General features: G+C 39.4%; 2 protein-coding genes across 2 annotated transcripts; one reads left to right on the top strand and one right to left on the bottom strand.

The window, feature by feature from the left end:
• The first annotated feature begins 15,911 nt into the window (after positions 1-15,911).
• Positions 15,912-43,298, top strand: ap1s3a (adaptor related protein complex 1 subunit sigma 3a). Its single transcript, XM_052017974.1, has 5 exons — positions 15,912-16,072; positions 30,471-30,649; positions 33,917-34,025; positions 38,868-39,005; positions 41,404-43,298. Exons 1-5 carry the CDS (start codon positions 16,070-16,072, stop codon positions 41,437-41,439), a joined length of 465 nt encoding a protein of 154 aa, XP_051873934.1. The 5' UTR covers positions 15,912-16,069; the 3' UTR covers positions 41,440-43,298.
• A 4,869-nt stretch (positions 43,299-48,167) lies between these two features.
• On the bottom strand, positions 48,168-89,116 carry scg2a (secretogranin II a). The gene is made up of 3 exons (XM_052018364.1): positions 89,022-89,116; positions 51,148-51,217; positions 48,168-50,530 (listed from the first exon to the last, which is right to left on the bottom strand). Exon 3 carries the CDS (start codon positions 50,500-50,502, stop codon positions 48,547-48,549), a length of 1,956 nt encoding a protein of 651 aa, XP_051874324.1. The 5' UTR covers positions 50,503-50,530; positions 51,148-51,217; positions 89,022-89,116; the 3' UTR covers positions 48,168-48,546.
• Positions 89,117-122,917: the final 33,801 nt, after the last annotated feature.

Below are 122,917 nucleotides of genomic sequence, written 5' to 3'. Positions count from 1 at the left end.
TGATGACCAGAGGCTTGGTTGAAAAGGGATTTTAAGGTATATTTTAGGGGAAGAAAGAGGTGAAAATATTTCTGATTAAAACCTGGGGATTACCTTTATTTGATTAGTTCAGAGCTATTCTGAAAGCCATCAAGCAAAAACTGGAGGTGATGGATTTTTTTTGTGGTGCAACTAAATGTGACAATGAATAGCTAATCCAATTATGTGCCAAAGCTGCAACACTTTGTCCCTGGGACCTATGTTAGCAGAGATAAGGATATTACTTGAAAGAGCAACCAGTGTAAAAGAGTAATAGTTTTGAGGATGACTAGGATGGGTGGTTGAGCAGGTCACTGGAAAATGAAGGGCCAAAGACCAGACCATTAGATTTATACTTCTAAAAATCCCAAATGAATGAGGTTTATTATCACTGATATGTATTGTGAAATTTGTTGTTTTGTGGCAGCAGTACAGTGCAAGACAAAGACATAAAAATTACTAAGTTACAAACATAAATAAACAGTGCAAAAGAGGAATAACGAAGTAGTGTTCATGGACTGAGTGTGGGTCTTCAGGCTCCTGTACCTCCTCCCCAATGGTAGTAATGTGAAGAGGGCAATCAACAATCAATCGACAGCAGCTTTGAGGTGCAGACAGGAGCAGAGATGGGGATGGAGGAAAAATATACTCACACTGCACAGCACAGAAACCATGTCCATGCTGATTATTGTACTTAGCTATACCAATCTCATTTACCTGCATTTGGTCCATTGCTCTCTATGCCTTAACAATTCAAGTACTTGTCTAGATACTTAAATGCTGTAAGAGTTGCTGCCTCCACCACCACCTCTCATCAGAGAGTGCATTCCAGGTTTCAACCACTGTGGGAAAATAAATTCCCTTCTAATTCCCTATAAACCAATTCCATCTCACCTGACACTTATGCCCCTTTTTTCCCAGACACCCACCAAGGGAAAAAGATTCTTACTATCTACTCTAGCTATCTCATAATTTTGGATACTGCCTTCTGGTCACCCCTCAGCTTCCTCCATTACAAGGAAAACAAGCCCAGCCTATCCAATCCCTCCTTGTAACTAAAATGTTCCAATCGAGGCAACATCCTGGTGAGTCTCCAGCACAATCCCATCCTTCCCCAAGTGGGGCGACCAGAACTGCACACACTAGGTGTGGACTAGTCAATGTTTTATAAATTTGCTACATGACATTCCTGCACATGTAACTATGCCACAACTAAGGCAGGCAAGCATACCGCATACCACCTTCATCATCCTATCTACCTGTGCTGTAACTTTCAGAGAACTGTGGACTTGTAGCCCAAAGTCCCTCTGTTCATCAATAGTCCCCAAGGCCCTTCCCTTTACTGTGGTTATAAAAAAAAAAGGGAATGTGGTCTGACAGCAATATTAGAAAGTTGCCCTTTCTGGGATTGGGACAAGTAGCAGCTGGCCAATGAGATGGGAGTTTATTCTGAGAAGGCAATGAACTGAGTGTGGTGAATTGAGGTGGAGATCAAAATCATGGAGGATGAGAAGTCATTCAGAGTGGAGGTTGAGGGAAGCAGTGAAATACTTGTGCTGTTAGGTGGGCAATGAAGAATGAGACTTTAAGATGAGATTTAAATGACATTGAATAAGTTAAACTCACAAGAGGAAGTGGCTGGGGTGCAAGACAGTTTGAGATATGCTTTGGAGAAAAGAATTATAGCAGCTGTGTGGCATAGACAAGGGCCTCAGTAGGGGAATATATCATCACCCCTCAGCCAAATTTCTGCTGTGGCTGTGCAATTGTGTCATTAGCTCACAGATGGCAAATGTCCTCCTCACAAGTGAATGGATGTTCTGGAGAGAGAGGAAGACAAGAAAGATACACACTCCACTGTGTCACGGCAGGGCAGGTTGGGAAGATGATGGGCAGTAATCCAAAAAGGTGAACTTTAGTGGGCAATACAACAAGGATTCTCAACAGCAAGAACACATATTTATGAAACAAAAACAAGCAGGAATCTTTCATGTAGTTAATATAACCTGGTCCCTGGACCATGAAGTGATCAATTTTTGCTGCCTACATTGCCTCCCTGTAATGGACCAGACCACCTTGAGAATTTTCTAATTTACAGAGGCAACAGGTCTATCTTTCTACCAGCTGGCTACTTGGGCTACTAGTACACAATTGTCTTCCAGTCTCTTAAATCATTAATCCCATTCTGCTGCAGACTTTGTGCTAATTGATTTCACAGGAGCCGCATACAATGGCTATTTCATCCTCTTATCTGCTGTACGTTACAGCATGTTCACCTCAGGAATGTGCCTACAATGATTTTATGATCCTCCTATCTTACAAGTGAATGCTGTTTCCACATTAGGTATGCAGGTTTCCAAGCAACCAGTTTTCTGGATCATCTCTTGACCTGAGAATAACAGACAAAGAACTTCAGTATTACAATTCTCAGATTCTTTTGCTTGCAAGAAAAATGCTCTACCTCACTTCACTCATATTGCTTTCTTTGTAAAACAATTAACTGCAAGTCTTACTGGGCTACTTGACTACTCTACAATGTTCTAACATAGCACTCACCCATTGTGTATATATTGGTGCATGCACAAAGGAAGGATCCAGAGAAACAACACTAATTGAGTGGGGACACATGGGACCAACTGAGTGGGATTTGCATTACCAGGCAGATGATTCCAAGAGATAGAAATCAATTGGGGATAATTCAAAAAATAAAACAAGGTACTTTGATAAAATTAACTCCATTGACAAAAGAAACTGCTGGCAGGTTAAATATGCCCATTTTGGAAGGCAACCTACCTTAGGTTGTTTGAGGATCATATTATGGACTTTCAAGATTTTCAAGCTAACTCTAAACATGGTTCTGTTATCTCTGTGGGTTTGAAAATGAAAATGGAGAGTAACTTTTCAATATGGGTCTGTTTTGTTGCTAATGAAAAGATGATTGTTACTGACATTATTGCAAGGCCAGCACATGATTCATAAATATGATCCTAAAACTTCTTCATCCAAAGACTAGAAATATTCCCTATATCAATTCTAAACATGCATAGGAAAAGAGAGGGGATGGAACCCCACCACCCCCAAATTAAGGGTAGGGGTATGCACATATAAATTGTCTGTTTGTTGTGCACCTCCAGAAAAAAATGGGCAAGTTCCTTCATATACACTCTTGGTTCTCAATCTTCCTTTTGTCAGTAAACAAAAACTCTACCCCATGTTATATTTTTGATATTTAAAATAACTTCCTGGATTTAGTTTCTTTAGAGAAGCACAGGGACTAAAGACAAAGAAAGGGATATTGGACTACTAACATGATCAAAATTAAGGCAAGATGTGGGGCATCATAAAGTGCCATTTCTCGGTCTTCAGGATTTTTTCCTCAGTGACCATGCACACTACCTCCAATCCAAAAGATAAAGGAAATTGTAGCTGCAGAAGCAAACAATGAGACGAGGGAAAGTTATTGAAACACACAGGACACAGATTGCTGAACAAAACAAAAAGAGATGTTGATGATTTCTGGATTTTTTGTTAAGTCTTTTGAAAAAGTCTCATATATTGTGTAACACATATAGAAAATTACTTCTGAAAACATTTCCCTTCCAAAAACTTATCTCAAGACATTAATCATAAATATGATTTTCAGATGGCATAACATTTCAAAATGCAACAGATTACAAACAAATTACTGTTTTGTATTTTTCAGGATATCTCAGGAGTTGGTTAAATCTACACTAAGCTCCACAGTACAAAATGTAGAATAGTCTCTCTTGAAGCAAGATCAACAATTGGCAAGGCCAACTTAGATGGTATTAGACAGGAACTTTCAGAAGTTGATTGGGGAAGGCTATTTGCAGATAAAGGGATGTCTGGCAAGTGGGAGACTTTTAAAAGTGAGAGAGCAAGAGTTCAGGGACAGCATATTCCAGTGGTTTTCAACCTTTTTCATGCTGCGGCCCCCCAGAACATGTCCTTGTTAGATGGCGGACCCCCAAAGCCTACAAAATCAAACAATCGATAATTCATGCATACAACGCTTACAGTACTGCACATAGGCCCTATTGAAATAGTGACTATTTCAATCACCGATAATTACCAGCGGTGTCTTTCAGTGTTCAGTTCAATGTGAAGGTTGTGCCTGTTTTGCACTGCAGAGTTTGTCCAAACGTGATGGTATGTGCGACAAACATACGCGTATGTCATCCTCAATATTCAGTCTTGATCTGTATTTGGTTTTCATGGCAGTGACTGCAGAAAATGCTATTTCACACAAGTAGGTGGTTGCAAATGGTAACAGAACATTGACGGCTTTGCCGGACAGCAGTGGATACTCCTGGGAACATACTATCCAGAACGACAACAGTGACATTCAGTTGAACTGCAAGCACAAAGTCCTGTCAGATGACAGTTCAGCCAATTCTTCTTGTTCATGTCCAGTTAAATCAGTAAGCATGCACTCAAATGGATTTCGAATCCAATCAAACATGTTTGTGTCATCGTTGCCAAAATATTCATGGAAATAATGTGACAGCTGTTGAATATGGTTCAAAACAGTGCTTGCAATGGCCTCTGTCTTAGTCTCGTTCACTGTCAGAAAGTCAGCCAGCAACGGAAACATATCATAGACGCCTTGCTTGCATCTTCCCTTCCAGATACGGAGTTTTTTCTGGAAGGCATTGATTTTGTCATGCGTTTTCAGAACATTTGAGCCAGGTCCTTGCAATGATAGATTTAAACTGTTCAAAATGTTGAAAATATCTGCAAGATAAGCTAATCTGGCAACCCACGTCTCATCTGTCAAGAACTGTGCCAATGATCCGTTATGCTCATTTAGAAAAATGAGCAGTTCATCTCGCAATTCATATACACGCTGCACAACGCAGCCTCGTGACAGCCATCTGACTTATGTAGCAACAAATGCTTATGCTCGGCTTCCATTTCATGGCATATGTTTCAAACGAACGATGATTGAGCGGCCTGGCTTTGATAAAGTTAACGATTTTAACGCACGTGGAAAACATATCCGCAAGATTTTCATCCATATCCTTTGCAGCCAAAGCCTCACGGTGAATCATACAGTGGGTTGCTGCTACGTGTGGAGCTACTTCTTTCACTCGTGCGACTAGACCCGACTTCTGTTCCGTCATTGCGGCAGCACCATCTGTGCATACTCCGATACACTGTGTCCACACCAATGCCGATTGTACAAAAGAAGTGTCAAGCACACTGAAAAGTTCTTCACCGGTTGTACACCCTGGGAGCGCCTTGCAAAACAGTCTTCCAAAGCCTCTCCTTCCCAGCAATATCGAACATAAACCAACAACTGCGCAGCACTGGCAACATCAGTACTTTGATCGAGCTGCATCGCAAATCTGACTTGCTGAAGACGTGCCATCAGCTGGCTCTGTATATCTTCCGCCATATCGCCAATTCTTCTGCTTACTGTGTTATCAGACAGTGGAATGGCTTTTTTGACTGCATTCTTTTCCCAGTACAACTTCGCACATATCTACTGCTGCAGGCAGTATAAGCTCTTCACCAATTGTGTGAGGCTTTCTGGAAAGTGCTATTCGTAATGCTACCAAATATGATGTGCGAAGAGCCTTCTCATTCACAGTGGGGCAGGCTGTCATTTTGCCTTTCTGCTTGAGGTACAGCTCCTTTTGCCGCTCAAAATAGTCCTTCGGCTTACTGGCAATATCTAGATGCACTGTTGTTAAATGGCGCTTCAGTTTGCATCATTGGACAGTGTTTGCAAACACACAACACAGAGGGGTTGGTCCGCATTTGTCCCCACTGCGATGAAGCCATATGAAATGTATTCTGGATCGTACTTGCCTTGTTTTCTCTTTCGGTCATCAGAATCTTCCGGTTTCTGGTCAGCTTTTTTCTTCAGAAATTTCTCCATACTCAGCAATACACACTGGACAGTTTAATTACTATTACTGATAAACAAAATTATCAAAACTAATCTAAAATTTACACGCTTGCCCGCTTTTAGTTTAACTGTGGTGTAAATGCACAGTAAGCAAACAATATTATTAAGGCACACCAACAACATCACTCAGTCTTGCTAACACTACAGTGCACAACAGAATAGTAGTGAGTACTGAACACCACTGACTACTCTGACTACACAAATCGAATATTAAGTGGCAGTTTACCAGAGGGGAACACCATCTAAGTCTCTAAGATTGTCACCTATAACAGATAGAATAGATATGGCTGATTTTCTGAATAGTGGAAAACTGGAGCAAGCAAGTAAGCTACATCTTTGTAACAAGTCGCTTTTCCATTTTTTTCTTGGCTTGCTTGCGGACCCCCTGGCAACCCGCCACAGACCCCCAGGGGTCTGCGGACCACAGGTTGAAAACCTCTGGTATATTCTACTGGAGTGAAGGGCAAGGCTGGCAGGAGTAGGGAACCCTGGATGACGAGAAATCGAGGCCCTGGTGAAGAAAAAGGAGGCATATGTCAGGTATAGGCCAATGGGATCAAGTGAATCCCTTGAGGAGTACAAGGGATTTAGGAGTACACTAGAAGGAAATTAGGAGGGCAAAAAGGGGACATGAGATAGCTTTGGCAAATAAGGTAAAGGAGAATCCAAAGAGATTCTACAAGTAGATTAAGGGCAAAAGAGTAACAAGGGAGAGAATATCACCCCTTAAAGATCAATAAGGTCACCTACATGTGGAGCCACAGGAGATAGGCAAGGTCCTTAATGAATATTTCTCGTGTGTATTTACAATGGAGAAAAACATGGATGCTAGGGAACTCAGGGAAGTTAATAGAGCTGCCTTGAAGAGAGTCCACATTACAGAAGAGGTGGTGCTGGACGTCTTAAAATGCATAAAGGTAGATGAATCCCCAGGGCATGATCAAGTGCATCCTAGGACATTGTGGGAAGCTAAGGAAGAAATTGCAGAACCTCTTGCAAAGATATTTGTATCATTAATAGCCACAGGTGAAGTGGAGGGTGGTTAATGTTGTCCCTTTATTTAAGAAAGGCTATAAGGTAAAGCTTGGGAACTACAGACTGGTGAGCCCAACACTGGTGGTGGGGAAGTTGTTGCAGGGAGATTCTGAGAGACTGGATCTACATGCATTTGGAAAGGCAAGGACTGATTAGGATAATCAGCATGGCTTTGTGTGTGGGAAATCATGCCTCACAAATTTGGTCAAGTTTCTTTTGAAGAGATGACCAAAAAGATAGATGAGGAAAGTGCAGTAGATGTTGTCTACATGGACTTTAGAAAGGCCTTTGACAAAATACCACGAAGTAGGCTGGTCCAGAAAGTTGGATCTCATGGGATCCAGGGTGAGCAAGCCAATTGGAAACAAAATTGGCTTGACGGTAGGAGACAGAGGGTTGTGGTAGAGGGTTGTTTTTCAGACTGGAGGCCAAAGACCAGTGGTGTGCTGCAGGGATTGGTGCTGGGTCCACTATTCATCATTTATATAAATGATTTGGATAAGAATATAGGTGGCATGGTTAGTAAGTTTGTAAATGACATTAAAATTGGTGGTACAGTGGACAGCGAAGGTTATCTAAGCTTACAATGGGATCCTGATCAACTGGGCCAGTGGGCTGAGGAATGGCAGATAAATGCAAGGTGTTGCATTTTGATAAGACAAACCAGGGCAGGACTTACTCAGTAAATGGCAAGGCCCTGGGGAATTTGTAGAACATAGACCTACAGGTGCAGGTACATGAAAGTTCCTTGAAAGCAGCGTCACAGGTAGATTGGTGAAGAATGAGTTTGGTATGCTTGCCTTCATCTTTCAGAATATTCAGTACAGGCGTTGAGATGTCATGTTACAGCTGTACAAGATGCTGCTAAGGCCACATTTGGAGTACTGTCTTTAGTGTGGTTGACCTACTGTAGGAAGGATGTCACTAAACTGGAGAGGGTGCAAAAAAGATTTATGAGGATGTTAGTGGGGCTGAAGGGTTTGGATTATAAGGAGAGGATGGATAGGCTAGGACTTTTTTCCCTGGAGGCTGAGGGCTGACCTTATAGAGGTTTATAAAATCAGGAGGGGCATAGATAAGATGAAGAGCCAAAGTCATTTTCATATGGTAGGGAGGTCTAAAACTAGAGGGCATAGGTTTAAAGTGAGAGGGGAAAGATTTAAAAGGGACCTGAGGGGCAACTTTTTAAAAACACAGAGGGTAGGGTAGTGAGTATAGGGAATGAGCTGCCTATTGAGGAAGTGGTAGAGGCAGGTAAAATTACGATGTTTAAAAGGCATTCAGACAGTTATATAGATAGGAAAGGTTTAGAGGGTTATGGGCCAAACACAGGCAAATGGGACTAGCTCAGTTAGGCAACATGGTCGGCGTGAACAAGTTGGGCAGAAGGGCCTGTTTCTGTTTTGTATAGTTCTATGAATCTATAAAACTCAAACTAGTTTGTTATTTTACTTGCAAATTAATGGGATGCTCTGCCAGCATCAGGAAACCCAACTGGGCACTTCAGAACTAACTGCAGACTACTCTGACACTTTCCAAAGTAGTAGAATGTGCTTAAACTCACAGAGGGTGTTTTCTCCAACATTTTGTTGCTGAGGTATGCAGACAAAAGAGCCTTCAGATGTTGGAACCTGAAACAAAAAAAAACAGAACGTTGAAAGAACTCAGCAGGTCAAACAGCATCTGTGGAGGCAAAAGGTGCAAGTTGACATTTTGGGTAGAGACCATACATCAGGATGGAGAGGGAGGAGGATAGATTGCCTGTATCTAGTAGTACAGGAGTGGGGTTGGGGGGGGGGGGGGGGTGGTGGAAGCAGGAAAAGTGGGAGGTGGTATGGGATAGCCGCCCCATCTGGTTCTGCAGCTGAAGGATGTGTGACACCTGTCCCTTCACCTCCTCCCTCACCACCATCCAGAATCAGAATCAGACTTATCATCTTATGACGTGAAATTTGTTGTTTTGTGGCAGCAGTACGGTGCAAAGGCATAAAATTACCATAAATTACAAAATAAATAGTGGAAAAAAAATAAAGAGGTAGTGTTCATGGACCATTCAGAAATCTGATGGCAGAGGGGAAGAAGCTGTTTCTGAATCATTGAGTGTGGGTCTTCAGGCTCCTGTACCTCCTCCCCAATGGTAGCAACCCAAAGAGCCCTTCCAGGGCCGAGGTTCACCTGCACCTCTTCCAACCTAGTCTACTGCATTTGGTGCTCACGCTTGCCTCCTCTGCATTGGTGAAACCAGGCACAGACTACTTTGCCGAGCAATGTGCGCTCTGTGTCTGCAAACGGCCATCTTGAGCTTCTGGTTACGTCATCTTAACTCTACTTCCTACTCCGACACTGACCCGTCTGTCTTTGGCCTTCTTCATGCTATGGAGAGGCCCAACATGAATTGGAAGAACATCTTTTATTCCGCTTAGGTAGCTTACAACCCAATGGTAAGAACAGTGAATTTCCCAGTTTCAGGTAACCCACACCCCCTGCTCCCGGTGTTCTCTTACCCTCTCCATGTGCTTCCAGCTATCACTTACCAACGCTCTCTGCCCCCCTCCTTCTACTATACTGACTATACTTCCTCTCAGTCCCGATGCATGGTCTCGACTGGAAACCTCAATTTACACCATTTGCTTCCACAGATGCTGCTTGGCCATGCTGAGTTCTTCCAGCATTTTTGTTTTGCTGCTGAAGGATCTTGAATGTGTGCCTCCATAGTGACATTGCTAGCAGCACTCTGTTACAGGAGATATTGTTGAAGACATGATCAGTCACTCAAGACAAGTCAGAAACCCGAGTGCAGGAGGCAACATGCCTGTCTATTGAAGACACTGCTTCCACAGTCTTCAGAGACACAACATCCTACCTGGATCTCTCTGATGAAAAATTAATTTGCAGCCTCAGATTTTGCAAAGCTGTCATCACCGGGACACATGACATTTTGCGAGAAGACCCTTGGCCACACTCTCTTGCCTGGACTGCTCTCTCCATGAAGGATAACTTCCTTGCCAAAGGGTCGTTTGGTCACTCAGGCACTGCATTCACGAAAAAATAATTTTATCTTTTGATTTCAGTGAGGACATGGTGGTATCTTGGGCAGTGGGGTTTCCCAGCATTGATGGTTTCGCATGACTGCAGGCAGCTATGGACCACAGAGTCTCCTCTTGTTAACTTGGAATGAACACATGGCTCCCACATTCTGTGGGAGTCTGCACTGCCAGACATTTTCAGCAATTGGCATTGCACAGAGGGGTGTTTTCTGGGGGACAAGAACTACTCTTTACTTCCTTGGGTTAATGCACCACGTGTGCTCCTCAACTACAGCCGCTAGATGCAGACACACCAGGAATCTTCACAATACTAGGACTGTGATGGAAAATACCATTCAACTTCTGAAGATGAGATTCTGTTGCCTGCATCAGTCTACAGACACCTTGCTGTACGTGCCAAGCAGAAGTGTAGATGTCATCATTGTCATAGAGTTAAGCGAACACAGTGTGCTGTGCTGTACTGCAAAACCTTGTCAATTGAAGGAGGCAGCCAGAGGAAGAGGAACAAGGACCCCTCATCCCCACCCTCTGAGTCTGGTGCCCATGAGATGGAGCCTGGGGACTACCAGGAGCAGGTGAAACTCAAGGAAGAAGGCGGCCACTAGGAAGATGTCCCTACTCAGCATTCACCAACTTCATCTCCCAGAGTGGAACAGGAAGGCAATGGCTGCATGGGACATAGCAACTTTCTAAAAGAGAGATGCTTTTTGTACAGACCCTGCAAAAATCACAGTGCCCTGTCCAAACCAAGAGACCTTTTCCATATGGCAGTCATTACTAACAAAGCACAAGAAGAATCAGGCAAGGAACCTCAGATGCAGTGACATCCTACTTTACAAGCCCACCTGCACTGACAACAACACATGAATGAATTGCTGATCCATTCACTGAAATGACTTCCATCCCTCTGCAGTAGTTTTACTATCTGACAAAGTCTAGTGGGCAGGGGAGGGATGGAATCTCGGAGAAAATAAGGAGTAAGGTCAGTGTGGAGGTGGTGCTGTTTGACTCTCATGACGCGATACCTGTGTCCATGGAGTATAGACAGTGCCAGGTTGTCAAGAGAATAGTCTTTACAGATTATGTTAAAATATACTTAATGTGATATATTAGGAAAATGAAAGACAATATTCTATAGTACTCACTAATGTGTTGGCAATTGGCAATGCTAGCCTGTAATCAGCCTGCGTACTCCCATAACACTGTTCAAATGTCAGTTCAGGTGCTTTCCCAATGTTGCACAGGCTTTGGCGTTATCCCAATTTTAGTCCAGGTGCTCCTTTAGTAAAAGTTCGGTTATCCAGCACTTCACTATGTTTCATGTAGAGTGGTACCTTGCTTAAAGAAATCTGATCTTCATGCAAAGAATACTTTCCTCTACGCAGCTCCACTCTGCAGGTCCAGTCCTCGGTCAAGACCTTGAATCCTTTGGGATGTGACTCAACATTGATGGCAGCTGGTCAGCACTGTGGCCACAGCAACTGAGACTAATGAACAGAACAACATCAATGGGCTGGATCACACGTAACTTGGCTTGTGCCTTGCCCTCCACACCATTGCTATGGTTGCTCTAACTTATTGCTGCTCTGAATTTACAAGGGCATTCAAATCATTGCTGCTGCAGCCCTCCTGCAGAGGAGCAGTACATGTGGTGAATGGGCCTCAGAAAGATTCCAGAGCCCCACCCCCAGAAAACCCTGATGGCCTTTTGACAACTCATGCTGTTAAAATCATTTATAACTATTTCTCAATGTCTATAAGCAGAAATATTTAAAACCAGTGGAAATTGATTAAAAAAATTGAATCAATTAAAAATATTAATAGTTATTAAAATAAAGGAAAATAGACAAACCATCTACCTTTTCCTTTCAGCTTCTCAATCCGAGTCAAATGACTGAAGCCAGGCTTCATTTGCCAACCATGATATGGAATGTATCCAACTACTCAGATCAGGACAATCTGAAACCACTCTGGACTCAGCAGTGTCTCAGTCTGAGAGCGAGAGAGATCAGATGCACCATTATCTAAGTCCCAGCATATTCCTGATTCTGAATTGCAGGAACACACTGAACTGTGCTCTGCAGCTTCCTGGCAGTTCTCCATGGAATCACCTGTTAACCAACAGCAGGAACCAGTCTGTTGATCAGAATGGTCTTCAGTGGTGAGGAAGGTACGTTGAGAGGCTCAAACCAAGAAAGTCCAGTCAGTCAGGTGTGAGAAATCCCTCATGACTCTCATTGTTGAGGTTCATTGTCAATCATTGCTTTAATTAACCAATGCAAGGTATCCATTGAGGCACAACCAATGAAGTATCAATGGTAGAAGAACTATATTTCACACTGCCCAGAACAATTGGATCTGATCATTGTATTGCAATACTTTCCTGCACAAGCCATCATTTTTCACTGACATTCTCTCAAATATTCCAATTGTTTTCAGTTCCCAACATAACAGGGTATCCGGGAGAATGGATAAGACAGAACAGATATTTCAACTCACCATGTGACCTCCCTCATCTCTCTCTGCTTCTCATTGGATCCCTCCCTCAGAAGTGACCATGAAGAGCCTTATAAGAGCAGAATCTGAAGATCGGAGTAACATTGAAGGTCATATGCAATGAATGCCAGAATAAAATGGAAGGGTGGGGAGGTGGGGGCATCTATGTTCACACTTGGAATCTCTCTGCTAATGCAGGAACGTATTCTGTTGACGCTTTCTGCTCTGAATGAACACAGAGGTGCAATCCAGGACAACTTCCTGTTGCTCCTGGATTGCACCTCTGTGTTCATTCAGAGCAGAAATCTACTTACAAGTGAGATATTTTTTCTTGATAAGATCAAGCTGCTGCATAATGGTGTGTCACTGTTCCTTTAGCATCTCAAGGAGCAGATGGATGTTGCATGCAAGGAGCTAGCTGAGCCCTAGCTGGATCAGGGTGAAAAGGCCTTTGTCTGTGCCTCCACAGCAGCCTACACCTGCACATGGATACACAGTGTGATGAGTGTGTCACCAAGCCCTTGGAAAGAAGTGTGCATGACATCTAAAGTGAAGGTCACGTTTCTTCACTCCACGCAATCTCCAGTGAGAGCGTAGAAATGATCCATTGTGGTGCCAGTCTATAAGACAATCCTGTGGCATATCAGGTCCACAATGTGGTCAGCTTCAACCCCCTCTTCCTCCTCTCCCTGTAGTCTTCCCTCTTGCTCCTCATGGTTCTGGGGAAGCAGGTAATGGGAGGCCACTCTTGGTGCCCTGCAAAGGCATAACAGAAGAAAGATGCACTTACAAACCATGCCCAAACACCTTTATAATAATGCAGCATTAATAATGAGGGTGTCTGCTGTTGATCAAATCAAAGGGAACATAGTGATCACAATAAAACTTTATACCTGGTAGATTAGAGAGTCTGTGCTTTTGTGGTTACTCTGCCCACAGATGGAAGATGGTCTCTTCAGGTCTGGAGGGCTCTGCACTCACGAGGGCCCCTGGCTGTGCAAGGGCTTCCTCCCAGGGTTAGCGTAAACCAAGCTGGTGAGGAAATTGAGTTATCCTTTCATTATTCTACTTTTGGAGGCTTAATCTCCATCTGGGGTTGAAAGTGGTGATTGATGTAGGAAAGGGTGGCACAAGAGAAGATACATAAGTACAGCAGTGTTTTTAGTGGTCAGCATCTCACCTCGACATTGAGAAGTCACTAAATCTCTCTGTTCCATGGTCCTGGGATTCTCAGTCCTGCAGGAGACAGCTCTAACTCCCACCTTCTAATGGTGGCCTTGGCAGGCCTCCTGCCCACCTCCTTCCTCCCCTCACCACTCTCTCCTAATGCACAGCACCTCCCTTCTGGCAGTTATCTCCTTGACCAGTAAATCTACTTCCCTCTCAGTACTTCTGGGATCTCTTTCTCTCTCCTGCAGCCTCTCTCCTCCATGGCAGCTATACTGTGCATTGCTGATGTGTCAGGGAATATGCCTCAAAGGGTTAATTTTCTCCTCTGGATTGCTGCAGTGAGATGTCAACAGCATCTCACGAATTGATGTGATCTTGTGGGGAAATGCACAGGTCCCATTTTACTGTAGGATTCTGTGTGCAAGTCAGCCTGGACACTTTTGTTGAAATCAATTACATGACTTTATTTTGGCGGAGGTAACCAATCTGGTGCCAGCACTGAATGAATCAATACCAAAAACAGGTGAAATCCAGTTTCAAGGCAAAAATGATTTAGTAAACCCTGTCCTCAGAATGATCTCTGGAAAAATGGTCTCTTAATCAAAGAGTTAGTCAAAGTTACTTTAGATGAAGAGCTGCATGCTGCAAATCTCCAGAACAACCATAAACAAAACAAAAATGTGGATACCTGGAATAAAACCAGAAAGTGCTAGAAATACTCAGCAAATCAGGCAGATAATTAGAGAGTGCTACTGTAGTGCTCAGACAGTAACATTCAGCTGCTTAATCCACAAAAGTTGGTGAACCTCTCAGTTTTTGAACGAGGTTGACTCTAGCCAAGCTTCTTCCCCCACCCCCCACCACTCCCCAGTGTTCTGGAGGTGTCATTTATAGGACAATGTCTGTGTGATCCCCAGGTAGTTTGGTGTATTGGGTAAGGGACATCCAGAGAATTCAGCATTTTTTTTTGTTTTATTCACACTGTAGCACTGTTTAATTGAAACATTGGACTTGACAGCTTTTGGCCATAACTCCACCTCTGGAAATAGCAGATCTTTGGCGCCAGTGTGATAAAATAGGTTTTTAATCTGGGTTACTAAAATTAGGCATTAAGAGTTGTGTAAAGAGATGCAACTTCTTGTGTGGGAGGCTAGATGCATACTTTCCTCATAGGAGACCATGAGAATAATTTCAGGAAAATCATCTGTATGGCGTCATCACACCAAACCATCTTGTGCCTGTCATGATCCAATCTTACACAGAGAGTACAATCAGTTAGCAGTAAATGAGATATTCCCAATTATGGAGCACTGTAAATATTCTTCAACAGTGTAGCTTAAATCTTGTCAAATTTATTGGAGCATAGCCAATACTCCTCATATTCCCATTGATGGTGAAACACTTGGTTAATTGTCAATACCACAAAGTGCACTCTAGTACAGATATGTTTGATAATTAAATTAGAAGCTGTATTCCAAAATAATTTTTGAAGGTGTGGTTCTCTTATGTTGCTACTGGGGTTTAAAATCCTGAAGCAGTATGCAACTTCCTTGTCCTTCCAGTCAGAAGAGACACTATTGCCAAGAGAATAGCTTCTGCTTTAACATTAAGCTGACCACCTGAATCCCATTTTGCTTGGACATTTGTCTTGGTGAAGAATCCTGTCCTGAGAATTCACAGTTCATGGCAACATGTTAAGTCTTAAAAAAACAGTCAATATTTTTTTAATTTTCTTCAGAGACAAGTTAACCTGAACAAAACCTAACAGACTCTGTCACCACATTCAGAGTAGGCATTCAACACATATTATTGAGTTTTAGCAGTTTAGCTGTGATAAAATTCCAACACTATATGAAAAAAATAACTATCAACAGAAATTGAGATAGAGAAACTAAAACAGATTTACAAAAACATTATTCAACAGCCAATAATTTATGATTAATACTCTCACTAATGATGAACTGTGAAATAATTTACTCTTCGGTTACCTAGCCTCAAGTCAACAAAAACTATTTATTCAACAAAAGTTCGCCATTCCCACAACCATAGAAATAGAGTTGGATCAACTCTTTGCATGTACTTCAACTTACTCATGAACATTTTTCATTCTTACCGGTAAAACACATAAACTGCAAAGGACCAAGATTAATAACATCCAGACAGTAAGCAAATGAAGCAAAACAAAACAACGGAGGAAGGGATTCCCCACCCTGCTGGCTAATAGGTAAACCACAGACTGGGAGGAGCTGTAAACTCAAAGAACTCTGGGATAACTACCATGGGTTCCTGAATAGCAGCTTCACAGGAAATGTTTTGTAATTAGATTTTGACAGAGGTTAACAACCTGCATCTTTCACTCTAAGACAGAATGGTAAGTTTTAAGTTCGTTTGTGTATTTTTGTTTTGCTTAGGAATCCCTCAAAGATATAATAGAAAGTTACAACATTTTGAGTTTCTTAGTTGCTTTACCTGCTCGTACAGGTGGTAAAAAAAAGTTCACACCCAGTTTACGGTTGGAGGGGAGTTCAGTATTAACATCGTTAAGGCACTATTTCTGTATCAGTGGTTAAAATATTGTAATAAAATAAGTTAGGAATAATATTAGTGACTCCCAGGTAAATATATTAAAATCAATTGGACAGGCAATACTCCAGTATCCTCCACCTGATTACTAACTAATCAGGTTTGGTGACATTGTTACGATTAAAGGAGCGTGCATCCCTGATTTTATTCGAACAGATATCATTACTTCCTCAAAATGAGAGTGCATATAGGCTCTACGATATGTGCTAACTTCTTCAAAAGTAATATTGGAGAAAATAGTTCAAAGCTGAGTTTGTATTTTGTATTTATTGCAGATAACCCATGACTCAGCTGTTTTTGTCTTTAAATACCGAGCACTACCAATGCTGGAAATCTGAAACAAAAACAAAAATATGCAGCCGGTCCACTAGCAGCTGGAACTACATTCTTTTATTTGTAAACTAGATTTAAAAATTGAAAAAAAAATCCTGAAACAATGAAACCAACAGCGAGTTTAAGACTTAATTCTGCATGTTATAGAATACTTAAGATTGTCATCAATTTCAAAATGAGCTAACATCAGTTAAAGTTGCTAAGCCTTTGAGCACTGAACATCCATATAATTTGAGTTAGTTGTTGTACAGTTGTGCTGCTAACTAGACATCCATAGATATTGCATTGATGTATCAGGCTCAAAACTTAGGCAGATTTTAGGTTCAAACATCTAGAGAATGAAGACTGAAATCTAAGTTGATTCTCCAGTGCAGTACCAAAGGCACAATGCCATTGTCAGAGCAGCTGTCTTTCAGCTGAGATATCAGCCTGGATTTTGCTAAGTGTGTCCCATCACCTGTCCTTAACATGTTTTTGTCTGGAAGGGTAATCTTGTTGTGACTTCTCCACGAATAGCAGCAACTCTGCCAATGAATCTCCTCTGGAAAAAAATGATGGTGGCAAAGCCAGCTTGGTTGTCTGCTAAGGTTTCATTGTTCTTTAATGTCTTTGCCAGAAATATTTAACAACTATTAAAATTAAAACTATTAAATTTTAAACAATAGATAAAATCATAAAAATACACTGAAAACTTTACAGTAAACATGTAACGTCTTATTTTTACCTTTCTATCTTGGCCACAAAAATCTCCATCCAAGTAAGTGGGCTTCTGCTAGTCTCACCTGCTGCAGAGTATGAGAGCAGATTCTGCATATGGAGTCGAAAGATTCAGTGCAGTCAGGATTTCAATGGTGGAGCTTGGCCAGTAAGCTCAGACCCTCCATTAACAAATGAATCCCGAACTTGCAGGCAAAAATGAGAGTAAATGTCGGCAAAAATGAGAGTAAATGTCAGCAAAACTGTCAGCTAGATCCAGCCCACTTTCTCATGTGGAAGTAAAAGAATGTGGCAAATATTGTTCCCTCAACTAAAATCATTTACACAATTTATATCACATTAATGTTTGTGGAAATGAGCCATGTGCAAATGCCCACCTGACAGTACTGAATACACTTCATTTTTGGGATCCTGACATTATAAATAAAATTAGAAAATGCTGTAATACTCAGCATCTGTGGGGAGAGCAACAGAGTTAATGCTGTCTCACCACCAACTATGTCAGGTCATTCAGTCTTTCTTGCTGTCTACCAATTACAGTCACCAGGCATACGGAATTCTGGCCTTCATTAACTGGGGCATAGATCAAAAGAGTATGGAGGTTATAGTACAACTTTATAAAACTCTGTTTGAGCTACGGATGGAGTTTTGTGTGTGCTACTGGTCAGTGCCCAATAAGAAGGACATAATTGCTTAACTGGAGAGGCTGCAGAGGAGATTTATCAGGATGTTGCCTGGTTGGAATGTTTCAGTAATGAAGAGAGACTGAATAGGCCGAATTTGATTTCCTTGAAGTGGAGGGACCAGACAGTGCTGTGCAAAATTATGACATAGATGGGGTGGATAGTGAGAAACCTTTCTCCATAACAGAGATATCTAAAATCAGAGGGCATACATTTAAGGAAAGGAGTTAAAAGAGGTCTGAGGAAAATTATTTTCATTCACCAAAGATTTTTGATGCAAGTGAAGGTATTAGAGGCAGGCATTCTTTCAACATTTAGAAAGTATCCAGATAAACACTTGAATCACCAAGGCTCAGTAGGCTATAGACTAAGAGTGGTTAAAGGGAATAACATAAATGGGTACTGATGATCAGCATGGACATTGTGGGCTGAAGGGCCTGTTTCTGTGTTGTACGACTCTGACTCCAGGATATTTCCTTGGTTTTCTTCTCCCCATCTTCCCACCTCCACTCCTACCCCTTTCTGCAACTTAAAACACATTTGATTTCCAATTTTTCCCAGTTCCTTTGAAAAGTCATCAACCTGAAATGTCCACACTGTATTCCTCTCCAGAGATAATGCCGGGCCTGCTGAGTAACTCTGGCATTTTCAGTTTTTATTTCAGATGTCCAGCATCTGCAGTTCTCTTTTTTTCTGCCTTCTTAATCCTGAACTTGTTAAAGATGCCTATAAATAGAGGTCTTTTAAATATGAGTAGTTAGTCATCCTTTTCCATATCACAGCGAAATATGGTCAGGTTTGTAAAACAGAAAATTGTGTCTGTGCATTGTACAACCCAACATTGTAAAAAGTATGTTTAGTTAATCGAACCAAGCTGCTCACCAATATATTAGAATTGCCCTATTTATATACACAAATTAAGCCCTTTGATCTTTAACGTTCTCCAAAAAACTAATCTGACTTTTTTTTTATTTTAATCTGGTTAGCAGTCTCAAAGTATCAAGCCAGATGGGCCAGAAAGGGTTAAAGAAATGTGAGCCAAAGCACTGGCCTAAAATTAATTTATTATTTTGATAGCACAGTTGGGTTGGAACAACAGTGATTTATTTCCCTATCATGCAGTTAATATGCTTCGATGTTAGGTGTATTATTGTTTAAATGTTCAATTTCTACAATAGTCCTGTCTGTTTCATTTGTCTCAGTTTGGGGGGTGGGGGGGAGAATTTTAAAATGGAAATGAGTCTTAAAATACAAGCTAATTCTGAATATCCCATGACATGAAGTCATTCATGGAAATGACACCAGAAACTGAAACATCTAATTAAACCATGAACTTTATGTAATTGGTGCAAACATCTCTGAAGATCACAAGTAATGTAACCTTTGCAAATGTGCATGGAGTCATTGGAAAGGATCTTTTCCTGTTTTGTACAAAGCTAAAACCTGTTTCTTCCCATCTCTAATTCAAGGGGTTAAGAGTATGATTTGTATTTTGGGTATCTTTTGCATACGCAGGAAGATCTAATGTGAACTTTAATCCTGAAATACTGTATATTTCTGGAATACCAATAAAGGGTTTCTATTCAAGTAAGACCACCATTCTGTTGCACTACTTGTATGTTACAGACCACATTTGAGCAGCAGGACTGCTTATGAATGTTTGCAAGTTACATTTTTTTTTATTTTTGGTTCATTTAAGATTTTTGGTTGTTATTAGCTTGACAGAATTATGCATTTTTAGTTTATATGAAACAAGAAGTTTAGGAAATACTTCAGATTTTAGATTCTTTAATAAATGGTAGCCAGGGTTGTAATGATAATATCTGCACATTTGCATCTACTGCCATCCACATTTTTACTATTTCAAGGTTTTTGCTGAGTTACCCACTGAATAACAATTTGTGATTAGTCAGTAGTTTGTGTGCAATTTTTAAGGATACATTCTAAGTGCCAATCATGCAATTTACTTTATAAAATACAGCAAACATTTTTAATGGTATAAAAATAATTAATATATTTCTAAGCAGGTCTTTGGTGTTTTCCCACTGTTTAAAAGCAAAAAGATCAAACCTTATGAATGTTTCATCTGTGAAGTCTAACGTGATCTTCACTCTCGTGAATGGTCTGAATGCCTTGCATTTTAAAGTATGTTGTTTAATTGTAAAGTAATGTGGTCTGGGAACCCCTTTGATCTCTATTGGATAGCCTGCATTTGAACATGCTCTTGCATCCAATTGTCCTATCTATTCCAAAGAAAAGCTTAAAACACATGGTTAAATGAGATCAAAGATAAACTTACATTCCAAGCAAATTCTATATACTACATTACTACAATAATAATGTTCTTGTTTCAAGGTGTTTTATAGCCAATCAAAGATCTTTAAAAGACCATATAAAAAAAATCTAATTCGTCTTGTGTTTTGTCTTGGTTCACTTTTGCTCCTCTCCTTGAAAAGATGGGTGAGAGAGGTAGTAAATATTAAATTGTCTCTTATATAGCCAGCCCTTTCAGAGACCTTTTTAAAAGACTACTTTTTTAAAAAAAAACTAATATACTGAACTTTTGGCTTGCAGGTTTTGGCAAAGCCCTGTTGCCTTACAGACATTTGCTCAAAATGACATTGCCCTGTGTTCTCTGTTATATGTATGTTAATTCTGTCTTGTGGAGGCAGACAGCTGATGTGCCAGGCACTTTCCCAGATAGTGAATCATTGACTGGCCTGTCGACTACATACCCCTCCTCCTGTAAACGCCATCATACAGAGTATGTGTAAAAAAATTATCCTCAAATCTATTGTTTAATCTCCCTGAACAGTCTGGCTTTTATAAATTCACAACTTTTTAAAAACTATTTTGTATATTGACTTTGTTTTAGTTAACAACCTTTCAAACATAATCGCAAAATTCTTTCAGTGGAGAAAAACCTGAAATGTAACAATAAACAAAGTGGTGTTAGACAAACTGTATTTTATTACATCTGGTGCACTGTCAACTGTAAATACTGTACAGTCACTGAATTGCAGAGGTGTCTAACAGCAACCAATATTCTGTCTAATTCTCTACTCTGTCTACAGGTTTATTCCAAGACCTTAAACTTGGTGCTTAGTGTTTAATTATCATGCAGTAAACTGCAAGTCCGACAGATATTCATGAAATTATCTGCAGGCTATTGCAATATGTGCTTGCACAACTTTTATCCTGGATGAAAAATAATGCAGTAAGAACTTGTGTGTGGTTGTTCAGGATCAGAATTTGAAAGCAATTAATCTGAGTCTGGGCAAGGTCATGTGAGAGCTGTTGAACAGAAGAGTTTTGCACCATCTAGTGAACTAGGTGGTGAAAACATCCTTCATAAAGTTGGCAGTGGTTTAGAAGAATTTTGGTTCTTTTCCTTATTTTTATTGATCTATGAGATTCAATTGGACGGACTCTGAAATTGGGCATAGTTATAGCAGGGCAGCATGGCACAGTTAGTAGACCTGCTGCCTCACAACACCAGAAACTTGGATTCAATCCTGACTTCGGATGCTGTCTGTGTGGAGTTTGCATGTTCTGCCTTTGACTGTGCGGGTTTCCCTTGGGTGCTCCAGTTTCCTCCACGTGCCAAAGATGAGTGGGTTGGTAGGTTAATTGGCCACTGTAAATTGCCCTTAGCATGCAGCGGAGTAGTAGAATCTGGGAGGAGTTGATGAGAATGTGGAGAGAATTTAAAAAAATGGGATTAATATAAGATTGGTGTAAACTGACGGCTGATGTTTGGTGCAAACTCTGGATTGAATCACAGGTTTTCATGCGGTATCCCTCTGATAATCTATGACTATCCCAGGCCCATTGCTTTTATTGCACTGTTTTCCACAATTTGGTGGAGATGTTGTTCTTTTTTCTTAGATAAGATATCCTTATTAGTCACATGTACATCGAAACACACAGTGAAATGCATCTTTTGCGTAGAGTGTCCTGGGGGCAGACCACAAGTGTCGCCACGTTTCCGACGCCAACATAGCATGCCCACAACTTCCTAATTCATACGTCTTTGGAATGTGGGAGGAAACCAGAGCACCTGGAGGAAACCCATGCAGACACGGGGAAGACGTACAAACTCCTTACAGACAGCGTCCGAAATTGAACCCGGGTCGCTGGCGCTGTAATAGCGTTACGCTAACCGCTACAGTGCCATGCCTGCTCTTTTCAAAGAGGCTTTTGGGATGTCCTACAGTTGTTTCCTCTGTTGACTTGGTAATTTCCTGCCATGACGGAACTTGAAGTAGGGCCTGGTTTCAGGAGTCTTGTGTCGGGTTAAGTGAACCAACATCTGCATCCTCTCCTTGGCCAAAATCTCTGGCAGTGAAGTTCTGGTTTCTCCTCAGGTGCTCATGCCCTTCAAATATAACCGCTGGTGCCACTTGTGCTACAAATGTGCACATGCATTGGATGTCATGTTGGAACAGAATCTGCAACCATAGCTCCCAAAAAGGATGCATTACAGAAGCAAACTTTGTGGCATATATATTCTGCATAGGAGAAGCATTTTTATAAATAGTAAATTAATGATATTTCCCATAGCATGAAATGAAGATGCATTGCATCAGTTCTATTCTATTAACTTGAATTCAAAGATGGTGTGTGTGTGTGTGTGTGTGTGTGTGTGTGTGTGTGTGTGTGTGTGTGTGTGTGTGTGTGTGTGTGTTTTAAATTGCTCCAGTACACCCCTAACCTCGCCTCTCCTGCCGTTGAGTCTCTTCATTTCAGATGAAAGGATGAGCTGCTGATAACCTTGTGTCATTTGCTGTCTGGTTGCTGTCATATACCCCCTGGAAAATAAAATCTAACTGTTCTTTCACTACAAGCATTGAGGTGTTTGCCAAGCCTAAATCATCCTTAAATGTATCATGGATTTGTCACAATGATACTTCTCCTTGCTGACTCCTTTCTCAATTTGCACCAGCAATGCTGGAGCATACAGTAAGTCATATTAATGAGAACTATGAAGCTCAAGTCTAATCAAATTTTTCTATCGGAAGGCATGTTTTCCTTTGCAGTGTGTCATGATATGCTGACTGCCAGAAAATTCCAACCCAACAGATGTTCAACAACATCCTTACAAATATATTAATGCAGGATTATGAAAATGTTATTACAGATGGATACTGAGCTTATGTTGTTTCTGACATTTATTTTAGATTTCAATGCTTTCAAACATTCTTAATACAAAATAATTGTACTTATGTCTACAAACACTAGTTGAAACAACCTATTTCCATGTCAAACCAATGTAAAGTTCACAGTGAAAATTATTACAAATAATTTTACTATGAATCATAAACAAAACACTGATTCTTTCCTTTTGAAAGGCAAAAATTGCAAGATGTGGTTCACACATCTTGATTTATCTGGTCCAGTAAACTTGATAATCCCTTAATGATTACAAAAGAAAAGCTACAGAATTTTCATAATGCTATATTTACCATATGGGAATATGTAATAGACCAGCTTCCTTCTTTTAGTAACATATTTGTGATATGTTCAAAATTAATCAAAAGGTTAAAAAACTGCACTAGTGGAGATCTGAAATTAAAATAAAAAATGCTGGAAATGCTCAGCAGGTCAGGCAGCATCCATAGAGAGATAAACAGAGATGATGCTTCTCGATGACTTTTCATCGGAATGGTTGAACTATTGCAAAGTCATCGACCTGAAACATGAGAAATCTCTCATGGACCCCTCAGCACCCCTCAACAGATGCTGCCTGATCTGCTGAGTATTTTCAGAAATTGAGTAAAGGTCCACATTGCAAGATTTTTTTATTTAAAACTTGATTTTACAGAGTTTAGTTCATAAATTATGATCTAATCTTCTCAGTTGCTAGTTCGTTTTGTGAGAATCATTAAACTCTGCTTCGTTTGCCAAAATCTTCCTAAACTATAAATTAGCAGCTCTACGGTATATGAATTAATTAACTGATCACAGAATCAAACTGACAGAAATCTGCATTTCACCTCAGTAGATGCCAATAAGGAATCAGGCAGAGATGGAACAGTCCTTTGCTGGTAACTGGACCTTTAACAGCAGAATGCAATGCTCAGCTCCAGACAACCACAATGGCTTTTTGACAGCCTGTGCTCTCGTGTCTTTTTAACTGTCTTAAAATATGTTTTAGCTGAGACAGTTTGAAAGCAGATGAAATAGATATAAATAATTTAAGAATAGATTTAAATGTAAGTTAACTAAATGCATCAATATATATTAAAATAAAAATTACCAATTTTCTCATTCGATGATGCTGCCCCATTCAAATGAATAGGGTCTCTCTACATGCACCAACATAAAGCTGAGGAGCCAGATATTAAGTGTATCTGGCACTTCTGCTCAGTGTGATCAAAGTCCATCTCTGACTATGGTGTTAAGTCTAACAGTGTTGGCTTCTGATCTTCACAAGTCGGGAATGGAAATAGGAGTAGACCAGGAAAATGGAGCTGAGGTGGAAGATCAGCCATGGTCTTGATGAATGTCAGAGTGGACTCAAAGAACCATATGGTCTGCTTCTCTTAATTCTCATTCTTATGTTGAGGCTAAGAAATGTGAACAGGTTTACATGGTGAAAAGAGACAACTGTTCCGGAACCCCTTTCTGTGCAGGACTGAAAGTAACAGGAACTGACGTGAAGACATTTGTCGAAAGTGTTTGCTTGTGTAGGGAAGTTTGCCACCAGATTAATCGCATCTAATTTTGGTGAGTCGGTGAAACAAATTGCTTCTGCTACTAACACTTCATCAGTTGTGTAGCTTGAAATGATCAATTGATACAGCGACTTAAAATGAAGCTCACTTGAGGTCCATGAGAGATTTCTCATCATTGAAGCAGTGTGAATTTCATTGATTTGAAATTTTAGCTCTTCAGTGCATTCCCTATCCGCCGCATGCCAAACTGACCAAAAATATTGCAATGCGTATCACTCTCAACTGGGCCGCAATGATTACTAGCCATCAGCGATGTTGATAGCAGGTCATGTACTCAACCTCAGAAGAAAGTGCATTTTGTACTGAGATCTGATATCTTTTGTGAGGTGCTACTCATTAGGAGATGTGTATATGTTGAAGCAGGGCATTTAAGTGGCTGGAGGAGGGATTCATTCACAGATGTGTTAGAATTACTGTTGAGGGAGACATCTACAAAGCAAATGTGAAGGAATGTTATGTGTGTTTTTTTTACTCTTCTAGCTGATCATCATGTCAGAATCAGAATTAGATTTATTATCACTGATGTGACATGAAATTTGTTGTGTTGCAGCAGTAGTACAGTGCAAAGACAAAAATCTATAAATCACTAAAATAAATGGTGCAAAAAAAGGGAATAGTGAGGTAGTGTTTATGGATCATTCAGAAATCTGATGGCGTTGTACCATGTTTATGGTAGTAATAGGAGTGTGTAAAGTGTCACTTAGTTTGCAAAGGGGCTGATGAATTTGCAGACTGTTTAGAAGTGTTCCTGAGGAGTGTCAGTCCCTCCCTCTGATCAGCTGTGAGCTGGGGCTGGTGATGTTGGGCAGGGATATCAACCTCCTGCTCCTCTTGTTTCTGCTGGCCTTTAGAGTCTGGCCTCCTGGTCCCTTGGGCCCCAAATCTCTCTGTAACTCCTCGAGAATGGGCTGTTGTCTTTGCTTTGCAAGGTATGCAGTTCACATCAATGAAAGCCCTGCATCTTGAGTGATGTGGTTGATTAATCTGTACACAGAAGTAGAGAGTACCCCTTATCCCCCAGATCGATCCATCCATCAGAGCAGTGCTGACCGCTGAAAATGTCCCGCAACGTGGACTCTCTCAGCCTGAAGTATTCGTGGGAGCTGCCAGAAAACATGGAAAGGAAGTCTTTTGGATTTGCATTATCCAAGGGAGTTGTTATGGGTACAAGTGCAGTCAATACCTTCCTGCAGTCTTGGGAAACCAGGAACACTGGCAAATCCCAATGTCTGATATGCCACTTTCTCATTACTGAAATTGAAAATGTTCTCCCTTCTTGAGTCAAGAGCCTCAGTTGACCTCTCAGACGTGGGACAGATATACTGAGGCCAACTGGAATGATCCAGAGACTAACCTCACAGGAAGCAGTCCAGGCTGAAAGTCGTTCTGCAAAATTTCACATCTTTTTCTGATTACAGACTTTGAAAACACAAACCAGTGAGTACAATACTCCTCAGATGGGTCCAGGTCCAACACAGCGCTTCAGAAGTCTCTAGGAATAGGCTCTTTGCAGATCATATTTGCTCCTGCCACAAGGCCCCTAACCCTTTCTGAGTGGCCAGCCTTGCCTATCCCTTAGCTTCCAGTAGTGGAGTGTTGCTGGTGGGATCAGCACATATGAAAGAGATCAGCAGTTAAATGCTGAATAGATGTGTTAGATTTAGGAAACGTGCCTCACAATCAGTTCCAAAGCTGTCCATTCAGGTCTCTTGCATCAGCAGAACTTGCCTTTTAAATCTCCCATAAAGCAAGAACATAGCCTGCAGTGTTCCTAGTTCTACTGAAACTGTTGCACACTGGTCATTATCTGGAATTTTGACCATCAGATAATGTCAGAACAGGCTAAAATGTGTGTTGCATGATTGATGTTATGAAGTGCATGCCTGATGCTGGAGAAATGTTAAATGTGTTAACATGGATTGTGCAATTAGCATGATTTCACCCAGAAATGATTGGTAACCTGTTTTACTCTGTGTAAACTCTATTTTGATTCATGTAATCCAATTTCTGAGCAAGTGTTCATTCTGGACTTTTCTGCAGCCTTTGGCACAGTTGACCACGTCATCTTCTCCCAAAGCGCCACTGCCGTTATCCAGCTGTGTGGGGTTTGCCTGACTCTGTGCTACCACTTGTTCCTCTCCATCCATCATCAGTCTCCTTATACCCCACCATCTCTGGCCATATTCTTGATCCCCTAGTCACTGACTCTTATCACCTTCCCCAGCATCTGTTTGAAACTGAACTTGTAATCTTGGCTTGCTGTTTAATACCCAGTTAAATTTCTGATCCTGAATGCATGCCACTGCTGATTCTGCACATCTGCATCTCCATCTCATAACTCCATTCTTCCCCTGTCTTAGCTTAATTACTGCTGAAACTTTTAACCATGCCTTTGTCACCTGTACATTTGACTTTTCCCTGGCTGCCTTCTTCATTCAATCTTCCACAAATTTAAGGTCATCCAAATACACTATGCTTGTCCTAACTCACATCAAATCCCATTCACCAGTGTTTTCTGACCTACGTGGGTTCTTGGTTAGCAATATCTATTTACTATGCTCGCCCTACTTTTCAAATTCCTCCATGGGCTTTCCTCTGGTTCTGTAATCTCATCTGTCTCTCTTTCTCTCCAATTATATTTGTGCTGCAAATGTAATTGGAGAGAACTTAACTGTCCCCCAATGCAATTGCTCCACCATTGACAGTTGTTCTTTCAGCTGCCAATGTCCTAAACTTAAGAATTTCTAAATGCCTTTCCTGCTATTTTCTTCTTAAAATGTATGGTGATGGCAAGACTTGGACAATTTGAACCTTTCAAGCAAAACAAAGTGAAGGATGTACTTTCAATGAGGGTATGCAGCAATGTTTCACCTGATTAATCACTGGGATGGCAGGTTTGTCACGTGGAGAGAAATTAAGCCAACTGGCCTAATTGAATGAAAGCTGGCAGAAATAGAGTTGAGGTTTCCCTGACTGATGTGTCTAGAACCAGGGGTCACCGTCTCAAAATACACAAATGAGAATAAATTTCTTCACCCAAAAGGTAGTGAATCTTTGGAAATCATTGTCTAAGAGCACCGCAGAGGCTTAGTCATTGAGAACATGGAACACACTATAAAATCAATAGATTTTTAGATATTAAGGGAATTGGGAGATCTATTGTTACCAGAAGGATGGTCATCTTTTGGTTAGAGCTCTAGTCACTGCAGTATTGGGTACTGGATTATACCAATATACCATTTTATATATAAAATTCTTATCTTCAACAGATGGATAAAAGAAGAACTTGTACCATTGGCAACCTTGGGATAACTCAAGGAAGTTGTTCTGAAGTGTACATACTGTTCTAATTTAGAAACATTAAAAAGATGGGGACAAAATGAAAATTGCTTAATTATAATAAAATAATTGAAATTGTTGGTCATGGAATTAATGCAAAATATTGTGGCATAAAAGAGCTTGCAATTTATTCTCCTTGGGCTTTGGTATCCTGATGGGTTTGCCGGTAAATTGAGTTGAAGGGACTGTAAAATTTAGTTATTTTGCTTTTAAGAAGCTGTTGGGTAATGAGAAGGAATTCCTGAAAAACATTTCTAATTCTACCATAACGATAACCTTTTTCCATCTGCGCAATCCCTGCATTGTTATTGTGTGAACTGTAATCAGTGATTATTCTCAATGGAGTTAATTATTACACTTCAGCCTGTGAAATCGTCATCAACACTTGCAAAATAAATTGCACTGCATGAAGAAAGCAAGGAAAAAAAGATGAAAGGAATGCAAATAAGAGAAAAGTGAATATGAAAGTAAATAGTACCAGAAATCAAAAATAGATTCTGAGGATTTCAAGGACATAATTTGTGCTCAGGTGTTGTTGCCAAATAGGGAGGGGCTTTTACCTTGAAGATTTATAGGAAAGCAGTGACAGTTTCCTGAAATGTAAAGCCGTGAAGTCATCTCTAACCTACAGTAAGAATGGTGGGTATGCTGCAATTTCATGTTGGTTGTAGAGATAGCTCAATAAATAAAAAGTAGTTCAGTCTGAACACATTTACCACACCTGGAGTGGTGACTTCAGATATACTTTGATTAGAACTCTCTCCAGCCTTCTCTCTTCTCCCTCCCTCCCCCACCCACCCTTCTTTCTGGTTCTTTTCTTTCTCCTCTTCTGCGTCTGAGGTACAGCTGTGTGTATTTCCAAATCCTTGGGAAGTAATTTTTATAATCCCATATTGCGTAACTTTCTAAAACAATTAATGCAGGGCAGGGCAGCACCTGGAAAGAGACTGAACATTTTAGCGATATGGAGTAAAATGCTTCAATGTTTGTGAACATAATAAATATGTGCATTCACTTCATTTGCAGGACTAAATTGCTAGAAAGTAATAAAAATCCAATTTGGTATAGAATTAGTGCAAAATCCTACCTTGAGTAAATAATTTCTGTAGCCTGAACTGATTTTCTGTCCTTCAGATGATCTTTGGTATGTAGCAGTGTTTAGCATATCCAGAAACTAGTATACACTATAATCATAAAAAAATTACACCATGAGTGGTGTTCATTCAGGCCATCTTATCTGTGCTGGCCCAAAGAAGAATTATCCAGCCTAATCTTGCTTTCTAGATCTTGATGCAGAGCCTAGTGGCAAAAAGCATTTCAAATGCATATCCAAGTCATTTCTGAACGTGCAGAGTATTTCTGCTCACGATAGGGTTTTAGGCAGAGAGTTCCAGACCTTCACAATGCTCCAGTGATAAACAAATTGCCTCGTCTCCCCTCCGATCTTCCCACCAATTATCTCCTTTGGTTATTACCCTCTGTGTAAGGGAGTTGTTCCTTCCAGCTATTATTTCAGGGCTCCTCATATTGTTTAAGAATGAATTTATTTTTGAAAATGTGATAGCAGTGTTTTGTGGTACTTGTTCTATTAAACCATATCAGTTGTTATCATTAGAGGAGTGTTGCTAATTTTTTCCAAGGTAAGTTACCAACCTAGGACTCTTGACTTCTAATTTGAATAGATTTAGATTCTCATTCATTAAAGGTCAATATACACTTAAGCCCATAATCTTCACCATTACCCCTGAATCAAAAGCTGTCTTGATGTCAGCCTGTTGATTCTTCCCCAGTTCTTCATCAAATTAGCCGGGGGATCTTTTGCCACACCTGAGAAAGCAGCCAGGAACTCAGTTTAGCATTTCTTCTAAAGGACTGCACCTTAAGTAGCATGGACTGGCATTCTACGTCATTGTTCAGATCTCCAAAGTGAGAGTTGAACTAATAAATTTCTAATTCCGAGATGAGTGCTACACCAAGCCATGACTAACTCCAAATTTAAGCAAAGTAGGTTTCAGTGACTTCATTACAAGCTTGCTGCCTGCAGATTCCAGTACAGATTTTATCTAAACATCCAGATTTCATTCTTCAATCTTTCGAGGGTTGTGACCTGATGTGTTAATTTATCAGTTTTAATTCCAATTGTTTGGTGTGTGTGTCTATTTCCTGCTTTTGTTTTCCAATATTTGCAAGGTATTGTTTTTGCTTATTTATTTTCTGTATCTAATGATTTTTTTTGTCACACTGGGCTTCTTTGCATGGCATTTTCTACCCTATTAATCTCCAGGTGATCCTCCACTACCACCATTAGTAAGAATGGGTAGAGGAACATACATAGAAGCTGTGCTGAATTCTTAAAGATAACTATTTGTTTTCACAGATGCGTTTTATGCTGCTTTTTAGCCGTCAAGGCAAATTGAGGCTCCAGAAATGGTACACTGTAATGGTTGATAAGGAGAAGAAAAAGATTACCAGGGAACTTGTTCAGATTGTGTTGAGTCGACAAGCCAAAACGTGTAGTTTTGTGGAATGGCGGGATCTCAAAATTATTTATAAAAGGTATGAATTATCTTCTTTATTAATTCAGATTTTTCTTGCAACATTTTCACTCCTTGATGGCACTTAGCCTATTTATTGAACTTTATTACAGCTTTAGCTTCTGGAGTATTATAGTCAGCAACAGCCTGACACTTCAAAGGCAGGTGCTTATTCAGTAGCTGACACCAGCTGTCTCAGTCACCTCCAACCTACAGTTGTTGATTCTTTAAAGTTCAAGAAGGAAACTTGCACTTTAATTTTTACTAGTGGTCATGTTTAGTTTAGAATCTCAATTCCATATCAGTTTACAGTTTCACTATTCCCTTCAATAATTTTCATGCAATGTATTAAACTCTTATTCTGTATCATTCTTTCTAGTGCTTTGTGTTGCCAGGATTTCTGGTTTGGTTTCACTCTATTTCATCTACTCTCATTCAGTGAATCCAGAAAAGAATCAGTTGAACCATAGCCTACTCCAATTGCCTGTCACTTTAGTTCCTCATCCCATTTCCCATCTGACCCCTTGTGGCCACTTAACTATTTCAACAAAGTCCCACGTTAAGCTTGAAGAATAGCATCTCATTTTCTGTCTAGCCGCATTACAGCCCCTAGTATTCTATCAGAATTCTAGTTCCATTTAATTTGGGTTTCCAGTCTCCACACATGCTGCCTGACCTGCTGAAATGTTCCAGGAAATTTTGTTTTCGAAAAATCTCGTTAGAAGAATCTGCCCCATCTTCCACAAATGTTATGTTACACAGAATATAAAAACAGGCTCTTCAGCTCATTAGGCTGTATTAGCACCACAGGTCTATATGGCTAGAATTCTTTTGTGCCCCTCTTGTAATTTTTCAGTATAATTCTCATTAGGGGTGACAGGAAGTGATTTGGTTGAGCTTTGTAATACTCTCTCCTACTTTAGCATCATTTCCATTACTCCATTGGAACTAGATTTGGACACAGCTGGTGTCTACTTGCTTTCTGCCATTTAAAAAGTTTAATTAGTTTTGTTAGAGTTATGTGAGTTGTACCCTTTCTGACATTAGGTGTCAAATGCCACCTGACATTTATAGATTCAAAGGAAATAAGAATTGGGAAAGGTGGAAAATGGCCTGTTGATTTGCGCAAAGTCTTATTGCCATGTTCAAAAGTTGCCTTTTTGCTGTGTTCCACTTGTCTGTGATGGCTCTCAATACTTGAATTACCAAAAGAGCGTAGCACTAATTTTTTGCCATGTAATATCTGAGAATCTTGTCTGTTGATACCCATTTTGTTAGAAAAATCCATCTCTTCTGCAAATGCTGTATTGCACAGAATATACACACTATTTTGCTATGTCTCTGGTTATTTAACAATGGATTCAAAATTTATTATTGGAAATGAAGTCCCAGCATTATAGAAAGATCTAGTAAACTTTTTTCATTTCTGCACTGCTGTATCTTTTGTTCATTACTTATGTTTCAGTATGTATATGTTTAATCAATTTTGCAAATGTCATTAAACTTCCTAAATGTTTGGGCAATATTTTCCATTCACTTTTATTTTTGTGTACTGTTTCCATTCAGTATATAGTTTGTTAAATGCTTCAACCATAAAATTTAAGGACATGGTGGCAGAAGTAGGTTTTAATGGTTTGATTTAAAATATAATGAGCTGAGACTTGAGTCTGATGGAACATTGTCAGACATCACCAGAGAATACCATAATCCAAAGGGAAGGTTTTATTCCCATACAAGAAGCACTTGAAGAATATTTGAAGAATAAGACTTCTGTCCTTAGTGGGGGTGGAAATACGGAAAAGCCTCTTGTTGATGAATTCCTGACAAAGACCTTTCTCATAACAAAGACATCTGATACAAAACCAGGTTACAGACTCGCTGGACTGCATTTGAGGCCTTTTTCTCAATGAGAAGAATGGTTATTCCTCAAGAAAATATAGTGCTGACTTCCTGCTAGGTTGTTTGTTTGCTGAAGGCCCACAAAGGAAAGCCGATTTATAACATGGAGAGTGGAGCCTGTTGCTAGTCAGGATGTAACACAGGTTACCTTTGCTACAGGATCCCAATACAGTACTGAGGTGGGGCATGCACTGCAAATGTACCTACCCTCTGAGTGATCAAATCTATGCTCATAAAGACACTGCGGCAGGTTTCTCATAAAACAATGCCAGAAATATAGTGATTGCACTTTATCTGAGAACAGAAGTACTGCTGGTAGCTCTCATTGCTAGTATGTCCACCCCTATTATCCCTCTTGAATATTCCTTATTGCTCTATTCCCCACTCATTCCAAAACTTCACTAGTTGGGTGTTTGTGATGATTTATTATCTTTGCTCTGATTCTAGACTCCTCACGGCGTCCAGTGGTCAACTGCTTCCTGCACTCCAGCAGTTAACTTTAGGAATTTGCCTACTGAACCTGTGCAAGTCAGACCTGATGCAGGTTTAACCACTCCATTAGTTTCCTGGAGAGAAATGGCAAAGAGACATAGGGTTAAGTTTCAACTAATTTGTATTTTAATTGAAGTAGCATAAATATATTTAGTTGTTTCTAGTGTTAAGTGTTTTAATTATTTTTAAAAACATTTTAATTTTGAAAATGGAATTGTGATCAATTTTTAAGTTGTTGAATATCTTAAGACATTCACAGTCAAATTGCTTGACAACTTGATAGCCAGTTCAGCCTGGAACCATGACTTGCCGTTGTCAAACAATTTCTTTGGGCAGGATTTCTCTGACTCCACCACATGATGCTGTTTATGATCAAAAGGAATATTCTGAACAATCCCTCAATGACTACCTTTTGTGAGCAAGTGGCTCTGCCCTGACAGGAGATGCCTGGGCATTTTGGCATATGTCGAACTCTAATCATAGCCTCTTTGGTTCTTTAAACCTGTAGCTATCCAATGTTTAATATCTTTTAAAATAATGTTTAAATGACTTCCTGTTGTTTCACAGGTATTATTTTTGTAGGTACCAAATTTTGTTGCTCAGCTAAATAAAATTGTGCTTGATGGATTTTTCTTATTTGTTGTAGGATATTTCAGAGGACTATTCTGAATTGTGGGATAATCCTGTTATTTTCCTTTATGAATGAAAGGACTCCAATTCACCGATCATTAATAATGTTCATGAGTAGGAAAATAAACCACTCATTCTAGGATCTCTTAAATGATGTGACTTGCAAAAATGAACACTGCAAAAAATGAACATTTCGAAACTAGTGTGACTACACTGACTATAACCTGGATGCTGAATACAGATTTGTATTTTTTTTTCTGTCCCTTAGGTTTGCTAGTTTATATTTTTGTTGTGCAATAGAGGAACAAGATAATGAACTCCTGGCTCTGGAAATCATCCATCGTTATGTGGAATTGCTGGATAAGTATTTTGGCAATGTATGCTTTCTGTGGTAAATTTAGGTTTGCAGTAATTGAGTACTTCCAGCATTCTCTTTTATTTCAAATTTCCAACAACTGCTCTGTGCTCTATCTGACAGTTCTAGCATTTTTTCCCTCTCTCCTGTCCTGAATTATTTCCCTCTATTTGCAATTCCACTAGACACCATCAACTGCAATTAACACAACTTCAGCACTCTCTCTCAGCTGGCACCAACACCATCTATGTCATTCATTCTCACTGGTTTCCACACTATCACAGAGGACATTTCCTTTGCCCTCTCCATCCCTCCTCCTCCTCCCCATCTCTAGATATGTTCATTTCCCTAACTGTCCCTACTTCTGATGAAAGATCATTGACCTGAAACGTTCACTCTACACAGATGCAGACTGAGCTGCTGAGTACTTTCAGCATTTTCTGTTTTTAATTTAAATTTTTAGTAAGAAGTTCTTTGTTTAATGTACCACTTCTTGATCCCTTAGTGTTTATTGAGTTTTTTTTCCTCTCTGTTTTAAATGAGACTTCTGTTTAAGCTGTAGGACGTTCATGCTGTGGAGTAGAACAGAAAAAACTTGGTCACTTTTAGCACAATAAAGCTCATTTTGTTCTCTTGCAGTAATTATTTTAGCCTGAACTTTAAAGGTTACACTGCCTGAACCAATGTGATATTTTCACAGTGACTAGGAAAAGCTGTATAAAACCAAAATAAAACTACAGGTGTTGGAAATTGAAATAAAAATGCTGGAGGCACTCAGCAGGTCAGGGAGCATCTGTGGAGAAAGAAATAGAGCTGATAATTTGGGTCAATGGTCATTCCTCAGAACTGGAAAAATGAAAAGATGTCCATCTTATAAATTGCAGAGAAGAAGGAGGGAGGGTGGAGAGAACAAAAGGGATCTCTGTGATAAAGAGAATCCAGATGATCCTGTTGGTACTCTCTAAGAAGGGGTAGTGAATGGCTGTTAGTGATAGCTGAAATGTATGGAGAAGTTTCAACTTCAGGGACTGGAATGAGGAGAGTTGAGGTTAAAAATCAATCAAGCAGTGCTGGAACTGCTGAGACGCAGAACACAGCAGCTGCTGTAAATCTGAAATAGGAGAGAATGCTGGAAATACTCAGCAAGTTAGGTAGCATCTATGGAGAGAGAAAAACCTGAATTATTGTTGCAGGTTGATGACCTTGGATCAGAATTGGCCATTTCTGACACAGACAGGAATAGTTGGTTATCTGAAATTGTTGAATTTAACATCAAGTCCTAAAGACTGTCTAGACTGAAGATAAGACACTGTTTCTAGAGATATGTTGCAGAACACTTCTGTTTTGCCTGCAAGCGTGACTCTGAGCTTCCAATTGGCTGTCACTTTAATTGTCCAACACACTCCCACTCTGACCTTTGTCTTTGACCATAAGATACAGAGCAGAATTGGGCCATTCGGTCATGGCTGACTCATTTTTCCCTCTCAATTCCATTCTCCTGCCTTCTCCCCGTAACCTTTGACACCCTTACTAATCAAGAATCTATTAACCTCCACTTTAAATATATCCAATGACTTGGCCTTCACAGCCGCCTGTGGCAATGAATTCCATGGATTCACCACCCTTGGGCTAAAGAAATTCTTCCTCATTTCTGTTCTAGATGGACCTCCTGTTATTCTGAGGTTGTGCCCTCTGGTCCTAGACTCTCCCACTACTGGAAACATCCTCTTCACATCCACTCTATCCAGGCCTTTCAATATTTGGTAGGTTTCAATGAGATCCCCCATTATCCTTCTTAACTCCAGTGAGTACAGGCCCAGAGCCATCAAATGCTCTTCATGTGTTAATCCAGTAATCACCGGGATCATTCTTGTAAACCTCCTCTGGACCCTCTCCAACGCCAGGACATCCTTCCTTAGATGTGGGGCCTAAAACTGCTCACAATACTTCAAATGTGGTCTGACCAACACCTCATAAAGCCTCAGCATTACATCCTTGCTTTTATATTCTAGTCCTCTCAAAATGAATGCTAACATTGCATTTGCCTTCCTTACTACTGACTCAACCTGCAAGTTAACCTTTAGGGAAGCCTGCACCAGGACACCCAAGTCCCTTTGCACCTCTGATTTCTGAATTCTCTTCCCTTTTAGAAAATAGTCTACGCCTTTATTCCTTCTACCAAAGTGCATGACTATACACTTCCCTACACTGTATTCCATCTGCCACTTTGCTCATTCTCCCAACCTGTCCAAGTCCTTCTGCAGATTCCCTGCTTCCTCAACACTACCTGCCCCTCCACTTATCTTTGTATCATCCACAAACTTCGCCACAAAGCCATCAATTCCATCATCCAGATCATTAATGTATAATATGAAAAGTAGTGGACCCAACACTGACCCCTGCGGAACACCACAAGTCACTGGCAGCCAACCAGAAAAGATCCCCTTTATCCCCACTCTTTGCCTCCTGCCAGTCAGCCAATCTTCTATCCATGCTAGTACCTTTCCTGTAATACCATGTGTCCTATCTTGTTTAGCAGCCTCATGTGCAGCACCTTGTCAAAGGCCTTCTGAAAATCCAAGTAAACAACATCCACTGACTCTCCTTTGTCTATCCTGCCTGTTACTTCCTCAGCAGATTTGTCAGGCAAGATCTCCCCTTGAGGAAAGGGATCTGTTGACCTCCTACACTGTTCCAACAAAACCCAACAAAAACTCAAGAAGCAACATTCTGACTTCCAAATGGGGTTGCAATGTGCCTGGTTATATAACCCTTGATGTTGAATTCCAGGTAACCAACATTCCTCTGTGTCAAAGCTAGCCAGTTGTGAAGTAAGGTTGCCATAGATTGAAAAGCCAAGTGCAGGTAGATGGTTTGGGTTATTTTTCTTCACCTAATGCTTTCAAATTAAACTTTCTAAAATCTATTTCACTTGTTTTTTTTTTAGTGAATCTGAATATCAGAGACATTTATAAGCAGTTCAGAAATCCCTTTGACAGCAATGAATTGTCAGGTGGCCAAGTGGGCAGTCTAGGAGTAGGACCACCTGGCACCCAACCGTCACTCTTGCACTGGTCGGCCACACAGCATCATGGCCTGGAGGATATTTGGACCTATGGGGGCACAAGGCTGGCTGTGGGAATAGCATAAGGTTAGAATACAAGGAATGGGCAGGATGGAGCATGATCCAGGCCAGTGTTCATAATATGCTAGCTATGTCTATTGGTGGCATTCTCACCCAAGTTCAAATGGGGAAGCAACAGGTGCTTTAACTGAACATTTGTGATAGGAAAACAATGGAAGCTACTATTAAAGACAGAAAAATTCAAGGTAATCGGGCAAAGTCAATGTGGTTTTGTGAGAAGGAAATGGGGCATTGGTGAGCCCACATCTGGATTACTATGTATGGTGCTGGTATCCATATTTAAGAGTTATTAATATTTTGGAAGCAATTTGGAAGGTTATTAGACTAATACTTGGAATAAGTGGGTTGTCTTGAAGAAATATTGGACAGGCTTAGGCTGGCATCTATTAGAGACACAAGAGACTGCAGATGCTGGAACCTGGAGCAACAAACAATCTACTGGAATAAATCAGTGGTCAAGCAGCATCCGGAGGGGTGGGGGTGGGGGGAGGAGGAATTGTCGAAGTTTTGGATCAAAACCCTACATCAGGAGAGAGAACTTGATTGAAACATAAGATCCGGAGGTGCCTAGGCAAGGGCAATGTGAAGAGGCTGTTTCCTCTTGTGGGAGAATCTAGAACAAAGGTTGCCCATTTAAGCTAGAGGTGAAGCAAAATTCCTTCTGAGGGTTGTGGGTCTTTGGAACTCTCTTCCTCAAAGGACAGTGGAAGCAGTCTTTGAGTGTTTTTAAGGCAGAGGAAGACATTTGATAAGCAAGTGGGTGAAAAGTTACCGTAGGTAGATGGGAATGAAGAATTGAGATTACAGTCAGATCAGCTATGATCTTAATGAATGGCAGAGCAGGCTTGAGAGGCCAGGAAGCTTATTCCATACTGCCAATTGTACATCAGTTAGGCATGTTCAAGTCAGAAGCTTTAGGGTTCTACTCCCCCTCCAGAGTATTGAGCACAAAAATTTGGCCTAAACTTCAATGCAGCTCTGAATCTGTGCGGAAGAATCTGTAATCAACAGATGAGATTATAAACAAAGGTCTTGTCTGCCTTTCCAAGTGGGCATAAAAATCCATTTTTGAATATTTGGAAGAAGAGCAAAGGAGATGTCCCCAGTGTCTAGGCCAATATTTATCCCTCAATCACAACATTTCTAAAGCAGATTATGTAGACAATGTCACATTGACCTTTGTCAGATTGTGACTTTTTGTGTATATTGGATATTGTGTTTCCTATATTTAAACAAAAGAGGCCACACATCAATAAGTACTTCATTGGCTAAAAAGGTGGTTTGGGGTGTTTCAAAAGGCATTGAATACAATTCTTTCAATTAAAAATAAACTTAAACAAGATAAATGTTGGATTTATTCTGATCATTCAAAGATCTGAGGGTGTGCTGCTAAAGAAAAATCACAGCATTTAACACTAATTCCAAAGTACTATAGCAACTAGAAAATTTCATGCTTAAATACATAATTCATAATTAAAATAAAGGATGCTTGTAATACTCAGCAGGTCAGGCATTATCTGAATTTATGTTGAACATGTTTCACAGTAATGAGTATTTTCAAGGTTCTCTGTTTTTATTTTAAATTTCCAGTATCTGCACTTTTTTGCTTTTCAATATAATTAGAATAATTTTATGGATCATATGTCAATATAATTATTTCTGTATAACTGATTTTAAAAATTCCTTGTGAATTTGGAAAAGAGTGCTTGGATTTTTCAGGTTTGTGAACTAGACATCATCTTTAATTTTGAGAAGGCCTACTTCATACTGGATGAATTTCTAATTGGAGGAGAGTTGCAGGACACCTCAAAACACAGTATACCCAAAGCAGTGGAGGAGGCAGATATGTTACAAGAGGTAAGGCAAAGAAAAACTGAATATTTGCTTGTCATAAAGGCAATAGTTAATGAGCCATAAGGACTGGACTTAGAGGTTTGATTTCTGAATCTTTGCAGTAAAGGTGCCAGGAAAGCTGTTTCATCATTAGAATGTTCATGAAATGGGTATTTGTGCTGTTTCATATTCTAATGAATTCAAATTTGTGGTTGGGTGCACCTTCTGTAAACTCCATAGGAAACTGTGTCTCAAGTTAGAGTCGTGGTCAGTTGTGCTGTCACTCTGTGGCTAATTCATCTGACAATGGTGACTGTTAGGCTCACACATTGAAGGACTGAGTTGAGGTTACATGTGGTGGCTGATGCTGTAAGGCTGTACCTTAGCTAAGTATTAGTGGTTTCAGAAGCAGCAACTCAGCTGGAAACAGGCATGGGGGATGTGGAAGTATGGGGGGAGAAAAAAGAAAATAGGTCCTCATTTATTTCAGCACAGAATCACTGGAAATAAATTTAGGATGAAGTGAAACATGATGATAACCATTTCCAGATTATAGAACACAGAACACTACAGCACAATACAGGCCCTTTGGCCCACAATGTTGTGCTGACATTTTATCCTGCTCTGAGAAATATCTAACCCTTCCCTCCCACATAGCCTCCCATTTCTCTATCATTCATGTGTCTAAGAGTCTCTTAAATGTCCATAATGCATCTGCCCCCACAACCTCTGCAGGCAGTGCATTCCACGTACCCACCACTCTGCGTAAAACAAAAAACTTACCCCTGATGTCCCCCTTATCCCTTCCTCCAATCACCTTAAAATTATGTCCCCTCATATTAGCCATATTGTCTTGCAGCACTTCAAAAATTCAACCAGATACTTGTTGGTGAGAGTCTGACATAATTTCTGCATCAGTCACATATTAAATGACAGCACAATTCCCTGTGCAACCTTCCTTTCGATTTCATAGAACCTCATTCATGTCAGTCCCTCAGCTATCTTCTATCCTCAGAAATTTAATCACTCCTGGGACGCGATTCTCTGACTCTGCTGAACCTATAGTCCATCAATCCCAACTTGCCAACCCTGAAACCCTTAGATGACCATCCAGAACACCTGATCACTGACCTGACCCATCCTCAACCCTGAGCTGGATCATCAACCATCCTACCTCAGGTTGTATGCAATTCTGACTTTCTCATCCCCAAGTAGAGAACAGGGATTTAACATGATTATATGACTGATCTAACCATTGGATAAAGTTGGTCACCCATTGATATTTATTCTATAAAGGATGGCAGTGGGTTAATATAAAGGTAAACAATTTAATTGATCTTTAACTTAATCAATTCAGCTTATATTTAATCAAATGTAGACACATAAATGTTAATTAAAAGCTCAGGAGCAAGAGCATTACAAAGAGGGTTACAAAATAAAATGACTGAAGTGACATTGGTGCAAACTGAATAACTGGTGAGTACCTATATTTTTTAAAATGCAGATCAGGAACAAGAAGAGTTTATTTCTGATGAGTGTAGGTAGCAGCGCAAGTAAACTAAGGCATGGCTGGACACTTCAGTCCCAATTATCCGCAGCCTATGTCATGATTCCCGTCACGTGGGTATCTACATTTGCAAGAATTCCATTAGCCAGAGGAGCTCACACTCTGGCTTTTCAATCTTGAACAGCAACTGGTTACACAACAGGGCATCCCAGAAGCTGGCAGCTACATAGGGAGCACTCGGTGATGTTGGCACCTTAAATGGCAGGTTTGATGGACCTCTGGGCAGCGTGGACACCATGGGCAACTCAACGGTACAGTGATAAAGGAGAAATGCAATGAAGATAGGGGATTAAATAATTAGTGGTTAGGCAGATATTTCTGCCGCCATGGACTTGGTGTCGGGTGCTACGTTACTTTCCTGGTGCCAGGGTCAAGGATGTCACTGAGCATCCATACAACTTTTGTGTGGGGTAGAGACAGCTGTCAGGACCCATATTAGTACCTATGATTATAAGTAAAAAAGGGTGACAGACGATCAAAATAAGTAGGGTTTCTAGACACCAAAGATGCTGGGGAGTCTAAGTCTATGTTCCTAACAATCCTAATCAACAGTAGAAAAGTCATTATTTTCATTTAAATATTGAGAGTATGTAATTGTGAAACATTGTTATTGAGCTTTGCTCCTTTGCTTAGTCAAATCTACTGATTTAAATTATACACTTTGCTGTGGAATCACTTGATTTGATAATGGATCAAATTCCAGACTTTAGCTTTTAAGTCTTAATGTATCATTCTCAGATGAATAAAACAAGGTCTTGGGGTTGGGGGTGTTACACATGAGTTTATGAGTACAATTTTCATGAAAACCATCAGCGTTAAGTTGGGTTAACTAATTCTGTTGTATGTTTGTTACAGACTATGGAAGAATATTTGGCCAAGCCAACATTTTAACTTGGACTTTAGAAGGCCTGAAAGATGGATCTAATTTATAAAATGTATACATGGATTTATTGTGTATTTACAGTGGTTTAACATTTAGAAGGATATATTTTGCTACTGCTTCACATTATGGAAAAACGTACAATGTCAACTAAAATGCAGTTAGCAAGTTAGCACTATGCAATGTTCAGGCATAATATTTATAATGGTTTTTGTATTCATAGCTCCTGATGTACTTTTTGTTTCAAGTTTTCCATTGCTAATAAGCAGGAGATATGCTCCTTCACTGCATTTTTTTTCAAAATTATATACATTCCTACAAATCTCCAACCAGCATAGACAGATGCTGTTCTGTAATTCAAAAAATTAAACCTACCAAATTACTTTTAATTATAATTAAAAATCATCAACCCTGGATTTTACCAAATTTGGGTGTAGAACGGAAATTATAAATTAATCTAATGGTATGTTGAAAATTATCACCTCCAAATCAGATTTTATCTTGTGAGATTATCCTGCAAACTGACAGATCTGTTGCTTTAATATGTTATGGGTTGTCTGAAGGTCTTAAGAATTCTAAGCCAACTAATTGTACCAGAAAATATCTGATTTTTAAAAGATGCTTTTTATTTGAGCTGCTGAAACAAAAATATCTGAATCTGAGTGAAACACATCCATATTTAGTAGTGATCTACTGCAGATTACAAATTTTAGATCACATATGGGGATGGTTTCAATGTAGCACAATGTAGAAATCTTCTGTTCAAACCCCACTCCAGCATTAAACACAAAATGATACCTCCATACAACACAGGTAAAGAACTGCCCAAGTCAGAGGTGGCCCCTTCAAACCAGGGATCCATCTACTGTAAACCAAAACAAAAATCATAACACTATTGAAAGAAGAGCGATTTTACTTCCACCTACACCAACAATATGAAAATTTTTGATTGCTACTTTTATTACTTATATTTACTTTTATTAATTTTATTACTTTTATTAATATTTTACCACAAGCAACTATAATGGTTCTTTCCTTGCCTATGTAATTTGAATATGAAGCTGATGTTCACCGATACCTATTGGAAATACAAAATACAGTTATCATTTTCCATACAAACCTGTATAAACTCAGTACATGTGATAAGTTTCACTGTCTTATTTATTGTTAATTGATTATTTTGTAATCTGTAAGATTGTCATGTGCTTATTTGTGCCCTATGGTTTTACAGCAAGATTGGATTTCTTACAGACTATTTTATTGTGCTGTAGTGCAGCTCCAGATTAATTATTGATTTATTTAATGTTAAAGTATTTTTTACATTTTGAAGATTAACCCAACAAACACCAAAATCTCCATTTATAAAGTTTCCATTTCAGCAAATTATAATTTCAAGAAGCAAACAATTAAGTGTACCCCTCAACAAATTTCACAGGTTGTTTAATCTAATTTTTCAAGTGTTCTTTGTTGGGAAAGCTTGAGTACTTCAATCATGAACCAGAAAATGTATTTTAGGCCAAATTATAACATTTGAAGAATTTAGCAAATCTGTTGCAAAAAAACAGAGTTGCAGCTGAAAGCTTAAATACAGAAATGGAAATAAAATTGTAATTAAACTTGCTGAATAGTATGCTGTCAATCATTTTTCTGACCTAGGTTCTGCAAATACTAATGTTTATTATTGCTAATGTGTACTTATTCATGAGACGTATAGAGCTTGTGTACTGTGCTGTTTGTGTATATATAATGCATCTGTAGTGATTCTTTTCTATATCAACTTGAAATATAAACCATCACAGTGCTCTCACCCAGTAACTTTGTACTTTTTCCACTTTTTTTTAATAAAAATGCAATTGTCTTTGTTCTCTCCATTTCCTATGACCAAGCATTGTTTCCACTGCCAAGAGAAATTTCTCTTAATCATGTTCCACACTTGCAACAATTTTAAATTGATGATCACTGTGCCAACCACAGAATTTTTAATTGGAGAGCCTTTCCCTGTTTGTCAATTTAAATTTTTCTACTTTTTAGGATCTCTGTTGTAACGAACCAGCAACAAAAGAAACACACTGGGTCATGATTCATTGTTAAAAACTATTCATAACTATTTGTGATAATAAGAAAAATAAAAGTAAAAATGTTAGAATGTTATAAGTAAAAATGTTAAACCTTGAACATTAACCCCAAAAACTAAACTTGTTGTGTGTGTGTGGCAAATTCCCAAACTCCAAGTCCAGGAATAGTTTTCAAAGTTCAGTTCAAGCCATAAGGTGAAACACGAGCAAAAGCTTCTTCAACAACCACCATTGTCTGAAGATAAAACGTAGATGTAGAGAACATAGAGAGAGTAATTACGAAATCCAAACATTCCACGATGGAACCCAATCGACACCTCAGTGTTTACTCGGTAGTGACTTCCTCACCCCGAAAAGCATCCAAATCGTGGCCGTCCACACAAATACCTGTTTCCCTCTACAGGTCAGCAACAAAGTGAACTCCACTGGATTACCCCCAATTTCCATACATGGAATGTAGTAACAGACACAGTTATTGTTTCTCATCCATCGATAGATAAACTAGCAGGCTGGTGTCTCTCTCTCTTTTCTCTCTCCTCTCTGACTGACTTCGACTGACTTCTTCAACGTCATTATGTCCTTTATCTTCTGTTGACGTAAGCATGCCACACACACACACACACACACACACACAACTAACTCTATCTTAAAGGGACATTCACCGAGTCTGTAACACTGTTCAATTTCCTTTCTCTGCCTTCTCTTTTCCAATGTAGATAAACCTAGAATCCTTTATGCCTATAGTTTCTCATCTCTGGCATACTTTGGTGAATTAATGCTGTAATTTAGATCACAAAGTAGAGTAAGTAACTGAAGGGGGAACAATTGGTAAAGTGAGAACTATACAACAGAGTTTGACATATGAATAACACAGGGATATAAAATGTCAGATGCTTAATTGCAGAAGGACAGGATAGGGTATGGTGAAAGGAGAATGCACCCAAATTAATAGATCAAAATCCAAACAACATTTGCTTTGGCAAATAACAGAATAATGAGAAATCTTCAAGTATGGAAAGCATAAGAGTAAAAAACATTTGTATTCGTAGTCATACAGCATAGAAACAGACTTTTCCACCCACTGAGTCATGTTTGCCATCAACCACCCATTTACACTAATCCAATGTTAATACCATTTTTTTCCCACTCCTCCCCACATTCCCATCGGCTCCCCCTAGATTCTACCACTCATCTGCACAGGGTAATTTACAGTAGCCAATTAACCTACCAGCCTACACGGTTTTGGGATATGGGAGGAAACTGGAGTAGCCAGTGGAAACCCATGTGGTTACAAGGAGAGTGGGTAAGCTCCACATAAATGGCACCAGAGGTCATGTTTGAACCTGGGTTGCTGAAGCTGTGAGGCAGCAGTGCTACTAGCTGAGCCACTGTGCTGCCCTCAGGGACAAAAATTACTGATTGGGTGGAAAGCACACTATATTCATACACTTCTACAGATGCCATCACACTGAAATGCACAACTGTTAATAACTCTCAGCTGCTGAAGCATGAAACCAATTCAAATAAACATTACACCTTCTGGTCCAAAGTTACCATTTCTCCATGTTGTCAATAATGATTTGTCTGTCAGCAATGGGTTTTCAGTAATCCAGACCTGACTTGGATTTCTCATGTGTATTAATGAACTAGTACTGCTGTGCTAACAATGCCAATGCAACAATATTGCCTGTAAGGTCTGTTGAGACACTACCCAATGGGAAGTAGCAGTGGTTTAGTGCAGCGTTTCAGGATGACAGCATTCATGTTCTTGACACTGCACTAATACCATTGCTGAAGCCAGCCAGCCAGCCAGCCCAGATTGCTGCCACTCATATCGGGCCATCATTCCTCATGGCTTGGCCACGTATCCCCAGAGCTGCCTGATGCTGCCTTGCAAGCCTTTCACTGGCCATCCAATGAAGGAGAATGAAAACAGGCACAATAATGCACCAAGGAAAATGTAAACAGGTAATTATTTCATATTTTTATAGCAGTTGACATAGTTTATTGTAGGAAGTTATCTTGGGTTTGGGATGCTTATTTCATGGTTTTGTTTTTGCTGTGTGGTCAGACATATTATATCATCAATTGAGGGAATGTAATATGAGAGCTTTTTGTTCATGTAGGCTGCTGTATATTGTTTTCATTGGTAGCATGAACATATTAGTTAATCATGAAAGTATGACGTTAATCCATCAGCTATATGAATGAACTACTCAGCTTGGTCAAGATTGGAGTCCTCATTATAGTGAGGTTGTGTGGCATACACAGGCCATGACAAAGCCTCATATGGCAAGTTTTATAGAGCTCAGCCAGCTTGGTCTAAGCAGCAGAACCATTGTTTGAAAGTGTCTTCATGATATTTTGTGTGGCAACATTTTTATTATAGGCATCCTGCCCACATGAAAGTACTATACTGAGGAGTGAAACAATTTGTGCTATAAACATGTTGGAACCCAGAACACCCGAGGAAGGGTTCCATACAACCAACTTTTGCACTGTATATTTGATGAATGTAGCTTTGTTTTTAACAACTAAGTTGTTCTAGCTTAAGGTGAAGGTAGATTGAATTAAATGTTTATCTGTAACTTGCCTCTTCTCTACCTCTTTGCTTCCAGCTTCCAGCTTCACCTTCTCTGGTTCTGCTTTCCACTTAAAATGTTTCAATCACTCTACTCTCGACGTCGCAGTCCTCCAGGTTCCACTCTTGATTCACTCTCGCCTACTGCTGCAATCGCTTCTTAGTTTCACTCTGCGTCCCATCATTTCCTCCCGTTCCACTTTTGGCCTCGACACACTCCTTTACATAGTTCTCGACCTGGCTCTCAACGGTGAGCTATCTTAACATTTGAGGATGTGAGGGCAAATAAAGGAGCAAAGAATGTAACTATTGCTGAGTCCCAGAGCCGATTTCCTTTGTAGCGATCAGGGCTGTCTCCGGAAGTCTCCACACAGTTGGCTCCACTTCTATATTCATGGAATTCACCACCTTCAACAAAATGGTGGTCTGTGCAAAGCCCCCAACACCATTCAGAACTAAATTCCTTCTTGCAGTCAGTCATTATGTCCGGCATCGTTGGCGAGCAGTCTAAAGAATCTGGCACATCCTGACGCCAGTCGTCGTCAAAAGCAAATTTGGTATCTGTATCTGGTGCAGCACGCTTAGTTTGTTCGCTGCATTCCTCCCACCCCACGGAGTTGATACTTATGCATTTCTCCCCTACCTAAGCACCTGCAAAACTGTACCCAATGACTCACCAAGAGAGATGGGTCTTCTACCTTATACTCTGCTGTACATATAATGTCAACTTCTGAGTCGGTGTAGTGATAGGGAAAAGACAAATCAACTGATTGTATCTTCGGGGTATGGCATTTCTGCACCTGAAATGAGAGGAACAAGTGTTAGTTTTCAGTGTCGAGGATAAGTGGAGACGAGAGTGCTGAAAATGTGTGGAGAGATGTAATTAAGAAGGGCCAATGCAGAAACGCTTCAGCATCTTCACTGGTCGCAACCATGACGGTCAGAGGACGAGTTCTGAAAGGTGCAGATTGTCTTTGTATGTTTGCTCCATGACCCTTAGATTTTAGGGGGTAAAATCAATGTATGCGGGGTGCAAGTGGCGAGGCTCTAAAGAGCTGGCAGTTCACAATCTCAAATATGTCCAAAGTGCCGTGTCTTTTGTTGAGAAATAGTACTGTTCCTCCAATCTGCTTGGTTTCTTGCGGAATTGCGCGATCCCTGTCGCCGTTCTGTTGATTTAGGAATTCGTGAGGTGAGAGCAGATTAACTGAGTTTATCCTCGAGGATCATTCTCCTCCTTGATGCTCCCCTCTGCCGGTTTATTTTCCCTTCTGTTGGCTGCACGCTTCCCGTGGATGATGTGTCACCATTTTGTTTTCTGTCTCATTTCGTTTTACTTTCCATATCCCTGCTTGTCGTTCTATTGTTTGAAATGGGTTTTGGAAGTTGAATGGATATTGGAGAAAGGAATAGAACATTTAGCCCCTGAAGTCTGTTCCACCAATTAATGAAATCCTGGCTCATCTGTGACCTAGCGCCATTACCTTTGCCCCATATCGCATGATGCCTTTGAATAATCTATCACTCTGAGCTTTAAACTCAATGCCCTTTGCCATAAACTTCATGTGTGTAAAGCAAACTGTGTGTTTAAAAATGGTTCGTTCATCAGAAGTTGCTTTAAACGCTGATCTATGTGTGCATTTGAAAGTAATTAATATGTTGTATTTCTAATTGATTTGTTGTGTTTCTTGATTTTACAACATAAAATGTCATGCCCATGAGGAAAACAAGTCTCAGTTGTGCTTGAAGAAAAATACGATGATGCTGGAGGAACTCGGCAGGCCAGGCAGCATCCGCGGAGAAAAGGTGAAGGACTGAAGAAGGTTCCTGACCCGAAACATTGACTGCCTACTTTTCTCCACGGATGCTGCCTGGCCTGCTGAGTTCCTCCAGCATCATCGTGTTTTTCATCTAGATTCCGGCGTCTGCAGTCCTTTATTTTTCTCAGTTGTGCTTGTTGGCAACTAAGAGGAGAAGGTCAGTGTCAGGCTTGGTAATTTAAGTTACACAGCAATACAATGCAGTACGTGCAAAATTTACAAGAATTACTGCTGCTTTATTTTCTTAATGCCACTTTATTTTCTTCTCAGCTTTTCACAGAAGTCATAGACAATAACGAGTTCATTTTGGTTAATTGGAAATAAAATACTTTTATTAAATAAAAGCAACCACGGACGTGTTTCTACCGACGTTTAACCATGCATGATGGGGATAGTTTCAGCCAAGAACAAGTACGTCAACATGACTACTAAAACTGCCTCATCATGAAAAGTAAGAAATAATCTTAACAACTAAAGAATTACCGCGAAGCCCGTGACAACGACGTATTCTCCACGAGAGGTTGTGTTATTCATGTCATCGTCCATGGATCTTTACGATAGAAATCTTAACTCAGTATGTTTTTAATCTTATCACCAGTTGACAATCTGCCATTCTTTTCTGTTCACCGACCGTTTTCTTCATTAATACTGTTCACTACCCAGGATTTCTCTGTTTGATTCCTTCACGGCGCGATCCCTGTCGCCGTTCTGTTGATTTAGGAATTCCTTTAACTTGAGCATCATGATCGCAAAATCTTCCCCTTTCTGTTGCGTTCGAGGGGCGTGGTAACCATTCCCTGCAAAACTCGAAAGGCTGTTTATGATTGACATAACCTCCGCAGCTTCCCGAGGGCTGATACCGCGCAGTAACTCCTTGACGGGGTCTTGATAGGTGTCTGCCTCCACTTGCTCGTCAGCCGATGAATCCATTCTAGCCCGCGGGATGGCAGCTGCATTCAGCAGATCGGGATTCTTGACCAGCAGCCTCTCCAGATACCTGGCGAGTTCGTCGTCGTCGATGCTGATGGCTCGGTCGTCCGTTCCTTGGTCCATGCCTTCGCCGTTCCGCAACGAATCGTGGTTGCGATGCCCTTGGAAACTCTGGAATGGGGCATAGAGTGCAGGCGGACGGTTTTTCGACTGATCTGCTTTACGGAAATACTCTGGCTTCTCATACATCCTGTCCGTTCCCAGGATGTTTAGGATGTCCTCCGTGGTGAGATCTTCATCTGCGTTGTTCGGAGCGAAGAGGTCTCTATTGTAACCATCTCGGAGTCTTTTGCTTTCTCGACGTGTGTCCATTTCCGAGCTCTCCTGAAGGCTGTCCGGGAAGTCAGCGTCTATCTCCGCCGGGGAGGGTCCGGGCGCTTGTTTCTTCTGCTCCGCGTCCTTTAGCATTTTGAGAATGTCATCCGGCGGTATTTGAAGTCTGCCGGACAGTTCAACCAACTGGTTCAGGAGCCCTGGCTCAATTTCATCTTCCGACCCCCTGGCCACCTTCTCACTTTCTACATTACTGTCTTCGCCTGCATTTCCAGCGCCCCTTTCAGGCTGCCGTTCGTACATTCTGTCTTGCAGGCGTTTATAATACTGTAGCATCAAGTCCATCGCGGCGTCTGCCATCTCACCCCCACTGTCTTTCTCCCTCGCCGCTTTCTCTCGGGAGTCCAGATGCTCCAAGTCGGCCTCATCCACACCAGCCAAAGCCTTCTTTATGCTGTATCCTGCTCCCTCGCGTTCTCTGTCGGTGTTTGTTTCCTCATCCTGAAATTGTATCTCCTTATGGCGATGCCTGTTCTTCATTTCTATTGAGTTCCAGTCTTCTCCGTCCGCCACGTCCTCATAAGCAAAATCGTTGGCCCGGGAGATGTCATCCTCCTCGTCCTTGCGAAAATGCTCTTCCTCTAATCTTCCCTGCTCCTTGCGCGGGGCCGTGTATTTTCCTAGTTCGCGGAAGGCAGACTCCAGGGTTGCAAGGCTTTGTGGGGTGTACTGCTCTTCTATAATTTCATTGGTGCGTTTATAGGGATTGACATCGTAGCCGCCCTCCGGAGGAAAGGCAACATGGTGTTTCCTTGACAGTCTGTCATTTTTATCATGTGCTAGTAATTCACCATCGTCATAGACTTGTTCGTTACCTCCATCCTCCATTGCGTCCTCCTGCTGGTTATAATACCGAGCTCCTGACCTGTAAGGTTTGCCATTCGCCCTGCTCTCGCTTTCCGCTTGCATCAAAGCTTGCAGTAAAAGTTTGGCCCATTCAGCCCTGCCCTCGTCTGAAGATTCCCTGATGTTTTCCAGCTGCTGGTTCTCTCGATCATTTCCCTCCAACTTTTTAAAGAGGGGTTCTTGAAATGGACGGAATGCTCCCCTCGCTTCATAGTTTGGCATCGATTCGTCTTCGTTATTTTGTCGCAAATTTTCAATGAACTCCAGGGCTTTAATCATATTGGGATCAGGATAGCCGTATGCGCTTTCTTTAAAAGCGCTCGGATCATATCTGTATGGCCCCAACGAAGCCGCGTGGAGAGTGTCGGAGTAAAACAGGATGGTGAGGGTTAGCATGGTGCCGCTTGTAAAGGTCTTTATCATCGCCATCTTTATCGTTGTTCACAGCTGGAAAAAACTAAACAAAACAAAAACAATTACAACTAAATTATACATTTTAATTTGGAAAATCAAGCATTAATATGTTTAGAGAATGCAGCGCAACTAACTCTCCGCCACTCTTGATCTTTCTCATATCATTCATTAAGTATTCCAGACACTTGTGATGTACCAGTGCATTATCCGCTCCTTTTCATTTGTAAATGGTTTTATATAGAGAAGAAACGACCGAATCCCAATTGGATTTATTTTTTATTATGTGAGTTCTTTCTCGGCTTGCTCAGATTTCCGTTAATCGCGCTGTCCTGAACGCATTTGAGAAAATGGATATTTCCTATTAGAGCTTTTTTTTAAACACAGCATCTGGCGTCTGCTTTGTGCTAATTCTATTTATGTAAACGCCAAATCCATCCAGTGCATTTGGGTTCGCCTGGTCTGGAAATGCTGCAGTATGTGTTGCCACGGTAACATGCAATTTATTTATTTGACATCACTGAAAACCAGAGAGGCTTTTTTTTTATGGAGAACAATCATAACATGTGAAAAGAAATTACTGAAATCAGATTATTATGTTAACGCATATCAATTCTAATCTAGTTTTCCATGCACTTCACTCGGCTCACTGTAAAACCTTACTTAACCAACTTCGATTCAGAGGTGTCGGCCTCCGTCGTCTGCCAGTTATCTGAAGCTCACCAGGAAAATGCTTTAAAAAAACACAACAAAAAAAATCAAAATTAGTTCAGTTTAGTTTGTGAATATAGAAACGTTACAAATTTTACCCGTGAATCGAGGATCCAATCAAATTTCAGGAGCGCAACAGGTTGTTATTAACGACCCAAGCGTTTAAAAAGGATCAGTAGGCTGTAAACAGATTATATATCATTCTTCAGTACATTTGATTCCTGAAGTACAATGCAAAACTTGCCTGCGATTTAATATGAAGCCGGTTCGAACGAGAACATCTATCCCTGTTCGTCAGTGTCTGGAGCAAGTTGGGTTGAAATTTCCAGCACCAGGACAGCTCCCTATTTATAAAGCAGCTCCGCAACAAGCCACAACCACCTGACCCTGCGTCACCCAACTCTGACGCCAGTGAAGTCTTATCACGGAATGCAATCAGGAATAATGAGAATACACTGCAGCCGTCCGCTTGTGGCGATCACGGTGAGGAGGGAGAACGGCGACTATGTTCTGTCCGCAACATGTACCCAAAAAACAAATAACCACCGGGAGCAGGAAAAAAAGGACAGATTTATTTAAAACTTAACTTGTTTTGCACAAAGCTGAACAGATCTATTCGCGGCTTCCTGCGCGTACAATTACCAGAAAGTTAGTGTGTTTATTATGTAATTGCAAAAACAAAACATTAGGTTGATGAAATTTCAATTTATTTACATGGTCCACAATTATGTTTATTTTTACAATCGATTGCTTTTCGTTTTCCGAGTCTCATTCTCCCACTGGGTGTACGGCATGATGCGCCTTCTTACCCGGAGCTGTGAGAAATTCACGTCGGAGGCACTGAAATTATGCCACAAACCGAATCAACATCGAGCAGTGACCAACACAAAGAGAATGGCGCTGGAGTGGGTTGCTGGCGGAATGGTTGGGCGCTTCAACAGTTTTAGTCCAGAAATATTTCCAGCCATCTCCACGCCTCAGCTCCACCGCTGGCGAATATGGTGTTTGGTCGATTCTGGAGTAGGAACCAGAACACAGGCAAGACAAGATTATGGAGTGCAGGTTAATAAATGCTGCCCTTAATTTAGTGGCGCTCCGCTGGCTCGGGCATCATCTTCCCTACCTACCGGAGGAGCAAGCCCGTGGCTACAGAAAGAGGTATGAGTTGAGGTTGCTATAGACAGGGCTAGGAGAAGTATCGCTCCCCACATCTAAAGCCAGTGCAACAAGTGAACTCATTACACGAGGAAAAGTGAATACACGGTGGAACCTACCTCCTTCTATGTGTATTACCCCCAATTTGACGTCTTACGCTTCTTCCATTGCACCATTCCTTAAACCAGCTAAACGTATATATACGCACATCCTTTCTAACTATGCATTTCTCATAAATCCACCTGTCCAACCATTAACACCACTGAATCTTGTCTTTTTGAAATATTGCATAGTGGCTACATGGTCCCCTTAAACGAGTGATCTCCACCCATCAGTTCAACATTTCCTTTTACTCTCACTCAAAAGCTTCTCTTATAGAAGAAAGTAGACAGAAGATAAGGTGACAGAGTGGGTAATTTACTGGACATAATGTAGAGACTGGGACTAGTGATAGAACATAGAACATTACAACACAGTACAGGCCCTTGGGCCCACAATGTTGTGCCAACATTTTATCCTGCTCTAAGATATATCTAACCCTTCCCTCCCACACAGCACCCCCATTTCTCTATCATTCATGTGTCTATCTTAGAGTCTCTTAGATGTCCCTAATGTATCTGCCCCCACAACCTTTGCCAGCAGTGCGTTGCACGCACCCACCACTCTCTGTGTAAAAAACTTACCCCTGACATCCCCCTTATATCTTCCTCCAATCACCTTAAAATTATGTCCCCTCGTGTTAGCCATTGTCACCCTGGGAAAAAGTCTCTGACTGTTCACTCAATCTATGCTTCTTATCATCTTGTACACCTCTATCAAGTCACCTCTCATCCTCCTTCTCTCCAAAGAGTAAAGCCCTAGCTCACTCAAACTATCCTCTTAAGACATGCTCTCCAATCCAGGCAGCATCCTGGTAAATCTCCTCTGCACCCTCTCTAAAGCTTCCACATCCTTCCTATAATGAGGCGACCAGATGCACTGACATGGGTTTGAACCCCACCATGGCAAATGGAGACTTTGCAGTCAAGTAAATTGATATATCTGGAGTGAAAGCTGGTGTCAGTAATGGTGACAGTGAAACTAGTGGATTGTTATAAATAAAATATTTTGTTGACCAAATTGGAAATCTCCCATCCTGACAGAATTTGGGTGATGTGAGAATCTAGACCCACCAATGTGTTTGACTTTGGCCATTTAGAAGAACAGTTATTCTTTGAAATGGCCAATCAATGGGCAGTGAAACACAATGAATGAATAACCACACCAGGCAAAAAAAAGGTTACTAAAGTGGCCTTCCACAGACCAGGTTTGTAGGAGCAAGAAGAGGTAACAGGAGTGATTCCTGGTGAGGAGACCAAATCAGCAAATTCTAGCATTGTCAGTGCGCCAGGTAAGAGAGCTAGAGAGAAAGACAAAGATATGTAGTTGCATAGGATATGTATATGGTTGGTTTACAAATTCTTGGACCATTACATTTCTAATGGGCCATATTAAAATAGTTGGTTTGCTGGTGATTACATGGAAAGCCATGAGCTAGCTGCAGCACATTATTGACAACGTCTGGACTCTGGCAGCTGAGAATTGGAGCAGGAAAGGTTGAAACTCATTGAGGGTCAGATGCAGGTGGATCTAACTCTTGCTCTGCTCCTGGACTATTCTGTAATGTTCTGGGCTGAGGATACTCTTCATATCTGACCCCCCAGCTTTACTCTGGCCATTGTTGGCACATCTAGTGTAACCCCATTCATTTATAGGGGATTGTTGGTTTTCACTAAAACATTAAGTGAAGGAAATTAGCTTTATTTTTATTTTGCTAAAGTTAATATGGCCTTCGAACTAATTTGTACGTATATCTTAAATGTGTTTAAGTAAGTGTATTTATTTTATTAATTATATTTTTCAAAATATTTATATGCATTTTCTATTGTTTCTAGATATCTCTGATGATCAGGAGCATTTAGAAACAGCAGAAAAGGCTTTTTGACAGTGTGAGCTATCAGTAGGTTATCACGGCAGTTACTGTATGTCCACACTACTGAGGCCTTAGTTATACTGAGTTGACTATGTAGGGCAGGCCACATCATTCACATGCCTGACACCAGACCGCGGAAACAGTCACTCTATTCCAAGCTCTCTCATGGGAAGAGATTACCAGGTGAACAGTGAAAAAATATTTAAGGATGTGCTCAAAGCCTCCTTGAAGAAATGCAACATCCCACTGATTCCTGGGAATCTTTGGCCCATGACTGCTCTAAGTGGGGAAGGAGCATTCAGAGTGGTATTGCAACCTCAAATCCATGCATGGTGAAAACACTGATGCTCAGCATAAATGGCAGGAAGAGTGCACCACCTCACAAACTACCCACCCATCAGCCACCAGATGGCCCAACTATGTCAGAGTCTGCAGTTTTACATTGGCTGTGTTCACAATCTCAGAACCCCCACAAAGTTACAGTGGAACTAAATCATTCTTCACTCCAGAGGACTGCCTAAGATTCTCTGAAGATCAGGAATGTCTGTGGAAAGGGCCTCTGTTTCTGTCACCTGCCACTCATGGTCTGCACTGCTCCATCCAAGGGCAACAGCAGCAACATCAGGAGGAGCCATGCAGACACAGAAAGCAAGTGTGACCAAAAGTCTGTGGTGGGGCTGGGCCCACCAAGGTTTGACCTAATATCCTATTTCACATAAATATTATTTGCTTCTGCTGTTTTCTGGTTTTGGGCAACCTTGGATCTATTAAGTCATTTGCACACATTTCCAGCATGCCAGTGGGTTGCTGCATAATGACTTTGACAGCCAGTGATAAATTCTGGCCACCAGGCCCAACTCGTAGCAATAATTAAACTGATACCAGGAGTGGGTCAGTTGAGAAAAGTGAAACATAAAATCCACAGGGTGCATGTGAAGAAGATGCTTCCTCTAATGGGAGAATACAAGGGGTTACTGTTTAAAATAAAGAGTCGCCCATTTAAGAAAGAGGTGAGACAAAATATTGTCTTTCAGAGGATCATGAATCATTGAAACTCTCTTCCTCAATGGATGGTGGAAGCAGAGTCTGTGAATACTTTTAAGACAAAGGTAGATAGATTTTTGATAAAGAGATGAAAGGATACTGTGAGTAGGAAGGAAAGTGGAGTCAATTAGATCAACCAGGAATTCATTGAATGGCAATGTGGTTTCAAGGGGCTGAGTAGTTCCTTCCTGTTCCTAATTTGTATGTGCATATTCAACCTTAAAGAATTGACAAATCCTTTGGAGCAAGACTAATGTATTGGAAAAATGACTTAGTGTAGTGAATACATAATATATACTATTGTCAGAACAGTGCACCTTCAAGAAGTTCTGAAAGCACCCCTGATAACTATGCAGCAACAGGCCCAGTTTCTAGTTTTCAGTGACATATGGATGAAATTGTGCCAATGGTGCAACATGTTTGGAAATTTCAGAGCCTGATGTTCAACAAATGCCTATAGTCAGTGTTGCATCATGTGTCACCACAAGCCTGCATAATGAATCCTGAGTCACACTATAAAGTGGAAACACCTGTGCAGTCAATTCAAGTTGTACCAATCATCCTGCAATATAAATTCAGTGGTTTTGGTAATGCAGCTGGTCTGGAATATGAGATTCTCCAATATTAATGCGAGCCTTTGTGCCCATATATGTTATATCATAATTATGTCATCATTCAAACTTATTCTATGGCCTTGATATTAACCTTAATTAAGTTGATATTTCACAATGTAATGGAGGGATCTAAGATAATAATGTAATATGGTTTCAGTCCTGTAGCTTATGAAGTTGAATTCAGAATATTCGTTGGGGAAATTATTAGATGGTCAAATCGGGGAAACGGTGAATTTCCCCTGTTATAAGTAACAAAATTGTAAGTTGTCATGACCTATAATCTTGTTACATATAACAAGGGAATTCGCCATTTTCCCAATCCATCTAATAATTGCTAAATTATTCTCAATTATGATTTTTCATCAATAGCAAATAGAATGCTTTTTTGGGATGAAATCATAATTGCTTCAAGTAATGATTCCTATCAACGAAATCCTAACTGGTTGTTAACGTATTGGATTGAATGTAGAATATTCTCCACCAAACTAGAAGTTATTAAGGTTTTCTAACCAAGTTTAATACCTTCTGCTGGAAGTAACGTTGACATTTGTTGTAGATATTTACCTGTCTTGTCTACCAGGCAAACAAAGAAATAAATCTTCTGCATGTTTACCTTCATTTGTATCCTAGCAATGCTATACACAAAGGATGTGCCTCTGGTATTTATCATCACTATGGATTTTTGGAGAGGGGCTAGTTTCAATTTTATGAGGTAGAGTGATTAACTCTTGATCAAAACTGGCATGTGTGAAACCAGCCACTACAACACTGTTTATTATCTGTTCCTGGCCAACTATAAGGCCATTTACGTTTTGGCAAGACACTTTGAAAAAAATCATGAATCCCCATCTGAGGCAGGAAGCAGGCAAAATTGAAGTGTAATAATCAGTGTGTAGTTCAGAGTTACAAATGTCACAAACCAGCAACAAAAGAAACACACTGAGTCATGATTCAGTGTTAAAAACTATTTTATTAATCACTACTCATGATAATAAGAAAAATAAAAGTAAAAATGTTAGTATGTTAGAAGTAAAAATGTTAAACCTTGAACATTAACCCCAAAACTAAACTCCTTGTGTGTGTGTGTGTGGCAAAGTCCCAAACTCCAAGTCCAGGAATGGTTCTTAAAGTTCAGTTCGGCAAGCCATAAGGTGAAACATGAGCAAAGGCTTCTTCAACAAGCACCGTTGTCTGAAGGTAAAACGTAGATGTAGAGAGAACATAGAGAGAGTAATTACAAAATCCAAATGTTCCATGATGGAACCAAAACAACAAAAACCCAAAAAACAAACAAACAAAAAACAAAAAGCAAACAACAAAAAACAAGTGTTTACTCGGTAGTGACTTCCTCACCCCGAAAAGCATCCGAATCGTGGCCTTCCACACAAATACCTGTTTCCCTCTACAGGTCAGCAACAAAGTGAACTCCACCAGATTACTTCCAATTTCCATACGTGGATTGCAGGGACAGATACAGTTATCATTTCTCATCCATTGATATGAGAAACTAGCAGGCTGGTGTCTCTCTCCCTTTTCTCTCTCTCTCTTCTCTCTGACTGACTTCGACTGACCTCTTCAACAATGTCATTATGTCCTTTATCTTTGGTTGACGTAAGCATGCCACACACACACAACTAACTCTATCTTAAAGGGACATTCACCAAGTCCATAACACCTCCCACCTAAAAAGAAATTTTTTTCAAGAAAAAAAATTTAACCGCGCATACAGTTAGTAATGTTAATAATTATCATTCTACACAATTACAGAGTATCACATTAGTAAAGATACATGTTTCCCATTTAACATTGAGAAAGACAATCAGCGATCACGTTATCTTTGCCTTTAATGTGAGTTATCATGAGATCAAACTCTTGCAAAATTAAACTCCAGTTTAACAGCCTTCTGTTCTTGTTTTTGACCCGGCTCAGAAACACCTATGGGTTATGAACTGTATACACAGTCAATGGTTTCTGAGCAGTGCAAACATATACACTGAAATGTTGCAAGGCTATAACAAGCGACAGTAATTCTTTCTCTATGGTGGAATAATTCTTTTGATGCTCATTAAATTTCTTTGAAAAGTAAGTTACAGGATGGTCAATATCATCAAGGTCACCCATCTGCAACAACACAGCTCCTGCAGCTTCGTCACTGGCATCTACCGCTAATGAAAATGGCTTTTCAACGTCAGGTGATTTGAGCACAGGATAGTAGCATAAAATGGCTTTCAGCTTCTCAAATGCTTCTTGACAAGGATCTGTCCAAACAAACTTTACTCCCTTCTTCAGAAGATTAGTTAGGGGAAGAGCAACATCAGCAAAACTTTTACAAAATTTTCGATAATATCCAACCATTCCCAAAAACCTTCTAACAGTCCTCATACCCGTAGGAACAGGGAACTCAGATATTGCTTGAAATTTTGCCTGAACAGGAGCCAACTTGCCTTGACCTACAATTTAACCAAGATACGTCACAGTGGCATGGCCAAATTCACTTTCAGCCAAGTTAACTGTAAGGTTAACTTCAGAAAGTCTTTCAAACAACCTTTCTAACGCAGAGATGTGATCCTCCCATGTATCATTCCCTGTCACTAATTTGTCAATATAGGCATCTGTATGTTTTAACCTATTAATCACTGAATTAATCATTCTTTGAAATGTTGCCAGAGTATTTTTCATTCCAAATGGCAAAACATTATATTCATACAATCCAGAAGGGGTTACAAAGGCAGAAATCTCCCTTCCTCTATCTGTTAATGGAACACACCAGTACCCTTTTAATAGGTCAATCTTTGTAAGAAATTTAGCCTTTCCCACTCTGTCTATGCAATCATCCACCCTAGGAATAGGGTAAGCATCTGACTTCATTACAGCATTCACTTTCCTGTAATCTGTGTAAAATCGAACAGTTCCATCAGGTTTAGGCACAATAACACAGGGTGAACTCCAGTTTGAAGTAGAATGTCTAATAATATCATTTTCTAACATATATTCAATCTCCTGGTCAACAAGTTTACTTTTTTCCACATTCATTTGATATGGGTGTTGTTTGATTGGTTTTGCATCCCCAACATCAACATCATGAGTAAGTATTGACATTCTGTTTGGAACATCTGGGAACAGATTTTTAAATTGTAAAATTAATTCTCTCATCTGTTGTTTTAGCGAAACTTGTAAATGGTCCAACTTCGTTTCAAGGTTCTCCGGGATATTTTGGTTTTTTAGTTTCGATGGAACAATATTTGGTCTAAATTGGCCTTCCTCATTATCAACATCAGGCATTCTAGAAACAACCTTCATATCATCCACCATGGCCACAACTGAATCTCTCTCACAATAAGGCTTCAGCATGTTTACATGACAGAGCTGTGTTTTCTTGCGTCTATCTGGTGTTTTGGTTATATATGTCAAATCAGTTACTCGGGATTCAGTAACATATGGTCCAGAAAAATGAGATTGTAATGGATTGTTTTGGCTAGGGAAAAATACTAACACCTTTTGTCCCACTGCAAATGTCCTAGGCCGAGCACGTCTGTCAAAAATGTTCTCATTCTTATCTGGCTGGTTTTCAAATTCTCTCTCACCAGCTGGCAGACTCCCTCCAACCGAGTTTTAAATTTTTGGACATGGTCCAGCAGACTCAAATGCACTTCCTCTAACCCATTGTTCTCTTAACAATTCTAAAGGTCCTCTCACCCGATGTCCAAATACAAGCTCAAACGCACTAAATCCTAATGACTCCTGTATTGATTCTCTAATGGCAAACAAAAGTAAATGAACACCCTCGTCCCAATCCCTTGTGTTTTCAAAGCAATAAGTCTTCAGCATATTTTTGAGAGTAGAATGAAATCTCTCCAGAGCTCCCTGAGATTCTGGGTGGTATGCAGATGATACAATCTGCTTTGCCCCCAGCTCATAGACTAGTTGTTGAAATAAGTTAGACATAAAATTACTGCCTTGATCAGATTGGATTTCTTTTGGCAAACCAACCAAAGTAAAAAATTTTAAAAGAGCTTTTGACATAGTCTTGGCCTTAATATTTCTAAGGGGTATTGCCTCTGGAAATCTAAAAGTTGCACACATGATGGTTAACAAATACTGATTTCCAGCCTCAGACTTTGGCAATAGACCAACACAGTCCACAGTCACCTTCGAAAAGGGTTCACCAAAAGCAGGAATTGGCTTCAACTGAGCCACAGGGGGTTTTTGATTTGGTTTACTTACCATCTGACATGTGTGACAAGTTCGACAAAACATCACCACATCCTTTCTCAAATCAGGCCAATAGCATTGTTTCAAGATCTTCCTTACAGTTTTATTCACACCAAAATGACCACCCAAAGGCATACTATGGGCCAGGTTTAAAATCTCATTACTATAAACTTTTGGAACCACAACCTGATGAATAACTTCCCATTCCTTATTAACAGGGACATGAGGAGATCTCCATTTCCTCATTAACACTCTATTTTTGACATAATATCCAATTGGCACTTTTTCGATCTCATCACATGAGAGTGCTTTTTCTCTCAATTCTGTAAGCTCAGGGTCCTTTGTCTGTTCCACCATAAATTCTTTCCTCAACAAAGACAAATCTTTAAATTCAGGCTCACTACAAGGATTTTGATCCTCCAGTAAAGACAGAAAAGTCTCAGACAAGGCATCATAATTTTCTTCCTGTTTAGGGCTGTCACAGAGAACCACATCAGGCTGCACAGGACTGTCGGTCTTCGCTAATTCTTTAGCTCTAGCTCGAGTCACCACACAGGATGGGTAAACATCTGGATCATTCTCAGACTCGTCAACCCTTGGTTTGGTTGTTAACCGTACCACAGGGACATATTCTCCATCCGCAAGGTCATTCCCCAATAACAAAGAAACTCCTTCCACTGGTAAACTAGGTCGTATCCCTATCTCGACAGGTCCTTCTACGAACTTTGACTTTAAAATCGCCTTGTGCAAAGGACAGATGTGGTGTCACCTGTAACACCTCACACTAGATTTACCTCACCAGTGTCAGTTTCTTCACCAAAATTTAAAACACTGTCCAGCAAGAGAGATTGGCAAGCCCCAGTATCTCTAAGGATTTTCACTGGCACCTGGGGTGACCCATCATTCAGTGAAACAAAACCCTCTGATACATAAGAATAGAATTCCTTTCTCACCTCCTCCAACTTTTCAGCTTTCACCTTTGGCAAGGACTGATCTTTAACAACATCTCCTAAACCTTTTTGATTTTTAATTACCTGAAAACAAGCATTGGACACGGCTTCCTTCCTTTTCTTCAAAAGGGCACAATTAGCTATTACAAGGCCAGGTTTCTTACAGTAATAACAAGTACGCTCAACAGGTTTCTCCAGCACTGGCTTCTTTTCATCCTTCCCGTTTTGATTACCTCCCAATTTAATCTCCAGTTTACCTGGATTGTCCTTATAACTCTTTTGAAAGGTTTTAGGTGGTCCCCATTTGGATTTATGGGTTAAAACATAATCATCTGCCAACCTAGCAGTTTCCTGTAAAGTTTCCACCTCCTTTTCATTTAAGTATGTTGTTATTTCAGTTGGGACACATCTTTCAAAGTCTTCCACTAACATCAATTCTGTCAATTTATCATAATCCCCAACTACATTTTTAGCCATGCACCATCGTTTAAAACATATTCTCTTTCCACTGGCAAATTCCATGTAGGTCTGATTTGCAGATTTCTTCTAGTCTCTAAATTTTTGTCTATAAGCTTCAGGTACTAATTCATAGGCTTTCAACACAGCTTGTTTTACCTTTGTATAATCAGCTGCATCCTCAACAGACAAAGCAGAATAAGCTTTTTGAGCTTTACCTTTAATTACACTCTGTAACATAAGAGCCCATCCTTCCTTTGGCCAGTTTGAACTCTCAGCAACCTTTTCAAAATGTTGGAAATACCGATCAACCTGATCTTCCTCAAAAGGAGGGACGAATTGAACCTCCCTACTTGCTAAAAAGCCATCATCAGAATCAGAACTCTTTCATTTCATTTCTAACTCCATCCTTTTTTGTTCCAACTCCATCTTCTTCAATTCCATCTGGGCCTTCCTTTCCTCTGCCTCAAACTTCAACTGAGTTAGTTCCTATTCAGTGTCTAACTCTAGTTTCCTTCGTTCGGCCTCTAGTTTCTTTTGTCCCAACTCGAACTTCATTCACGTTTGTTCTAACTCCATCTTTGCTATCTGCACCTGGCTATCAGGAATCTCTGACTCACTCCCAGGAAACTGTTCTAACTCTTCCTCCTCCAAATCCTCCAACTCCACTGGTTGAGAAGTCACATCAGAAATCATTGGTTTAATCTCAGGAAACTCGACTACCTCACTCACCTCAAACACTTCCTTCTCCAAATAATAGTCAACTATCATTCTATGAATGACTGCTTTTTTCATAGACCGCTTTACTGCTTTAAGGTTTAGCCTTGTAGCAATTTTTACCAAGTCATCCTTTTTCCAACTCCAAAAATGCCTCAATATCCATTGCTACTGGTTTCCACACACACAAGCCAATTAAAAGGAATTTATCAGACCTACCACAATCAGTTGTCCACTAAGACCCCAATTTGTTCAACCTTAGACCTCCCTCGTCAATCTTTGGAATGGATCCCAGACGAACCCCCAATTTTGTCATGAACCAGCAACAAAAGAAACACACTGAGTCATGATTCAGTGTTAAAAACTATTTTATTAATCACTGCTTATGATACTGAGAAAAATAAAAATAAAAATGTTAGTATGTTAGAAGTAAAAATGTTAAACCTTGAACATTAACCCCAAAACTAAACTCTTCGTGTGTGTGTGTGCGTGCGTGCGTGTGTGCGTGCGTGCGTGTGTGTGCGTGTGTGGCAAAGTCCCAAACTCCAAGTCCAGGAATTGTTCTTAAAGTTCAGTTCAGTAAGCCATAAGGTGAAACATGAGCAAAGGCTTCTTCAACAACCACCGTTGTCTGAAGGTAAAACGTAGATGTAGAGAGAACATAGAGAGAGTAATTACAAAATCCAAATGTTCCACGATGGAACCCAAACAACAGCTCAGTGTTTACTCGGTAGTGACTTCCTCACCCCGAAAAGGATCCGAATCGTGGCCGTCCACACAAATACCTTTTTCCCTCTACAGGTCAGCAACAAAGTGAACTCCACTGGATTACTTCCAATTTCCATACGTGGATTGCAGGGACAGACACAGTTATCATTTCTCATCCATTGATATGAGAAACTAGCAGGCTGGTGTCTCTCTCCCTTTTCTCTCTCTCTCTTCTCTCTGACTGACTTCGACTGACCTCTTCAACAATGTCATTACGTCCTTTATCTTTGGTTGACGTAAGCACGCCACAAACACACACACACACACACACACACACACACACACACACACTCTCTACTAACTCTATCTTAAAGGGACATTCACTGAGTCTGTAACACAAATAAGCAGCAGGTTGAAATCCCCCTTAAGATGGCAGAGTGAGACCACAAGAAATTTGCCTTCCTTATACTGTATACATATAGAAGTAATTTAATTTGTACTTTAAGATTACCAGATGAATTAGCCAGAACATTTTTAAACAAAATTAACAAATACATGCTTTGGCATTACAATTACATTGACAGTTTCTGATAATAGGAAGTGGACTGGGGTAACCTATGCATTATCTTGAAAATGGTATTATAGCTCGAGTGTGAAGTCAGAGTCCTACATTGAAATGCGTTAAAACTAAGCAGTTTGCTAACTTAAAGAGAGTTCTCACAAGAGTTTCACACAGGTTGCAGTACGCTAGAGTTCAATATGGCTGGAGCCCTTGTGGATGGCCTAAGCACATTTAAAGCCTTGAATGAAATGTTTTTAACTTAACTTAAGCTCCTGGCATAACAAGTTTATTCTCAGAGTTCTGCAAAGATGCCAAAGAATATGGTCAGATGACCACTGTCACTGTAGCTTGGTGCCAGTTAGACTTTGCATTATTGGTCACTGTGCATTGAAACTAGTAGATATCACAATCAGTAGAATTACTCCATTATTGTACTTTATGTCCATAATCAACTCGACATACACAGTTTGCGCAGATTCTGATGAAAGGTCACCAACCTGGAATATGAACTCTGTTTCTCCATCCATAGATGCTGTTTATCCCACTGAACATTTACTAGCATTTTTATTTTCTTGTTTCATAAGCTTGGATTTTTACAAATAATGGCAGAATGAATGGTTTGGGAATAAGAACTGGCACTGGTCATAAAAAAGAATAATATTAAGTCAGAATTTGTTGAGCAGCCACATATATTGTAGGTTTAGTGCATTTAATGTCTCAAAAGAGTTACACGAAGTCCTGAAAACATCTACATACTTGGAATGTAAGTGCAGTATTCTGTAGCCACTGGGAAACAAAAGCATGCACATACTTCTGAAAAACAGTCTTAACAATATATGTGGTTTTGCGACGTTGCTGAGCCTGGGAGCCTGGGGAACACTGATGGGAGCTGATCCATGTGCATAGTGCTGGGGATGATTCACTCCCTCACACTTCCTGTTTGTAGCAGCTTACAGAGCGAACAGACCTGTCTCTTAAAGTCCCTTTTGTCATCAGGATGACGTTGAAAAACAGGCAGTACCCTGGCGGAAAGCTCAGAAATGGAAGGTTACATGGAGATCACAAAATATGTAAACATGTCTCAATTAAAAATATTGCTGAAAGTCTGAAAACATTCTGGCCTACAAAAAATACATGCATAACACTATAACAATTGGGTTACGTCCTAAGTAAAAGACGATTTTGCTGCAGATCAGTCTGATGTTAAAACATAATGTGTCACAAGGTTGATAGCTATAGGTATAAAAGCAGCAGCAGATAAACTAGAGTTATTGGTCCAGAACAAATAAGAAGGAAAGAATATAAGGGTAGTAATAGCACATTATTTTTGACATATTCCTTAGCTATCCTTTCATTTTTTTAATATCTCTCACTGATATGAGGAATATGGATTAAATGTCAAAATAAAAGAAATATATAATGGTTACCAAAAGAGAAAATACTCCAAAGTCCTAGCACCCTCTCATTATCTGTAAAAAGAAAAAGCAAGTCAATGTTTTGGGTAGAAAGTTTCAAAATAGATGAAACCAAGTTTCTTCCCAGCACTGATGAAAAGAGGAGGGAGACAATGGGCAAAAGGTAGCGGTTAATTATACCACCCTATGGAAGAAAGAACTACAAGGAACAATTGTTTCCTTCTGAAAATTTCAAGATCCTTCCTCTTGAAGGTATTACAGATAAACATAATTTAAAAGGGAAGAGAACATGGGAAAAGAAGGGAAATGAAAGTGCACAGGAAATTAAATTAGAGCTTGAGCAGTAAACAAAAAATGGTTGAACTGCATAATGATTGGCAGGAGATAAAAGGAAGCATAACAAAATAAATCAAAGAAATAGAAACTATGGAAAATCAGGTGAAATTTAGGGGTGGAAGTGGAGGTATGAAAAGAGACAACAAATGATGCTAGCTGTTTAGTCGTAGGGTTAAGGTTTGGTAAAAAATTTAATCAGAGAGTTCCTTAAATGAGGTATAGTAGATTCCTTCAGCTGAGGGCAACTCTCTTTGTGATCAGTGATGGAGCCGAGAGAACAGAATATGACAAGTTCAGAGGAAGTTTGATTAAAGTGAGTGAGAGATCTGGTGTAGCATAAGAGAAACGAGCAAGAGAAGCAGGAATAGCCCAATCAGCCCCTCAACTTTGCTCCACCATTCATTTAGATCATAGCTGATCCAGTCTTAGCCTGAACACCTCTTTCCTGTTCCCTCCTCATATCCCTTGACTCCCTTGTAATTCAATTGTTTGTCAGTCTCCACCTTGAATATATTCAATGATTCCCCCTCCATAGTTCTCTGAGGTGGAGAATTCCAAACAATCTCAACCTTCTGAGAGAGAAATTCCTTCTCATCTCTGACATTGTTGACCCTTACTTTGGTCAACTACTTAGGTTGGGTAAATAACCACACAAATCTTAATTAATTGAAAGCTCATGCTTTATGGTATCAACACAAATATCCATTGGTCAACTAATTTAGGTTCCTGAATGCATTTGTTCTTCCTGTACCAGCGCTCACCCAGACCATCGCTTCAACATATAACAATGAAATAGGAGATCTCCTGTTGACTAAACGATAGATCCTTCTGCTCCTTCCCCCTGGCCTGGGCATCTTCCTTGTGAAAGTTAGTCTCTGGAGTTCTCACTCACTACACCCAGAATCCTTCATTATTATTCTCTTTTCTTAGCAATTCTGTTCCATTATACTTTGATTCCATTGGTTTTGGCTTATCTGGCTAGCCTGCGTCAACTTTTCATTAGCTCTGGCCCAAGGCTACAAGTAGCATTACCTCATTGCTCTTCTCCCAAATAAGGATATGCCTCTGATATTATTCCCTTGCTTTTCCCTGAATCAAGCCATGTCAAATCAGTTACAGCCAGTTAAAGTCAGACACTGGGGTCAGGTTTCTTTATTTCAGAGACACAGACTGTTCTTCTGCATTGATCCTTCTACCTTAACAAAGAACCTCCCACAAATAACTTCTTATTTGTAATGATCTCTGATTTAGCAATTATCAGTAGGGGTCTCATTATGTCCACTTTTGATTACTTTAATCCAGCAAGAACTAGTTCAGAAAACAGTTCACAAGATGGTGATTGCAAGAACAGAAAAAATAGTGACCTCCATTTCTTCCACCACGTGGCAACAACTAAGACATTTGCTTTGTCTACTTCCACTGTCCTTGACTCATTCCAGTTAGATTTTTAATTCCTTCATGACCAACAATGTAAATGGATGACTCCTTATTCTGAAACTATGTCCTCCAGTTTAGATACCCTCACAAAAGGAAATATCCTTTCAGCATCCACTTTGTCAATCCCCTCAGGATCTTTAATGTTGCAATGGATCACCTCTCATTGCTCTAAAGTCCAGAGAGCTGAATTTGCTCAATCTTTGTTCTTACCTTTTCATCTCAGAATCAATCTAGTGAATCTTCTCTGCATTGCTTCCATTGCATGTACATGGTTCCTGGGTGGCACAATGGTGCAGCAGTTACCGCTGTGGCCACACAATTTCAGTGACTTGAGTTTGATGCTGACCTAGAGTGCTGTCTGTGCATAGATTGCACATTCTCCTGTGCTTGCATGGGTTTCCTTCAGTTGCTGTGGTTTCCTACCATATTCCAAAGACTTATAGGTTGGTAAGTTAATTGGCCACTGTAAATTACCTCTAATGTAGATGGGCGGCAAGAGAGGTATGTAAAAGAGAGTAGGTTCCAGGAAAATAAGGGGGGAATGGAACTGAAGGGAAGGCATAGGTTTTATGGGCCAAAAGGCCTCCTTCTATATAGCAATAAAGACCAATGTTCCATCAGCATTTCTAAATACTTGCTGTACCTGTAACTTTGTACTGGGACTCCCAGATTCCTTTGCACTGCAACAATTTGTAGTCCTGTTCCATTTAATTAATAGTTTGGTTTTTCAATCCATGGTAGATAACCTTGTTTCCCCACATCACGTTCCATTTGCAACTTCCTGCCCACTCAATTAACCAGGCTCATTCTATCCTCCTCACAACTTGCTAATTCACTTTTCTTTCTACCATCAACAGATGTGGCCACAGTACACTCAGTTCCTTTGTCAATGACATTAATGTGGATTGTAAATAATTGAAGTACCAGCACTGATTTCTGTTGCATCCAACTGGTTACGGGCTCCTATCCAATCCAAAATCCCTGACTGAGGTATCAGTTCAACCCCAGCCAAAGCTCCGATTTTTCTGCCAATTGATAGAGCTCCTTCCTTTGTAACCACCTCTGGACCTGGAACCAATCCTGATGCTTCTCTTTTGTGCTCTGTAGTATTGCAGCATTTGAAGGAAAGTATGCAAGGGACTTAATGCCTTGGGCCTTGGGCACTGATGAATTTTGCTGCATTCACCTAAGACCAAAATGATCACTGTTTGCACTGTGTAGTGACCCTTAAGCAAGCCTGCTCTGGTGCCAATGAGTTTTCAGATCAATGAGTAAAATTTAAAGAGTGGAAAGAGAGAAGCAATATTTGATTTTAACTCCCACTTCCAGACCTACTGATGAAGTGTTGCACATAAGCAGTGTATTTTTTAAGCTGTGACCATATTTCCTTTGACCTCTATACCCATTTTCATTACCAAGTTTAAGCAAGTAAGCTTTATACTTTGCAGTTGAAGCAATCAGTGAATGCAGCAGTGGTTTTATAGGGTAATTTTTGTCAAGAAAATTACAGATCTAAGATATAAATAAAAGTAGATAGAAGATTTTATATGACCGAACTAGTTTTCATGTTTAGTGCCGAGTTTTTCTGCTTGTGCTACAAACAACAGTAAAGTGTTTTGTCATAATGCAGCCTCAGGTGGGGAGAAAAACATGGCAATTTTCAGTTTCAGCAGTCACCTCACTTCAACTTACTAAGTTGCGCCAACAATAGAATTATTTGGTACAAAGTTATTTCTCCCTTCCATGTGTCTGCTCTCAGTCTTGTAGGGTTCATGTAAGTTTTGATTGATTGGGCATCATTTCAGTCTTCCTTTAATTTCAATCCTCATTTTCTTCAAGTCCTATCTATGCAGTTCCTTCCCTGCACCAAACACACAACAACTTTGTTTAAAAATTCTATATTTTTCTACTCTAACTTTCGATTCAATTTATTTTGGATGTTTACCTTGCATATCTTCAAAGTAAGTCTGATTCATTTGGAGAGAGTTGCAACACTACTGACAGTCTTCATTCCACAAATTATAGCTCCAAAGTATGAAGTCTGACACTCAATATGAATTTGTTTTTCAATGGTTATTGAGAAGAGTAATGACCCAGATTCTTAAAATTTGAAAACAACTTACAATGTGGACATTAATAAACTATTCAGTTTGTATTGTAGCTGCAAGTCTAGCAGACATGAGTACAGCATCAATTATCCCCCAACAACATTACAAATGATATCATTATCTCTTCCCACAGAGTGCTAGATATGTGGAAGAGGACCCAAGCCAGTTCATTAGATTGCCCAATTTCTTTAAAAAGTGGCTAGATGTGTAGCTACACAAGAATTCGTTTTGAAGTTTATAATAATGGAACTTAACTAGATTTCTGTATTTTTGGGGGCACATGGGAAATGTTCCTGGTTATCTCTGAATATTTAATTTGAATGCTGGACTGACATTCTAAATTACATGAACTGGGTACATTCATCAGCTTATTCTGCCTCTGTGGAGAGACCAGGTGTAAAGTAAAACTTATAATGTTCTCAGCTTAAAGGTATCTCCAGCAACCAAGGTGGAATACATCTCTGCTCGGTTCCCTGAAAGTGCAGTAAGTGACAAGCATGCTCTATCGGCTTGGTACCCTCAAACCTGTACTACTCACACTACACCTCTGCAGTGATGCATGGCACACAAATGCAAGCCACACTTACTTTCTGTTTTCCTCTTCGCAGGACCAGTTGTTGCTGAAAGCTCACCAGAGCCTGAATAACAGAGTGAGGAAATGCCCCTTCCAAAGTCTTGACCCTTTTCCTGCTGCAGCTAGGTTGTGTGGATGTGGCAATAGCACACAATTCTGCTGCCACCAGGCAGGTACATAAGCAGCCATCATGACCACGCCGGGCTTTCCATTTCCATTTGGAATCTACTGTATTCTAAAACGCGATGTTCTTAAACCATTCTGAAATGCCTTTTTTATTCTCCCCTGATAGTCCCACACTGTGTCAGAAGTAATTGAGGACAGAGATATTGTAGGTCAAGAAGAAGAAAGCCTTGGACTCAGGCTTTCTGATGGTCTAAATACAAATATGACAAGGAGGCATGCCTTTCTCATGACAGCACCTAAACTGCTTGGACTTCCTCAATTAATCTATCAACCAGATGGCTTCATCAACAGCTTTTCACCATGGCAACTCTGGTCTCATGCTATCAGAGATATACCCTTTGGCCTATGCATCCCTCCTGCATTCTTTCTGCAACTTAAAACTAACTGTTCTTTCTTTTCCAATTCTGAGGAAGAGCTGCATGACCTGCTGAATATTTCCAACATTTTCTGTTTTTATCCCCTTCAGGACTTGACATGGCAGTAGTCAAGAGACTAGCTTGGGAAAAGGAAGGATTATTGAACTAGTTGATTTCAGTCACAAAAGCTTATGATGAGGCACATACACTCTTCCATTCTCTTGCAGATGTGGAACTTCAGGACTCCACATTTCTGTAACTTAATTTCTTTACCTGCTGATACTGATCAGACCTTTGTATTAATGTGGAAGTGATGTGACCAGATCTGAAAGTTTGGATAATTATCAAACTATGCCTCAGAAATGTGTGTGTGTGTGTGTGTGTGTGTGTGTGTGTGTGTGTGTGTGTGTGTGTGTGTGTGTGTGTGTGTGTGTGTGTGTGTGTGTGTGTGTGTGTGTGCATCTGCACAAATCTCCTACATCTGAATAACAAAACATCAAACTTCTTTGATACCCTCTCTGGTCCAGTTATTCCATACCATCACTCCATATTGTTTTCTTTGTATCTCCATCTAATGGTTGGCACTACAGATGTGACATCTTATTGGACAGTTAGGAAATTTGAATGATCATCCTTTTGGTCATCCACTGAAAATATATTTGCTTTGATAATTTTGTTTACAAACACCTCATTCTTTGAAATGAGGAAGATAAAGTCGCTGAATTTTTCCCCAAGTGGTAAAAATTCTGGTAATTTATAGTAATTTTATTTTTATGTTTTCTGTATACCCTATGTTTTTAAAAAGGATCAAAGAATTAAGGAGATATACTTCCCTTAAAGTCAGTGACTTGTAGATTCTTAAAATTAATTCCTGGAATGAAGAAATTGATTTTTTAGGAAGATTGGTATTTAATCATTTGAAGATTAATCATTGAGACATCCACAATTCTGGGAAAAGTTACTGGATAGATCTTGATTTAAAATTTTTTTTTTTATTTACAGCGTGGTAACAGGCACTTCCGGCCCAACGAGTCCACGCCACCCATTTTTTTCTAAACCCAAATTAACCTACCCATACGTCTTTGGAATGTGGGAGGAAACTGGAGCACCCGGAGGAAACCCATGCAGACACGGGAGAACGTACAAACTCCTTACAGACAGCGACCGGAATCGAACCCTGATCGCTGGCACTGTAATAGCATCGCACTAACTGCTACGCTACCATGCCGCTATTGTGGGGCTATTTCCTTTCAGCTGGAAGATTCAAGGCAAGGAAGGTCCAAGGCAAGGAAGGTCTCAGGATAAGAGGTCAGACATTTAAAATTGAAATGATGAGAAATGTCTTTGCACAGAGGATTGTAAACCTTTGAAATGCTCTATTTCGTAAGGCTGTGGATGCTCATTTATTGAATACATTCATGAGTGAGGCTGATCAATTTTTAGACCTCAGGGGAATCAGGGGATATGTGTTTCAGCCATAGTTTTCTCCGGTGACAAAGCAACAACTGTATTACCAGCTCCTGCTTCCATTTCTTTTTTCCTTAAATTCAAAAACTCAATGAAGCTAAGTGTGCTGCATTGAGCAATGTTCACAAAGTGGCAGATCAGCAGAATAAATGAAAATAGAGAGGGCTGCAAAAGATGGATGAAGATTGAGAAAGTGATAAAAATAAAACCAAGGGAGGGAAGGGCAGATGAAGAAAACATAGATAAGCTGCAAAAGCTGCATCACTACAGGGACTGCAGTGATTCATAGAGGATGATCACAGCCTTCTCAGAGCAACTCAGGATGGGCAATAAATGGAGTCTTGCCGGGAGAAAAAGAAGTTATCAGAAAATGTAGAACAAAATGCTTGGCATTAGTAAAGTGCAGGATCCAAACATTTATTTGCTTTCTTTCCTTGCTCTCTGTGCAACCTTCCATTAAATGTTGTTTACTTTGGGCCTATAAACACTCTTTAGTTTTACCTCTGTCACAAGAGAAGAAAAAAATACTGAAATTGCTATGGCAACTAAGCTCGCTTGATAACAGATGCCTAGTTCCCAAGCAATCTCTTGTAAAGTATACTGAAGGTCAGCTTTTTAAAGCTTTTTTTCTATGGAGACAAGAAATGACAAATATACTGCTTCATATATTGCTTTATTAAAGTGCATATCTAGTCATTAACAAAGTCTAGCAAATACCAACATAAGTTAATCTTAAGTAAGAAGTAGACTAATGCATATTTCAAGGAGGTTACCAGGAAGGTTGATGAAGGGAAAGTGGTGGATATTTTCTGCGTGGACTTCAGCAAGGCCTTTGACAAGGTCCCGCGTGGGAGGCTGGTCCAGAAGGTTAAGTCACTTGGCATTCAGGATGAAGTAGTCAATTAGATTCAATGCTGGCTTTGCAGGAGAAGCCAGAGAGTGGTAGTAGATGGTTGTCTCTCTGATTGGAGGCCTGTGACTAGTGGTGTGCTGCAGGGATCGGTGCAGGGTTCATTGTTGTTTATCATCTATACTAATGATTTAGATGCTAATATGGTAAACTGGATCAGCAAATTTGTGGATGACACCAAATTGGGGGCGTAGTGGACAGCGAGGAAGGCTATCAAGGCTTTCAAAGTGATCTGGACCAGCTGGGAAAATGGGCTGAAAAATGGCAGATGGAGTTTAATGCAGACACGTGTGAGGTGATGCACTTTGGGAGGACAAACCAAGGTAAGACTTACACAGTGAATGGTAGAACACTGAGGTGTGTGGTAGAACAAAGGGACCAGGGAATACACATCTATAATTCCTTGAAAGTGGCATCACAGGTAGATAGGGGCAGAAAGAGAGCTTTTGGCACATTGGTCTTCAAAAATCAGGGCACTGAGTACAGGAGTTGGGATGCTATGTTGAAGTTGTATAAGACATTGGTGAGGCCAAATTTAGAGTATTGTGGGCAGTTCTGGTCACCTACCTACAGGAAAGATATCAATAAGCTTGAAAGAGTGCAGAGAAAATTTACACAGATGTTGTCGGAACTTGAGGATCTGAGTTACAGGGATAGGTTGAATAGGTTAGGACTTTATTCCCTGGAGCACAGGAGAATGAGGGGAGATCTTATAGAAGTATACAACATTATGAGGGGTATAGATAGGGTGAATGCATGCAGGCTTTTTCCCCTCAGGTTGGGTGAGACGAGAACTAGAGGTCATAGTTTTAGGGTGAAATATTTAAGGGGACTCTGAGGAGGAACTGCTTCACTCAAAGGGTGGTGCGAGTGTGGAATGAGCTGCCAGCGGAAGTGGTAGATGCGGGTTCAATTGTAACATTTAAGAGAAGTTTGGATAGGTGCATGAATGAGAGCAGTATGAAGGGCTATAGTCCGGGTGCAGGCAGATGGGACTCGGCAGAAAACCAGCTTGGTATGGACTAGATGGGCTGAATGGTCTGTCTCTGTGCTGTAATGCTCTACGACTCTATGACTCTGTGTTTTACAAGTATCTCCCATTATTTTCACATTTAGTATTGCGGGTCAGTTCAATAGACTGTACTTATACGATTGGATTTTCTTCCTTCTGCTGGAAATGGGACATTTGCTGTTTGCTGAATAAAGTCTTTCATAACCTTGAATTGTTTCCTTGCATTAGGGCCAATAATATAAGCAAGGCCAGTTTCCAGAATATTTCCTAAGAGGGAGCCTCCATTACCAGACATGAGAATCTTTTGTGGTACAGCAGGGCATTGGTTGCAGCAGTAGACATAGACAGGGCGACATTTGAGCTGGAAGATCTCCAAAACAATTGTGACCAAAATTGAGAAGGGACTTGCATTTCTTGAATTAGTGTTTCTGCAATTTTCACAGTACAGATCCTCCCCAGGTTACGGCAGGGCTCTGTGTTACGAACAGTTCACAGGAACGGAACACAAGATCAAAAAAAAATCATGAAAGTGATTCCCTGCTCCTCCAGCATAATCCTGAAAATAATATGGAATTACAGTCTGTTCTTGCAGTAAAATATCTTCCTAATGATATGCTTTGTTATTTTTAATGGTTTACCAAACACTAGTTATTGTTTAGCAATCCAGCTGTTACATATGTGGACTGTGATTCCCTCAGATAACACGTCAAACTATTATGGATTTGAAAATAATTTACTTTTATACTTTAAATATATATGTTACTTCAGCTTTACTTAAAGAATGGAACAAATATATTTGATTATTTCATGCTCTGTAGGATATTCAAAATATTAGGTAAACATTGTACTTTTATTTCTTTGCTTGCAGTTTGAGGATTCTTCAGTGATTGGCTGCTTAGCCAGCATGACAACATTAATGCTGGATGTCAGGGATCCTGTTGAATTGATTGTTGATAGCAACTGACTTTAAAAAAAGGAGGTTCATTCCACAAAGAGCACTTTTTCTTTTGTGGGCGGCCTTCTTTGAGGTAAATTGAGTTGCTTTGATACTTAGCATCAGATCTGAGTTGTTCAAGCTAAAGGTTTCAGGTGATACTGTGAATAATTTACAATTCTTTGGGAATAAGGTCATCAATAGATGATTGTTATAATACCAGTCACACACTATGCATTACTGCAAGAAACTGGCAGTAAGACACTTCAGAAACTAGTGCATTGTTTCTGTTAACAATTAGTAATCTGCCCTTTCTCATAAGATTACTCATAGTGACCAGAAATGTTCACCAACCTCTTGAGATGCCTTCTTCATCATAAAATGTTTTGCCTGTGGATTAGCTGTGTGTCAGACAATTCACTTTAAAGTCAAGGCACATCTAGTAATAGATAATAAGACAATCCGAGTCATCTTGATTATGTATTAAGTAAGACAGCAATGCTGAATTTAATGAGATACTTTCTTTGTATGGAGCTGTGTTTTCTGCTGTTATATTTGATGATGGTTTAAAGTGTTTCACTGAGTTCTAGTTAAGGGGAGGAAATAATTTTCAGCTAAAGCTAACTTGGTGAAAAGACGATCAATCTGTTTTTCAGAATTTCATACCTTGGGGAGAAAAAGGCTTATTTTTTATTCTATATCCACATGATGAATTGCAAAATAATAATTGATTATTTTTTATTTATTTAGATTGACAAGCAAATACTTACATTTTTTCAGTTGAATTAGTGGAAAATAGTTATTCTGAAAACTGTTTATTCTTTATTGAGACCTGCTGGGAATTTTGGCACACATAAGCTAAGCGCCCCTTTCATTCTCAAACCAATAGGCCTTCCATTAGGAATACAATGTGACTGGGAGAATGAGCATAAAAGGGCAGGGCAAGCTGATGGAAGAGGGAGGAGGAGGAGAAGAGTGTCAGCAAGAGATCTTATATGGCAACCTAATCAGGGAGCAATTCTTCCTCCTGACCCTTGGTGAGCCAATGTGTGAGGTACCTACAATTCAGTGAAGAAGACCTCACTAAAATCTACCAACTGCTGCAGATCCAACTCCAGCCTCAAAACAGGGTATGGGTGCTGTCTTGCCAGTCACTGTCAAGATGACCATGCTAATTGACATTTATATGTCTGGCTCCTTCCAGGATAAAGCTGGAGATATTTACAATATCTTACAGCTCGTCATCGCTTGTTGCGTGAGGGAGGTCACTGTGGCTCTCTGTTCAAAATGGGCAAATTATATTCTATTCAACAAGTAATGTTATGGAGTCAGGGGATTTGCTGAGATTCAACTGCCTCTATTGACTGCCCACACATCCAGTCTTGCATTGTCCAGATGAAAGTGACATAACGCAGATCAATAGCAGATGTCTTGGCAACAGTCATGATGCCTTCGTTCTGCAGCGGTCTGTGGTGCCAAACTGCACCTCAGCCATGGCAAACCAAATGACATGGCTCATGACTCTGGTTCACAATGTATGCAGATGTGTGCAGCGTGCAAACAGCAAGGGCCATGTTAACACAAAGAATGTGACAGAACTCCCTTTCATGAGGAGCTGAAATAACAATTATGTGGTTTGGACTCCTCCCAAGGAACCCACAGTTCTTTGCCGAACAGATATCGATATTCATATAGTCTGCTACATGTAGAAAACAATGAGCAGACTCCCCTTGCTACCAGGTCAGGAACTATGGAGTAGGAGTGAGTGTGGGCAGCACAGAAACAACTAATTTGAAGGCAGTATCAGAAACCATAACCCAAACTCCTCATTCCTCCACATCCCCACACTCCTGGTCTCCCTTCTCTCACTGACCATCAGATGTCTTCTTGCAAAAATAAATGTCAATGTAAAATAATCATTCCAGTAGAAATCATAAATGAAATTTTGTCTTACTGCATAAAAATCCTTTATATTCCTTTAATCCCTGCCTTGCATATGACTTTGCCTGTCCTAATGCTTCCATGTGGTGCTGCATGGTAGCTGCCACTAGGTCGTGCAAGGCTGTTGACTTTCAGTAAAGAGTGTAGATGGCCTTGGAGGATGACCTCAAGTAGGACTGGGCTTGGCAAATGTGCTTCATATCATGCCCATATGACATGACCAGTAGCAATCTGGATGGCAGTTAGGTATCAGCAAGGGTACTGGCAGTGTTGCAGTGGTGAGATCACCATTGATTCTCTCCTGAGAGAGGACAACAGCCTTATGTTCCATGGATCCTTTGCACCAACCCAGTGCAGAGCCCCATTCAGGCCTAAGGGCAGACTGCTGGGCTGCTATGATACCCTGCATGCCTCTTTGAACACGTAATGTAGAGTTGTGCAGCACAGAAATAGGTCCTTTGGCCCACTATGTCCAGAGAAGCTTTACTGGAATGATACCTGGAATGGGCAGGTTGTCTGATGTTGAGAACTTATGCATCTGTTATATAGAGCATTGGTAAGGCCACTTCTGGAACACTGTGTACAATATTAGTCTCCTCCACCAAGGTCCCAAAGTGGCATCAGCAAATGGGGCCACCCTCTCCCATGTGGTGCTATTCTTCATGGTTTTTCAGGCCAGATTCAATTTCTCCATGATTGCTGGTACCTGCAGTCAGAGTGCATGTACCCATTGAGGTGAAGCTAGCAGGCTACCTTCAAGTTGTGACAGGAACATAGAATAGTACAGCACAGGAACAGGTCCTTTGGCCCACGATGATGTGCAGAACTAATTAAACTAATAATCAAATGCCTAACTAAACTAATCCCTTCTGCCTACACAATGTCCATATCCCTCCATCCTCTGCACATTCATGGGCAGATCTAAGAGCCTCTTAAAACACTTCTATCATATTTGCCTCCACTACCACCATATCTGGCAGCACATTTCAGGCACCCACCACTCTCTGTGTAAAAAAAATTGCCTCACACATCTCCTTTGAATTTACCCCCTCTGACCTTAAATGCATGCCCTCTAGTATTAGACATTTCAACCCTGGGAAGAAGATAGCGGCTGTCTGCTCATCTATGCCCCGCATAATCTTATAAACTTTTATCAGGTCTCCCCTTTGTTTCTGCCACTTCAGAGAAAACAACCCAAGTTTGTCCAACCTCTCCTTATAGTACATGCATCCTAATCCAGGCAGCATCCTGGTAAACTTCTTTTGCACTCTCTCCAAAGCTTCCACATTCTTCCTATAATGGGGTGACCAGAACTGAATGCAATACTCTCGATGCAGTTTCAGGGAGCTATGTAGGAGCTCTCTGAGAGGGATACAATATAGGAGAACCCCCACCCCACCCCACCCCACCACCCCCCCCGCTTCCTCCCCTGACCACACACAACCTTTAATCTCTTCCCTCCCTTTCCTCCAACCACCACTCCCCCACCCACAGTACAGATGCATAGAGCCAATGAAGAGTTCAGTAACACCATCCACATGAACCATACTAATTAGGATGCAGCAACAAGATGGCCAGTTAATTGGCACAGCTTAATGGCAATTGACAATCTCAATTTTCAGACTGTATCCAGTTTAGCCTCCCAAATATCCTCAAAGTAATAGTTAGGGGCTTGGGAGGGTGGTGGATTGAAACTATTAGAGAGCTCTAAGACTCCTGAGAATAAAAGTTTTCAAGCAATGACTCATCTCTGTACAATTCTGCATCTAACATCCACCACCTATAACATAGTCTCTCTTACCATTGCTATCAGCATTCATTTTTCCCACAGGATGATCTTGAAAAATCAGTCACTAGCTTCCAAGAAGAACAGTATTGTGAAGGACAATCTTAGCAATATGCTTTGCAAGTCTTAGTAATATGCAAGTTCAATTAAGCTGTAAGACTGAGTACAGATGTTGCATTAATTAGATATCCATCCCACTGCTTAACAGAGAAATGGATAGGAAAATAATTAGTCATACTAGCCTGTAAAATGCAAGACAAACCCATTTTCTCAGGGCTTAAATGAAATAAGATGTCTCCCTTTGTTTATATAACAATGTTTTACGTTCCATTTAATGGAAAGTTGTTTATTTAGTCATAAATTCATTGTGAAGTACACTTTATCAAGCCCAAATGTTTGACTTGCAGTTCTGCTGCTGTAAGAAGCATCCATTAAGTGCAGTTTTATCTCAGCTTTATTATATTTGACCTGCAGATTACAGTTCCAGCTGGTGCGTGCACAAAACCAAGGGGTTTGAGATGAGCCAAAACACAGAATGAAGGACTGAAGTATTAAGTATAGATGTCTGGGAAATAGAGTCATGGAGAGATACAGCAAGGAAACAGACCCTTTGGACAGACAACTAACCACACTAATCCTATTTCTATTTAATAGAAAGACTGATTCTGATTGGAGTCTCTGCAAAGGAGCAGTTCTCATAGGGAGAATCAATTGTGAACTGGTGGACTTAACTGCCTGAATTTCCGTCTATTTAAGTCTTCATTTTTATTTCAACAGCTATGGCAGACCTGACAATTGGCTATCTGAAGCATGGACCTATAAAATATTATCTGTTATTTGGGAATATGTTTACAACACAGATTGCACCATGTTGGACTGGCGTCTTCCTCTTTTTACAATAGGCCAGTGTTTGAATTACCTCTGGTTAAGTAAAGATCCTGATTAGGATTTAGTAAATGATGACAAACCAGGCCAAAGACAAGGCTGAGTGCAACTGTATGATCCATCTTGGCCTCTTCCTGTGGTCCCTACCCTTGCAGAAGTTGGTCATCGGTCGATTCATTTCATTCTATGCAATAAGCCAAGAGCTCCAGATACTGCAAAGCCATGGGACTAGAAAACATCTTAACTGTAGTGCTGAAGACTTACAACCTAGAACTGGCTCCGCTTCAGTACAGGTACAATACAGTTACAACACTGGCATAGTAATACTGGAACACTTCTTGTACTAGACAAAATGAGCAACAACCAGTAGTATGTGTAAAAGATTAAGAGTTTATTAATGATTGAGGTCCTAATTATATTCTGTTGGCTGTGTTGGGCAGGCCCCACCATTTGGTGAAGGTCATGAAATCTTTTCTGAGCTTTGTCACCAGAAGAAATTATTTGGTGGACTGAGGAAAAGATTCGAGGATGTTCTCTAAAAGTTCTTTAAAAAATTGCAATATCCCCGCTGGCTCCTGGGAATCTCTGGCCCATGACAGCTCAAAATGGAGGAGGAACATTCAAGATGACACTGAGAACCCAGGGTCCATTTTGTCAGAAGCCCAGCATAAACACAGATGGAGCGCATCGCCTAACGCTACCTACCTGCCCAACCCATCAGGCACCTGCTGCCCTATCTGTGGGGGAGCCTGTGAGTTCTGTATTGTTCTCATCAGTAACCTCAGAACTCACAGAACTGGAGTAGAAGCAAGTCATCCTCGATCCTGAGGGACTGCGTAAGAAGGAGAGATCAGTACAAAATGTATAGAATTATGTATAAAAAACAGGTAATAGTTGATCAATAGGTTACAGCTCTTGGCCCCTGAAGCCTCATGAACACAGGTAACATTGTTTACTGTCTGTTCTCCTCCTTCCTATCTTCCATGTGGTCCTTAAGTCAGTGTGAATCTTTCTTTCACGTGGTTAGTTTTACCTCTCAAATCTCAAAGGCCCCTACTCGATGTCCCTATATGGTCTCTGACAGAGTTCACAATTTAATTTGTTCCAGTGGCCGAAGATGCCACAACCAATTCAGATCTTGTGTGACCTCTTCAGCTCCACTTAGGTCTGCAAATCATGCATCACTGTTAACCTATGTCTTCCTTACACAGATACTGCACTGTCTTATAAATATGACAGGTTACTTTAGGTTACTTGTCAATTACATTAACTGATTACTACACGGAAGAAGTACCTGGAGTACTTCTGAGGCCGCACCTGGAGTACTGGGTGCAGTTCTGGTCTCTTTACTTGAGGAAAGATATACTGGCTTTGGAGGCAGTGCAGAGGAGGTTCACCAGGTTGATTCCGGAGACAAGGGAGTTAGACTATGAAGAGAGATTAAGTCGCCCTGGACTATAGTCACTGGAATTCAGAAGAATGAGAGGGGACCTTATAGAAACATAAAATTATGAAAGGGATATATAAGATAGAGGCAGAAAGGTTATTTCCACTGGTAGGTGAGACTAGAACAAGGGGACATATCCTCAAGATTTGGGGGAGTAGATTTAGGACGGAGGAGAAACTGCTTTTCCCAGAGAGTAGTGAAAATTTGGAATTCTCTGCCCAGGGAAGCAGTAGAGGCTACCTCATTAAATATGTTTAAGACACAGTTAGATAGACTTTTGCACAGTAGGGGAATTAAGGGTTACAAGAAAAAGGCAGGTAGGTGGATCTGAGTCCATGGCCAGATCAGCCATGATTTTATTGAATGGCAGAGCAGGTTCGATGGCCAGATGGCCTACTACTCCTCCTATTTTTAATGTTCTTATGTTCTGTCTCAGCTGGTGTCTACCTTAGGCTGGCCACCGTGTCTGCCATGGTTAAATGACTGACACTTTGTGTGGAAACTATAAAATGTGGTTTGGAGGGTGCAATGGTAAATGATACCAGCTGTGCACTTGGTAGGAGATGGATTATGATAATATCTTCACTAACATTTATCACATGCAAATTCATTAACCCCCTTGTGACAATACATCTTTCTCCGAGGGGTTTGACTCCCTAAGTTACATCTTTCTCCATGGGGTTTGACTCCTTAAGTTCACCTTATTGGCTGCTTCCTCCAGTCATCTCCTGAGACCTGTGGAATGAATTCCACGGCAAAATTCTGCAACCCTTTTAGGAGGTTCAGGCTGACTTTAATGATGGCTACCCAGCCTAAAATTGTGCCCCAGGCGCACTTGAAACTGGACTCCGCAGATGTACATTTAGACCAGAAATAAGTGTTGGCCAGTTGCTGAAATCATTTTATTGTAGTCACAGCATGGATTTTGTGCATGGCATGCAATAGTCAAACAGGTTAATCAACATCGTAATCCCAGAATCTAGTTACCAGTGATGGCCAATTTGGTCTGCCTATTTTATAAGCTTGGTCATACATTTTTATTTCAGACTCTAAACTCCCTTTGGTTTGAAATCAATCATTTTAGCTATTTTTAAAAAATTGTATTTTTGTTTATTTCTGAAAGTTCTCCTTTTTTTTGAGGTGTTTGTTTTTTGTTAGGGGGTGTTCAGTTCAATAGGTGTCTGAGCCCATAGAACATGCCCTAAATTTCTTTGATGTACATTGGACTGGATTACACTGATCTGCGCTGGGCCTCATGCTCACCTCCCTGTGTGACAACACTTGTTTTTTGTTGTCATGTGTTTCCTAAGATTGGTGGCAATAAGGGGTGCATGTAAGGCGCCATGCAAAGACTGTGTCAGAAAGGCAGCGGACATTTGAAAATATTTAACAATATTTAAGAAAATTAACTTAATAAATGTAAAAATTAAATAAATGATACATTTATTTAAAAAGAAATGCAGCTGCTGTGAATTAATTAGAACATATATACATTTAAATAAAGAAAAAAAGTCTTTAATTAGCTTGAAAAGAATGGTGGGGAAAACATTCAATAGAATAGAGTCACACTGGATGCACCAGCTATGGTTGCCCTCAAGTTGATGGGTTAGATACAAAGAGTATCTAACCCCTTATTTCAAAAAGTTATGGAAAGCCCCTTGACTTGATGACGTCCATTGGTCAGAGCAGGAGGTCACATGAGCCTGTATCTGACCTCGACCACATTCTCAACTTCTGTGAAGCGGAGCTTAGAAACAGAAATGCAAGACACTCTCCCATGCACTCTGCATCTAGCTGGCAGTCCTCTCTTGACCTGCCATCTAGCCATCAGCAAGTTCAAGACTATTGTCGTCACATCATTTCAGTGCTGGAAAGTTGCACTCTTCACCAGCAGATGGTGTTACTGGGAATTTCCTATGTAAAATCATTAGCAATGTAGGCATCACTGTGTGTGTTTTGTTCTTCTGGTCTGCCCAGATTTCTTTATGGCATGTTAAAGCTCAAATCTTTTTTATATTAAATTATGTAGAGTTTGCAGCACAAATATTACCATTCATCCCACAAGGTCTTATGCTCCCTAAAAGCCTCTTTCTACTTTAATTAATCTCAATCTGTTACAATTGCTTTCCCTCTCCTGCAGTTATATAGCTTTTGCTTAACAGCACCACTGCTATTCACCTCAACTCCAACATGTGGTGGCATTTTCCACAATCACAACACCCTCAGTAAAATGCTGGGTAAGATTGTATCCTTGGGCAAGCAGACAGAGAGAAGGCAGAAGAATAATGAGAGGGTGGTGGAATCAGTTTCAATGGGAACATTCAAAATGGAATTCAGTATAGTCATTAAAAGCTGTGATCACCTCCACCTGTCCACCATACCTCCTGCTCCTATAAAGAGGTTTGAACTCATAGTTCAGATCTAGATCAAAGTGAGGAGCATTGGAGGAAGGAGATTGGGCTGGATATGGAAGAACTGCTAACCTAGGAATCTACTTTCAAGCCAGAACTGAAGGGGCAAGGTTGGACAACAGAGGTTCCAGTGTGAAACATTGCCAAGACAATAATTTGACATGCAATCCAAGAAAATGATAATGTGAAATTTAATGATTATATTCTCTTCTAAATCATTGAAATAAAAGAAAACAAAACATAGTAGCATGCAATTTTCTCTAGATTTTAGCACTAGATACAGGAACCCAAAAGTTTCATCCTGTCTGATTGCTTCATCCAGACTGCAAACAATCATTTTCCACCATGCCTTCCAGTGCTAATGTATTTGTCTTCAAGAATTTTACAAAGTTAGCAGTATTGATTCCCATTTAACAAAAGATATTTCCTCTGTTCCCATGGAAATTTGTACAGCTATTTGAAAAGGCCACAATTTAAAAACAAAGATAGTTTAATTAAAACTTTTCATGCTGTAATTGAAATGTTGTCACTGCTCATAGGCTAGTTAACCAATTGGCAAAAAGCATTCATTTTCATTTCAGCTTCAGAACTAACTTTAAAAGAACACTGCAGGAACAACTAATAGCTTGCAGGAGACAAACCAGAATGGACTTCCTCACAAATACCAGTAATTCACTGAAAAATTATTGATATTGCTGTTCTTTGGAGGACATTCACCAAGGAAATAATATCATATATCTTATGTCATTTATGTGGCTCTTAAATCATACCATCTAGCATCAAAGAACATTATTTTTAATGAATGTATCCCAGGAAAATATATTGGAAGCTTAGAGACATTGGAGAAGATCATGTAAATAGGGGTGCCCGTACAACAAATAGATTAAAGGTATCTGACAGACTTGTTTTTTTATGGTGCCTTTCAAATCCTCTTCAGGACATCCCAAAACACCAGACCGCCAAAGTAGTGCCATTTTGTGCACAGCAAGCTACCACAAGCAACAGTGTGGTAATGACCAGATAATCTATTTTTAGTGATATTGACTGAAGGGGGATAAATATTGAGCAAGAAACCCATCCTGCTCTTCATTGAAATATTTTGGGGGACCTTTTACACCACCTAAGAGCAGCCAAGACATCATTTTCATATCATATTCAACAGTGCTGCTCTTTTACTGTACTGCCTTGGGGTATGCCTGTAGATTTTTGTGCACATCTCTCCAAAGTGCTTCAAATATCTATTGACACCATCGTAGCATTTCAATTTTAAGAAAGGGTATATTTATATTAGAGGCAATACCGAGGAGATTCACTAAGTTGATTCTGAGGATGAAATGATTGAAATGCGAGGAAAGGTAGAGCAGATTGGGCCTATGCTCATCAGAATTCAGAGGGATGTTATTGAAACATACAAGATTCTGAAGGAGCTTAATAAGGTAAATGCTGACAGGACACTTCCTCCCATGGGGAAGTCAAGAGACAGTGGGCATAGTTTCAGAATGAGGGATCACCCATTGAAGACAGAATAAGAGGAATTTCTTCTCACAGTTTATCACAAACCTTTGGAACTCTCTACCACAGAGAGTTGTGGAGGTTGCCTTATTGAAAATATTCAACCGTCAGGATAGATCTTTTGTCTTCAGTATGGGATCAAGGGTAATGGAGAACAGGTGGGAAAGTAGAGCGGAGGCCAAGGTCAGATTGGCTGGAATCTTATTGAAGTGTACAAGGGGCCATTTGGCCTATTCCTGCTCCTATCTCCTATATACTTATGCTCATGTGTTCATTGTCAGAATGGCATCACATTGTTCTTCAAGGACTTTTATTTGCATTCTATGCAGCTCTTCCTAGTTTCCATTGTGATTTTAACAATTGCTATTATTATTTAAGTACCTTTAATTCTAAGTCTGGTATTATACAGCCTTTCTGTCTACTATGTCTGGAGGGGCTTCTGATGAGCAATAAGAGATAGACGCCTTCATATGCAAGGTGGATATGCTGCATTCTACCTAGCTCGACGTTATTGCCAACAGACATGAAACCTAGATTTCTCTGAGGACGTCAGCTAAATGTTATTGAGTAGATCTCTGAATGTGATCATCTCTTCTCAAGGCAGTCCTTCAGATGAGTGGTGAGGAGTCATACTGCCTTAGATCATTATGGTGAACAAAGCTATGAATTGCTACGTCACTGCTGCTTTTAAGCATCAGCAGGGAATATGTGCCAAATTTCATAAGCAGCAGAGCAAAGATAACTATGAGATCACTTTGATTGTATATAAGGAATTTAATCAAATACAATCTAATATACAGCATCTCTACTGTAGGGGACCACAAGTACAATGAAGCAATCACCAATCTATTTTCACATGAATGCTATGACCATCACAATTGAAATCTTGGGTACCCAAGAGATGTATGGTAACCAAACTGAGCATAATAGGAAAAGGAGCCATTAAGGTTGCTTCCTCACATTTGAATGTTTTATCCACCACACCCAGCCCCTTCAAAGGATTGTCAGAAAGTAGGCAGTTGCTGGTAGTTACTGAAGGCACCTCATTGAATACTTCAATCATTAATGTTTGGACATTTCTCACCACAGATCCATTAATTGTTCACTAATTTCCCTGACCAAATAATACGATCTCACTGAACTCTGCTTTAGTCAGTATTCACATCTTTGTCTCCACATTGTCCTTTACCGAATTTAGATAGCCCTTTGTTTGAGGTTGATTTTTCTCATCTGTTCTCCTCCCAGTTATCTCGCCCTTTATACAACAGCAGAAGAATATGGGTGCTAGAAATGTGAAATAAAAACAGGAAATGTTGGAACTGATCAACAGTGTCACTGGAAATAGAAACAGAGTTAATGGCCCAGACTTTGCTAAACTCAAAATGCAAGACTCTCAGCATACACTGCTTTTACAGTGTTAGATTAAAGGAATATTTGGTACCCCACATATTAAACATAGAAAGCAGAAGTTTCTAGTAGTAAGCTTTTCTTCAACAAACTGTATTGCCATAATCTTTGCAGGTGACACTTGCTCATTATTCACCATGATGGCATAATTGTGGGGAACTTACCCACTAACCTCAACTCAAAACTGATAAAACAAGTTAAGCCTTGTGTAATCAGCACTAACTAAGTCATTCCATAGCATTAAATGGTAATTATTGCTGAATGACCACTCTGCCCTTGGAAAATTAGAAGTATTGAGTAACAGTCTCTTGCAGAAAATTCGTATTGTAGATTTTTAGAACGCATTAATTAAAGTAAGCTTACTTTAGTTTTTCTGCTCATTTTTCTGCCTCTTTAGACCCATAAATATCATTTGAACTCCTGGTTTGCCTCTCTTGAACCTGCATTTGTTCCCTGCATTTTTTCTGCTCGATCTCACCACAGATGTCTGGTAGAAGGTGCTTCACTCCATCTAGATACTAATTCCTAGAAATCAACACTGACAAGCTGTCCAAAGTTGGCAAGACAACTATCAACATGATGAATTGTGAACTTCCGAACTCGCAGCAAAATCCAGGCCATTGTTTCAATTTGATGACCTTTCATCAGTTTATTTTCCACTACCTTTCGTCTGCATTGTCTGCATTTTTTTTGAAGTTCTAAAACCTAATGAGAAATATCTTTTCCAGAAAATTTGACTCAACATGGAAACAGAATAGCAATCATTTCTGTACTTATGATAAATTGCTCAATAAATGAAATTAAAAATGAGGTTGCACATGAAACTTCAGAAGTGATCAATTCATGTTACAAGAGCAGTGACCTTTCTTTTCAAAGTGATTCATTAAATTTTTTTAGAAGCACTTTCAAGAACTAGTCTTTGATGCATTGTCATTAGGATAGCCACATCCTTTAATCTGCTGTCATCTGACAGAAATATTAAACTAGTCCAGGTAATTTCAACTCAATGTTAATAAGGAAATGAGGATACAGAATCATAATGGCACAGAAGTGATTCTGCCCATCAGGTCTATGCCATCTCCTTTTCAATTCCATTCCCTGGCTTTTACTCTGTATTCCTGCAAATTATTTTCCTTTGTCCCAATTCAATTTTGTTTTGAAAGCTCTGATCTACTCTTTTCCAACACCCTGAAGGCAGTGATTTCAAGTTCATAACCACTCTCTGCACAAAAAATGATTTTTCACATCCTTTATGTCCTCGATCATTTTTAATTTCTATCCCTTGGTCCTCAAAAAGTCTGTTAATGCAAACAGCCTCTTTTTATTTGCCACATCTAAAACAGTGCACATCTTGTGCACATCTTGTGCACATCTAACTGTTCTCCCATCAAACATCTTTGCTCAAAGTAGAACAACCCCAGCTTCTTCCATCTAACTGAAGCCTAACAACAAGAATGACTTTGTTTTTTGGTGAACTGACCTCTATCTTATTCATGCTGTATGTCAGTTCCAGATATCGGTCTTTGTGAATAAAATCCTCCTTTTAAAGTACAAAGACTGTGTGTCCAGATACCTCTATCTTTAAGATTCCAAAATAACCTTTCTCATAACAATTACCTTCTTCCAAAATTCTACAGAATCTGAAATGGGTCCTGCAGACTGGAGACCAGCCAATATAAACTCACTATATAAAGAAGGAGTGACAAAAAAAACAGGGAACTACCGACCTCATCACTAGTAGGGAACTAACATCACTAGTAGGGAAAAACTATAATGAAGGTTGTAATAACAGAACACCATGATATGAGTGATAGAACTGCACGGAGTAAGCATGGATTTACAAAAGGGAAATCATGATTTACTAATCTATTGTTCATTGAGGATGGGAATAATAGAATAGGTAAAGACAATCCAAGGGATGTGGTGCATCTTGATTTTCAGAAGGCTTTTGATAATGTCCCACACAAGAGGATAGTCAATAAGTTTAGAGCACATGGAATTGAAGATTATATTTGTAACATGGATTGAGAATTGAATAACAGGCAGAAAGTGAGAAGCAGAAATAAATGTATCTTTTCCAGGTGGGCAGGCTGTAACTAATGTGTTACTCCTGAAAAGATCGGTGTTTGGACAGAGATTGGTATCTACAATTTAGATGGATGCATAGATACCTCATGAAATTCTTAGATTTTTGAAGAGGTAGATGCGGGGAGGATGTTTCCCCTGGCTGAAGTCCAGAAATAGGGATCACCATCTCAAAATAGGGGTGGGCCATTTGGCATTGAAATGAGGAGAAATTTCTTCACAGAAGGTTTTGAATTTTTGGAACTCTCTACTCTGATGAGGTTCAATCATTTTCAACCAGAACAGACGTCTGTGGATTTCTGGATATTAAAGGGCATGAGAATAATGCAGAACAATGGCTCTAGGAGGTAGAAGACAAGCCATGATCTTGATGAATGGTACAGAAGATTCGAAGAGCCAGATGGCCTATTCCTGCTCCTAATTCTTATGCCTACAGCTAAAACATAACCTCCCTACTTTCATAGACAATTCCCTTAACAATAAACAAACCTCACTGATCATTTGCCCTTGAAGCCTGCTCTTAGTTAGAGTGATCCTTGGGCAAAATCTTCCATTGGAATGCTGGCCCTCAACTGTCTGTTGAGACTCATCGTAGCATAAAGCCTATTCAATTGTGATTGATAGGCCCCACCCCTAGAACTGCTTTGAAAGTTGTTTGAACCCTGCCAAAGTCTTTTTGCCCACAAATACTGCTAAGGAAATTGAACATTTGCAAATGTAATTCACAAACATTCAAAATGCTATTAATATTTTAAATACTTAAAAACATATAAAGAATAGAAAATATTAGTGTTTAAAAACACTAGGAAATTAAAAACAATTAAATACATGAATATTCTTCTATGTCCACTAAGCTTTTCCTCATATTTTAGTTATCAGCTGAGTGTCTGCGACCAGCACACATACTTTCAAATCAGGAGATTGTGGGTTCAGGTCCTGCTACAGACACTTGAGCACATAGTGCAAATGACATTCCAGTGCAGTGGTGACGGAAGGTTGATTTGTCAAGTGAGACACTAAACTAGGGCCTGATCTGCCATTTCAGGTAGTCTCAATGGATCCTATGGTATTAGACAGAGGAGGGAAATGCTCCTGGCTAATAACTAGTCAACCAACAATATTAAAGCAGGTTATCCAGTTATCAACATACTACTATTTGTGAAGACTTGCTGTGCATACATTTCCATTCATTACAATAATGAGTGACTAGATTTCAAACATACTAACCTGACTGTAAGCAGTCCAGACTGTACTGAGGTTGAGAAGGATCCATGTTCCTTCTTTATTTTACAGCTGCCAGAGTAGAAGGTGTTGAATGTTACATATAACATTGGACATTTTGCCTGCAGATGCTAAATCCAATCAGTTCTGCTGTGTGTGGAGATCTGTCCTGGTGACTGCATTCACAGCTGAAGAAGCATTAACTGTGCCTTGGGAAAAGATCTCCGCTGAATGAGTTTGCACTGACAAAAGAAGAACAAAGCAGCAGGAAGTAATAACATTGTTACACAGAAAATGCATCAAAACAGATCAAAACTATTCAGACTTGGAATGCCACCCCGAACTATAATTGCACCCTTAAGGATTTAAGATCTAATCATAAGAACATGTAAAATAGAAGCATAAATATGGCATCAGCCCCTCAAGGCTGTTCCACCATTCAATAATAGCTGATCTTTTACCCCAAACATTATTTTCCTGCCCTTGGTCTAACTCCTTCTTGAGTATATTTGATGGTTCATCTTCAATTGTTTTCCGTAGTAGAAAATTCTACAAGCTCTGAGAGAAGAAACTTCTCCTTATCTGTCGTAGATAAGCGGTGGGGGACCACTTAGGACATTTGGTTTGGAAACTGACAAGGCAATCTCTTAAGTGGCAAGCAGTTGCGTTTGGAGACACAAGTGATTGCAGATGCTTACCACGTTCCAGCCTTCAGTTTGAGACATAAAATTGTAAACACATAGCAAATATAAGTAAGATAGTTTAGTGATATAACTCACAACAAATAGTAGTGGTTGTTTAGATTTACAACTTGCACTTAAACTTGCTGGCCCTATTTCAGACATCTTGAGGGTAAATAACATGGATAACTCTTGAGAAAAAATCTGCTAGATAGCAAAATGAACTGACTTCACCAAAAAACACACATTATCTGTGCATGCTTCAAGAAATGTGACATGAAAAAAATAAAAATAGACAAAATGTATTGTTTCTTTCATGTTTTGTGCTTATTTATTTAATATTTTCCCCTCATAAATTCCATAAGAGTAATTTTTTTCTGTATCTCAGATTTTTGGGTAGTGATTTGTGAATTCCATAAGAACAAATTCCTATAACCTGAATGGCCGTAACACAGAAGTCACCTGTACTCCCAATTCCATGCACTTCAATTTTGCTTGCTAATTTCTTATGTGGAAACTTATTGAAAGCTTTCTGAAAGTCTAATACACCACATCCGCTTGTTCTGACCCTTTTATTCTGCTGTTACCTTCTCAAAAAATTCTAGTCAATTTGTCAAGTGTAATTTCCCTTTCACAAATCCATGTTGGCTTTGTCTGATCCAGTCACTCTTCTCTGTGTGCCCTGCTATTACATCTTTTATGATGGGCTCAAGCATTTTCCCCACCACCAATGTTGGGCTAACCAGTCTACAATTTCCTGCTTTCTCTCTCCCTTTTTTTAAAATATTGTTGTTACATAGACTACCATTTAATCCATTGGAACTGTTCCAGAGTCTAAGTAGTGTTAGAAAGTGACTACCAATGCATCCACTATTTGTGGGGCTGCTTCCTTAAATACTCTGGGATGCAGACTTATCAGGGCCTTGGAATTATTGGTATTTAATCCCTTCAGTTTCCTGAACACCATTTTCTTACTACTACTGATTTCATTTAGTTCTTCCCTCTCACTAGACAGTTTGTTCCCCAACATTTCTGGGAGATTATTTGTTTCCTACTTTGTGAAGATAAAACTGAAGGTTGAATTAATTGTTACAACACTGGCAGTGTACTGCCAAGCCTCCATGGTTTGGAATTCCTTCCCTAAACTTCATCATAATAAATGAGAAATTGTTCATTGGAAATGCTGGGCGTCATACCGAACCATGAAGCTGATTGATCCAAAAATCTCTTAATCATATATAGTCTTCACTTATTGTAAATGAATCTATACTTGCTCCCAATGTTTTGACATCTCTGTTCTAATCTATTTAATCCAAGAAATGTTAACTTTCAAATATCACATTAGAATGCACTGAAAAGCTCCCATTGTACATCTTAGTGAATTACACTGTGGGAAGTTTATCTTCTACAGTGGTTATAGTCCCTTATAGAAAAATTCTATGGGATAAAACCCCGATGGTAATGGTTGATGTGCTAAGGTACATTAGGAGTGAAATAGCAGATGGCGTAATCCTAACTTGAACCACAATGGAATCAATGCTGGTTGATTGTAAAAGTGACAAATATATACTTCTGAGCAGCATTTTTTCTAACATTATCATTATTGTACAAAAAGTCATTGCTATAAAATGAGGAATCTGCTTGCGAACTGTGTTGTAGATGTTTGTGATTGTCAGTGTTTAAATGTTCATTGTTATCTAGGATGATGCTTAATTATAAATAAAGTGTACAAGAATCTAGTTTTCAAATTAAATAATTTGTCCTAATGTAACACGTGGTCCATATATATTTGAAATAATATTAATATATAGCTATAAGTGATAAGAAAATAACAATGTGCTAATTGCAATGACTAGTGTCTTCAGATTCTATATCAGAATTTGTTTTGTGTAATCTTTTAATTTTACTCTTGATAAAACAGAAAGATTTTTGACTGCCAAACTGTAGATTAAAGGAATGAGTTGAGAGGGTAGGGGTAGGGGTTGCAAATGATTATCAATCCAGAGTGCTCAGGAGTACCTGAATGTACAACTAACATTTTATCAAAGCTCTTATCAAATTACCATTTGCCCAGTGGTACATTATTGGAGATCTGCTGAGAGGGGTTCAAAGTTACAGAGATTTTGCAACCAGAACAATAGACTGACGCAGATTGGAATCAGCAGGGAAACAAAACATTACAGTTGCAGCTGTTTTCTGTAACAAGCATCTGGCCTTAATGACTCAATGAATGAAAATTTACATTCAGGCAGATGGTCAGAAAATCCTGTGGAGATGTTAGCTTCAAAGAGATGCTTGTTAGTTCACCATTCTTAAAGTTCTCAGGCATTCGAAACATCATCACTATAGTCATGTTTGCTCATTTAACTCTTAGATGCCTGCACTGGTGATTAATTAGTCAGCTGCATGTTTTACACTAACATTATTGGTACCTCTCCTGATAAAGGATGTTCAGATGATATGGAATGTTATAAACCTGCTTGGAGGAAATATTTTTAAGTTACCTGGATTTTTCGTAAGCCAACCTGTGTTTTTGCTCTAGAGAATATCATCAATGCGCTTGAGCTATAAACCTCAACATGGCCTGGTTTGAAAGTTACATTTGTTTAACTGAGGACACATGCAAATTATTTATGTTCAGAAGGTTTAGGTCAGAAATGGGTGGGTTTTTGTTCACAAGGTGTTATGAGAAAGGTTCTTTTGGATCTTAAAGATAGAGGTATCTGGACACACAGTCTTTGTACTTTAAAAAGGATTTTATTTACAAAGACCGACGCAGGAACAGAATGTGAAGGAACAAATGCACACTCGCACCCGGGTGATCGCGAAACGTGGGGGAAGTCGCAACAGGGGTGAAGTGCACACACGCACGTGCGCACACATGCGCAACGAACTAGTACAAATGATCAGGAAATGAACAAATACATTGTCTGAACCCCCTGAATCTGGACAAGCAATGGCTCTACACTACTGGGAATCTACTTAGGATGCTCCTAGATGCCTGTGGAAGTGCACCCTCTCACCTGTGGTCTCAAGCCCAGCAGCAATCGGAAAAGAGAAAGAGCTGCCCACGTGAACCATCCTTTATAGGGCTGGAACTGGGTGGAGCCCGTTCAGGTAATTCAAGCAAGCCAATGATTCAGGGTCAAGAACAAAGGTGTGTTACTAAGTCAATCCTTAGGTGTGCTCTTAATGGGTGGGGTGGAGCTGAACCCTTGATTGACAGTGGTGTAGCTTCCGACCCGATGGGCAATGCTATCATCTGACCATGGGGGTCAGTAGTGTTGTCACTGTCATCTGACCCCTGGCCTTTCATACTATACAGGGTGTGGGCTTCATTGTCCTGCTGGTGTTTATTCTTCATCCCTAATTGCTCCTGAATGGAGGAAATGGTTAAGGGTCAACTGCACTGACGGATCTACAATCATATATAGATGAAAATAGGTTAGAAGAGCACATTTCTTATCCTGAAGGATTTGGCAAACTGGCTGTCATTTTATAATAATTCAGAAGTTTTTTGTTTGTGTAACTGAGACTAAGTCATCTTTTTAAATATAAACTTTAGTTAATTGAATTTAAATTTCCCAGCTGCCATGATGGAATTCAAACTCATGCCCCTGGTTCCCAGAACTCTGACTGCTAGCCCAGTAACTCAACTACTGTGATGCAGTACCCCTCTTAACTGGATGTAGTCCAAGATATCAGATCAGTTAACATCGTGCAGATTATAGTGTGGTCAAATTAGTCACTGAAACAAAACCAGAAAATGCTGGAAATATTCAACAGATCAGGCAGCATCTGTGGAGAGAGAAACAGAATTAATGTTTCAGGTCTAACTACAGCCATATAATCATTTAATCACTGGACTTCAAGATTATTTGTATGCAGTTAGGAATTTCCCAGTACTATTAATGGCCTATGCGGTTCCCTTTCAGAAGGCAGACTGACTGGCCAATTATCAATAGCATTCTGGAATATTGCAGATCTGTCTGATTTAGACAATATAATTTTAAGATTGATTGAATTCCAAATTCCCAACACATATAAGCTGCCAACTAAATCATAAAGATGTCCTGCTTCACTCCTCTCATGATGAGGATTGTCACGAACCAGCAACAAAAGAAACACACTGAGCATGATTCAGTGTTAAAAACTATTTTATTAATCACTACTATTGATAATATGTAAAATAAAAGTAAAAATGTTAGTATGTTAGAATTCAAAAATGTTAAACCTCGAACGTTAACCCCAAAACTAAACTCTTCGTGTGTGTGTGTGACAAAGTCCAAAACTCCCAGTTCCTGAATGGTTCTTAAAGTTCAGTTCCGCAAGCCATAAGGTGAAACATGAGCAAGGGCTTCTTCAACAACCACCGTTGTCTGAAGATAAGATGTAGATGTAGAAAAACATAGAGAGAGTACATACGAAATCCAAATGTTCCACGATGGAACCCAAACGACACTTCAGTGTTTACTCGGTAGTGACTTCCTCACCCCGAAAAGCATCCGAACCGTGGTCGTCCACATACAAATACCTGTTTCCTTCTACAGGTCAGCAACAAAGTGAACTCCACCGGATTACTTCCAACTTCCATACATGGATTTCAGTAGTAAACACAGTTATTGTTTCTCATCCATCGATAGAGAAAAACAAGCAGGCTGGTGTCTCTCTCCCTTCTCTCTCTCTCCTTCTTCTTCTTCTTACTTCTTCAACAACGTCATTACGTCCTTTATCTTCTATTGACGTAAGCACGCCCCACACACACATACACACACACTCTCTATCTTAAAGGGACTTTCACTGAGTCCATAACACCTCCCACCTAAAAAAAAAATTTTCCCAAGAAAATTTTAACCGCGCATACAGTTAGTAATGTTAATAATTATCATTCTACACAACTACAGACTATCAGATTAGTACAGATACATGTTTCCCATTTAACATCGGGAAAGACAATCAGCAATCACATTATCTTTGCCTTTAATGTGAGTTATCATGAGATCAAACTCTTGCAAAATTAAACTCCAGTTTAACAGCCTTCTGTTCTTGTTTTTGACTCGGCTCAGAAACACCAATGGGTTATGATCTGTATACACAGTCAATGGTTTCTGAGCGGTGCAAACATATACACTGAAATGTTGCAAGGCTAAAACAAGCGACAGTAATTCTTTCTCTATGGTGGAATAATTCTTTTGATGCTCATTAAATTTCTTTGAAAAGTAAGCTACAGGATGGTCAATATCATCAAGGTCACCCATCTGCAACAACACAGCTCCTGCAGCTTCATCACTGGCATCTACTGCTAATGAAAATGGCTTTTCAAAGTCAGGTGTTCTGAGCACAGGATGGTAGCATAAAATGGCTTTCAGCTTCTCAAATGCTTCTTGACAAGAATCTGTCCAAACAAACTTTACTCCCTTCTTCTGAAGATTAGTTAGGGGAAGAGCAATATCAGCAAAATTTTTACAAAATTTTCGGTAATATCCAACCATTCCCAAAAATCTTCTAACAGTCCTCGTACCTGTGGGAATAGGGAACTCAGATATTGCTTGAACTTTTGCCTGAACAGGAGCTTGCTTGCCTTGACCTACAACATAACCAAGATACGTCACAGTGGCATGGCCAAATTCACTCTTAGCCAAGTTAACTGTAAGGTTAGCCTTGGAAAGTCTTTCAAACAACCTTTCTAATGCAGAGATGTGATCTTCCCAAGTATCATTCCCAGTCACTAAGTCGTCAATGTAGGCATCTGTATGTTTTAACCCATGAATCACTGAATTAATCATTCTTTGAAATGTTGCCGGAGCATTTTTCATTCCAAATGGCAAAACATTGTATTCATACAATCCAGAAGGGGTTACAAAGGCTGAAATCTCCCTTCCTCTATCTGTTAATGGAACACACCAGTACCCTTTTAATAGGTCAATCTTTGTAAGAAATTTTGCCTTTCCCACTCTGTCTATGCAATCATCCACTCTAGGAATAGGGTAAGCATCTGACTTTGTTACAGCATTCACTTTCCTGTAATCTGTGCAAAATCTAACAGTTCCATCAGGTTTAGGTACAATAACACAGGGCGAACTCCAATTTGAAGTAGAATGTCTAATAATATCATTTTCCAACATGTATTTGATTTCCTGATCAACAAGTTTACTTTTTTCCACATTCATTCGATATGGGTGTTGTTTGATTGGTTTTGCATCCCCAACATCAACATCATGGGTAATTATCGATGTTCTGTTTGGAACATCTGGGAACAGATTTTTAAATTTTAAAATTAATTCTCTCATCTGTTGTTTTTGTGAAACTTGTAAATGGTCCAACTTCGTTTCAAGGTTCTCCATGATATTTTGGTTTTTCAGTTTCGATGGAACAATATTTGATCTAAATTGGCCTTCCTCAACATCAACATCAGGCATTCTAGAAACAACCTTTTCACCATCCACCAAGGCCACAACTGAATCCCTCTCATAATAAGGTTTTAGCATGTTTACGTGACAGAGTTGTGTTTTCTTGCGTCTATCTGGTGTTTTGATTATATATGTTAGATCAGTCACTCGAGATTCAATAACATAGGGTCCAGAAAAACGAGCTTGCAAGGGATTATTTTGGCTAGGGAAAAATACCAACACCTTTTGCCCCACTGCGAATGTCCTAGGCCGAGCACGTCTATCAAAATATGTCTTCATTCTTATCTGGCTTGTTTTCAAATTCTCTCTCGCTAGCTGGCAGACTCTCTCCAACCGAGTTTTAAATTTTTGGACATAGTCCAACAGACTCAAGTGAACTTCCTCATTAACCCATTGCTCTCTTAACAACTCCAAAGGTCCTCTCACCCTATGTCCAAATACAAGCTCAAACGGACTAAATCCTATTGACTCCTGGATCGATTCTCTAACGGCAAACAAAAGTAAATGGATACCTTCGTCCCAATCCTTGGTGTTTTCAAAGCAATAAGTCTTCAGCATATTTTTGAGAGTAGAATGAAATCTCTCCAGAGCTCCTTGAGATTCTGGGTGATATGCAGATGATACAATCTGCTTTGCTCCCAGCTCATAGACTATTTGTTGAAAAATTTTTGACATAAAATTACTACCTTGATCAGATTGGATTTCTTTTGGCAAACCAAACAAGGTAAAAAATTTTACAAGAGCCTTTGACACCGTCTTGGCCTTAATATTTCTAAGGGGTATTGCCTCTGGAAATCTAGAAGTGGCACACATGATGGTTAACAAATACTGATTTCCAGTCTTAGACTTTGGTAAGGGGCCAACACAGTCCACAATCACCTTCGAAAAGGGCTCATCAAAAGCAGGAATTGGTTTCAAAGGAGCCACAGGGGGTTTTTGATTTGGTTTACCTACCATCTGACATGTGTGGCAGGTTCGACAAAACATCACCACATCTTTTCTCAAACCAGGCCAATAGAATTGTTTCAAGATCTTCCCTACAGTTTTATTCACACCAAAATGACCACCCAAAGGCATACTGTGGGCCAGGTTTAAAATCTCATCCCTATAAACTTTTGGTACAACAACCTGATGAATAACTTCCCATTCCTCAGTAACAGGAACATGAGGAGGTCTCCATTTCCTCATTAACACTCCATTTTTGACATAGTATCCAATTGGCACTTTTTCAATCTCCTCACATGAGAGTGCTTTTTCTTTCAATTCTGTCAATTCAGGGTCCTTTGTCTGTTCCACCATAAAATCCTTCCTCGACAAAGACAAATCTTTAAATTCAGGCTCACTGTAAGGATGTTGATCCTCCAGTGAAGACAGAAAAGTCTCAGATAAGGCATCAAAATTTTCTTCCTGTTTAGGACTGTCACAAGGAACCACATCAGACTGCACCGGACTGTCTGTCTTGGCTAATTCTCTAGCTCTAGCTCGAGTCACCGCACATGATGGGTAAACATCTGAATCATCCTCAGACTCATCAATCCTTGGTTTGGTTGTTAACCGTACCACAGGATCACTTTCTCCATTTGCAAGGTCATTTCCCAATAACAAAGAAACTCCTTCCACTGGCAAACTAGGTCTTATCCCTATCTCGACTGGTCCTTCTACGAACTTTGACTTTAAAATCACCCTGTGAAAAGGGACAGACATGGTCTCACCTGTAACGCCTCGTACTAGATTTACTTCACCAGTGTCACTTTCTTCACCAAAATTTAAAACACTGTCCAGCAAGAGAGATTGACTAGCCCCAGTATCTCTAAGAATTTTCACTGGCACCTGGGGTGACTCATCATTCAGTGAAACAAAACCCTCTGATACATACGAACGGAATTCTTTTCTCACCTCCTCCAACTTTTCCGCTTTTCCCTCTTGCAAGGACTGATCTTTAACAGCATCTCCTGAACCTTTTTGATTTTTAATTGCCTGAAAGCAAGCATTGGGCCCAGCTTCCTTCTTTTTCTTCAAAAGGGCACAATTAGATATCACGTGGCCAGGTTTCCTACAGTAATAACAAGTACGCTCAACAGGTTTCTCCAGCCCTGGCTTCTTTTCATCCTTTCCTTTTTGATTACCTCCCAATTTAATCTCCGGTTTACCTGGATTGTCTTTGTAACTCTTTTGAAAGGTTTTAGGTTGTCCCCATTTGGATTTATGGGTTAAAGCATAATCATCTGCCAACCTAGCAGTTTCTTGTAAAGTTTCCACTGCCTTTTCATTTAAATATGTTGTTAATTCAGCTGGAACACATCTTTTAAAGTCTTCCACCAGTATCAATTCTGTCAATTTATCGTAATCCCCATCTACATTTTTAGCCAGGCACCATCGTTCAAAACATATTCTCTTTCCATTGGCAAATTCCATATAAGTCTGATCTGCAGATTTCCTCAAGTCTCTGAATTTTTGTCTATAAGCCTCAGGGACCAATTCATAGGCCTTCAAAATAGCTTGTTTTACCTTGGTATAATCAGCTGCATCCTCAACAGACAAAGCAGAATAAGCTTTTTGAGCTTTACCTTTAATCACACTCTGTACCATAAGAGCCCATCCTTTCCTTGGCCAGTTTGAACTCACAGCAACCTTTTCAAAATGTTGGAAATACTGATCAACCTGATCTTCTTCAAACGGAGGGACTAATCGAACCTCCCTGCTGGCTGAAAAACCATCATCAGAATCAGATTCCGAACTCCTACGCTTCATTTGTAACTCATGCTGCCTCTTTTTCTCCTCGTTATCCAGCTCCATCTTCTTCAATTCCATCTGCTTCATTGCTAGATCAGCCTCTATCTTCATCTGAGTTAGCTTTTGTTCGGCCTCTAATCTCTTTTCCTCTCGTTCAGCTTCTATCTTTAACTGGGTTTGCTCTCGTTCAGCCTCTATCTTTGCCAGCTGCACCTGTGCCTCAGAAATTGCTATTTCACTGCCAGGAAACTGTTTTAACACTTCCTTCTCAAACACCTTCTTTTCCACATAATGGCCAGCTATCAATCTCTGAATATCTGCCTTTCTCATAGACTGCTTTACTTCTGTAAGGTTTAGCCTTGTAGCAATCTTTATCAGATCATCCTTTTTCGCCACCTCCAATCCCTTTTGGGTTGGTGACTCCAAAAATGCCTTAATATCCATTGCTGCTGGTTTCCACACACACAAGCCAATTAAAAAGAATTTATCAGACCTCCCTCAAAATCTTTGGATTGAATCCCGAACAAATCTCGTCAATCTGGGGTACAATCCCAGACGACACTCGTTAACCTTGGGAACTATCCCGGACGAGCCCCCAATTTTGTCACGAACCAGCAACAAAAGAAACACACTGAGCATGATTCAGTGTTAAAAACTATTTTATTAATCACTACTATTGATAATATGTAAAATAAAAGTAAAAATGTTAGTATGTTAGAATTCAAAAATGTTAAACCTCGAACGTTAACCCCAAAACTAAACTCTTCGTGTGTGTGTGTGACAAAGTCCAAAACTCCCAGTTCCTGAATGGTTCTTAAAGTTCAGTTCCGCAAGCCATAAGGTGAAACATGAGCAAGGGCTTCTTCAACAACCACCGTTGTCTGAAGATAAGATGTAGATGTAGAAAAACATAGAGAGAGTACATACGAAATCCAAATGTTCCACGATGGAACCCAAACGACACTTCAGTGTTTACTCGGTAGTGACTTCCTCACCCCGAAAAGCATCCGAACCGTGGTCGTCCACATACAAATACCTGTTTCCTTCTACAGGTCAGCAACAAAGTGAACTCCACCGGATTACTTCCAACTTCCATACATGGATTTCAGTAGTAAACACAGTTATTGTTTCTCATCCATCGATAGAGAAAAACAAGCAGGCTGGTGTCTCTCTCCCTTCTCTCTCTCTCCTTCTTCTTCTTCTTACTTCTTCAACAACGTCATTACGTCCTTTATCTTCTATTGACGTAAGCACGCCCCACACACACATACACACACACTCTCTATCTTAAAGGGACTTTCACTGAGTCCATAACAGGATGCACACTAATTGATTATTAGACAACTAATAGTTGTATGCTAATACTAAACTAGGCAGACTGCAGGATCCAGGAACTCCTCGTTAGTGATTTCTTAGAGATCACAATCACAATAAACCGTATGAGCACATTAAGAAGTTGGGCCTTTAATATTACAAAACATTTCAAGTTGCATTGCAGGACCAGTATCAAACAAAACTTGACACCAAGTCACGCATGCTTAATTACAGTATTAACCAATGATTTTCACAAAACATTAGACCCTGTATAGATACAATATTTACCATGTGATTTATGACACTTTTTTCAATTAGATGCTTTTTGAATAACTGTTTTAAAAATTTAAATTCATGAGCCCTTACCATGCCTGTCTATTTGTGTATACATTGTGGCAACATCCAGTGATTTTGCTTGTACTTTCACCCAACACCTTCTAAACATTTCAGGCAGCTGAATAATGCATGAAAATATGTAATAATTTGATTTTTACCCCTTTGCTCAACATTTTACTTCCAGACTGAGTTCAATCTTTTTCTTCTTTCAACCAGTGGAATAATCTGAGGGCAATCTCCCCTCAAGTGACACTAATGAGTAGCAATCCATTTTCAGTTTTGTTTTTCTTTTGGTGACAGTGATTGGGGAATGACATGCAACTTCCAAAAGATCACACCAATCCCAGACTGATGTGAAATATACTAATAAAGAAAAGGTCAAAGTAGCTCAATTCATTTTTTAACTACAGTAAACAAAATCATTTACCCTGTTAATTTAACTAGAGTATTCAGTGGGTATCTAAATATCAAAGACATTCTATCATGTCCCACAGGTTTATGCATTCTAGTGTAGCAATTTACCAAAACTGCACTGCATTTGCATTGGTAACATACATCCAGATATTTAACCTAGGTTCTCTTGGAGAATGTTCTTATGACATGCATATGTAGAGAGGTTGCTGGGCATGTGCAGTAACATCAAACAGTAGTCAATGCTCCAATGCAGACACTTGCATGACATTCCACTGTACTAGTGAAGCCTGCAAGCAGTGTGGGCCTTAAGCACTGAAGCAGCTCTTAATCAAATGGTTGACACTCATATCAACCTAAAAGGCTAATCCTATTTAAGCTGCTGCTGCGGAGTCCAAAAGCATCTTGTCCTTTCTAGTAGGTTCCTTCTTAAACCATTCATCATCAGTGATCACCCACACTACCTATCCTCCACTCCTCCCACTTCCAACCTCCTCCTCGACCTATACTTAATCATCTCCCGAAGTAAGGTTTACCATAACCATCCCAGGTGTTTCCACACCACAATGATCTCCTTCCTCAGCCCTAATTCATTCCCAACACACTTCCTCTGTGAATCTCTGTTCCCCCCCCCCGCCCCCACCAAAGGTGGCAGGTGGTGAAAGAAAAACCTCTTGCACACATTTGTGCTTGCAAGGCCTATTCTATTATTTATGATGCCTTAGGCCTTATTAACACATCAGCATCAAGGGAGAACAGGATCGATCCACATTCAAATAGCCTGTGAATATCTGTCATTTGAGCAGGGTTCATAAAGCTGATTGATGTAAAATTGAACCAATCAGATGAATGCTCATGTGTTTTAATCTGGAGATAGAAATGAGATGGTAAAGCCTAAGGCAGCTTGTTAACTGCTCCTCATTGTACAAGTCATGTTCAAATGTAAACAACTTCAACACAGTATCAAATAATGAAACTTGAACCCCAGTCCAGCATCTTCAATTCTATTACTGCTCCGTTGTCAATTACAATTGTGCTTAAATGGACAGGAATTATTATAATCACCAGCAATTTAGGTGTCAGAAAATTCCAAATCTCTCCACATCTCAGAATTCTGGGGAGGATAATTGTAAAAGAAATGTCAGAGTAATTGAATCTCCTAAAGCTAAAGGCACACATTTACTCCACAGTTTGATACAAAATCTGTCTTTCAGCATGCTTGTATAAAGTAAGCAGTATTATTGTTACAGTGGGAGCCAAAACAAATCCAGACCAGATCAATCTTCCATCAATAGGTCTATAACTCTGCTTTACAACCCTAACCTGCTGGAAATTTATGGAACATTAGTTCTGTATGAGCTATTGGTTTTGTATTTTGATATTCATTAAGATTAATTTTAGTGCCAGGCTAAACCAATAACAACTTCATGCAAAGGAAATGTACCAAAATTCCAATAAGCAATTTGAGAATGATCGGAACAATTGTCTTGTGTCATAATGCAGAACATCCTGGAGACTTGGGCTAATGAGACACATAGAACAGTGCAGAACAGGAACAGGCCCTTTGGCCCAGGATGTCTGTGCCAAACACGATGTCAAATTAAACTAATTTTCTTCTGCCTTCACTTGATCTATATCTTTCCATTCTTTACGTATTCACGTCTATCTGAAAACATCTTAAACGTTACTAATCGTATCTGCTTCCACCACTACTCATGCCAGTCCATTCCAGGCACCTACCACTCTCTGTGTAAAAGAATTGCTATGCACATCTCCTTTAAACGTTCTCCTGCTCACCTTAAATGCATGTTCTCTAATATTTGACATTCCTACTTCGGGAAAAAAAATTCTGCCTATCCTATCTCTACCTCTCATAATTTTATAAACTTCTATCAGGTCTTCCCTAAGCCGCCAATGCACCAGAGAAAACAACCCAAGTTTGTCCAACCTCTCCTTATAGCTCATACACTCTAATCCAGGCAACATTACTTCCTTGCTCTTATACTCATTGCACACCAGAGAATAACATAGAGTTGGCTGAATGCTTCAAGCATTGTAATGAGGTGTGTGATGAATTTCAGCTGTGGCATGCACTGGACCAACCTTCCATGGGTTACACATGCATTGCAATTCCAGCATTTTCCAGTGCAGTCCAATTTCTTTTCCCAGGGTGTTATATACATTTATTATGATAAATTATTAAACAAGTCCTAAAACCTTCTGGACATTTATGTGTTTTTAAATCATGTCAAACTTAGACAATGTAAGTGTATAATCAGCTTAAAGTGATTATACACTTACATTGAAAAGGCAATAAAGTCTGATCTAAAATCCTACTGCTGCCAATTAGAGACATTTATATTCAGCACAGCACATATCCTCTGCCAATAATGGTCAGGATTACTTAACTCTTTTTCCATTATTAACTATTTTTAACTGCCTTGGTTTTGGCCCAGTACAGGCCACAGCTGAAGGTCATGGACACACCTCATTACAATGAATATAAGAGTAAGGAAGTAATGTTGCAAATGTATAAAATTTCATTTAGGCTGCACTTGGAGTATTGTGTGCAATACTGGTTGCTCCATTACAGGAAGGATGTGGAGGCTTTTGAAATGGTACAGAAGATGTTTACTAGATTGTTGCCTGGATTAGAGGGTATGAGCTTTAAGGAGAGGTTGGACAAACTTGGGTAGTTTTCTCTGGAGTGTCAGAGGCTGAGGGGAGACCTGATAGAAGTTTATAAAATTATGACAGGCATAGATAGGGTAGACAGTCAAAATCTTTTTCTGAGGGTAGAAATGTCAAATACTAGAGGACATGCATTTAAAGTGAGAAGGGGAAAGTTTAAAGGAGATATGTGAGGCAAATTTTTTACACCAAGTGGTAGGTGCCTGGAATGGGCTGCCATGGGTGGTGATGGAAGCAGATACAATAGTGGTGCTTAAGAGGCTGTTAGATAGACACATATGAATGTGCAGGGAATGGAGGGTTGTGGATCATGTACAGGTCGAAGAGATTTTGTTTAATTTGGCATTGTGTTTGGTGCAGGCATTGTGGGCCGAAGGGCCTGTTCCTGTGCTGTACTGTTCTATGTCATTTCTTTCAAATGTTGTTTCCAGGATGAATTGCAGAAACCCAAATCAAAATTTAATGTTCTGTTTGAGCACAAAGGTTAGACCCTCTTTCACATCACTCATCTTTCTGTAATAATGAAAGCACTTCCTGAACTATTTATAAAGGAACCACAAGCCTTGGTCCTGGGCACTTGAACTCATTCCCACCAAATGACAATGGCACCTGAAGCAATAAGAATGGTTAGTTTGTGAAATGAGAAAACTCACAATGGTGCGGTAGAGCTTGTCCTCCTTAGTTAAGAAGTGATATTACAGACTAAGAAGAACCTTGTATCTTGCTAGGTGAAAACTAGAGTCAGAGATAGGAATAGAGGAGAAATGGCTGATTCAGTTATCCCTCTCCAACCCCCCCCCCCCCCAAGAAACCTGCACACAGGAAGCAACACTTCATAAGATTACTCCTGGCATGCTGAAATTCAGATTTAAGATCCTTAGACCAATGGACATGCAAAAATACTAAATACAGATTTATAGAAGGTTATTAAAGGGATTTGTTATGTTATTTATGGCAAAGCATTCTGGCACCACATTTTCTTGTGACAAACTTTTTTTAAACAAAATTGCTCTTCCACGTTGCACCATTCTGATTTACTGGTAGATCAAATGCAAACATTTCTATTGACATACTGCACAAAACATGTAAAATAAATAACTGTCATAATCAAGTAAATTAATTTGAAGAAAATTCCAGAACCAAAGCATTAATAACAAAATTTAAAATGCTAACCTTTGATCTAGTCAGGTAGCAACTATGATCACATTAGGCTAAATTGTCATTCTGATTCATGTGTGTACTTCACTTCTACCTACACCCCAGCCTTTTGCTCCTCCTCCACCACCAGCGGCACCCATGTCTTCAGCTACGAAATATAAAACACGATTCATGGAGTAATAGGAATGGCTGATATGAGAATTGAGAAAATACACAGGTCAACAGGTACCTTCCTGACAAAGATGAAATTATTTTTAGCAGAATGAAAATGCCACGATAAAACATCTTTGACATATCACGTGCTCACACCGAGGAGCAATATTAGAAAATAAGCATCCTCCTGTATGCTGTCATATCATATCACTGAGATTGCTGAGAGTTCTAAATCTCCATACGTTCTCATTGTGATTTATTTGCCATCTCCCCACCATGGGCAAGATCAGCGGCAAACAATGTGGAGACTTCTTGATGACCACAATTCCTTCTTCTAGACATGAAGACTAAAGGCATTGTCGGAACAATAGTATAGTGTCCTGGATATATAGTAAAACAAAATAAGTTGTAAGAATTTAAATATAAATAAGGTATGAAGAATCAAGAAATTACTTTGAATATTTATTCTAGTGGTACCTCTTAAAATGGATGAATTGGCAAGAACATGGGTGTAGGATTAAACAAGCATCAGCTTACCCAAATAGAATTTTTTTCCCTTTTTTCCCAGTCATTATTTTTAATGAAATTGTACAAATAGGTAATGCATATCTCTTTTGAGATGCTTAGACTTTGTAACCTGTTAAGCTGTGGTAACTTATGAATGATATTTAATAAGGACATTGTAGACAGCAATTAAGACACTCAGTTCCTGTCATAACTGCTATGTATTGTGCAATTGTGATTGCAAAACATGATGAATTACAGTTTTAATAAGAAGCCTTAGTCTGACAAACAGCATTAAATGTTTCACAGCCAAATTCACCAATTAGATACACTTTTTCAAATACTAGGTTTTGGTCTGATACATAACTGAGTTGAGCAAATCAAAAATAATTGTTACAATGACAAACCAATACTGCAATGTATGCCAATTCTGTTCCAAAATATACAATTTATAGAGGTATATGTCTTGTGGGAATCATTAATGTTTGCACAATATCAAATAGAAAAGGTCCTGATTGATCAATATTGTGCTTATTGTTGCATCACACAATGGTTCCAATGGGAATGCATCAAGCAGTAGACTCTTCATTTCGATAAAAGCAAACCACTCAGGTGGTGGCACTGATCATTATTCCAGATCATGGGTATGAAGCTCTTCTTTGTGAAATACAGAAGAACACTGTGGAAATCAACCAAGAGATGCAGCTAGGAAAAATAATGTTACAAACCATATGGATAATTTTTGCAGTAAAAGCCTGAAGAGCCCTAAATATGTGGGTTATTACTTGGGACACAGATATAAACTGGTAGGGAACAGCACAGCAGGAAGTGTGATTTATGTATCTTTACACAGCATTAGAAATGTTGAACAACAGACTACATGCATGAAATGTGATCAGTGCTCGAATGTGTTTAAAAAGAGCTTGTGTATGAAAACCAGTAAAAAAAATCAAAATGGAATTGCCAATTGCTGGAAATGAGAAGAGGGACGACTTGCACAACTCCTAAGGAACCTTCCTTTTTTAATCAAAGAAAGGAAAATAATAGTGCAGGATAATGCAAGACTGAAGAAAGTAGTTAAACAGACAGGATAAATTAAGGAAGGAGCAAATAGGAATAACTAGCTTGCATTTAATAGCCTGAAGTTTGTACAAGGAGGAGTAAAACTGAGGTACTGATGGCATAGAAAGCTTGTTTTCATTACATTGATGGTTGAAGGAGCTGGTGTGGTGCAGGGGTAGACTTGTAGAACAGTATATTTTCTAAGCTTTGGGAGAAAAAAGAAATTTCAGGAGAGCACTGAGCACTAGTATTGATAAAATAGATAGATACTTTAGGTTAGGTATGTCCTATTATTGTACTGTTGTGTTAAATAATAAAGGAGGATTAATCTTTCTATGCATTAAGGATATGTATCTTTGTAATAGAAACACCAAAACATACAGAGATATTTTTTTAAAGAAAATTAGCATTCTGCACTTAAGATGCTGTGGTTACTTAATATGCATTTGTAATTTATAGTTATATTATAAATTTTACAATCCTATTTAGGCATTATCATATATTGGACTTACTGTAGGGTGTTGAGAATCACACAGAATTTGTAACCATGGATTTCACTTAGAGGAATAAAAATTACCTGACAAGAGCAAAATGAATATTAAACTATTGCTAAAAGAATAAGTGAGTGAATTACACTGAATATGATAGCACAAAAAGATCAACATTTTTATAAAGGAAAGAGTATACAACTAAAGTTTTTAATGATGGGCAATTTGAAGTCTTGTATGGGGTTCCATTTTAAGTCTTGCAATAATCACATAATGGAAAAATACATAATTTACCAAATAGTTGGGGTGAGCAACATATGAATTCATAAAATACCATAGATAAGGTTTTGTGGATTGTTACTTCTGAGAACCAAGAATGAAACTCTCCGTACAGTAATATGTGCTTTAAGACAATTAATGGAGTTCCTTTATTCACTGATTATGCATGGACTGTGTAAAGGGAATACATTCTGAATAAAATAATGTGATTGTTTGATATTCTCTTTCAGTAAAGAGATTCTAATTAATCTCATCTTAATCCATTCTTTTTCGGCCTTTGTAAGCCACAATTGTGCTAAGACTGTGCAATCATTATCCACCACAGAGTCTCAATAATACAGAAAACAAAACTCTTTAATTTACAGAGAAAATTAAATGCTCTGTTGCATGTAACCTTGGAAACCACACATTTAGCACCACATCATGAATCCTACAAGTAACTTTCAAATTATGTTACCTCATATTGGGACAACCATAATCTTCATAGATCCAAAGTGCTTTCACAAAGGCTTTCACAAAGGATTTCGCAAAGCTTTCATTGCTTTCACGAATCACTGCAACAGACACCTGATGAGTATTTCCAGTATTTTCTGGTTTTATTTCAGATGCTATTAAACTTGCTGAGTATTTCCAGTATTTTCTATCTTTAAAGGATATTTGGCAATTATGTTTCAACTGGAAAAATAAGTTTAATTAGGTTTTAAATGCTATTCCCTTATCAGTTTCTCATTTGAAACTTGACCTTTAGTTATCAGCATTTTAAACAATATTTACTAAAATTAAAAAATAATGATGGTGTTAGGCCAGGACAGAGGAAATAAATGTGCTGGAAAATGATGATGTCAAAAATATAAATTTGGAAGTGCAGAGTTAATATAGTATTAGATATATGGGTCTCTGATATTAACCATGGGGAGTGGGACATGGAGGACAAAGTGACCCCCATCTTGATGCATATGCAAAAGCTGCAATTTTAACACCCTCCAGTTTTAAGGCATGTGAATATTCTGCCATGGAGAAGGAAATTAAGGGAAAATTAACCCTTGGGACTGTTACTGTGCATCAAAAAGTGCTAAAGAATGTGAAAAGTAAACAGTGGCAGAATTTACAGCAGCTGACTAGCAGGGGGCTGAGATTACTGCGTGAACTGGAAAGCAGTGGCTGCAACATCAGAGTTAAAGAAAGGGCAGAAGCGTGACACTATACACCTCGTGGTAGTTAACTTAATATCAGCTGCAGGGGAAGTATTGGAGACCAATAGTAAGTGATTCAATTCAGACACATATGCTGCAATGGAACATGATGAAAGAGAGTTAGCATAGATTTGGAAGGATGATTCATGCCTGTCATGGATTTTTTAAAATTTGTCATTCCTGTGGAAAAGATAGATGGATTGAATGTTATGTATTCCATTCTCAAGACAGTTTGTTTGATAAAGCCTTTTACAAGAAATCTTATGGGCTGGAATGTGTTGCACCAGCCTTGCTAAAAGAAATCACTCATGTTGCTGGATATGGGTGGCCTAATTTGCCAGCACTCTGCACCCTCGAATCCAGCTGTGATGTCGAAATGACAACAAAGCTGGAGTCAGTTCAAAGAGAGACCCTACCCCCAAAACACCACCAACAGTCCCTGACAGAAAGCAACACCACAATAAAGCTTTGTCTAATGTTAAAGCAGCCACTAATTTTAACAGTTTTTGATGTCTCTGACATTGAAAAAAACATTTCCACAATAAAGTTGAAAACAATAAAGCACTTTGAAATAATTAAAATATTACATTATAACAAGGATTTTAAGAAAGGAACTGACTTTCCTCTCTGCTTCCTACCTGCAGGCCTTGAAACCCCAGAGGTTTTCGGATTCCACGGCAGGTTGGAGAGTTGAGTCCCCATTATGCTGAAGAATCCCAGCAAATCTTGGCCCTGTGATTAGACTCTATGTGGGGTCCAATGATGGGGTGAGTTGAACAGATTCGTCCTCCAAATTTGCTAGTCAGTCCTGGACATACAGTGTGTGCACGTAAGTCTGGGACTGATTTCAGCTGAATGACAGAACAGTAGTTGTTGCAGTTGGTACCATCAGCCCTTCATAGAATTAAGAGGAGTAAGTAAACCAGGCAAGTGAAAGACAGAGAATTTTAACGAAAGCAATGATTATACACTTTTCTGAGTGGTTGTCTGTGGTGCTTGCATTTGAAGAAAAACAACAGGCAGCACTAATAACATTATAAGTGACTGCATGTTGCAATGGTCATGCCACATCTATTTAATGACAAAGGATACCCTCTCTGAATTAAAAGCAAATAGAATGAAGGCCCAAGGGGTTTTTATTGTTCCTTAATGCAAGGTATTCATGAGAATGAACCTCCAAAGCCTTCTTTTTATGTGAGGAACTGATTAATATAATCAAACCCCATGAGAAAAGCCAAACTTTTAATCCATAAAAGTACATTGAACATAAAGTGATATAATTGCTGAACTAAAGGTGATGTTCTTTGTAAGGATAAATGAGCAATTAGGTAACCAAAGCTTCAAAAGAATGTTCAAAATGGTTATTATTCTATTTCATCTAATGAAGAACTTACTCAGTTCCAAGTCTGTTCATATATACATTAATAAAGGCAATAAACCTCAAAATAAAGTGAACATTTCCCCAAAATCATGTAGTGTCATAACAATAGTGTAATTAGTCATATTGATCACAATAAATGTAGAAAATATTAACATATTTGATAAAATCCTAATGCACAGCAGTACTCTTTGTCCAACCTCTCTAGGGTTGAGAATTCCAAAAATTCAGTGTTTGGAGACGATATATTCCTTCTAATCTCAGTCTTAAATGGGTGTTTATTTATCTCAAAATTATATCTCCTGGTTTAGTAATTCCAAAACAGGAGGAACATTTACTATCAAAATTATGTTTCAATAAAATTTCACATTCTTCTGAACTCTGGAGAAAGTAAACCCATCCTACTTAACTTTCCTCATACAATAATCCTGTCATGTCAGGAATCAATCTAATGAACTTTCTCATTGCTGTTTCCAATACCAGTGCATTCTTCCTTAGATAAAGAGACCAAAACTTTGCACAGTATGTCAGCTGTGGTTCACCTGTGCCTTCAGAATTCTAGCAAACCCTCCCACATTACTATTCCACCAACCTTGCAATTAGATAGCATCCTTCTGGCCTTCCTAACATTCTGATTTTGACTTCTCTGCTAACAGGAAACAGGTCTTTCTTATTCACCCTATCTAGTTTATTTTAACATGTTTTGTGAAAAGAAATAAGGAAAGTCTAATTGAACTTAGAACATAGAACACAGAACACTACAGCACAGTACAGGCCCTTCGGCCCACAATGTTGTGCCGATGTTTTATCCTGCTCTAAGATCTATCTAACCCTTCCCTCCCACATAGCCCCCTACTTTTCTATCATTCATGTGTCTATCTTAGAGTCTCTTAAATGTCCCTAATGTACCTGCCCCCACAACCTCTGCCAGCAGTGTGTTCCATGCACCCACCACTCTCTGTGTAAAAAACTTACCACTGACATCCCCCTTATATCCAATCACCTTAAAATTATGCACCCTCATGTTAGCCATTGTCGCCCTGGGAAAAAGTCTCTGACTGTCCACTTGATCTATACCTCTTATCATCTTGTACACCTCTATCAAGTCACCTCTCATTCTCCTTCTCTCCAAAGAGAAAAGCCTTAGCTCACTCAACCTATCCTCATAAGACATGCTCTCAAATCCAGGCAGCATCCTGGTAAATCTCCTCTGCACCCTCTCTAAAGCTTCCACATCCTTCCTATAATGAGGCAACCAGAACTGAACACAATACTCCAAGTGTGGTCTAACCAGAGTTTTATAGAGCTGCAACATTACCTCGGGGCTCTTGAACTCAATACCCCAACTAATGAAGGCCAACACACCATATGCCTTCTTAACAACCCTATCAACCTGTGTGGCAACCTTGAGGGATCTATGGACGTGGACCCCAAGATCCCTCTGTTCCTCCACACTGATAAGAGTCCTGCCATTAACCTTGTATTCTGCCTTCAAATTCAATCTCCCAAAGTGTATCACTTCATTCTTTTCCAGGTTGAACTCCATCTGCCATTTCTTAGCCCAGGTCTGCATTCTATCAATATCCTGTTGTAATCTACAGCAACCTTGGACACTATCCACAACACCACCAACCTTTATATCATCAGCAAACTTACTAACCCACCCTTCCACATCCTCATCCAAGTTATTTATAAAAATCACAAAGAGCAGGGGTCCCAGAACAGATCCCTGTGGAACACCACTGGTCACCGACCTCCAGGCAGAATATGCTCCATCTACCACCACCCTCTGTCTTCTATGGGCGTGCCAATTCTGAATCCACACAGCCAAATTTCCCTGGATCCCATGCCTCCTGACTCTCTGAATGAGCCTTCTATGAGGAACCTTATTAAACGCCTTCCTAAAATGCATGTACACCACATCCACTGCTCTACCTTCATCAATGTGTTTTGTCACATCCTCAAAGAATTCAATCAGGCTCATGAGGCATGACCTGCCCCTCACAAAGCCATGTGACTGTCCCTAATCAGCCTCTGCTTCTCCAAATGCCCATAAATCCTGTCTCTAAGAATCTTCTCCAGTAATTTTCCCACCATTGAAATAAGACTCACTGGTCTGTAATTCCCAGGGTTATCCCTACTCCATTTCTTGAACAAAGGAACAACATTTGCCACCTTGCAATCATCTGGCACTACTCCTGTCACCTGTGAGGACGCAAGGATCATCATCAAAGGCGTAGCGATCTCTTCCCTCGCTTCCGGTAATGACCTTGGATATATCCCGTCTGGCCCTGGTGACTTATCTGCCCTAATGTTTTTCAAAAGTTCCAGCACATCCTCTTTCTTCATGTTGACATGCCCTAGCATATCAGCCTGTTGTATGCCATCTTCACAATCATCAAGGTCTCTCTCACTGGTGAATACTGAAGTAAAGTATTCATTAAGGACCTCCCCTACCTCTTCCGACTCCAGGCACATGTTTCCTCTTTTATCCCTGATCGGTCCTACCCTCACTCTAGTCATCCTCCTATTATTCATATACGTGTAGAATGCCTTGGGGTTTTCCTTGATCCTACTCGCCAAGGACTTCTCGTGCTCCCTTCTAACTCTCCTAAGTCCATTCTTAAGCTCCCTCCTGACTGCCTTGTAAATCTCCAGAGCCCTGTCTGATCCATGCTTTCTAAACCTCTGTAAGTATCTTTCTTCCTCTTGATAAGATATTCTACGTCTCTTGTCAACCACGGATCCTTCACTCTACCATTCTTACCCTGCCTCAATGGGATAAATGTATCCAGAACCCCATGTAATTATTTCCTAAACTACCTCCACATTTCTGCTGTTCACTTCCCCAAGAACATTTGTTCCCAATTTACGCTTTGAAATTACTTTGTACTTTGAACTTTGAATCAGTGTAGATTCACCCACATCTTTTTTAGTTAGGAACCAACAGTTTGCAGATCCTTTGAATTTAATTTGTTTAATGCAATAGCCAATTGGAGTTCCCCTATCTGATGGTGATATTTCCACAGGCGTGTAGGTTGTTATATCATTAACCAACCTATTTTCATCAAATACTATAATATTGACTTATGTATGAATAATGCTGTTAAAATTCTATGAGAAATTCAGCAAAACATATACAATAATTAATTTTGAAGGTTTATGTTATACTGTGTACAGTTTCTTGCAACATCCAATGTATCCACCCATCAAAGCACTTTGAATCAGTGTAGATTCACCCACATCTTTTTTAATTAGGAACCAACAGTCTGCAGATCCTTTGAATTTAATTTGTTTAATGCAATAGTCAAATTCAGTTTAAATCTACTTTTCTGAGAACACAGCTCCAATGTTTAGAAGACATACTACAGATACAGTATATCTCAATGGCAAAAATCACACACTTATATTTAGTTTTCAGTCATAAGAACTGATGGGGAAAAGAAGGTGAAGATAGTTGCATCATTTTTATTGAGCCATTTCAAACCTTGGTCATAATTACCATGTCCTGTCGTATAAGCTGATAAGTACCAGTTTGAAGGCTTAATATTGCTCTAACACAGCTACTTCCATCATTTAAATAAACATGATTAAGCACAACTATAATGCATTGGAGCACAATGAGTAAAATATCAATAAATTAAGGGCAAAATGTATCTTTAAACGCTTCTTAAAATCCTAGAGTAGTGTCACTGGACTCAAGCATAGAAATTTTCAACCCACATTCAGAGAAGCAGCAGCCCAGTTTTGCAGGGAAAAGGTGACAACCGAATGAATAGAGCGTGGGAGAGGACTTCCCAGAAAGTTGTACACTCACACAAACTTACATGGGAGTCCTAACACCCCTGATGTTTTTGTGGAACTAATTAAATTTCTTAGGAGAATCTGGGCCATTAATAAATAAACTTGCTGGACTGAAACAGATTGAACTGCAGGAAATTGGCAATAAGTGGATAAAGAAAGACAACTGTTCAAATTGAGATAGTTTAGTAACATCTAGATGGATACCAGTACTCAAAGATTCTCAAAGCACACGTTATGAGGCTCCCTGATGATGCAGAACCTCACTAAACTTGAGGAAATTGCAAAATTAGCCACATGGCTTCCCACTCAATGCACAGCATGCATATTCTGCAGTGAAGGAATCTTAAGAACACAAGAACAAAAGAAACACGAACAGAAGTAGATCATTCGGGTCTGCTGGTGGTGCTCGATGGGCTAAGTCATAACTTGGCTTTGGTCCAGGCACTTTTCAATCTATTATTTACCACCCTTTAATAAGTCTTTTATAAAACTGGCACAAGTTTAATCTTGATTTTTAACTGTTAAAATGACCACCTGATCTAAAGCCTCTGCTAATGGTAAAGGTATTGGAGACCAACCTACTTTGGAAGCTACTTCTAATCTGGATAGAAAGTTCGATCAGAGCTTTGCCGAATTGAAGTCTATTTTAAAAGACTTTGAAGACAAACAAAATACTCTTATCCAGGAGAATGCCAAACAAATGCAATTAATTGCTGAACTTGACCAAGCTGGTAAAGAGAGAGATGCCAAACTCCACTCACTTGAAAACGCCTTAATTACGACCAAGCAAAACCTGGAAAAGCAACAACAGAGGATCATCGACCTGGAAGGACGCAGCAGGAGGAAAAATTTATGGATCATCAATTTTCCAGAGAACACCGAGACTAGTAACCCTACAGAATTCTTTTCTAATCTTTTGGTCGATGTGTTTGGTTCAGAAATGTTCCCTGTTCAGCCCATTCTGGATAGGGCTCACAGAGCATTAAGATCTAAACCTGCTCCTGATCAAAAACCTCGGCCAGATTCCATTATGTCAGCGTCAAGGAACTCCAGATTCATACTGCTCGTGGACGTGGAATGATTCAATTTAAACAATGGAAGTTTCGAATAGTTGAAGATTACACCCTAGAAGTTATGAAAGAAAGGCTGACCTACAAACCAATATGGCTCGTTTCTATCAAAGCAATTATCATCCTGCATTATTATTCCCAGCAAGGTTGAGAATTTCATTACCTGATAAATCTTGCAAATGGTTTAAATCCATTCAAGAAGCCGAGAATTTTCTTTTGAATTAGCTTTTAGTTTTAGAAGCTAAGAAATGTGGAAGAGACACAGTGTTTTTCCTTTGATTTACTACCTACTTGTTTTATTATCTAATTAATTTTTAGATTTAAACCTTTCTTTTTTCTTCTTTAATATTTTTAATGTTTTGTTTTATTAACAATTAAGAATTTAACAAAATGACTGATCGTTTGCTTTCTTTTCAAAATAATTATTAAACCATATTTTTTAATTGTCAGCTGTTAATGCCCTTTGCCTCTGTTTCAATCTCAGAACTACATTATGAGTTCGATATCTGTTTGTATTATGTTGTTCATTTTTAGACAAAACATGGGTGGTTTATATATTTTTTCTATTTGGACTACTGCCACCAATAGAACTGGGGTTAGTTCAATTAGAGGGTAGCTTTCTGGCTGAGCATTGGCCAGTTTTCGGGCTGTTGGGGGAGGGGGGTGGGGTTGTTTTTATGTTTTTTTTCTTCTGGCTAAACTACAAATTTTCTAAATGGTCGTCACATCCGTTTCCTCTTTGAATATCCTTTTTACTTCTTCCTTTTGGTAAGACTCGGAAATACCAAGATTAACCCTTTACATACCATATGTTTTTTAATCTGTTAAAATGGATAAAACTATTTATTTTATTTCATGGAATGTTAATGGCTTAAATAATCCACTTAAATGCAAGAAGATTTTTAAAGTTTTTCGTAGATTAAATGCTCAGATTATTTTCGTTCAGGAGACTCACATCATGAAGAAAGATAATCAACGTTTTTTTAGATTTTGGAGAAGTCAACAGTTCCATTCAAATTCACAAGCAAAGGTGAAAGGAGTTTCTATTTTATAGACTCCTCAATTTGTTTGTCCATCATGAGACAATATCAGACCCAAATGGTAGATTTTTATTAATTACTGGTCAGCTTCATAAAAAAAATTGTTATGGTTAACGTTTATGCACCCAATGTAGATCACCCTGAATTTTTAAACATCTGTTTGCATTTTTTCCTAATTTAAATGAATACACTGTGATTAAGGGTGGAGATTTTAAATGTTGTCTAAACCCTTCAATGGATAGATCTGTGTCAAATCCTGCACTTCCAAACAAATCTGCTGTCTTTATTAAATCCTTTTTAGTTGAATCCGGAATTTTAGTTGTTTGGAGATTCCTACACCCATATGATAAAGAATTTTCATTCTTTTCTCATGTTTACCATGACTACTCGAGGATTGATTATTTTTTTATTGATGCTAGATTAGCTCCACTTACTATGGACTGTAAATACGATGCAATTGCCATTTCTGATCATGGACCATTGACTTTATCTATTAAATTACCAGATGTATCCTTTGATGTCAGACAATGGCGATTTAATCCTTCTCTATTACAAGACTCAGATTTCGTCCAATTTATTAAAGAACAGATTTCATTTTTCTTTTTAACTAACTTTACTGAAGAAATTTCCAGTGGGATAATATGGGGTACTTTTAGAGCATATATCCATGGTCAAGTTATTCCATATTCTGCTGGATTGAAAAATGAACTAATAATGAAATACATATATTGGTTGACAAGATTAAAGAAATCGATAAAAAATATTCTGATACTCTGAATCTGGAGCCTTTTAAAAAGAGAAACAGAACTCCAATTACAACATAGTTTTATTATTAACATCTTCAATTGAAAATCTACTACTTAAAAACAAAAGTCAATTTTATATACATGGTGACAAATCCGGTAAAATTATTGGCCAACCAATTGAAAGCTACTTTATCTAAACGTCAGATTAACAAAATTCGTAAACCAGGTGGTACCTACACGATAGATCATGTTCAAATCAACAAATTTTTTCAAGAATTTTATTCTTCTTTATACCAATCAGAATCCCCTGAGGATCCTACAGTAATGTATGAATTTTTAAGAGATCTGAAGATTCCCCAACTATCTTTAAATGTATGTTCTACATTAGATGCTCCCATTTCGGAGGAAGAAATAAAGAAAGTAATATTTTCAATGAGCCCGGGTAAAGCACCTGATTTATTATACACCTTTTCTGATATTCTTGTTCCCTGGTTAGCCAAAATTTTTAAGATGCCCTATCAGTGGGTAAACTACACAATCTTTCTATGAAGCAACTATTTCTTTAATTCTTAAAAAGGATAAAGATCCCACTGATTGTGCATCTTATAGACCTATTTCTTTATAAAATGTAGATTAAAAATATTTTCCAAAATATTGGCCTTTAGACTGGAAAAGGGTTCTCCCACAAATTATCTTCTGAAGACCAGACAGGATTTATTCAGAATCGTTATTTACATTTTAATATTAGGAGATTAATGAATATTATATATACCCCTTCATTCCAAATCCCAGAATGTGTTGTTTCACTAGATGCTGAAAGGCGTTTGACAGAGTCGAATGGGAATATCTATTCACTACACTTCAAAAATTTAATTTTAGCCCTAAATTTATATCTGCGATTAAAATGATTTATTATACACCTATGGCTTCAATACTTACTAATAATCAAAGATCTCCTTGGTTTAGGCCTTTTCAAAGTACTAGACAAGGTTGCCCGTTAAGCCCTTTATTATTTGATATTGCTTTAGAGCCATTGGCTATTGCACTCCGGGACTCTTCAAATGTATGTGGCAATACTCGCGGACAGAAGATTCATAAGATATCTCTCTACGCAGGAGACCTGTTACTTTATATTTCTAATCCAGACGAATCTATCCCCACAGTACTATCACTATTAGATCAGTTTAGTGTTTTTTTCTGGCTATAGATTAAATCATTAATAAGAGCGAACTTTTCCATTGAATATGCAAACCCCAATTTATAGCCAATTACCTTTTAGATTGGTAACTGACTATTTTATTGTATTTAGATGTTAAAATTACCAAGAAACATAAGGATTTGTTTAAAGCTAATCTATTGCTTTAATTGACCATGTTAAACAATTATTTACTAAGTGGTCTCCACTGTCTTATCATTGGTAGGCTGAATTAATGCGATTAAGATGAATTTTACCGAAATTTTTATATTTATTTCAAGTGATTCCAACTTTTGTCCGAAATCTTTTTGACACGATGATTCTAAAGTCTTCATATATTTGGCAGAATAAAAAACCCAAGGTTAAGTAAGAAATATTTACAAAAACTAAAAAGGATGGTGGTATGGCCTTGCCTAATTTTAGATTATATTATTGGGCAATTAATAATATCAGATATTTAATATTTTGGATACAAGATTTAGACGTAATTCAGTGCCCCAAATGGGTATACCTTGAGCACAATCAGTACTTGAACTTCATTAGTTTCTATTTTAGGAGCTTCACTCCCTTTTGCACTTACCAAATTAAGTAAACATATGACTAACCCAATTGTTAAACGTACAATACAAATATGGTTTCAATTTCGTAAATTTTTTGGATTGAATAAATTTAACTTGTCAAGTCCCATTAAATCTAATTTTTCTTTCATCCATCCAGAGTTGACTCAGCTTTTTCCATATGGAAAAGGAAGGGAATAGTACGTTTTCACAATTTATTCATGATAACTGTTTTTCATCTTTTGAACAATTGTCTAACAAATACAATTTGCCTAGATCATACTTTTTTCGATATTTGCAGATTAGAAATTTTTAAAAACTACTATACCCTCTTCTCCGACACCTTACAAAACTGAAATTACGGAAAAAAATGTAGGTCTTAATCCTTATCAGAAGGGCTTGATAGCAAAGATCTATGACTTAATTATGAAAATACGTCAGAATCACTGGACAAAATTAAGCATGAATGGAAAAGCGAACTCCAGACATCCTTACCTACAGAGACATGGAAGAAAATTCTTCATTTAGTTAATACATCTTCATTGTGTGCCAGACACTCGTGATACAATTTAAGGTAGTTCACAGGACCCATATGTCCAAAGATAAGCTGGCTCGTTTTTATAACCATATAAATCCTATATGTGATAGATGTCAATCAAATGTGGCTTCTTTGACACATATGTTTTGGTCCTGTCCTCTTTTGGAAAAATATTGGAAAGGCATTTTTAACATTATTCAAACGTATTGAAGATTGATTTACAACCTTACCCTATCACCGCAATTTTTGGATTACCAAGGATAAAGTCTGGCCATTTATCTGCTTCCACTAACTGTATGATTGTTTTTGTTACATTAATGGCCAAATGATCTATTTTGCTGAAATGGAAGGATCCAATACCCCCTACTACTTTTCAATGGTTTTCTCAAACTGTATCATGTTTAAACTTGGAAAAAATTAGGAATGGTACTGTGATCCTTCGCTTAAATTTGAAGATATTTGGAGTCCATTTATTCAATATTTTCACATGATATAGATCCCCTTTCAATAACTTTCCAACTTAGAGGAACGGAGTTGACGACATAATATTGCTCTGTTCTACTGAGAAATTTTAGCCCAGTTTTTTTTTCTTTTTTTGTTGTTTGTTTTTTTTTTGCAATTTTTCTATTTAGTTTAGTTTATATTGTTTATAATTTTCTTATTGATTTGGGTTTTTTTCCTTCTTTTTTAATTTATATAATAAATCTTTTTCTTTCTTTTCTTTTATATATATTCACTTACTAAGAGATCGTTGGATCTACAGATAGTTTTATATTTGTTGTTCTTTATGATTATCTATGCCATGATTGTTATCCTGATCTCTTTGTATTACATGTATAAATATTGATGCTATATATCAATCTCTATTAATTTGAAAACTAATAAAAAGATTGAAAAGAAAGAAGTAGACCATTCAGCCCCTCGAGCCTGCTTTGCCATTCAACAAAATCCTGGCTAATCTTCTACCTCAACATCATTTCCTTGCCCTAAAACCCATAATATTGATTCTGCTAATATTCAAAGATCTATTGATCTCAGTTTGAATGATCTCCATGTCTGAGTCCCCACAGGTCTTCAGGGGTAGAGAGTCGCAAAGGTTCATTGATCTATCAGTGAAGATAGAGAGGGTGTAGGGGAGATTCACCAGGATGTTGCCTGGATTGGAGGACTTTAATTATGGGGAGAGATTGGATAGGCTGGGTTTGTTTTCCCAGGAGGAGAGGAGGCTGAGGGGAGACCTGATGGAATTATGTAAAATGAAGAGGCATTGACCAGGTAGATAGTGAGAATCTTTTCCCATTGTTACGGACTCAGTGAATGTCCTTTAAGATAGAGTGTGTGTGTGTGTGTGTGTGTGTGTGTGTGTGTGTGTGTGTGTGTGTGTGTGTGTGTGTGTGTGTGTGTGTGTGTGGGACGTGCTTAGTCAATAGAAGATAAAGGACGTAATGACGTTATTGAAGAAGCAGAAGAAGAAGAGGAGAGAGAGAGAGAGAGAGAGAGAGAGAGAGAGAAGGGAGAGAGACACAGCCTGCTAGTTTTCTCTATCGATGGATGAGAAACAATAACTGTGTCTGCCACTGAAATCCATGTATGGAAGTTGGAAGTAATCCGGTGGGGTTCACTTTGTTGCTGACCTGTAGAAGGAAACAGGTATTGTGTGGACGACCACGATTCAGATGCTTTTCGGGGTGAGGAAGTCACTACCGAGTAAACACTGAAATGTCGTTTGGGTTCCATTGTGGAACATTTGGATTTCGTATTTACTCTCTCTATATTTCTCTACGTCTACGTCTTATCTTCAGACAACGGTGGTTGTTGAAGAAGCCCTTGCTCATGTTTCACCTTATGGCTTGCGGAACTGAACTTTAAGAACCATTCCTGAACTTGGAGTTTGGGACTTTGTCACACACACACAAAGAGTTTAGTTTTGGGGTTAACGTTCAAGGTTTAACATTTTTGAATTCTAACATACTAACATTTTTACTTTTATTTTATGTATTACCATAAGTAGTGATTAATAAAATAGTTTTTAACACTGAATCATGCTCGGTGTGTTTCTTTTGTTGCTGGTTCGTGACACCATGGTGGAGGTATCAAAAACAAGAAGGCATAGGTTTAAGGTGAGAGGAAGGAGTTTTAAAGGGGATCTGAGGGGAAATGTAATTTTGTTTTACACAGTGAGTGGTTAATATCTGGAACATGCTGCCAGAAGAGGTGGTGAAGTCAGATACAATCACCACATTTAAGAGAAATTTAGACAGGCACTTGAATAGGCAAGACTTAGAAGGATATGGACCTAATCCAGGCATTTAGGATTAGTGTAGATGGACAAAATGGTTGACATGGAGATGGTGGGCCAATGGACCCATTTCTGAGCTGTGCCACTCTATGACTCTAAGAAATTACTTATCATTTCAGTCCTAAATGGCCCAGCCCTTATTTTTAAACTGTTACCCTAGTTTATAGACTCCTTAAATAAGGGAAACATCCTCCAGCATCTACCCTGTGAAGTATTTTGTATATTTCAATCAAGTATATTTCAAAGACATCACCTCTTATTCTTCTAAACTTCAAAGACTAGAGCCTAGCCTACTGAACCCTCCTGAGACAGATCTGCCCTCCCTGGAGCTAGTCTGTTGAATCTTTGTTGCACTCCTTTGACAGCAAAATTGTCCTTTTTTGGGCAAGGAGGCTAAAACAATGCACCGTACTCAAGGTTCAGACTTACCAAGGCTCTATTAATTGTAACAGACATCAATACTCTTATGTTCAGATCCTCTTGTCGTAAAGGTCAAAATATCAGTTGCCTACCTAATTGGATCCTGTACCTGCATGCTACCTTTCAGGTGACCGATGTATAAGACATTCAGGTCATTTTGAACTTCCTAATCTCTCACCATTAAAACAATATTGAACACTCCTATGTTTCCTACCATAGATATCAATCTATCTGGCATCTATCTCATTCATTTTGCTTCTCCACATCCCCTCAAAGCTTCTTTGCATCCTCATCGTTAGTCACATTCCCACTTAGTTTTGTGTCATCAACAAAGTAGGAAAAGTTTTATTTGGTTCCTTCAGCCAAATTATTGATACAGATTGTGAGTAGTTAGGGCCACAAGTGCCAGTCCCTGAGGTATCTACTAATCAAAGCCTCCGTCTCTGAGAAGGGCTCACATATTCCTACTTATTGCTTTCTATCCATTAATCAATTCTCATTCCACAATGATACAAGAATGGCAAAGGAGAGAGGTCAAAGAGGGATAAAGAGAAACTAAGTGAAAAAAGGGAAGATAAGAGATAGACCTAGAAATAAAAGGACTTACATCCAGGGTGGGAACCAAAATGCAGCTGTAGACACAAGTCCCATAGGCTGCTTATGTAGCAATCATTAAGGTGCATTTTCCAGGTAGTTAATAAGGAATGGGATGGGTAAAAAAAGATACAGAAATGGCAAAGAAATGTACTTCAGAGCAGGTGACTAAATCTCCATTCAGGAACCAGATTGCACTAAGGCTGAAAAAGTAGCATGCCAATCACAGTCAATGCAGCAGTTGAGGAAAGCTGTAAACTGATCAAAGGTGCCTTCAAACTTAAGCATCTGAGCAGAAAATATCAGGTTCAGGCAACCGAATCTTTCAATTTAGTCCAGCAGAGTCAAGGGCAGAAATATTCTTTTGATCTCCAGAGAAGACCAAGAAATCGGGAAGTCAAATTTGAGAAAAGATCCACAGAACAGAAATGTTCAGAAGATGAGAAATAGTTGTTTAAGAAAGGAATTTAAGTGGCTGGACGAAGATAAGCTCACAATTAAAGTAGGCCAACTTAAGGATATGAAATTGGGAGAGAAAGCTTCAGAGATGGAAGCAAATGGTAAAGGATGATGGTGCACTTAAGGAACTCACCACCTTTGGAACTATTTTGTCTTTCTTTCTTTTTCAATTTTTATTAATTTTCAAATTAGTACAAAATAATGTATATAACGTTAGTAATTATACATATGGAGCAAAGAGATCAGGATAGCAATCATAACAGTTTAATATATAATCACAAGGAGTAAAAAAAAGTAATCTGGACCTCCCGTCCTCTTATTAAGTGAACAAATACAAAAGGAAAGATTGAAAATAAATGAAATTTAACTATGTGAAAGAAGAACCCCCAA

This window comes from Pristis pectinata, chromosome 6 (genome assembly GCF_009764475.1).
Source record: "Pristis pectinata isolate sPriPec2 chromosome 6, sPriPec2.1.pri, whole genome shotgun sequence".
Taxonomy (NCBI): Eukaryota; Metazoa; Chordata; class Chondrichthyes; order Rhinopristiformes; family Pristidae; genus Pristis; species Pristis pectinata.
Note: the sequence above shows the minus strand (reverse complement) of the source record. Positions and strands in the feature narration are given on the sequence as shown.

Coding starts and splice junctions, on each gene's coding strand:
- ap1s3a (XM_052017974.1), top strand. Junction 34,026..38,867: donor TGGATAAGTATTTTGGCAAT/GTATGCTTTCTG, acceptor TGGATTTTTCAG/GTTTGTGAACTAGACATCAT. Junction 39,006..41,403: donor AGGCAGATATGTTACAAGAG/GTAAGGCAAAGA, acceptor TGTTTGTTACAG/ACTATGGAAGAATATTTGGC.
- scg2a (XM_052018364.1), bottom strand. CDS start 50,502: ATGGCGATGATAAAGACCTTTACAAGCGGCACCATGCTAACCCTCACC.